Genomic DNA, 144,179 nt, shown 5'->3' with positions numbered 1-144,179 from the left:
CCCCCAACTTTTTATTTTCCTAAGGGTAACAGGAGAAAATGGACCCCAAAAGTTGTTTTGCAATTTGTCCTGAGTAGGCTGATACCCCATATGTAGGGGTAAAACACTGTTTGGGCGCATGGCTGAGCTTGGAAGGGAAGGAGCACCATTTGACTTTTTCAACGCAGAATTGGCTGGAATTGAGATCAGACGCCATGTTGCATTTGGAGAGCACCTGATGTGCCCAAACAGTGGAAACCCCCAATTATAACTCCAACCCTAACCCCCAACACACCGCTAACCCTAATCTCAGCCCTAGCCCTAGCCCTAACCCTAGCCCTAGCCCTAACCCTAGCCCTAACCCTAGCCCTAGCCCTAACCCTAACCCAAATGGGAAAATGGAAATTAATACATTTTCTTTTAATTTTATTATTTTTCCCTAACTAAGGGGGTGATATCAGGGGGTTTAATTTACTATTTATAGCGGGTTTTTATTTTTGACAGCTGTCGCACGCTAAAAGTTGCTTTTTGCTGTAAAAATAGTTTTTGCATCACCACATATTGAGAGCTATAATTTTTCCATATTTTGACGCACAGAGTCATGTGAGGTCTTATTTTTTGCGGGATGAGTTGATGTTTTTATTAGTATCATTTTCAGGCATGTGACATCTTTTGATCGCTTTTTATTCCGATTTTTGGGACGCAGAATGAACAAAAACCAGCGTTTCATGAATTTCTTTTGGGGGTGCGTTTACACCGTTCCGCCTGCGGTAAAATTGATATAGCGCGTTTATTCTTCGGGTCAGTACGGTGACAGCGATACCTAAATTTAGGTCGTTTTTTATGTTTTGGAGCTTTTATGCAATGAAAACCATTTTATATAAAAAATAATTATTTTTGCATCACTTTATTCTGCGAGCTATAACTTTTTTATCTTTTTACTGATGATGCTGTATGGCAGCTCGTTTTTTGCGGGACAAGATGACGTTTTCAGCGGTACCATGGATATTTATATGCGTCTTTTTGATCGTGCGTTATTGCACTTTTTGTTCGGCGGTATGATAATAAATCATTATTTTTTGCTTCGTTTTTTATTTTTATTTTTTAAGGGGTTTGCTAAAGGGGTTAACTAATGGGACAGTTTTATAGGGCGGGTCGTTACAGGCACGGCGATACCAAATATGTGTACTTTTATTTTTTTATTTTTTTTTTATTTCCAAAAAATGAATTTATTAGGGAATATTTTTTTTTTTTAATTTATTTAGCGATTTTTTTAAAATTATTTTTACACTTTTTTTTTTTTAACTTTATTACATTGTCCCAGGGGGGGACACCACTGTCCTGTGACAGATCGCTGATCTGTCACATCACAGATCACTGTGACAGATCAGCGATCTGTCACAGGCACTGCACAAGGCTTCCTCCTTGCCTGCGCTTTGCAGGCATGAGGAAGCCAGCTCCCTGCAGGCCCCCGAAGGTCCCCGTCGCCATCTTGGATTCGGGGACCTGCAGGGATGGAGCCCCCCGCAGCAGCGCTGCACATTGCGCTGCTGTGGGGGGCTCAGGGAAGCACGGAGGGAGCCCCCTCCCTCCCGATGCTTCCCTTTAACCCCTGGTACACCGAGATCGTGTTTGATCACGGTTTGCAAGGGGTTAAGGTGTCAGGGGCGGTCCGTGACAGCCCCTGACACATAGTGCCGGGTGTCAGCTGTGATTATCAGCTGACACCCAGCCGCGATCAGCGGCGCTAACCACGTGGGCGCCGCTGATCGCTGTGACGTACTATCCCGTCCCTGGGAATTAAGTCCCAGGGCACATGGATGGGATAGTACGTCACATGACAGAAAGGGGTTAATATTATTATTATACATTTTTATAGCGCCGTTTATTTCATGGTGCTTTACATGTGAAAGGGGCAAATATAGACAAGTACAATAAAAATGAGCAATAAAAGGCACATACAACTACAGAAGGAGAGAGGACCCTGCCTGCGAGGGCTCACAGCCTACAGGGGATGGGTGAGGATACACTAATTAGGGGAAGAGTTGGTCATGCGGCGCTTCAGTAGACTAAGGATCACTGCAGGTTGTAGGCTTTTCGGAAGAGGTGGGTCTTCAGGTTCCTTTTGAAGGTTTCCATGGTAGGTGAAAGCATGATGTCTTGGGGTACAGAGTTCCAGATTATGGGGGAAGCATGGGAGAAGTCTTGTAGGCGGTTGTGGGAAGAAGAAATAAGAGGGAGTAGAGAAGGATTTCTTGAGAGGATCGAAGGTTGCGTGTGAGTAACTACCGGGAGACCATGTCACAGATGTATGGAGAAGACAGGCTGCGGATGGCTTTGCATGTCTTAGTTAGGGTTTTGAACAGGAGCCCCTGGACAATAGGAAGCCAGTGAAGGGCTTGGCAGAGAGGAGAGGCTTGGTAGTAACTGGGAGACAAGTGGATTATTCGGGCATCAGAGTGTAGGATGGATTGGAGTTGTGCAAGAGTGCTAGAGGGGAGGCCAGAGAGTAGAAGGTTGCAATAGTCGAGGCGGGAGATGTTGAGGGCGTGCACTAGCGTTTTTGTAGTTTCTTGGTCAAGGAATGTATGGATCCAGGAAATATTTTTGAGTTGGAATTGGCAGGAGGAGGCAAGGGCTTGGACATGTGGCTTGAAAGAGAGGGCAGAGTCGAGGATCACCCCGAGGCACCGAACATGCGGGGCTGGGGAAAGTGAGCATCCATTGACATTGATGGATAGGTCTGGTGGAGAGGTAGAGTGAGATGGGGGAAAGATGATGAATTCTGTTTTGTTCATGTTCAGTTTTAGAAAGTGAGCAGAAAAGAAAGCTGAAATAGCGGACAGACATTGTGGGATGTTGGTCAGTAGGGAGGTGATGTCAGGTCCAGATAGGTAGATCCGCGTGTCGTCAGAGTAGAGATGATACTGCAAACCGTGGGATTCTATGAGCTGTCTCAGGCCGAAGGTGTAGATGGAGAAGAGTAGGGGTCCTAGAACTGAGCCTTGGGGAACAAAGACAGACAGGGAACGAGGTGAGGAGGTGGTGTGGGAGAGGGAGACACTGAATGTCCAGTCTGTTAGATATGACGAGATTCAGGATAGGGCCAAATCTGTGATGCCAAGAGATGAGAGACTCTGTAACAGGAGGAAATGGTCCATAATGTCAAAGGCAGAAGACAGGTCCAGGAGAAGGAGGACAGAGTAGTGTCGCTTGCTCTTGGCATTTAGTAGGTCATTGGTGACTTTAGTTAGGGCAGTTTCAGCTGAGTGATACGCTCTCAAGCCAGATTATAACCAGTCAAAGAGGGAGCAGGAGGAGAGATGGGAGGACAGTTCAAGATGGACATGCTGTTCCAGTAGTTTTGAGGCATAAGGGAGAAGAGATATTGGGCGATAGCTAGACACAGAGGATGGGTCGAGGGAGGGCTTTTTGAGGATGGGTGTGATTGAGGAATGTTTGAAGGATGAGAGGAAGACACCATTTGTAAGTGAAAGGTTGAAGTGATGTGTTAAGGTTGGGATGAAGACTGTGGCAAGGTTGGGGATGAGGTGGGACGGGTGTGGGTCATGCGTGCAAGTGGTGAGATGTGATCTTGACAGAAGGGTGGAGAGCTGATCTTCTGTCATGGTGGAGAAGCTGGTTTTGGAAGAACAGGGCTGAGCAGGTAAGAGGAGGGGCATTGGGTGCTGGGAACCAAAGCTTCCTCTGATGTTATCGGTCTTCTGCTTAAAGAAAGAGGCAAAGTCTTCAGCAGAAATGAGAGGAGAGGGAGGAGGTGCTGGGAGATGGAGTAGAGAATTGAGGGGGTGAGCCAGGTTTCAATGATGCCAAGGAAGGAGAGTTTGTTGGTGATAAAGATGTTATAAATATACATGATTAAAGGCCCATGTGGAGAAAAGATGGAATATAAATAACAAATAGGTATTTCACTGAGAAGAAATGTATTACATCCCCACCTGGTGGTCAAAGAAATATATATATCTATATATATAAAGTTGAGTGTATGTATGTGTGTTTGTGTGTATATCAAGCCATCTCTAGCTCTCTGCTGACATCAAGTGGACTATTTGTGTAGCCACATCTTTATTTCCAAGTATAACTGATTATATCTTCACAAACTGTGACAACACTTTAATGGTCTTCACCTAGAGGCATGATGGAAAAATGAGAGAAGTGAGGTGCTGCTGCATTATAAGGCTGTGTATAGACAAGATGGGAAAATGAGAGAAGAGAGGTGCTGCTGCAGTATGAGGCTGTGTATAGACAAGATGGGAAAATGAGAGAAGTGAGGTGCTGCTGCAGTATGAGGCTGAGTATAGACAAGATGGGAAAATGAGAGAAGTGAGGTTCTGCTGCAGTATGAGGCTGTGTATAGACAAGATGGGAAAATGAGAGAAGTGAGGTGCTCCTGCAGTATGAGGCCGTATATAGACAAGAGTGAGGTGCTGCAAGTGGAGGCTGCGTATAAGGCGAGGGGAAAATGAGAGATGTGAGGGAGAAAATGAAAGATGTGAGGGGGAAAATGAGAGAAGTGAGGTGCTGCTGCAGTACACTGCAAGGGGACGGGTGCTCATGTGGCACCCCCAGGAGTATGGTCGCCACAATGGCATTGCCTTCATCCTAGGGAGTGTGATGTCATGCTTGGAAGCAATAAAGGATCTCTCTGGCAGTTAACCACAACACACAACACAGCTCCCACTCCAGGCCAGCAGAGGGAGCTCTGAACCCAAAACTGGGGGAAGAGCTGCTCTCTGATGGCCAGGAAGCGGAAATTTAGGAGTTTGTGTGAGGAGGGCAATGTGTGTGGACATGGAGGAGAAGAGCTGGGAGATTGAGCAGAGAGTTCAGGCTCATTCTCAGCTATAGCGCATGATCTGGAGCCCGGTCTCCAAGGCTGTATGGACACTGATGGTCCTGCAACAGAAACCGGAGGAATAGGAAGCTGTAAATGCTCTATTCCCACATAAGACTCGGAGGCACAATAGCGATGTGTGAGCCAGAAGAGGAAGGCTACAGCTGTCTGCCATACGAGCGAGTTCTAAAGAGAATAAGCAAGTGGAACTTCAGTGTAACACAGTATTGCAAGTACCTAAAAATAAGCGCTAGGAAGGAGACTACACAACCCATCTGCATAGAGAGATTCCTAAGTTGCTTCCAGGCTAGCCAGCTCCTGTGCCATCTGTAATCTGGACCCTGGACTGCATTTGCCAAGCAAAGTAAAGGTAAAGAAACTGCACCCTGTTGTGTCCTTGCCTTCTTCCTGCAACCCCGTCAGCACTGCTTCATCCCTGTGTCAGGCACTGCACCCTCTTCCTCAACACCTATCCTCACTGCCCTGGGATTACTGCCCTACCTGTGGAGGGCCACAACATCTTAGCTGCACCACATCATCTGTCCCAGGGGATCTGTCTGCAGTGTCGGCTTAACATCTTCATTGCCGAACACCACAGGTGATGTCACGAATCATTCACTCATAAACTTTATTCCATCACTTAATCCCTTTTTCATGGGCACCCAGGGCCACGGACCGGGTCACCGCTGCTGTGACATTCCCCTCTGAGAGACCGGCCCGGTACCGAGTACCCCACAGCCCTGGGAGGGCGACCCATTTTGGCATCACGAACAGGATTAACGGAGCCCGGTGTCCCCGGGTCCTGTGTGCCAGAGACTGTGTTGTGTGCCACAGACTGTCGGCGCCATTACCGCCATTACCCCGCTGCTTGGCGCGCGCGGGAAACCAGAGGGGCGGGCCGTTGTGGGCGGAGCCAGCCGAAAAGCGTGAAACGTAAAGTGCTGCGCGGGAGGAGGCCAGCACGCGGGAAGTGAGAAGCGGAGGCCTGCAGTCCCGGCATCCCCCGATCATCCAGCCTGCAGAGCGGCAGCCGGTAAGCCAGCGCCACCCAGTGCCTGGCCAATGTTAACTAGGGGGGGAGGAGAATGTCTGAAGCAAGAGCAGATGCAGCGGCGGACGCCACTGCAAACCCCACAGTGCCACAAGCTGCAGGGCCCAGCGCAGCTGCGGCTCCCATAGCGCCGCTGCATCCAGCAGCCAGCGCTGCCTCCAGAGCACCGCAAGAATCAGTGCCCAACGCAGCAGTCCCCATAATGCCGCTGTCTATGCCCTATATACCAGGAGTGGCCTGGCTACCGCAGTACTCAGGGGAGTCACATACCCTGAGTGAATTTAAAGAGAGACTGTGCAGTTTGTTTGAGGTGTATCCTCTGTGTGAAAGCCAGAAAGTGAACATCCTTACTGGGCAGCTAACGGGTGCAGCGCAAAGGGAAGTAAAAGCCTGGCAGGACACTGATAAAGAGACTGTTAAAAAAATCCTGGCTAAGCTAAGAAGCACCTTTGACACCCGAACTGCAGCTGAAATAAAGATGAGATTCTTTGGGTGTAAGCAAAGAGTGCAGGACAGTATACGGGACTATGCTCTTAACCTGCAGGAGGCGCTGGGAGCCATAAAGCAGATTGATCCAGACAGTGTGAAAGATGGAGACCGACTGATAAAGGAGCAATTTATTGAGGGCCTCTTATCCAGTACCCACAGAGCACAACTGTGCATCATAGCCCTACAGAACCCTGACCTAGACTTTGCAGACTTCAAAGACAGGGCTATCCGGGTGCTGCATGAACCAAATGTCAGCCGTCCAGCACCCCCTAGGCGCCCAGCAATCACATACCATCAAGAAGCAGCATCTTTCCCTCTCAGCCCGGAGGAGGCTGATGCATAGACTCTGGACAAAGACCCTTCTGCCGAACTGCTTCTTCAGGTCCAGGAGCTGACCGAAAATATGGCTGCACTTGCCAAAACTGTGCAGTCCCTGCAGGTGTCATCCAAGGAGAAGATCCAGCTGGCCTCCAGTCCAGAGGATGTCCCATGGCTACGGAAGAGGATCCCGCCACGCCGAGGGAGAGACAATGATCGCTATGACCTGGACGGACGTCCCATCTGTCGTCACTGCCACAAGGCAGGCCACATTGCAAGGTTCTGTTATTTAGATGAGCAACCCCTGGGGCAGAGGGCCAACCCCCAGGAGTAGGACCACAAGGCCCAAGGAACTGGTGAGCCAAGTATGTTGGAGGGCGACCGGTCCTCCCAGTGGTGATTGACGGCATCCCCATGAATGCTTTGCTGGACACTGGCTCTCAGGTGACAACTATGCCATATATCCTTTACAAGCGGTATTGGGCTGACTCTGAACTTACCCATGGCCCAAGTGATGAACTCACAGTAGTTGCCAGCAATGGTCAGTCTTTGCCGCAAGTAGGATGTAAAGAGATTACTATTAAAGTGGGGCGAGAAGAGTTAAAATCTCAAGGTCTGATAGTTGTAGACATTGATCGACGAGAATGTAACCCAATGATGACCCTTGGTACTAACGTAATTGAAAATTGTCTTGCCGAGGGTATTGTTTTGTTGCAACAGGTAGCCGAGATTGCTGGTTCCAGTGAACAACGAGTCCTGCAGAAGGAGATCAAGGCTCTGATGCAAAGACAGCAGGTAGAACTGTCTGGCGGAGAAATTGGCAGCGTCAGAGTGAGTGATTCTTTCTCCATTGCGATACCCCCCAGATGTGAAATGTTAATTTGGTGTCGGGCAGCCATCGGCCTCAGAGGAAAAGATTACCAAGCATTGGTAGAGCCAGTGTACTCTGATAGCCGGCCCACTGTCCTCACAGCCAGAGGGATAGTTGATGTTCGCAAAGGGAGAGTACCTGTACGCCTCTTGAATTGTGGGGAGGAGGAGGCCACAATACCTCGGTATGCCACAGTTGCTAAGCTGCTTACTGTCAGTAACAACGCAATACAGGCAGCAGGGCCCTTGGTCTAATCAGACCAGGTGGAAGACCATGGCTCTGTAAAGCAGCTAGAGGAGTGGTGTCAGCAGCTGCATGTGGGAACTGACTCCACCCCTTCATACCAAAAGAATGGGGTTTACCGAGTGACTCAGGAGTATGAGCGGGTATTCAGTAAACACCCTCTAAACTTTGGGAAGGCAAAAGGGGTTCAACACCATATCCCCACTGGAGATCATCCCCCCATTAAAGAAAGGTACCGGCCTATACCCCCAACACAATATCAATGTGCCAAAAGTATGTTGCAGGAAATGAAGGAGGCTGGGGTGATCAGAGACAGTTGTAGCCCCTGGGCAGCCCCAATAGTCTTTTTGAAAAAGAAAGATGGTACCATGAGAATGTGTGTTGATTACAGGAAAATTAACAGCATTACACATAAGGATGCCTACCCATTACCCAGAATTGAGGAGTCATTAGCTGCACTTAAAACTATTTTTCCACCTTAGATCTCACTAGTGGGTATTGGCAGGTTCCCGTGGCAGAGGCAGACAAGGAGAAAACAGCATTTACCACACCAATGGGTCTCTGCAAGTTCATCTACATGCCGTTCGTGCTCTGCACCGCCCCAGGGACATTTCAACGGCTAATGTAGTTCTGTCTTGGACACAAGAACTTCGAGACAGTCCTGTTGTACCTTGATGATGTCATTGTTTTCTCCAAGACTTATGAAGACCATCTGAAGCACCTGGCTGAGGTGTTTGAGGCCTTGTCCAACTTTGGCCTGAAAGTGAAGCCTTCCAAATGCCACCTCCTGAAGCCCAAGGTACAGTACCTCGGTCATGTAGTGAGTGCAGAAGGTATGGCACCGGATCCAGACAAAGTCACTGTCATCCGAGACTGGCAGAAGCCCAGCAACCTCCATGAAGTACGTCAATTCCTCGGGTTGGTAGGCTACTACCGAAGGTTCATCAAAGGCTTCACTGAAATAGCCACGCCTATGCAAAATCTTCTGGTGGGCCAGCCCAAGAAAGCCAGGAAGAAGAGTCCTACATTTGAATGGAATGAGGAACTGGAGGTCTTTCACTTGACTAAAGATGGCTCTCACAGGAGATGAAGTTCTGGCCTACCCAGATTATGACCAACCATTTGTTCTGTATACTGATGCCAGCAATGTGGGACTGGGAGCAGTACTGTCACAGGTACAGAATGGCAAAGAAAGAGTGATCTCCTATGCAGCAGGAAGCTTCGTCCCACTGAAAGGAACCCAGACAACTACAGTTCCTTCAAACTGGAGTTCCTTGCCATAGTCTGGGCTGTGACTGAACGATTCAAGCATTACCTAGCTTCAGCCAAGTTTACCATCTTCACAGACAACAACCCGTTGACTCACTTGGAAACTGCCAAACTAGGTGCACTGGAGCAGCGATGGATGGCCCGGCTGTCTAACTATGAATTTACCATCAAGTACCGAGCGGGGCACAAGAATGCCAATGCTGATGCGCTGTCCAGAATGCCCAATCTGCCAGATGCAGGAGAAGACCCTGAGGCACTCGAAGAAGTAGAGTTACCTGCCTTCCACCGGCCAATGGCGGCCCAACATGCCCAAGGAGTGAGAAACAGACGGTCTATTGTGAAAGAGGCCACCCTAATCCATTGCCCCATCATGACTGGGCAGAAACCCAGGATAGCAACCCTGCAGTCTGCCTGGTAAAGGAGCTACTGTCACAAGCTGACTCACGCCCAGATCCAGATGCTCCTGAAGAAACCCAGCAGTTGTGGAAGGAAAGAGGCAGGCTGTTCATCTATGAGGGAACGCTGTGCCGGAGGAGTATCAATTCCCGCACTCATGAGTTGGTCTGGCAAGTGGTAGTCCCAAAGAGGGAGGCGTCAATGGTCTTGGAAGCATACCACAATGGAGCTGGACACTTCGGATGGAAGAAGTTGGAGGCCTTGCTCCGGGAGAGATTCTACTGGGCTGGTATGAGGAAAGCCATTGAAAAATGGTTCCGGGAGTGTTGATAATGCAACCTGCACAGGAAGGACCGTAACAGCCAGCGAGCTCCTTTGCAGCCAATAATAACCAAACAACCACTTGAGTTGGTCGCCCTGGACCATGTGAAGCTGGTTCCAAGCTGTTCAGGCTACATTTATGCTCTTACCCTCGTTGACCACTACTCAAGATTCCTGGTAGTTGTGCCTGTCAAGGATCAAACAGCCAGGACAGCAGCCAGAGCATTCCAACAGCACTTTCGTCGACCACATGGATATCCCGAGTGAGTGCTTACAGATCAAGGTCCAGCTTTTGAGGCAGAAGTGTTTCAGGAATTCTGTAACTTGTACAATTGCAAGAAGATCAGGACAACACCGTACCATTCACAGACCGATGGCATGTGTGAAAAGATGAATCAAGTGGTAATCGATCTACTGAAGACCTTGCCTTTGGAAGAGAAAAATCTCTGGCCAGAGAAGTTGCCAGATCTGGTCGACCTCTACAATCGCATTCCTGTGAATTCCACCTACTGCACTTCAGCCTACCTAATGAGAGCGAGGCCTGGCAAGCTGCCTATTGATTTGGATATGGGAGTCCTTACACCTGAAGTGACATCACCAGATGCTGACTGGGATTCAGAACGACAGCAACAGTACCGTAGAGTACAAGAGTGTGTAGAAAAGGGTCTAGCTCAGGCGAGACAAAAACAGGAAAAGAACTACAATCAACATGCACCTGCAGTTCCCTTGTCACCAGGAGAACAGATCCTAAAGAGAAAAAGAAGGATGCATAAATTGGATGACCAATGGGAAGTTGAACCCTACACCGTCTTACCATCAAACTTCGACAACACCAAAGTGTGCCTTATCAGTAAGGATGGAGGAGAAACCTCATCAGCAGTGTCGAGAGATCATCTGAAACTGTGCCCTGACCAGCTAAAGGAAAGGATGGAAGAACAAAACAACCTTCAACCCATAGAAGAAGAAGAAAAGGTCAGCACTGTACTTGGAGAATTCCCTGCAAATTGGACAAGAATGGATCAAGCCGTTGTAGTTCCTGTCCTAATCTTTCCCCAGCCTACTGCAACTGAAGTAGCAGAGACTGAAGAGTACTCTGAAAATCAGGAAGTTCCGGCAGCGGATGTTACACCAGCAGTGGAGCCAGAGAACCTTTGCCCTGCCAGTGGTGAATCTGTCATGCCCATGGTGAGTCTAAGAGATCACAGACGGTTACTACCCAGTTTACCCACACCAGTACTATGTAGGTCTGTCCATAGTACCCAAGGTATTCCACGCCTAAGGTTCCGCATATAGATAAATTTTGTAAATGTTAATCTGTAAATATGCAACGTTTCAAGTTTTGTGCCTACAGAGACTCTGTAAGACTTTTTGGATATTTTGTTTTGTTTCAATGGACAGTTGGACCACAGGACTATGTGTGGTCAAAACTCTACTTGTAAATAGTTTGCCAACTTGCTCAGGAATTGGACCATGGACATTGACACATGGACTAATCGTCATCAGGACTATTTTTGAGCTTTGGTTTTTGCATTTTTCATTTTTTTTTAAATCTTGTTAAATTTATAATTGTTTATATGTTTACATGTTTTCTCTTCAGTCCGGGAGTACTGAATTGCACTAGGGGGGAATGTGGCGCCCCCAGGAGTATGGTCGCCACAATGGCATTGCCTTCCTCCTAGGGAGTGTGATGTCATGCTTGGAAGCAATAAAGGATCTCTCTGGCAGTTAACCACAACACACAACACAGCTCCCACTCCAGGCCAGCAGAGGGAGCTCTGAACCCAAAACTGAGGGAAGAGCTGCTCTCTGATGGCCACGAAGGGGAAATTTAGGAGTTTGTGTGAGGAGGGCAACGTGTGTGGACGTGGAGGAGAAGAGGTGGGAGATTGAGCAGAGAGTTCAGGCTCATTCCCAGCTATAGCGCATGATCTGGAGCCCAGTCTCCAAGGCTGTATGGACACTGATGGTCCTGCAACAGAAACCGGAGGAATAGGAAGCTGTAAATGCTCTATTCCCACATAAGACAGCAACATGTGAGCCAGAAGAGGAAGGCTACAGCTTTCTGCTATACGAGGGAGTTCTAAAGAGAATAAGCAAGTGGAACTTCAGTGTAACACAGTACTGCAAGTACCTAAAAATAAGCGCTAGGAAGGAGACTACACAACCCATCTGCATAGAGAGATTCCTAAGTTGCTTCCAGGCTAGCCAGCTCCTGTGCCATCTGTAATCTGGACCCTGGACTGCATTTGCCAAGCAAAGTAAAGGTAAAGAAACTGCACCCTGTTGTGTCCTTGCCTTCTTCCTGCAACCCCGTCAGCACTGCTTCATCCCTGAGTCAGGCACTGCACCCTCTTCCTCAACACCTATCCTCACTGCCCTGGGATTACTGCCCTACCTGTGGAAGGCCACAACATCATAGCTGCACCACACCATCTGTCCCAGGGGATCTGTCCACAGCGTCGGCTTAACATCTTCATTGCCGAACACCACAGGTGGCGTCACGAATCATTCACTCATAAACTTTATTCCATCACTTAATTCCTTTTACATGGGCGCCCAGGGCCACGGACCAGGTCACCGCTGCTGTGACATTCCCCTCTGAGAGACCGGCCCGGGAGTACCCCACAGCCATGGGAGGGTGACCCACTCACAACTAGCCATAGTTAGTTATTATGCCTGGGCAACGCTGAGCTCTTCAGCTAGTGTATAATAAAGTGCAAGTACTTATCTCTAAATGACTGAGGTGCTATACAAACCCCAGGACATAAAATATATAGAACATGTACTATACAGACAACAAAATAGATACAATATTAGGTATAAAACTATTAGTGTGGCTGGTCTGGAGCCGGAATCTCCAGGAGTGGACCCTCTGGGCCGTGGCACCGAGGGGCCTTGGGGGAGCTGCCAGGTGGAACTGACCCCTATACAGGGACCGTTAGGAGCAGGCCCAGGGGTTCGAGTACCACGGTAGCCGGTACCGAAAGGGGCGGCTCAGGATGGACTGGAGTAGGAGTGTGGGACTGAAGTGTAGATGACAGGACAGCGCTGGAACACAGGAGACAGGAGTGGAGTAAGACTGTAAACTGGAACGTGGAGTGACTGAAGTGTAGATGACAGGACAGAACTGGAACACAGGACACAGGAGAGGAGTAAGACAGTTGACTGGAACGTGGAGGGACTGAAGTGTAGATGACAGGACAGAACTGGAACACAGGAGACAGGAGTGGAGTAAGACAGTAGACTGGAACGTGGAGGGATGGCTGGAGCAGGAACACAGGAGACAGGATTAGAGGAGGACGGAAGGACTGGAGCAGGATGGAACTGGAACACCGGAGGCAGGACTGGAGTAGGACGGAACAGGAACACCGGAGGCAGGACTGGAGTAGGACGGAAGGACTGGAGCAGGATGGAACAGGAACACCGGAGGCAGGACTGGAGTAGGACGGAAGGACTGGAGCAGGATGGAACAGGAATACCGGAGGCAGGACTAGAGTAGGACAGAAGGACTGGAGCAGGATGGAACAGGAACATCAGAGGCAGGACTGGAGTAGGATGGAAGGACTGGTGCAGGATGGAACAGGAACACCGGAGGCAGGACTGGAGCACAGCAGGAGACATGGATAGCAGGACTGCGAGGCTGCTGCAGAGAGCATACGAGAACGGGACTGTGAGACTGCAGAGAGCACACAAGAAGCGGGGCCCAGTGTGCTAGAAAACACAAGGATCAGGCGCCTCCCTCAGGGGGAAGCGGCCTGATATGCCCCTGTCAGGTCTGCCATTGGTCAAGGGGTGCTTCCGGGTCAGGGCATAGCCGGAGCACAAGAAGCAGAAAGGAGGCGCGGCCACAGCCTATGGCGCATTGCATGCACAGACGCTGTCGGTCGCACGCCCGTCAGAGGTGACCGCCGTGGTTGTCGGGCGTCATGGGGCTGCGGCGTGGGAGCGATGACCGGGTGAGTATGCAGAGACGGCGTGGGAGCGGAGGCCGGGTGAGTATGTCGGAACGGCGTGACAAAAACAACTCTCAAGTATGCATAAGTGACCAAATGTGCAAAATTGACCGAATGCTCATGAATCATAATTAACCACTTGCATTTTACTATTTCTATGCTTTCTGATATATTATATTTATGGAATCCCTTATTGTGTAGAGGACTGGAAACCAGCAGCTCTTGTATACCAGGCGGCAGCTCTTCCCTCTGAGCTTTTCAGTTCACTGGACAGTTACTTGCTAAACCAGATCCTAGCACCTGTGTTGTTCCTGATTGTCTTCACCCCGAGTTCCTGATTGGCTCAACCCTGTGATCTCCTGATTGAACACTCTACTTAAGCCTGATACTGCATTTCCTTCCTTGCAAGAATAATGAGCTGCTTATCCTCAAGATTTTACTGCTGCTCTGTGTACTGACCTCTGGCAATTTCATGACTATGATACCTGCTTATCCTCCCAACTATACTGCTGCTCCGTATACTGATGTCTGGCTGTGTCCTGATGACACTACCTGATGGTGCTGCCCCTACTGGTTGCAATATCACTACTCCAACTCAGGTCAGCCCTTAACACATTGATTGTTTGACCTGTGATCTAATATTAATTTCTTTCTGGGGTATAAAAAGTGTTTAGATATAGGACACGGGCGAAATGCCTTCTCGCTTATTGTTTTTTTCTTGTTGATTTTTTTTTTACTTGCATATATTGCTTTGACCACCAGGTGGGTAATACATTCCTTCTCTGTGAAATACCTAAATGAGATTTATATTGCATCCTTTCTCCACATGCGCCTTTAATCAAGAACAGTTGTGCTCTATATGTTTTTTGTGATCATCTTTTCCTTGTACTGACATAACACTTATGCTTACCAGTCTTCTCTGCAGTTCAACTACCGTTTAAGTTGTTTTAACTTGTGTATTATTATTTGTATTTTCAATAAAGGAGTAATTTATATAAATGTGGGAGTATATTTGTCAGCTTTTTTATTTGTTTCTGTTCCTGAATAAATATATATTCACTGTCAAATGGCTGGACAGTACAGAGATTAATCCACTGCCAACAGTAACAAAAAATAAATAAAAATGTAACGGGCTGTAATAGAAAATGAAACAATATGCAGAAATGTAGATGAGTGAATTCATGGGACCTTAGTCCAGTGGCCAGGTCAATAATCCATGTATGATGTCGCAATGATGATGTAACAATTGACCTACAAATCAAACGTGGTGCTGTGGAAGCCGGCAGGTAGGAGGATGGCATGAGTCCTGCCCAATGGCCACAAGGTACAAGCATGCTGTGAGTCAATTAACCGATGTCTAATTGTCACCCTTAGAATTCGTTCAGATGAGAGTGTTTTACGGACATGTGCTGTCTGTGTTTAAACTGGATAACACTTGAATCAATTAATGCATATGGTTGTTCAGATGAGAGTTTCTTCACATAGTCCAAGAGTCCATATGACAAAAAAAATCTCAGCAAGCACGATTCTCCTCCATATTTCAGCTGAGTTTCACCTATTCAATTCTATGGGTGTGTAACGGGGTGAAACACAAGAAGAATCAGAAGGGCGATGCATCCTCTGCTCCATGCCCAGAACCACATAGTCGGGCAGCAGGTTTGCCGGGGGGAAGACTTTTAGACCTGGACCATCTGCATCATGTGTCTGTCAGAAGCAGTGGGGAAGGTGAAGGGGCGCTGGACAGGAAGCAGTGCAGACTGAAAGCGCGAAAAGAGAGTGCATGTCACTCAGAGCAGCATGTGCAGCAGAGAGAGCAGGTCGCAGCCGCGCGCACCAGAAGAGAGAGGACTCCGGGTCAGAGGGCTAAGACAAGAGGATGTGGCTTAGAATCTGCTGTCTGTGAGTGCGTGGACTCGGAGTCTCCATTGACTAGAGGAGAATATCCTCCTGACCCTGCAGAGACAGTGACCAGCACATGCTGCCCCAGTGCCCGCGGTGTCCGGTCAGAGCCCATGATTCCGGCTGAGAGACTTAACAAGGGGCGTTATATTGTTCCTGTAGAGAGACTGTTTGAAAGCAGAGACTCAGAGCAGGGGAGACCTAGTTTGCCCAGTGTCCCCCCTGCCTGCCGCTTTAACCCCTGAGGCCCCGGTTACCTACTACAGAGACTACAGAGCTTACAAAGATTACAGAGACTACAAGTGCCGCTGTTGACGGTGCTTACATTGGAGAAGACGACCCTACAATCAAGATTTCATCAGACTGATAAGTTGCAAGAATACCCATTATTTACTGTTTTTCTGCTTGACCGTTAAATGACTATTACCTTGTCAGTTTATCCCCCACTGTTTTCTCCCTGCGAGGAGATTCTGACCCCTGTAAATAAACCCTTTAACTTTTGGTCTGTCTCTGTTCCGTGGTGACATACTCAGCACCTGCACGTTATTACATTTGGCGTAGTTGGCCGGATGTCACACGGTAGTGCGGAAGGGGCAGATCAAGCAGTTGGGGAAGGCCCCAGGTCTAGCATTTCCCTGGGAACCATGTTAAAGAATTTGCCAAAGTTTTCTGGGAGCAATGTGATGTTGTGGAGTTGAACGGAGAGCATCCGGATCAATGATGCGGATGCATCCCATGACACTGGCCCTGGAGGCATAGATTGCGGTGATGGCCCTGAAGGAAAAGCACGGGACTCTGCTATGCTTAGGCTCCCCCAGGCGAGAGATACCCTGGACAATGTTCTACGTATACTTGAGGAGACGCATGGGGATCCCACTGACATAGGGGAACTGCGCATGCAACTGTTTCACCAGGTGCAAAGTGAGGGGGAGACCGTGATGCAATTTATGAACGTCCTGCATATGAAAGGATGGCGTAGGTGTAGCGTCAATTGACGTTGTGCTCAGAGATCAGCTGGTGACGGGTTTGCGTGGCATTTTGATGAAGCAGGCCCTGTGAGAATGCATGCGGGTAAAGCCAGATATGACTTTCTCTGAAGTCGGCAGTGAGGTGCGTGTAAGAGCAGGAAGTAACAGTGCCAGTGGGGTACGTACGTAGCGGGGAGGTAACTGCCACAACAGACACTATCCCTCAATGGGTGGAAAACATGAAGAAGGAAATTAGACAGGTCTGTGAAGAAATGGCGGCGTCAAAGAGGACTCTGGCTGTAGAGTCCGGCTCTTTGGTATGAGACAGAGAAGTTGCCCCCAACATGAGACTGGTGTTACCCAGAGGAGAAGCTCACCTACATGTTATACCTGCGGAGAACTTGGCCACGTTGCCCGGTGGTGTCCCTGGCGGTGTCCCTAGGTGGCTCTGAGTCCGAAGGACGCCGCCCGGAGCGTGAAAATTGGAGAAGGAGTAGCAGAAGTCCCACGAGCCTTGTTTCCACATGCCCCCTGGTCTGGGCCGAAATCAATGGAAGAGCAGTGCGGTGCCTGATAGACACTGGCTCACAAGTGACCACCATGCCTGAAGGATATTTCTGCCGACACTTCACGGAGGCACTACAGCTAGAATTGGGCCGAGAGATCAAACTTACAGTGGCCAACCACTTACCCATCCCGGTCGCAGCGGTGGGCTGGATGAACATAGAGGTCTGCGGTAAAGATGTGGGAAGAAGAGGAGTAGTTTTGGTGGATGGAGAAGCAGCTAAGGACCATACCGTAACTCTGGACATGAATGTGCTTAAAGATCTCAGGAGCCTGCTTTTCAACGAGTCCCCAGAACAGTTCCTACGACAATGGAGTGACCAAACACCTCAGAGAAGGGTCTTCAAGCAGCTGATATGGACAACCCTGCTCCGGCAAAATACAGTGACGGGAAGGAACTCGGCAAAGTCATTGCTCCCGCCTCCGTCAATCGAGTGTTGCCCCCTGGACAGACCTTGCTCCCTCTGCCTGTTCAAACTGGTATTCCCCAGGAGGGGGTGGAGGTACAAGTTGAACCCAGCAAAGCCGGCCAGCCGCCGTCGGGAATATTGGTCGCACGGACCTTGGCTACTGTGCGGGATGGCACTGTCCTCGTACGCTGTGTAAATTTTGGGGAGACCGATGTAACTTTGCCCCCCAGGAGTGAAGTTGCCCACGTCCTGGGCATGCCAGGTGAGTTGTTTCCATCTGAGACAGTACAGTTGACTGCGAAGCCAGAGGATCCGTGGCTGGTGACTGTCAAGGCGGAGGCGGCCCCAGAACCCAGATTGCTGCAGGAAGGGAGACGGATACTGGAACACATGTGGGTAGAGCTCTCAGAACTGACCCCTCAGCAGGTTCCCCGGCTGGAAGCCTTGTTAGGAACATATCAGGAGGTGTTTGCCAAAAACGAAGATGACTTTGGGCGCACCACGAGATACCCACCGGGGATGCGGCACCAATCTGGGAATGGTATCACCAGATACCCCCACAGATGTATCAGGAGGTGAATGGGATGCTGTCACAGATGTTGAAGAAGGGAGTGATTCGTGAGAGTCAGAGCCCGTGGGCTTCCCCCATCGTCTTGGTGCGGAAGAAGGACGGGTCCTTATGCTTCTGTGTGGACTACCGCCAGCTCAATGCTTGTACGGTGCGAGACTCGTATCCATTGCCGAGGATAGAGGAGTCCCTGTCGGCGGTATGGAATGCCCGGTACTTTTCCACACTAGATCTGGCCTGCGGTCACTGGCAAGTGCCAATGTCCGAACAAGATCGAGTCAAGACAGCTTTCACCCTTCCGATGGGATATGAATTCCACCGCATGCCCTTCGGTCTAGCCAATGCCCCCACCTCTTTGAGAGATGTCTGGGAGACCTGAACTTTGAAGCTAATTTGATTTACCTGGACAATATCATCGTCTTTGCCCCCACCTTTGATGAACATCTGCAGAGGCTGGAGCAGGTTCTGAGTTGGCTACAGAAGTACGGGTTGAAAGTGAAACCCCAAATGTGTCACCTATTTCATACCCAGATTGAATACTTGGGGCACGTTGTCTCTGCTGAAGGAGTGAGGCCCTCCCAGGAAAAAATCACCGCGGTACAAGAGTGGCCGACTCCGAAGACCGTGAAAGATGTGCTTGCATTCCTGGGACTCACAGGATACTTCCGGCACTTCACAAAAGACTTTACCCGCATCGCAAATCCCCTTCTGGAGTTGTTGAGGGGAGCACCCTCTTCTGCAAAAAACAGGAACATATAGTGGGGAGAGCATCAGGAAGAAGCATTCCTAGCCCTGAAGAAGGCATTGACAGAGGCCCCTGTGCTGGCCTATGCTGATTTCACACAGCCGTTAATCTTGCATACCAATGGGAGTCTACAGAGGCTTGGGGCAGTGCTTTTGCTGATTCAGGACGGGAAAGAGCGCATCATAGCATATGCCAGTTGGTCCTTATATGACTCTGAAAATAATCCAGATAACTACAGTTCATTCAAGCTGGAGTAGTTGGCGCTGGTGTGGGCGATGACTGAGAAGTTTGCGGAGTATCTGGCCAGCTCAGAAGTTCAAGTCTGTTGGCTTATCTTGAGGCAGCAAAGTTAGGGGCCCTAGAACAACGCTGGGTAGCCCAGATGGCAAAGTTCTGAAACAGGATCTCCTATAAGAGAGGAGTGGAGAATACTCATGCTGATGCCCTTTCTCAAGGGAATTATCGCAAGCCAGCACCCAGTCGGAATGAAGAGCTGGAGGCTGCGGAAGTCCCAGAGTTTGGAGAAACAGCCAGGACGGTGGTAGCTATGTGAGCAACAGATCAGGAGGAGACCCGTGTGAGTTTGCTGGAGCAACGCTGCGATGAGTGGGTCCGAATGCAGCAGGAGGATCAGGACATTGTCCAGTTGACACAGTGGATCACATCTAAATAGGTGCCTAGCCATCACGACAGGAGGTCTGCATCATCCGGAATGCTGAGAATGCTGCATCAATGGGAAAGGCTTCGGTTGCAGGATGGCATCCTGTATCAGAAGATGTTCCTGCAATCTGAACTCAGTCTTGTCTGGCAGACGGTGATTCCCTCATCCTTGGTAGACCAGGCGGCTACAGAAGCACATGAAAAAGGAGCACATTTGGTGCCGGAGCTGTGAACTGGTCAAATTGGTGTGGGTGTAAAACAATCGGAAACACAGCACCATTGGCTTCACACCCTACTCTCTGTTCTTCGGATGGCCCGAGAATCAGTTGGCAGAGTTGGAGTTAAAGCCCGAGAAGGACTACCCACGGACAGGGGTGTACTAATGGGTTCGAGAACACCGTCGTCAGCTACTGACTCTCCATTGACTAGTGCAGAACCGGCTACAGGAGTTGGAACATTCTCAAGTCACTCCTCAAAAGGGGACAGCTCTACGGCCTGGAGACCAAGTCTTGGTGAGAGAAAAATGCCCACACAACAATTTGGAGTACCGGTGGGAGAAGAACCCGTACAGGGTGAAGCGGCGACTTGGCAACAAAGGTCTCATCTGTTGTGAATTCGCTTTCTGGCCTACTGTACCTCTGGTTACTAGTGAAGGTAGTGGAGCTGGTTATATTGACAGAGGGGTCACAAGTTCTCATTCTGGGCTCCCTCGGGTGGTTACTGGAGGTAATGGAGCTGATCTAATTAACAGAGGCCTGCCACCTGATAATGAGGAGGATGAATGGAGATCTGGAGTTTCTGACTGGATTTAAGAAAGCCGACTCCCTCTATCCCTGCTGATGATTTTTTCCTGCCTCCTGAGGTCTTAGTTTCCAGCTCAGTCCCTGCATGCTCAGCTAAGTGTTCTTTTGCTATTGTTCACATTTGATCTGGTTTTGTCTATTTCAGTTTTGTGTGTTCAGCCAGTTGCGGCTGGGGCTGTGCGGAATTTCCATCCTTATGTTACTGCTTGTGCCAGTTTGTTTTTGTCCCTTATTAGATTGGTCTCTTTTTGCTCTGCTTTCAGAATATACCAGAGTGCTGATGTAGTGGGCGAAGTCTAGTGACTTCAGTATTTTTCTATTAGACGTGTTGGGCAGTTTTTTGCAGGGTTTTTTGCGTGATTGCAGACAGAGTCTTTCCTTTCCTGTCCTGTCTAGTTAGTGTGGGCCCCATCATTTGCTCAGTCTATTTTCCTACCTGCGTTTGTGTTTTCATCTTGTCTCACCGACAATATATGTTTGGGGGCGATCTATTCCTTTGCTCTGGAGCAGTTTAGATTTCCCCTTTCTTGCTTTAGGCTTATTTAGTTCTCCGGCTGTGTCGAGGCATCTAGGATCATCGCAGGTACGCTCCACGGCTACTGCTAGTTGTGTGGATAGGATCAGGGGTCTGCAATCCGCTTAGTTACCAACCTCTCTGGTTTTCTGTGGCTTAGCTTGGTCTTGCTTTCCTCTTTGGTGACCCAATCATAACACCCATCTATGAGGTTCAGCCAGAAACGGAGGAAGGGGGTCCTTACTCGCACGCTGCATCGAAATATGTTGCGACCATGTTTAGCTCAAGATCCTGAACCAGTGCAAGTGGCCCCAGCACCCTCACAGGCTGTTCCAGTGATAGATGTTGATGTTGAAGATGAGGAAGACTCCCAACTTCCCTGGGGGATACGGAAACAGGGTCGGTGCCTGAAACTACTAACATGCCGGCAGTGATCCCAACTCCCGTTCCTCCCGCAACAGTTGACACGACTGCACCTTCTGATTTGCGACGCTCTGAACGTTCAATGGCTCGTGTACCCCCCGTTCGTTATAACCAAGATCAGTTTGCCTGGTAGCAGAATGTGCAGGGATTGGAAGATTGTCAACGAGAACTTCAGAAACTCTCACCCGTGGAATGTAGAGCAAAAAGAGAGGAGGAATGTAAGGGGGTGAAGCACAAGAAGAATCAGAAAGGGGTTACCTCCTCTGCTCCGTGCCGGAACCACATAGCCGGGCAGCAGGATTGCCAGGGGGAAGACTTTTAGACCTGGACCATCTGCATCATATGTCTACGAAATAGAAACAACAAGGCACTCTTCAAATAAATGGTACTTGGTGCACAAGAAGGGTCTCCAGCCCACGTAATATTATGAAAAAACTTGGCACTCAAATGGCAAAATGACTTTGACTTCGTTTTATTTGCATCCAAATTGTGTTAAACGTTTTCGATCCAACAACGGATCTTCATCAGAACTTCTCTACAAAGGTATATTTACAAAAATAGAAAACAAATCTATGTTATTGGATATCACATTTAGAGGAGATAACATACATTACAATGCATATTTCGAGAAGCAAGATAAAGCTACGCATCAAAAATTACATAAATCCCGTCAAACAAAGTCTTGTAGGTGATTTCCATACGTGAAGTTATCCGTGAAGTAAGGTATATAGATCCGTATTAAGGAAAAACTCCACCAACATCACTTAAAAAGTCAGTAGAATCTATATCATAGGTGAGAACATGATTAAGGATATAAGGTTCTGGTAACAGGTGCCAACCAAAAGGTGAAAGGTGACAGAAATGCACGTGTTGTGTAAATTATATCTTTCCTAAAAAAAGGGAGAGAGCAAAGAGTAAATCACATATACAGTGAGATCTTTTGTAACATACAAAGAACAATGGTAGTGGCGCAAGTGAGTGAGCGTCGGAGCATTAAAAAGGCAAATGTAATATGTAAATTGTACCTGAGTTAATTATAAGGAGAGCGCTGGTGTGACAGACCTTGTCACTTATTTCATAATGGCGCTGCAGATGATAAATGGGAGAGGTTTGCTATGATGTATACCGCTCTAGGAGCGATGAGGAAAATGTTGTTTTGTTATTACCTGACCCCTCTGGCTATCAGAGTCCTGCGGTGTGTCCGCTGAAGTGGAGAGACGCGTCAATGGAACCGCGGTATACCCGCTGAGGTGAAGGACGCCCTAGTATTGGGCTCCACTTCCGGGTTTATATGTCCCGGCGGGGAAACTCCCCTAAGCGTCATCATATCACGTGCAGCTGGGTGAGGACAAACCTGTCCACGTCATCGCGCCTGCGCACTGCAAGCACAGCGATTACATCAGTAAATGGAGCGCGCCTGCGCTCTTCCCCTATTTGTGATTCTCCATATCAACGCGCCTGCGCACTATATGCCCAGCGAATACATATGGCAATGGATGAGCGCGCCAGCGCTCTTAGTCCCTACTTGTGGCTGTCAGGGCAGGAAAGGATGGTAAATAAAGGATACTAGTGCCAATCACCGGATATGTTTTACATTATATATAAAATAACATGAGATAAGGCTCATTTTAAAGACTCACTTTGGCTGAGCAGTGAAATGAAAATTGTCTTAATGAAAAAATAAAGTAAAAGATGAAAATACTGTTATTGTAAAACTAAATGGACATATAGTGTCTATGTTTTACCTATAATTAAAGTCCCTTAAAGGGTAAGTGGGGGTATATAATAGGAATAAACTATATGAACTTTAGTTTTGTATTATAATTATGTAAACGTGGCGGAGAGCAAGATACTATACCAGGTGAAACAGTAGTGCTCGGTGAGGAAGTGGAGAGTCAATTCTAACGATTCTATATGAGAGAAGAAAAAATAATGGTCAAAATAGGTACTTTAAAATATAAAGGATTAGAGATATATACAGTATTCAGTTCAACCACACTTCATATCACAGAAAACTCTGTGTGTCGTAGTCTCTATTGAGTCCTTTGGGTTCCAAGGTTTGTAAAGTGAAAATCCAATAGGCTTCTCTTTTTTTGAGCCTCTTTGTCCTATCGTACCCTCTTCTGTCAGCTTCAATTTGCTCCAATACTTGAAACTTTAATTGGGAAATATTATGTCCCTTCTCGAGAAAATGATATGGGAGTGGGAGATGGGATTTTTTACATCTTATATTCGACTTATGTTGTGAAATTCTGTCTTTCACCATCTGTGTGGTCTCCCCCACATAAGCCAGGCCACATGGACATTTAATCAAATATACAACGTATGTTGATTCACACGTAAAAAACCCTTTGATAGGAATAGCCCTTCCCGTCTGTGGGTGAAAGATATGATCACCTTTCTGTATGTTATTGCACTGTAGGCAGGATAGGCATGGAAATGTGCCACATTTTTGTGTCTGGAGAAAAGTTTGTCTTGGTACCCTTGTATTGGAGCCAATATCTGCTCTAACAAGTTTATCCTTCAAATTTCTTGGTCTCCGGTAACAAGGGAGAAAAGGTTTCTGAAATTCCTCTATTTCTGGATAACTTTTTGATAATAGTCCCCAGTGTCTGTTTATAGAAGATTGTACCTTTCTCGAGCAGGGGTGATATGTGTTGACAAAGGGAATACGTTTATCTGTTTTGTTGGTTTTATCAAGTTGGCCTATCATGGATCTCGACTCAGTCAGAAGTTTTGCTGGGTAACCCCTTTCTGTAAATTTCATTGTCATGTCGTTCAATCTCTGGGTCTTAGTGGCCCCCTCTGAGACTATTCTATCTATCCTGCAGTACTGTGATCTGGGGATAGATTTTTTAACTGTGGATGGGTGAAAGCTTTCAAAATGTAAGATGCTGTTCCTATCTGTTGGTTTGATATAGAGGTCTATCTTCAGAGTCCCTAATGAGTCTTTGTTGATCAATGTATCTAGGAAATTCATTTTGTCTCTATCAAATTGTAAGGAAAATTTAAGTTCGGGCCATATATTATTGATATGATGATCAAATTGTGTAAGGGTGTCCAGGGGGCCATTCCACACGCAAAAGATGTCATCTATAAATCTAAGCCATATCAAAGAATGTTGCTTGTACAGGGGGTGGGTATAGACATGATCCTCCTCAAATGAAGCCATATAGGCAATAGCGTAGTGGAGCGCTACGTGTGACCCCATTGCGGTACCCTGTTTCTGTATATAGAACGTGTCCTGAAAGAGAAAATAGTTCTCTTTTAACACTAGTTTCAAGAGGTCCGAACAAAGGTTGCGGATTCTACTATCCATGTCTGCCTTTATCATTAACATCTCAGTGGCTCTTAAACCCTTCTCATGTGTAATGGACGTATATAGGCTGTTAACATCCCACGTGACTAGAAAGGAAGAAGATGGAAGAGAGCCCAAAGATTTGATGAGTGATATAAACTCATTGGTGTCTTTCAGATATGACCTTGTAGTTTTGACTAGTGGTGTAAGTATTTTCTCCAGAAACATGGCTTACAAATCTGGGGCTTCGTACACATAGCACCTTTATGCCCCCAAAAGGCAACCCACCAATTGAGACATTTATCTCTCTAGTTGAGAGAGACATAGAGATTTTTCATAGGGAAGTTAATCAGGGCAAATTCCACCACCATACCAATCTATCTAGAGTAGAAAGAATGGCGCTTGACGACCTTTCTTCCGATAAATCATTGGTCATCAAACTTGCCGATAAGGGTGGGGCTTTAGTCATCATGGACAGATCAGACTATTTAAGTGAGATTCAGAGACAACTAAGTGACAGAGAGGTATACATACCTATCTCCCACAACCCTCTTGATTCCATTATCAATAAAATCAAACCAATTATACAACATCACATAGGGGTAGGCACAATTGATAAAAAGATAGGTGACTTTCTTTTGAATTCAGATCCCATCACACCGGTCTTCTATATATTACCGAAGATCCACAAGAGATTGGAAAAACCACCAGGTCGCCCAATTGTTTCCTCAACAAACTCCATCCTTTCCCCACCGGCCATGTTTCTGGAGAAAATACTTCCAACACTAGTCAAAACTACAAGGTCATATCTGAAAGACACCAATGAGTTTATATCACTCATCAAATCTTTGGGCTCTCTTCCATCTTCTTCCTTTCTAGTCATGTGGGATGTTAACAGCCTATATACGTCCATTACACATGAGAAGGGTTTAAGAGCCACTGAGATGTTAATGATAAAGGCAGACATGGATAGTAGAATCCGCAACCTTTGTTCGGACCTCTTGAAACTAGTGTTAAAAGAGAACTATTTTCTCTTTCAGGACACGTTCTATATACAGAAACAGGGTACCGCAATGGGGTCACATGTAGCGCCCCACTACGCTATTGCCTATATGGCTTCATTTGAGGAGGATCATGTCTATACCCACCCCCTGTACAAGCAACATTCTTTGATATGGCTTAGATTTATAGATGACATCTTTTGCGTGTGGAATGGCCCCCTGGACACCCTTACACAATTTGATCATCATATCAATAATATATGGCCCGAACTTAAATTTTCCTTACAATTTGATAGAGACAAAATGAATTTCCTAGATACATTGATCAACAAAGACTCATTAGGGACTCTGAAGATAGACCTCTATATCAAACCAACAGATAGGAACAGCATCTTACATTTTGAAAGCTTTCACCCATCCACAGTTAAAAAATCTATCCCCAGATCACAGTACTGCAGGATAGATAGAATAGTCTCAGAGGGGGCCACTAAGACCCAGAGATTGAACGACATGACAAAGAAATTTACAGAAAGGGGTTACCCAGCAAAACTTCTGACTGAGTCGAGATCCATGATAGGCCAACTTGATAAAACCAACAAAACAGATAAACGTATTCCCTTTGTCAACACATATCACCCCTACTCGAGAAAGGTACAATCTTCTATAAACAGACACTGGGGACTATTATCAAAAAGTTATCCAGAAATAGAGGAATTTCAGAAACCTTTTCTCCCTTGTTACCGGAGACCAAGAAATTTGAAGGATAAACTTGTTAGAGTGGATATTGGCTCCAATACAAGGGTACCAAGACAAACTTTTCTCCAGACACAAAAATGTGGCACATTTCCATGCCTATCCTGCCTACAGTGCAATAACATACAGAAAGGTGATCATATCTTTCACCCACAGACGGGAAGGGCTATTCCTATCAAAGGGTTTTTTACGTGTGAATCAATATACATTGTATATTTGATTAAATGTCCATGTGGCCTGGCTTATGTGGGGGAGACCACACAGATGGTGAAAGACAGAATTTCACAACATAAGTCGAATATAAGATGTAAAAAATCCCATCTCCCACTCCCATATCATTTTCTCGAGAAGGGACATAATATTTCCCAATTAAAGTTTCAAGTATTGGAGCAAATTGAAGCTGACAGAAGAGGGTACGATAGGACAAAGAGGCTCAAAAAAAGAGAAGCCTATTGGATTTTCACTTTACAAACCTTGGAACCCAAAGGACTCAATAGAGACTACGACACACAGAGTTTTCTGTGATATGAAGTGTGGTTGAACTGAATACTGTATATATCTCTAATCCTTTATATTTTAAAGTACCTATTTTGACCATTATTTTTTCTTCTCTCATATAGAATCGTTAGAATTGACTCTCCACTTCCTCACCGAGCACTACTGTTTCCCATGGTATAGTATCTTGCTCTCCGCCACGTTTACATAATTATAATACAAAGCTAAAGTTCATATAGTTTATTCCTATTATATACCCCCACTTACCCTTTAAGGGACTTTAATTATAGGTAAAACATAGACACTATATGTCCATTTAGTTTTACAATAACAGTATTTTCATCTTTTACTTTATTTTTTCATTAAGACAATTTTCATTTCACTGCTCAGCCAAAGTGAGTCTTTAAAATGAGCCTTATCTCATGTTGTTGTATATATAGTGAGCGCAATGTAAAACATATCCGGTGATTGGCACTAGTATCCTTTATTTACCATCCTTTCCTGCCCTGATAGCCACAAGTAGGAACTAAGAGCGCTGGCGCGCTCATCCATTGCATATGTATTCGCTGGGCATATAGTGCGCAGGCGCGTTGATATGGAGAATCACAAATAGGGGAAGAGCGCAGGCGCGCTCCATTTACTGATGTAACCGCTGTGCTTGCAGTGCGCAGGCGCGATGACGTGGACAGGTTTGTCCTCACCCAGCTGCACGTGATATGATGACGCTTAGGGGAGTTTCCCCGCCGGGACATATAAACCCGGAAGTGGAGCCCAATACTAGGGCGTCCTTCACCTCAGCGGGTATACCGCGGTTCCATTGACGCGTCTCTCCACTTCAGCGGACACACCGCAGGACTCTGATAGCCAGAGGGGTCAGGTAATAACAAAACAACATTTTCCTCATCGCTCCTAGAGCGGTATACATCATAGCAAACCTCTCCCATTTTATCATCTGCAGCGCCATTATGAAATAAGTGACAAGGTCTGTCACACCAGCGCTCTCCTTATAATTAACTCAGGTACAATTTACATATTACATTTGCCTTTTTAATGCTCCGACGCTCACTCACTTGCGCCACTACCATTGTTCTTTGTATGTTACAAAAGATCTCACTGTATATGTGATTTACTCTTTGCTCTTTCCCTTTTTTTAGGAAAGATATAATTTACACAACACGTGCATTTCTGTCACCTTTCACCTTTTGGTTGGCACCTGTTACCAGAACCTTATATTCTTAATCATGTTCTCACCTATGATATAGATTCTACTGACTTTTTAAGTGATGTTGGTGGAGTTTTTCCTTAATACGGATCTATATACCTTACTTCACGGATAACTTCACGTATGGAAATCACCTACGAGACTTTGTTTGACGGGATTTATGTAATTTTTGATGCGTAGCTTTATCTTGCTTCTCGAAATATGCATTGTAATGTATGTTATCTCCTCTAAATGTGATATCCAATAACATAGATTTGTTTTCTATTTTTGCAAATATGCCTTTGTAGAGAAGTTCTGATGAAGATCCGTTGTTGGATCGAAAACGTTTAACACAATTTGGATGCAAATAAAACGAAGTCAAAGTCATTTTGCCATTTGAGTGCCAAGTTTTTTCATAATGCATCATATGTCTGTCAGAAGCAGTGGGGAAGGTGAAGGGGCGCTGGACAGGAAGCAGTGCAGGCTGAGGGCACGAAAAGAAAGCACGCGTCACTCAGAGCAGCGTGTGCAGCAGAGATAGCAGGTCGCAGCCGCGCGCACCAGAAGAGAGAGGACTCCCGGTCAGAGGACTAAGACAAGAGGAAGTGACATAGAGACTGCTGTCCATGAGTGCGTGGACTCGGAGTCCCCATTGACTAGAGGAGATCGTCCTCCTGACTGTGCAGAGATGGTGAACCGCGCATGCAGCCCCGATGCCCATGGTGTCCGGTCAGAGCCCCTGATTCTGGCTGAGAGACTTAACAAGGGACGTTATATCGTTCCTGTAGAGAGACTGTTAGTTTGAAAGCAGAGACTCAGAGCAGGGGAGACCCAGTTTGCCCAGTGTCCCCCCTGCCTCCTGCTTTAACCCCTGAGGCCCTGGTTACCTACTACAGAGCTTACAGAGACTACAGAGATTACAAGTGCTGCTGTTGAGGGTGCCTATGTTGGAGAAGATGACCCTACAATCAAGATTTCATCAGACTGATAAGTTGCAAGAATACCTGTCATTTACCGTTATTCTGCTTGACTGTTTGATAACTTTGTCTAGTTTTCCTATACCGTTAAATCACTATTACCTTGTCAGTTTATCCCCCAATGTTTTCTCCCTGCGAGGAGATTCTGACCCCTGTAAATAAACCCTTTAACTTTTGGTCTGTCTCTGTTCCGTGGTGACATACTCAGCACTTGCACGTTATTATAGGTGTACAAAAAAAATCGTATGCCAGTGGATTATCTGTATTGCCATTGGTGTATCTACAGTCCATTGGGGCCCATTGCAGCTTTGTATCACCTTCTGTGACGAGGTCAGCTTACGCTGAGTCGACTTTTTCTTTAGAGTGGACCCTCTGGGACGTGGCACCCACCCACCTAGGGCAAGCTGACCTTGTGAGGAACCACCCCCCTATACAGGGAGTGTCAGGGGCAAGACCAAGGGGGTGAGCCACCACGACTGCTGGGACCAGACAGCCTGCTCAAGTAGACACTAGGTACGAGTGTCTGATGACAAGGACGGGTAGGAAGCAAGACAAGACAAGACGTAAGTTCAAGGTATCTTCATTAAGGCAAGTTCAGGATAACATTCAGTGCAAAACGTGATAACAAGCAAACACGGCAAGGTGTGTGCAAGGCACGCCAAGGTCCATGGCATGTTATGTGCCAGGAGGCAAGCCTGGTTACCGGCAAGGACACGATGGTATCGGACTCCGGACAGCAGGCAACGATCAACAGTGTCATCAAGTTCCGGAGCTCTGATGGCGATCGGCAGGATCCGGGCATTCAGCAAACCAGGGTACAGGCAAGGAGGCACGACAGATATCCAGGCATGGTGCATGTCAAGGAACATGCCGAGGTCCAAGGCAGGATTCCAGGCAGGGTGCGTGCTAGGGGCACACCAGGGTCCAGGGCAAGGTGCAAGGCAGGGTGCGTGTGTAGGGGACACGCCAGGGTTCAAAGCAAGGTGCGTGTGTAGGGGACACGCCAGGGTTCAAAATTCAACAAACAAGACAGGGTGCGTGTGTAGAGACACGCCAAGGTGCAAGGCAGAGTCCTGCGCATGCAGAGAGACACGCCAGGGTCAGGGTTCAAGGCAGAGTCCTGCGCGTGCAGAGAGACACGCCAGGGTCAGGTTCAAGGCAGAGTCCTGCGCATGCAGAGAGACACGCCAGGGTCAGGGTTCAAGGCAGATTCCTGCGTGTGTAGAGAGACACGCCAGGGTCAGGGTTCAAGGCAGAGTCCTGCGTGTGCAGAGCGACACGCCAGGGTCAGGGTTAAAAGCAGAGTCCTGCGCGTGCAGAGGACACGCCAAGGACAGAGTACAGGCTAGGACCTGTGCGTGCGGGAAGGCACGACAGGGGGCATGGCAAGACCTGCGCGTACTTTTACAGAAGCGCGGGGAGGTATGCCACGGGGCAGGCGAGGGCCTGCGTGTGCTAAGAGAAGCATGGAGAGCACAGTGCAGAGACAGCGTGGGTGCAAGGAAGCACAGAGAGCACGGCTGCGGCACTGGCTAGCTGGACGGGCTGCAGCACAAACAGGCGGGTAAGACTCCAGCGAACCCGACTGGGGCTTAGCAGTCACTGTCACTGACTGACGAGGCACAAGCAGGCGGGCACAACTAGGGCGGGCACGGCTGAGGCATAAGCAGGAGGCTAGGAAGGCCAGGTGCATGCAAAGGGCACACGAAGAAACAAGGCAAGGCAAAGCAAGAAACAAGGCAAGGCTAGGCGAGAAACAAGGCAAGACAGGGTACGGAACACGGAGCGGAACATAGGCAGAAACAGAGCCAGGTCAGAGCGAGAACAGAGCTAGCAGCGGAGCGTAGGCCAAAGCCCAGAGCTGGGTCAAGGGAGCACCTTGAGACTAGACATGGAAATGTGCAAGAGAGCACCATAGGACAGAGTATGGAAAACCAGGCAGAGACAAGAAACATGAGAAGCACTACAAGGCTCAGAATAGCAAAGACCAGACATGGCGAAACAGGCAAGGCAGAGAACATCGGAAGGACTACAAGTCCAAGCATGACACGGACAAAACATGGCATGAGAGACAACACAAGAAATGGCACGAGACAAGAGGCAGAGTACAAGCACAGAGCGTGTGCAGAGACTCACGACAGGGTAGAGTGCAGGGGCACAGAATACAGAGAGCAACCGAGCAGGCCAAGCAGCCATGCAGGGAAGCAACACAATACTCAGGCCCCGACCATAGGAAGGGGCGGTCTGATATAGCACCATAGCACCTGGACTTCCGGGTCAGAATCAGGGAAGGACTTCCGTTTCAGTACCTCCAGGATCATAGAAAGCGTTGCTAGATCAGACTGGGCTGAACCATAGAGAAGGTCACATGATCAGGGGTTCCAGGATTACATAGAGGATTGCAGAATCAGACAGTAGTGCTGGAACATAGGAACGGTCACATGATCAGGGGTTCCAGGAATACATAGAGGATTGCAGAATCAGACAGAACTGGAACATAGGAAAGGTCACATGATCAGGGGTTCCAGGAATACAGAGGATTGCAGAATCAGAGCAGAGACGGATGGTTACCTAGCAACGGCATGCAGCCATGAGGTAAGGCGCACGTGCACACCGCTCCAGGCATCTTGCAGCACGAGACATAACAGGCATGAGAATTCAGTGCACGTGCACACCGCTCCAGGAGTCATGTGGCATAACAGACATGGCGGGCATGACAGGCATAACGGACATGACAAGCATAACGGACATGGCGGGCATGACACCTTCATAATTTGGTCAGATACATGTGCCTTTGTAGTATTCCACATCCTATAAAGACATACCTTGTGCATCATGTACTAATATCCACATCCTACACCCTTTACAGGTATATGCTGTATGTCATCCATCCTGGGCTCCTTACAGGTACATATGTCAGCCATCCCGGTCTCCTTACAGGTATATTTGTCCCCATTCTGGGCTCCTTACAAGTATATATGTCACTCATCCTGGGCTCATTACAAGTATATATGTCACTCATCATGGGCTCCTTACAGGTATATATGTCAGCCATGTTGGGCTCCTTACAGATATATATGTCACGCATCCTGGGTTCCTTACAGGTATATTTGTCACCCATTCTGGACTCCTTTCAGGTATATATGTCACCCATCCTGGGCCCATTACAGGTATATATGTCACTCATCACGGGCTCCTTGCAGATATATATGTCACCCATCCTGGGTTCCTTACAGGTATATATGTCACCCATCCTGGGCTCCTTACAGGTATATATGTCACCCATCCTGGGCTCCTTACAGGTATATATGTCACCCATCATGGGCTCCTTACAGGGAAATACGTCACCCATCCTGGGCTCCTTACTGGTATATATGTCACCCATCCTGGGCTCCTTACAAGTATATACTGTATGTCAGCCATTCTGGGCTCCATGCATGTATATATGTCAGCTATCCGTGACCCCTTTCTGGCATGTATGTCCCCTATTTTGGTATATATTATCCTCCATCCTTGGCTCCTTACAGGTATATATGTCACCCATTCTGGGCTCCTTACAGGTATATATGTCACCCATTCTGGGCTCCTTGCAGGTATATACGTCACCCATCCTGGGCTCCTTACAGGTATATATGTCATCCAACCTTGGCCCCTTTCTGGTAGATATGTCCCCTATCTTGTTATATATAACCCTCCGTCCTGGGCCCCTTACAGGTATATATGTCCCCCATCCGTGGCCCCTTTCTGGTATGTATGTCCCCTATCTTGGTATATATTACCTTCCATCCTGTGTTCCTACTTGGTATATATTTCCTCCATCTTTGTATAAATGAATAATGTCCCCCATCTTGGGCCCCTTACTGGTATAGTCATGGCCGAAAGTATTGGCACCCTTGAAATTGTTGCAGAAAATGAAGTATTTCTCCCAGAAGAGTATTGCAATTGCACGTTTTGTTATACACGTTTATTCCCTTAGTTTGTATTGGAACAACAACCCTGAAACTGAGCAAATTGGACATCATTTCACACAAAACACCTAAAATGGATCAAACAAAATAGTTGGCATCCTCAACTTAATATTTGGTTGCACACCCTTTGGAATAAATCACTGCAATGAATTGCTTCCTATAAGCATCAACAAGCTCCTTACACCTCTCAACTAGAATTTTGGACCACTCTTCTCTTGCAAATTGCTCTACAGGTGTTCAATGGGATTTAGATCCGGACTAATTGGTGGCCACTTCAGAACTCTTCAGCGCTTTGTTTCCATCCATTTCTGGGTGCTCCTTGAAGTAGATTTGGGGTCATTGTCTTGCAGGAAGACCCATAAACTAGGACACAAATCCACCTTTCTGACTATGGACACTAAATTGAGAATCAAAATCCTTTGGTAATCTTCAGATTTCATGATGCCTTGCACACAGCCAAGGTACCCAGTGCCAGAGGCAGCAAATCAACCCATTAAATATCGTTGAACCTTCACCATATTTGACTTTATGTAACACATGGGGATTGTGGACCCACTATGCCCTGGACCGGGGAGAGCCTAGAGGGGTGTAACTAGGCCACCTGGATTTTCACTAAAGCCCCTGAAAAAGCCCCTGATGGTGTGACTTGGGCCACAGCCGGATGCTAGGTGCCACTCCAGTACCGCGGCAGCTGACCCCAAGGGTCAGGATAGTAGACACAGACTCAAAGTCCAACGTGGGACTGGATAATAATGGAACAGAAAGTAGTACTAGTACAGACAGGACAGTTTAATAAGCACAGGCACTGGTTCACATACCGCTTGAGTGGTTTAAGGCTCAGGTACAACAGGTGCATTTTCAGGTTCATGTATCAGAGGAGCGGTTCAGTCTCAGGTACTGCAGGTGCAGTTTCAGGTTCACACACCATTGGAGCGTTTTCACGCTCAGGTACCACAGGAACAGGTTCAGGTTTAGGTACTGTAGGTGTGGTTTCAGGTTCACATACTGTCGGAGTGGTTCCAGGCTCAGGTACCGCAGGTGTGGTTCCAGGTTCAAAGTACAGATAAATATCAGACTGGAACAGGTACTAGAACAGTTGAATGTTCAGGGACCTGATAACGGGCTTGCAGCTAGCAGACTGCAGCAGTCAGTTGTTGCTCAGGCACCGCCCTGCAGGTGGAAGTGCCTTAAGTACTATGTGCTTCCCAGCTACTGGCTGGGGCCGCATATGATTGTAAGTACTGCCTCTTTAAGAGTCCATGAGTGTATGTGCACGCAGCTTATGTGCATTGCCAGAGCAGCAGTGCAGTGCGCGCCGAGACTGGGACAAGGGAATCGGAGTGATGGACACAATATGGTGGCCTGGGCGGTGAGTAAGTTGTCGCCCCTACCGGGAGAGAGGAGCGGAGGCATGTAGAGACGCTGGCGTTACACTGCAGGTACGGTGTTCTTTTCTTTGTAGACCTCGTTTTGTTTTTGGTAAACAGTAGAATGATGTGCTTTAGTAAAAAGCTCTATCTTGGTCTTATCTGTCCACAAGATGCTTTCCCATTTTGGCTTACTCACATACATTTTAGCAAACTGCAGTCTAGCATTTTTATGTCAGCAGTAGGGTTCTTCTGAGTCTCCTGCCATAGTGTTTCAGGGAGATTAGCTGCAGAGCCATGGGTTGTAAACTTCTTGATTACATTGCACACCGTGGACATAAAAACATCAAGATCTCTGGAGATAGACATTGAGATTGTTGATATATTTCAACAGTTTTTGTTCACAAGTCCTCAGACAGTTCTCTTCTCCTCTTTCAGTTCTCCATGCTTAGTGCTTCAGACACAGAAACATAAAGCAAAAATTGAGTCAGCTTCTCCTTTTTATCTGGTTTCAGGTGTGATTTTCATATTGCCCACAACTGTTACTTGCCACAGGTGAGTTTGAATGAGCCTCACATGCTTGAAACAAAGTTGTTTGCCCACAATTTTGGAAAACTGCCAAAAATTTTGTCCGACCCATTTTGGGGGTTTTGTGTAAAATTATGTCCAATTTGCCTTTTTTACTCTTTTTTGCTTTAACACTTTTATTGCAAAGCTTACTTCATGTTATAGAGTAAAGCTGGGTCAGAGACCCTGAGGTCTATAGGTATATCATACATGAATGCTCATGATGATATACCACCAGGAGGCGCTGTACCAAGGAGATTGCTGGGCCTTACTATGGGAAGAGAATCTCAGGAATGTTCATATTATTTCAAGTACAGATCTTTTATATTTATTTATATTGTTAAAATTATGCTGCGCTCTTTTTTTGCATAAGCATTTCCCAGAAATATTGCTTTGGACAAAAATGTCAATTTATGCCCATAAAACTTCATCATCGTATACCTTCTATTGACTAATCAAGAAACATACTGGCAACCAGACATTGACTTCAATGGGTACCATGTAATGCTTCATTAACCCTTTAGTGACTTTTCCTACTGACATATTTCACTGCTTTCTATAACTAGGGGTCTCAGGAGAAGCACACCCTGTAATCAGGTAGAAAGGCAGTGGCCCTGGGTGCTAGGACTGAGAGAGACACCAGACCCCAGACCCAACAATGCAGACGAGCTGAAGTCTGTTATCAAAGCAACCTGGGATTCCATAACACCTCAGCAGTGCCACAGGCTGATCGCCTCCATGCCACACCGCATTGATGCAGTAACTGATGCGAAAGGAGCCCCGACCAAGTATTGAGTGCATTTACTAATCATACATTTCAGGAAAAATTGACAGCTGGGGCTGCAACCCTCAGCTGTCAGCGTTAGCAAGGTTGGTTATCAAGAATAGATGGGTCCCCACGCTGTTTTTTAATTTATTTAAATAAATAAAAAAATGACATGGGGTCCCCTGCATTTTTGACAACCAGCCTTGCTAAAGCAGACAGATGGGGGCTGGTATTCTCAGGCTGGTAAGGGGCCAAGGATATTGCCCCCCAGCTTAAAAACAGCATCCCACATCCTCAATTCTGGTGCTTTGCCCAACTCATCTTATAGACGCCTCTCCATTACTAACCTGTGGGCTTGATGTCACCGGACAATACAATGGTGACATCAACCCCACTAATTCATTGGAATTAGGTGTTAGGTGAGTATTGCTGTGTTTGATATTTTTAAATAAAAAAAGGAAAAGTGTGTTTTAGTATTTTTTTTTTCATATAAAAGGCTTTATTCAGGGCAAGTGGGAAGAGCCGGGCAAAGCGCCAGAAATAGCATCTGGGGTATCAATATCAATGGCCCCTTACCAGCCAGAGAATACAAGCCATCTACTTTAGCAATTCTAGTTGTCAAAAATGGGGGGGACCCCATGTCATTTTTTAAAATTATTTATTTGAATAATTTTTAAAAAACAGAGTGAGCACCCCTCTATCCTTGATAACCAGCTTTCCTAACTCTGACAGCTGAGGGTTGCAGTTTTGCCTGGCTGGGTAGAGAAAATATAGGGTAACCCATGCTGGTTTTTTTCATATTTATTTAGCGGGCAGGCGCCTGCTAATGTATGCTCCAATCAGCTGCACCTTTTCTTGCTGTGATTAGCGGCAGCAGCAGTCAGCTGATGGGAATAGTAGTCCCATCAGCCGACGCCAGTGACCAGAGGTAAACCTTTTACCTCCGATCACAGCTGCAGGCTGACGCTGTCATTTGACAGCATGGGAACCGCGGCTCTCTGACCGGCAGTGATGATTTTACCACTGATTAGTAGTGGTGTTTGCCGCACTGTCATGCACATGACAGCCCAAAAAACACCCAGGGGCCGAACCTGAACAGTAACATGGACGTCCTAGAGAAGTCTGTGTTCGGTGTCCATGCCCGAACAGTAGGTGTTCAGTGCGGACGCCGAATTTTACTGTTTGGGTTCGCCCATCGCTACTCCTGAGGTCCTGTCTGCAGTGGATCCAGTGGATCCCACACTTCATTGGATCAGTTCTACTTTTACCTTTTGTGTATTTGTGCCTGTTTGACTATCTGTAATTTTTTTTCCCTGTTTTCTTCCTATTACATACATACATTTATAATGTATTTGTTCTTAAAGTTCTGCAATTGTAACTAATTAAATTCTTTTCACTTTATGCACATATCGCATTGGGGTGAACACAGTCTCAGGTTTTACTTTGATACCAAACTGGAGCACTGCCAATATGGACTGAGAGGGGCGCTGGGTGGGCACCCGGGGTCTGCACCATCTGTTACAGCTGGTTTATTCTGCATCTATACTATCTATCATCTATCATTATCTATATATCGATCTATCATCTCTGTTCCTACCTCTCTACTGTATATATCACTTTCTACTTAACTATTATCATTATCAATTATCTATCATCTACAGTATTTACCTCTCTCCTTACATAGGCCAGTAAGTAAATCCACTACATTACATAATGACCGTATAAAAATGTCTAGTAGTAGCTCCCATTAGCTGACTTCAGGGCATTGCTATTTCACAGATCTATGTGTTACCCCGCGCTCACCATGTGCCGTCCATCCACTCACACATCCGCCCAGTCAATCACTTGTGAGCACAAACAGCACAGGAGCATCCCAACCAAAACTACAACTCCCAGCAGGCTGTGCGACAACCACTCCCCAGCGAGGATCGTCCCTGCTGGAATATCTAGAGGAGAAGAGCAAGAAAAGCGACAGCAGCCGCCGGACAGCCCGGACCGTGCACAGGCTGGGAGCGGGCGAGGAGTGAGTACCACACGGGCTGCCACACTGCCACACTGCCACACTGTCACACTGCCACACTGTCACACTGCCACACTGCCACACTGTCACACTGTCACACTGCCACACTGCCACACTGTCACACTGTCACACTGCCACACTGTCACACTGCCACACTGCCACACTGTCACACTGCCACACTGCCACACTGTCACACTGCCACACTGCCACACTGTCACACTGCCACACTGTCACACTGCCACACTGCCACACTGTCACACTGCCACACTGCCACACTGCCACACTGTCACACTGCCACACTGTCACACTGCCACACTGCCACACTGCCACACTGCCACACTGTCACACTGTCACACTGCCACACTGCCACACTGTCACACTGCCACACTGCCACACTGTCACACTGCCACACTGCCACACTGTCACACTGCCACACTGCCACACTGTCACACTGCCACACTGTCACACTGTCACACTGCCACACTGTCACACTGCCACACTGCCACACTGCCACACAGCCACACTGTCACACTGCCACACTGCCACACTGCCACACTGTCACACTGCCACACTGTCACACTGCCACACTGCCACACTGTCACACTGCCACACTGCCACACTGCCACACTGTCACACTGCCACACTGCCACACTGTCACACTGCCACACTGCCACACTGTCACACTGCCACACTGCCACACTGCCACACTGCCACACTGTCACAGGCAGTGTCATCCTGGGCTGCATTGTTTCTTAGAGCAACACATCAGCTTTACAACTGTAACTACAGTAGTCAGTGCAAGCTGCCTGTACATTGTCCCTACACATATAGGTGTGTATACATGCACATGGCATATATACAGTATATATATATATATATATATATATATATATATATATATATATAATGTGTATATACTGTGTGTGTGCATATATATAATATATGTATATGGATAGTATATATATATATATAGATATTGGCTGTATGTGTGCGTATATATATATATATATATATATATGTATAATGTATATGTGTGTGTATATATGTATATATAAAACATATTTTATCTATAGTGTGCATATACTGTATATATATATTTAAATATATATAATGATAGATTTTGTGTATATATATATATTCTGTATTATATTTTATATATTGTATTAGATATATACAGTATGTATATATATATATAATATTGTATATTATTATATTTTTATCGCGCACTTCTTCCCAACTTTTCCGATTTCCATGGACCTTCTGTAATAAGAGCCTCCTAATAACCCAGGTTTCTTATTACACACACTTGCACATTACTTTTGGATACCAGCTCCTCTTCCTACCACTACAACGCATTTCTATGGAGCTGAGCGTTAACCCTTTGCGCACTGTGGAGACATATTTCCTTATCTATGGCATTACTGAATTTCTGCTGCTTCCCCTCGGGATTATCACATTTCCTTGCAGGATCCCTCGCTATCTCTTGGTTACAATAGCCACCACCAGAGATCTCCTGCGTTAGTCTTCTCTCCCCCTCGGGGGCTATGTGGATAGTGTTTTCTCATGTTCATTAGTCACTATAATGTCTTTTTTTTATATACGCAGCATATAGACGTTTTTATAAGTGACGGCTTTAATCAGCTGCCATTGATCTGATTTATGAAGGTTAAATGCATCCGGACTTTCCTGCTTTTTCCCATCCGGCCGACATTAAGTTTCCATCTTGATTATAGATTATAGCAGTGGCTGGTAGAGGCCTGTATGGACTACGGATGACGTTGTAGTGTATGGCGGGTAGGAAATTGGAGCTAATTTGGCAGTTTTGGTAAAACATACTTTCCTTTCTTATCGAGAAGCTGTGGAAATGGATGTATTGTAATGAGAAAACCTTGTATTGGTGCTTAGCAGGAGAGTTGAAAAAATTGATTTATAAAAAAAAATCAGGTTCACTATCAATTTCTTAAAAAAAAATTTGTTGTCGCCAAAATTGTAATACCTTGGTATTCGAATTGCACAAAATACCATAACCTTTTACTGACTTTGCTGGACCAAAAAAGGGGTTAAAAAATAACGAAAGCTTGTATTCGCGTACCCTAAGCTCCCCCCTTAACTTTCCTGTAGCCTCAGCTCCCTTCCTGGTGTTCCACTCGCTTCCTCCCGTTATTCTTCGCTCTTTCTTCACTGACTAGGCCTCACACGGTCACATAGGACATGACCCACGTCAATGAGCGTAGTACATTGCAGAGCAGGGAGGGGCGAGCCTAGGACAGGTGAGTTATTTTTAAAGGGAATCTGTCACCCCATTTTTCGACTATCAGCTGCCGGCATCGCAATCGGGCTTATCTACAGAATTCTGTAATGCTGTAGATAAGCCCCCGATGTAACCTGAAAGATAAGAAAAATGAATTATATCATACTCACCCAGGGGCGGTCCGGGTCTGGTTTTGGTCCGATGGGTGTCGCGGTCCGGTTCGGCGCCTCCCATCTTCTAACAGTGACATCCTCTTCTTTGCTTCCCATCGTGGCTCCTGCGCAGGTGCAATGATCTGCCCTGTAGAGGGCAGAGCAGAGTTCTGCAGTGTGCAGGCACCGGGAAAGGTCAGAGAGGCTCGGCGCCTGCGTACTGCAGGACTCTGCTCTGCCCTCAACAGGGCAGAGCAGTGCGCCTGCGCAGGAGCCACGATGGGAAGCAAAGAAGAGGACGTCACCGTTAGAAGATAGGAGGCGCTGGACCGGACCACGACACCCATCGGATCAAAACTGGACCCGGGCCGCCCTTAGGTGAGTATAATCTAACTCATTTTTCTTGTCTTTCAGGTTACATCAGGGGCTTATCTCCAGCATTCAACAGAATTATACAGAATTCTGTAGATAAGCCCCTGATGGCGATGCCGGCAGCTGATAGTCAAAAAATGGGGTGACAGATTCCCTTTAAACCCTTCTTGACCCTCCGATTATTAAGCTTGAACAAGTTTTGATAAATTTGCTCACTTGTAGCACTTTCTTTTGTTAAGTTATATAGTGTAATTAGGGCATGAGAACAAGGAGGGCAAAAGGGGTGAATGTCTGTGTGGTTCCAATATCTAGTAACTCTGTTCCCTTCTGCCTTTCAGGGGGCCTAATTATAAAAATGTAGCATTATGTATGTCCTTATGCTATACTCCTGTGTGAAGGTCCGCCCCACTTTTAAGTGGCCCCTCGCTAAGCCAAGCCTTCTGTTTTATCCGCTGCACCTTTCAACTGCACTTGTATCATTAGCAATGCGGCACAGACATAGTGTATTTCAGTGGATGAGGCTGAGTGACATCTCTGGTCACATGCCCTTCTATCTGTCACAAGTGGATGGTCCACAGTGCCAATGGTTGCCAAGTGGCATGAGTTACTAAAGGTATAGCTCTTCATACAGGGGTATATTAGTGTGGCTGTACTGTGTTAGACAATTAAAGGGGATCTGTCAGTAAGATCAACCCTCCTAAGCTGTCAATATGGGCATGTGGAATCATAGAATCATAGAATATTAGAGTTGTAAAGGACCTTCAGGGTCACGCATGTTGTCCAACTTTCCCTTTCAATGCACTAAACCATCTCAGACAGATGTCTGTCCAGCCTCTGCTTAAAGACTTGATTGTAGTTTGTTTCCATGTGCAAACGAGAATAATGATGATCCCTCTACACTGTGACAACCCTTCAGATATTTGTAGACCACTATTAAGTCTCTTCTTAGCCTTCTTTTTTGCAAGCTAAACATACCCAGATCCTTTAACCATTCCTCATAGGACATACTTTGCAGTCTGCTCACCATCCTGGTAGCTCTTCTCTGAACTTGCTCCAGTGTTTCAGTGTCTTTTCTAAAATGTGGTGCCCAGAACTGGACACAGTATTCCAGATGAGGTCTGGCGAAGGATGAGTAGAGGGGGATAATTACTTCACATGATCTAGACTCTATGCATCTCTTAATATATCCTAGAACTTGGTTTGCCTTTTTTGCTACTGCATCATACTGTTGACTCATGCGCACTATCTGATCTACTAGTATACCCAAGTCTTTTTCTCCTTGCTGTTGCTTAGCTCTATTCCCCCCATTCTGTAGATGTAATTTTATTTTTTCTTGCCCAGATGTAGAACCTTGCATTTCTCCCTGTTAAATACCATTCTATTAGTTATTGCTCATTGTTCAAGCTTATCTAGATCCTTCCAAGTTATCTATCTTCTTTAGTGTTAGCTATCCCTCCTAGCTTTGCATCATCTGCAAGTTTGGTTAGTTCATTGCATTTACAGGATGCAGCTGGTCTATACTGTTAATCTTCAGGAACATGCTGCCCTCTGACAAGCAGGAAGTTGAGACAACCTCTTTAATGGCTGAGAAAGGGGTCACCATAAAGAAGGGGGTCCAAAAAATATATGAGGATATTTCATGGGGCAATTAACGTTATTGCCTGGGGGCATAGAAAATTGTTATCCTGTTGCTGCTGTGACCTACATGCTACTCTGAAGCTGTTCTGACATATAGTATGTCTATGAAGGAATAATAAAAAAAAATGGGAGTATGCCGTGTATTTTTCTGGGGGTCAACTTTTGGGAGTGCCCAGTTTTGTTTCACCATCCTCTATAAATCCAAAAAAATGATGCTCAGACATAGAATACCTATGACTTAGGGCAAAAATCTTTTCTATAGTAAATTAATTTGGCGATTACATTTTGTACTTTTGGGACAATATTTCAAAATTCTGGCCAGAGACCTGAACCGAGGCAACCGATTACAAAAGCTGCCTATTATGTGTTGTTATACCGTATCTTATATTTGGGCTGTCTTCTTGAATGCTTTTCAACCTCATCTCAACTTACATTTTTATTATAAAAAACAACCAAAAAACAGTGGTATCCTTACTATAAAGAGAAAACTAGAGTGAGAACTGTCATGCAGCTTCTCTGGGGCTGTCACAGCCTTATTAACATCATTTTACTAAGCAGAAACTCTGATTGGCAGAAATCCTCCCAGCTGAGCTGTGCTCCACCAATCATCAAAGAGGAAGCTCGTGTGCACAGGCCCCTGAAGATCTCTGGGCTGGTAAGTGGATGATGCAGCTTCATATACTGCGTTATTTAGGCTTTATACTGTAGGGGATACCATAAAGGCAGCATGTAAACCCCACAGTGTTTGATAATTCAGAGATATTGGGTGGTAGCTAAGCTTTCATATATGCTTCTCTAACCAAGTTTCTAAATTCTATTTCTGATGCACCATTGTCTGGAGCCTTCCACCCCTCGCCATACATAACTTCAGATCCTTTATTGTCACATTAAAATAATGTTATATTAATTTGCAAAGTAAATTAAATTACTCAGCAGATAATGTGACACAGTACAAGTCATACAGAAGACTTATGACTAGTATACAGCCTCTGTATGACCATGACTAACCAGTAGTGCAGTAGTCGTGGGTAGAGTTGAGCGAAGCAGGTCGGCCAGATGAGAGAGAGAGAGATCTCGCCGCCTCTACGGTTACAATTCATGCCAGCGAAAATCTTCCGGGCATGCGCACTTTAAAAAAGCGGTTCGGCATGTAGGTGTGTTTCCTGTCCTCCACTCTCTACCGACTTTTATTCCCCATTGACTTGCATTGGGTTTTGTGTTTCAGTCGGCCTCTGTCTTTTCACGATAGTCGGCCGATTTCACTCGACTCAACTTTTGAGAAAGTCGGGTTTCATGAAACCCGACTCGACCCTAAAAAAGGCAAAGTCACTCATCCCTAGTCGTGGGTTTGAAGCTGAGCAGTAACAGCATCTCCATGTATAAAATTGTCCTCAGTGTGTGTCCATACCGTACAGACTTTTCTATGGGGTCCATGTGAAGAAGGGGCCCAGTTCAGGTTAATTAAAAAGAGAGTAGAGATGAAGATTCTTTTGAAACTCAAATTCACCAAATTTGCCGAATTTTCAAAAAAAATTTGATTTAAAGCAAATAAATTCATGTGAATTTCATTACTGGAAAGCTTGTAATTACTCGTAAAATACATGTACAGTTGTGGCCAAAAGTATTGACACCCCTGCAATTCTGTCAGATAATACTCAGTTTCTTCCTGAAAATGAATGCAAACACAGATTCTTTGGTATTATTATCTTCATTTAATTTGTCTTAAATGAAAAAACACAAAAAGAATTGTCCTAAAGCCAAATTGGATATAATTTCACACCAAACATAAAAAAGAGGGTGGACAAAAGTTTTGGCACTATTCGAAAAATCATGTGATGCTTCTCTAATTTGTGTAATTAACAGCACCTGTAACTTACCTGTGGCACCTAACAGGTGTTGGCAATAACTAAATCACACTTGCAGCCAGTTGACATGGATTAAAGTTGACACAACCTCTGTCCTGTGTCCTTGTGTGTACCACATTGAGCATGGAGAAAAGAAAGAAGACCAAAGAACTGTCTGAGGACTTGAGAAACCAAATTGTGAGGAAGCATGAGCAATCTCAAGGCTACAAGTCCATCTCCAAAGACCTGAATGTTCCTGTGTCTACCGTGCGCAGTGTCATCAAGAAGTTTAAAGCCCATGGCACTGTGGCTAACCTCCCTAGATGTGGACGGAAAAGAAAAATTGACAAGAGATTTCAATGCAAGATTGTGCGGATGTTGGATAAAGAACCTTGACTAACATCCAAACAAGTTCAAGCTGCCCTGCAGTCCAAGGGTACAACAGTGTCAACCCGTACTATCCGTCGGCGTCTGAATGAAAAGGGACTGTATGGTAGGAGACCCAGGAAGACCCCACTTCTTACCACGAGACATAAAAAAGCCAGGCTGGAGTTTGCCAAAACTTACCTGAAAAAGCCTAAAACGTTTTGGAAGAATGTTCTCTGGTCAAATGAGACAAAAGTAGAGCTTTTTGGGCAAAGGCATCAACATAGAGTTTGCAGGAGAAAAAAGAGGCATTCAAAGAAAAGAACACGGTCCCTACAGTCAAACATGGCGGAGGTTACCTGATGTTTTGGGGTTGCTTTGCTGCCTCTGGCACTGGACTGCTTGACCGTGTGCATGGCATTATGAAGTCTGAAGACTACCAACAAATTTTGCAGCATAATGTAGGGCCCAGTGTGAGAAAGCTGGGTCTCCCTCAGAGGTCATGGGTCTTCCAGCAGGACAATGACCCAAAACACACTTCAAAAAGCACTAGAAAATGGTTTGAGAGAAAGCACTGGAGACTTATAAGGTGGCCAGCAATGAGTCCAGACCTGAATCCCATAGAACACCTGTGGAGAGATCTAAAAATGGCAGTTTGGAGAAGGCACCCTTCAAATATCATGGACCTGGAGCAGTTTGCCAAAGAAGAATGGTCTAAAATTCCAGCAGAGCATTGTAAGAAACTCATTGATGGTTACCGGAAGCGGTTGGTCGCAGTTATTTTGGCTAAAGGTTGTGCAATTAACATATTAGGCTGAGGGTGCCAATACTTTTGTGTGGCCCATTTTTGGAGTTTTCTGTGAAATGATCAATGTTTTGCTTTTTGCTTCATTTTCTTTTGTGTTTTTTCATTTAAGACAAATTAAATGAAGATAATAATACCCAAGAATTTGTTTTTGCAATCATTTTCAGGAAGAAACTGAGTATTATCTGACAGAATTGCAGGGGTGTCAATACTTTTGGCCACAACTGTAGGTGAGAGGAGAGGGGATCCCGCTGACCATAATAGATTATACTCCACAGCAGAAAGAGAGAGGATCCCTCTGACTATAAGAGCTTATACTCTGTAACAGAGGACTCTGCTGACCATAAGATCTTAGACTCTATTATAGAGAGGGCCCCACTATCCATAAGAGCTTAGACTCTGTAATAGAGAGAGGACCTCCCTGAACATAAGAGCTTACACTCCACAGGAGAGAGAGAAAGAGAGAAGACGCCGCTGACCATAAGAGCTTACACTCTACAGGAGAATAAGGACCCTGCTGACGATAAGAGCTTACCGTCTACAGGAGAGAGAGGACCCCCCTGACCATAAGAGCTTACACTCTACAGGAGAGACTTACCCAGTAACTCTGGAGATGGAAAATGACTCTACCGTACAAACTGCTCCACTGGGAATCGCTGATCGGTAATGGCTTCTGTACTGACCACCACTGTACAAGGTGTGATAATACCCTAGACGTCATATATGCAGGGCATTGTGGGAAAATCGGGCGGCCACAAAAAATTATATTTGCCTGCTCTCTGATGGTCCAGCACTGTGGGAAAAGATGCAGGGCAAGTTTGTATTTTGCAAACTGCAAATCAAGTCTCAAAGTTTTCAAATTCATGTGAAACCGCAAATTTCCTGAAATTCAACTCGAACTCGATCATCCGCAAATCGATCTCAGTTAAGTGCAACAATCTCTGGGCCCCCATCTCAAGATGCTGCAGTGTGACAGCATGAAGCAGCGCCCACAAGGGCCCCATCCTAATCTTGTAATACGGACCCTCTGCTGAATGCTAATCTGAGATAGAAAAAACAACTAACCCGCTGAGAAAGGCAGTGATGACATATCACATACAGAGACAAAGAATGCATTATGCATATAATAGAAATAAATGTGGCATCTTTAGATTTGTGTGTCAGCGCCGTATCTCAATTCTTTGCATTGTTATGTTGTGACATGGAGCTTCCTCAGTGACAGTGCGACGTCTGAGGCTGCCTTATATCAGTGTTAGTTGACAGCTGTAGCATGTTCGCAATTGAATTGCGGCATCATGATTCAATTACTTCAGCTGTAGCAGAGCTGAATTTGTTAATTACGTCTTTGGGGCTGCCCGAGTCATCCATAATAATGATATTCACATTCTGCTGTGATAACCTGTAGTTATGGAAAACAAATTCATATGCAATGAATCTGAAGCTCTATTGTATCTTACAAAAATTCCCTCTTCTCTGTGATTTTTGTAGATGTATAATGAAAGTTGTTAGTGATTATTGTCATTTTTTTAGTGCATGCATTTGTAATAATGTCCCTCATTCAAGGCCCCTTTCTCGAATAATGTCCCTTCCTGGTGTAATGTCCCCCATGCTAAGCTCCTTCCAGTAATAATGTCCCCCATCCTGTGCCCTTTCCTGTTATAATATTCCTTGTCCTGGGCTCCTTACTGTAATAATGCTCTCCATCTTAATATAATAATGTTCCCCACCCTGGGGCCCTTCCTGGTATGATGCCCCCATCCTGAACCATTTCTTGTATAATGCGCCCCATCCTGGTATAATTATCTCTAGTCTAGACTCCTTTCTATAATGTCCCTTATTTTAGGCCCCATCCTGGTATAATGACCCCCATCCCAGCATAATGACTCCCATCTTCTGACCCTTTCTTGTATAATGTCCCCCATCCTGGGCCACTTCCTGGTATAGTTAGCCCTATCCTTGTATAACCGCCCCCATCCTGGGCCCTTTTTTTGAATTGTGTCTCCCAATCCTGGGGTACCCTTACTGTAGTAATGTCCTTGATCTTATAATACTGCCCCCCATCCTGGGGCCCTTCCTGGTGTAATGTCCCCCATCTTGAACCCACTACTTTTATAATGTGCCCCGTGCTAGTAAAATTCTCCTTAGACCCCTTCCTTCTAAAATGTCCCCTGTCATGGGCCATTTCCTGGTATAAGAACCCCCCATCCCAGCATAATGACCTCAGTCCTTGGCCCCTTACTTGTATAATGTCTCTCATTCTGGGCCCCTTCCTGGTATAATTACCCCCATTCTGGTATAATGACCAACATCCTGGGTCCCTTTTTTGTATGATGTCTCCCCATCCTGGGTCCCGTTTTTTGTATGATGTCTCCCCATCCTGGGTCCCTTTTAGTATGATGTCTCCCCATCCTGGGTCCCTTTTTTATATAATGTCTCCCCATCCTGGGTCCCTTTTTTATATAATGTCTCCCCATCCTGGGTCCCTTTTTGTATGATGTCTCTCCATACTGGGTCCCTTTTTGTATGATGTCTCTCCATCCTGGGTCCCTTTTTTTGTATAATGTCTCCCCATCCAGGGTCCCTTTTTGTATGATGTCTCCCCATCCTGGGTCCCTTTTAGTATGATGTCTCCCCATCCTGGGTCCCTTTTTTATATAATGTCTCCCCATCCTGGGTCCCTTTTTGTATGATGTCTCTCCATCCTGGGTCCCTTTTTTTGTATGATGTCTCTCCATCCTGGGTCCCTTTTTGTATGATGTCTCTCCATCCTGGGTCCCTTTTTTTGTATAATGTCTCCCCATCCAGGGTCCCTTTTTGTATGATGTCTCCCCATCCTGGGTCCCTTTTAGTATGATGTCTCCCCATCCTGGGTCCCTTTTTTATATAATGTCTCCCCATCCTGGGTCCCTTTTTGTATGATGTCTCTCCATCCTGGGTCCCTTTTTTTGTATAATGTCTCCCCATCCAGGGTCCCTTTTTGTATGATGTCTCCCCATCCTGGGTCCCTTTTAGTATGATGTCTCTCCATCCTGGGTCCCTTTTTTATATAATGTCTCCCCATCCTGGGTCCCTTTTTGTATGATGTCTCTCCATCCTGGGTCCCTTTTTTTGTATAATGTCTCCCCATCCAGGGTCCCTTTTTGTATGATGTCTCCCCATCCTGGGTCCCTTTTAGTATGATGTCTCTCCATCCTGGGTCCCTTTTTTATATAATGTCTCCCCATCCTGGGTCCCTTTTTGTATGATGTCTCTCCATCCTGGGTCCCTTTTTTTGTATAATGTCTCCCCATCCAGGGTCCCTTTTTGTATGATGTCTCCCCATCCTGGGTCCCTTTTAGTATGATGTCTCCCCATCCTGGGTCCCTTTTTTATATAATGTCTCCCCATCCTGGGTCCCTTTTTGTATGATGTCTCTCCATCCTGGGTCCCTTTTTTTGTATAATGTCTCCCCATCCAGGGTCCCTTTTTGTATGATGTCTCCCCATCCTGGGTCCCTTTTAGTATGATGTCTCCCCATCCTGGGTCCCTTTTTTATATAATGTCTCCCCATCCTGGGTCCCTTTTAGTATGATGTCTCCCCATCCTGGGTCCCTTTTTTTGTATAATGTCTCCCCATCCTGGGTCCCTTTCTGGTAATGTCCATTCTTCTGCTGTTTACCAACACCAAAATAAAAAATGATTCCTCTTACCTTCTTCTGCACTCAAGACGTGCGGTCTTTTGCGTCTGTGTCATGGACGGTGCATGATGTCACTGCCATTTGTCGCTTGTGACAGTACGCCGGCGTCAACTGCTGACTTCTGATTGGCTGGTGGCAGCATTTATCTCAGTTCGGGTCTCTGCGTCGCAATACACTTCAGCTAAATGTCCATCCTCGGACAGACATCCAGCTGAAATAGGCACTGGTGTCGGTGGGCCCCCATTCTGCACAGGCCCGGTTGCAGTCGAACCCCCCTCAACCACGATCATTACATCCTGGCTTTGATCCATTTTAGTAAATAGTTACGATAAGTATCAGACTAGTGAATGGGATTTTAATACATGCTAAAATTTAACAGCTGGAGTGTCTAGTGCTTTGCTGACCTCAGCTTGCCCATAAAATCAGTTCTATAGGAAGAAATAGACTTAGATCTCTGTAGGCCAAGTGTCTACGCCTTCAGTATAAATAGAATGTGTACCCGAACAACTGTAACCCCAAACTTGTCTAACTCCGCAAATGTGGCCAAGGTCATAGCAATTTCATGTTTATAAATAGAGAAATCACATTTTTGTTTCCTTTAATAATTTTTATATTCTTAGCTCCAACCATACTGATACTGCATAAAAGCGGATCATTTGCTCTATCAGCTTTTATAAAACCGCCTTTGTTTAATTTGAGAATATAATCAATGGCAAAAAATGTATTCTTAGACCATCAGCCAAAGCTACATTTATAAGATACAACTCCACCGTCCACAGTCCAGGTCTACATGGTGACTCAGCTTGTGCAGTGCCAGGGGTGGCCATCTACCAATATGGGATAGCTACTATTCAGAAGCATGAATATGAAAGCATAAAAGCCCATGCTGCGGTTATTTTGTTGAACCCGGACCTGATATCAAAGAGTCATCTCCATCTCAATCACTAGGATATGCCATTACTTAATGGTTGCTGCTTGGGCATCAATTTCTGGGACCATGACCAATCTTGAGAATGAAGGAGCCTCAGCTCTGCATTTGTACTGCTTAGCTTCCCAAGCATCATGGCGCTCATGGCCACCTGGCTGTGGAGCTATCCCCATAAATTTGATTGGAGGTTCACTTTAGCATGTGGCCGTGAACATCCCTATGCGGCGGAAAAACTGTGAAGGTGACGCATCGGTGCGTTCTTCCTTTGTTGGGATGGAGGAGCAGGCCTCCAATGGCATTAAAGGGGTCATCCAGAACTTTAATATTGATGGCCAATCCTTAGGATATCTCATCAATACCAAATCAGCGGTGATGCAACACCCGGCCATTTAGATGTTCCTGGAGTTGGCGGTGGACGGATGTGATTAGTTGTGAAGCTGCACAGCACAGTTCCGTCAACTGCATAATGGCCACTCCTGGGTACTGCACATTCGCCCCCTATTCGAATGATCTGCATTTACACCCTGTGGCCACTGTGCAGATGACAGAGCTATGCTGTGCAGCTCCAAAACTAATCACATCCGGCTGGTGCCGATACTGGGAACAGCTGATCTGCAGGGGTGCTCGGTGTCAACACGCACCGATCAGTATTGATGACCTATCCCATGCAAAAGTACCAGACAACCTCATTGTGTGGCAAATCTTAGTGATAATCAGTCACTTTACAAAGTATATGTCACTGAAGAAATAGTCGCAGTCAGTCCTTAGATAGCTCTTTACATGTATTAGTTTATAGCTGCCAGAAAATGTACATATAAAGCCTACAGTTTGGAGTCTTTTCTAGTCCTTTGATTCATTTTTGCAGTGTTCATTTAGTTGGAGAGAGCCATCTCCTCTCCTCATGCTGCTCCTCTCTCCTTTGCTGCTTCATCTCCTCCTATCCCCCTTCTTTCTCTCTTCTCCTCTGTGACAAACTTTATAAAGACTGAAGGAATTTGTGAGCATTTAGGGTTCATTCAGATGTCTGATTTTTCCAAGTACGAGAAGAACCGATTATTTTGATAAGAGTTTGACCAGAGCGTGTTCCGAATGTCATCCCTTTTTCTCCACCTCTTCCATTCTGACAGTCCATGAAAATCGGGCCACAATAGGATGTCATCAGAGTGCGGTCCGATTTTATTTTCATGGTCCCATATACTTGCATTGGTGATATGGATCAAAATCGGATATGTCTCAGATATTTTTCGCAGACCGGTCGGTTCAAGGAGAAATTTGGACATGTGCGTCGCCCATAGAATGTCATAGGTATGAGTGCTATTCATGAAAACCATGGATAGCACTCTTATGAAAAAATCGAATGTGTGAACGAGCCCTTAAAGAGAGACTGCTGGCAAAGAGACAAGGAACTAAAGAAATATCGGAAGGTGAAGACGCAGCCGGATAGAGGGGCCATGGGCTCAATATCATACTCTACCTGTAACACAGGTGAAGGTAAGACTAACTATAACTCTGCCTTAGCTCCGCTGGAATAAAAATGGAATAAGTGGCTTAACAATAAGGTTTAATAATAAAGCATGAACCTCGCTATATCTTGCTCACGTCAGGTTCCTTACTTTTATTTAGGAAACAGACATTTCTCAAAGTTTTTTCTCTATAGATATTTTACATTTAATTGGATCAGTCAATGCCTGGAAGGTCCTAATTGTCTCCATTCTTTGGCAATGAAGGGTCGTGAAACCATGGAAACTTCGGAGGCGAGAGATAGAAAACCTACTGTACATACAGTATTACAGTATTGGGGAGACGAGAATGAGCTGTATTAGGGGCCGTTACGAGATTACCTCACTCTCACTAATGTGCTCCTGCCAGGTCTGCACATAGAGGAACATCACAAAGGTGCAAAGAAATTTACTCCTTCCACGTAAGTGTTAATTTTCCAGCGTTCAGTGATTTCATATCGTACATACACTTGGAAAAGGAAAGGAAATTTAGCATGGCAAAGCAAGAATGAGACGATATTATGCATGGAGAGATCAAAGCCAAAGAACAAAACCGTTGAGGGGGAGTTCAGCGCTCTGCAGGGTGCATCCGACGATCTTCCCTCAATGAAGCCACACATCGGGAAACGGACAGGAAAATGAATGAAAAAATGATGACGATAAATTGGTATTAGCCTTGGGCTTCACCCTAACACCTGCTGTGTGCGAAAAAGTGATTTACGTACTGACACAGTCCGACATTTCACAGTTATCGTGGGAGGAACAGGTGATTACCTTAGGCAATGTTCACATCTCGACATACATTGGGTACAGAAAGTATTCAGGCCCCTTTAAATTTGTCACTCTGCTTCATTGCAGCCCTTTGATAAATTCAAAAAAGTTATTTTTCTTCTCATTAATGTACACTCTGCACCCCATCTTGCCTGAAAAAACCTCAGAAATGTAGAATTTTTTGCAAATTTATTAAAAAAGAAAAACTGAAATATCACATAGTCATAAATATTCAGACCCTTTGCTCAGACACTGATATTTAAGTCACATGCTGTCCATTTCCTTGTGATCCTCCTTGAGATGGTTCTACTCCTTCATTGGAGTCCAGCTGTGTTTAATTAAACTGATAGTACTTGATTTGTAAAGGCGCACACCTGTCTATATAAGACCTCACAGCTCTCAGTGCATGTCAGACCAAATGAGAATCATGAGGTCAAAGAAACTGGCCAAGGAGCTCAGAGACAGAATTGTTGCAAGGCACAGATCTGGCCAAGGTTACAAAAGAATTTCTGCAGTACTCAAGGTTCCTAAGAGCACAGTGGCCTCAATAATCCTTAAATGGTAGAAGTTTGGGACCACCAGAAGTCTTCATAGACCTGGCCGTCCAGCCAAACTGAGCAATCATGGGACAAGGGCCTTGGTGAGAGAGGTAAAGAAGAACCCCAAGATCACTGTGACTGAGCTCCACAGATGCAGTAGGGAGATGGGAGAAAGTTCCACAAAGTCAACTATCACTGCAGCCCTCTATCAGTCGGGCTTTTATGGCAGAGTGGCCTGACAGAAGCCTCTCCTCAGTGCAAGACATATGAAAGCTCACATAGAGTTTGCTAAAAAGCACATGAATGACTCCCAGACTATGAGAAATTTGTTTCTCTGGTTTGATGAGACGACGATAGAACTTTTTGGTGATAATTTTAAGAGGTATGTGTGGAAAAACCAGGCACTGCAAATCATCTGCCGAATACAATCCCAACAGTGAAACATGGTGGTGGCAGCATCATTCTTTGCAGGTGTTTTTCAGCTGCAGGGACAGGACGACTGGTTGCAATTGAAGGAAACATGAATGTGGCCAAGTAGAGAGATATCCTGGATGAAAACCTCTTCCAGAGTGCTCTGGATCTCAGACTTGGCCAAAGGTTCACCTTCCAACAAGACAATGACCCTAAGCACACAGCTAAAATAACAAAGGAGTGGCTTCAGAGCAACTCTGTGACCATTCTTGACTGGCCCAGCCAGAGCCCCGACCTAAACCCAATTGAGCATCTCTGGAGAGACCTGAAAATGGCTGTCCACCAACGTTCACCATTCAACTTGATGGAACTGGAGAGGATCTGTAAGGAAGAATGGCAGAGGATCCCCAAATCCAGATGTGAAAAACTTGTTGCATCATTTCCAAGAAGACTCAATACTGAGCAAAGGGTCTGAATACTTATGACCATGTGATATTTCAGTTTTTCTTTTTTAATAAATTTGCAAAAATGTCTACAATTATTTTTTTTTCAGTCAAGATGGGGTGCAGAGTGTATGAGAAAAAAAGAACTTTTTTGAACTTACCAAATGGCTGCAATGAAACAAAGAGTGAAAAATGTAAAGGGGTCTGAATACTTTCCGTACCCACTGTATACTCTATATGCAAAAAGCATCTACCGGAGAAATTCGGCACTCACCTGAAGAGGCAAACGTGATGTGAACCTTAGCCACATTGTTCACAAGTATCCATAGAATAGTGACATAAAGTGCACATTGGTTAGTGCTGGTACGCAAACAGATCTATACTGTCCCTTATTATTTATTTATCATTTTACAAATTATTATTTATTTCTTATTTTATTTAGCTGTCACCATTACCTTCCTGAAATGTATTGATCATATTATGGGGGTGAATCATTGTAACAATTACGAAGAATAGTTTGGTGCAGACACGTGAAATACGAGGCATACCACCATTAGTGGCAGACCACGAGGCCGCTATGGGGCCCAAAGTCATAGGGGCTCGGTGCAAATGCAGGTATCGGCCCCCCTTGCGTTACCTTTTCAACAGTATCTGCATTCATACCGCAAATACAGTTGAAAACAATGATAGAACAAGGAGTCATAGGCTCAGTGTTCCGTGGATCTCTATGTACACCTGTGCTGCAATGTCTCAGCACGGCGGGCACGATGACATCACTACATTCTGCCCTTTATGTAGAGTTTCAGGGGAAAAGGGATTTTTTTTTTCATTTTTTTAATTAATGGGTAAGTGGTCATCATACTGTGTTAATCCCTTCAGCACCTTGGGATTTTTCTTTTTTTGTGTTTTCAGTTTTAGCTCCCCTTCTTCAAAGAGCCATAACTTTTTTATTTTTCCATCAATATGGCCATGTGAGGGCTTGTTTTTCACAGGACGAGTTGTACCATATAGTGTACTGGAAAACGTCCTGCACACCCCTACCTGTAATGCCAACCCATTGGCAATGTGTGACTTTCATTTGTTCATTTTCATAGATTTTTTATTTATTATTACTTTTGTCAGATTCAAGTTATTTCTGTCACCATTGTGGGTTTTTCTGTCATTACACGAGGGATACCAACAATTTCCACCACGTGTGTATATTTTTTGGAGGTTGGGGATCCAATTAAGACTTCTGTTTTGAGGCTCCCTGATTTCTATATACAACCCTGGAGGAATCCAATACAAATAGTGCAAACAGTTCAATAGAGTGTGTAAATAATTGGCCTCAATCAGAAGTCCTTTTTTGTGTATAAGAAAAAATATAATTTGTCTTCAGTTTGCTGGATCTGATTTTCATCCATTTTTGCTCCTTGTGTCCATTTTTAACATCAGCTTGACATCTGTTTTTCTCAAATGCAAAAAAAAAAGATGAAAAAAATTCAGGTTTCTCCTACCTTTTAAACAGTAAAAACGGACAGCAGTAAGATGACACATAGATGACATCTATGTGCTGTCCAATTTTTTCACTGATCCTTTAATTTGATTTTGCAATTTTGAATCCGGAATCGGATCAATGTCAAACATCTGTGGGTTTGCTTTTGCAGATATGCCAACAGCCGATTGACTGCAATGTGTTCTTGTCCTGTGAATAACATGGATAAAAGATGTTCGTTAATCACAGATGTCTGAATGAGGCCTTAAAGGGGCTATCCAGGTTTGTGATGAAAGGCTGCAGTCACTCTATGTGACATAAGACGTGAATTGAAGGCTACGCATGTCCATCGGGAATGTGGCTGTAAATATGCAAATCGCATGCTTTCGGTCACACGATCACCTGGCACCAGAGGATCTTGACAGCGTGCGGTGCCCACCTTGTGAGGATTCATCAGTCTGCAGTCACATAGAATGTCTGCAGAGTTTCATCTCAAATCTGGACAACTGCTTTTAAGGCCGTCACACACACTAGATGGCTGTTGGCCGAAATTGCTTTGACTGATAGTTTGGCCTGGATCCATCTTGGCTGATTCTCCCAAACAATGGAGAGCCTATTTGGCCGAGCACTCTTGTGTTCTCTATGAGAAAGTCGTCGCCAGGTATATCTGGCATTTTCTTTTCTCCAGTAGAAAATGCAACCAGCAGTCCAAAATTAGACATGCCCAATCAACATTCCCCCCAACAATCTGTTGGCCAGCTCCCCCTTACACATTAGAGTTTTGTCCAAACACATCGATATCTATGTACCGTTACATGTATATATATGACAGCAGTGTCTCTTGACTATCAGTTTCCCATGACATCAAATTTGCTGTAAACCGCCTTCATTCATTATATCAATAAGGGTCCTAGGAGTGAACTCCCACCAAGTCTCATAACTACACTCCATTTATAGCTCGTTACATATTATGGTCAGTAAGTAGATTGGGAAAAATGGGATGCAGAAATATGTAAACTAAAGGATAGTAATGAGAGAGAAGATTCGTTTTTAATGACTGTTACGTTTTAATTACTCGGATCCCCTCCAATGTATTTATATTGTTCTCATTTTATTTGCATGGCATTACTGCAGAGACTAAAAAGTATATAATGGAGACAACAAACATTTCAATGGGAAAACAATGTCCCCATTAAAAGTCAATTTATCCCTTAATTTTGAAAGAAAATCCTCTTTGTTAATTAAAAAATTAATGAACTTTCCAAAGCTTCCTGCACTCTTCGAACAAAATGTATTTAGTTTCCATTTCATTGTGTAATCGCCCATTGAATGCTGATTATTATGTCTTTCAATGGTTCGTACTTTTAAAGAAGCAAATATCAACAAACAACTATGTGAAAAATTACAGAAATGTTGCCAGTAATTGCATGTCCAATCTTTTCACTCATTTGCTTCATCTTTCTGCTACAAAACTCCATTTATAAAGTAAATTTTTTTTTGTTATGAATGTAGATTTTAGGAATTGTAATTTAAAAATCCTCAAACAATCTTGTAACTTTACAGTACTGACTATCAAAACAGTTACTAAATTTTTATTGTTTTGTGACGATAACTTTCCAGCTTTGCAGTGTAGACTGGGATAAGTGAAAAGAGTCATCTCATTATGATTAGCCTATGTAGAATTTAGTAACAGCTCACAACTCTGTTGTACTTCTGGACATATAGATAAGTCAGCAATATACAGAGATAAGGGTCTGTATTCAGCTTCCTTGAACTTAGTGTGTAGAGGTCTGTATTTTATTTCTTCCTCTATTGTAGTAACCTAAGACTTTACAGTTTTATTTGTCTTTCATTAATTTCAGCTGCTATAAAGCTTGTATTATCAACAGGTGACCTCTGCATAGTACCCTCTGCATAGATCACAGAACATGCCCACAACACTTTCCCATTAACCTCCACGAGTTTCCTTCAGACAGAAGATTCCTATTTCCATGTAGGTGATTGTGACAACACAGCATTTAATCTTAATTATTCATACGTAAATTCAGTAATCCAGGAGGCATAGACTGTTATCTTTATGTTGACTATTGTAGGTTGAATTGATGTTTGTAAAGTGATGAATGGTTGTTATTTACCTCTTATAATGATTGGCGAGGAAAATGATCCTGGCTGCAGCATTCAAAACAGATTGAAGGGGGGAGAGTTTAGTATTAGGGAGACCGATTAGTAGAGAGTTACAGTAGTCCAGACGAGAATGAATAAGAGAAACAGTAAGAGTTTTTGCGGAGTCAAAAGTAAGAAAAGGTCAAATTCTAGAAATGTTTTTGAGGTGCAGATAACAAGAGCGAGCCAGTGATCGGATGTGGTGAGCGAATGAAAGCTCGGAGTCAAGTATGACTCCAAGACAGCGGGCATGTTGCTGGGGAGTAATAGTGGAACCACACACAGAAATGGCAATGTCGGGTATAGGTACATCAGTAGAGGTAGGAAACACAAGTTCAGTCTTTGACAGGTTCAGTTTCAGATATAGTGAGGACATGATGTTAGACACAGCGTTTAGACAATCACCGGTGTTTTCCAAAAACACAGGCGTGATGTCAGGAGAAGAAGCGTATAATTGCTTGTCATCAGCATAGAGATGGTACTGGAAACCAAATCTACTGATTGTTTGACCAATAGGGGCAGTGTACAAAGAGAAGAGGAGGGGGCCTAGGACTGATCCTTGAGGAACCCCAACAGTAAGGGGAAGATGAGATGAGGAGGAACCAGCAAAAGATACAGTAAAAGAGCGGTCAGAGAGATAGGAGGAAAACCAGGAGAGAACAGTGTCCTTGATGCTGATGGAGCAGAACATAGTGAGGAGGACCTGATGATCCACAGTGTAGAATGCTGCAGAGAGATCCAAGTTAGTATGGAGAAGTGACCATTAGATTTAGCTGTTAGTAGATCATTAGAGACTTTAGTGAGGGCAGTTTCAGTAGAGTGTAAAGAGCAGAAACCGGATTGGAGAGGGTCAAGAAGAGAGTTATCAAAGAGATAGCGGATAAGACGGGAGTGGACCAGGCGTTCCAGGAGTTTAGAGATGAAAGGAAGATTAGAGACAGGTCTATAGTTAGCGACACAGTTTTGGTTGAGAGATGGTTTTTTAAGTAGTGGATGTATGATGGCATGCTTAAATGAGGAGGGAAAGATACCAGAAGACAGAGAGAGGTTAAATATTTAAGTTAAGTAAGTGGTGACAGCAGGGGAAAGGGACTGGAGGAGATGTGACGGAATTGAGTCACTGGTGCAAGTGGTTGGGCGTGAAGATGCAAGGAGCCTGCTTACTTCTTCTGTGACTGGTTCAAAATCAGAGAGTGAGCTAGATGCAGTGGGGGAGGGAGGACAGTGCATGGTGTCAGGTGATAGGGGGATAATTTCCTGTCGGATATGGTCAATTTATTCTTTGAAGTAATTGGCCAGATCGTCAGCTAGAAGTTCCTTGGTTGGGGCCTGCACTCTTGGGTTGAGTAGGGAATGAAAAGTGTCAAAGAGACGTTTAGGGTTATTGGACAGTGAGGTGATGAGGGTGTTGAAATAGGTTTGTTTTTAGAGGTGAATGGCAGTGTTGTATGTTCTAAGCATAAACTTATAATGGATGAAATCTTCGTGTAGATTGGATTTTCTCCACAGACGTTCGGTGCATCTGGAGCACCGCTGCAGGAAACGTGTTTGCAGGATGTGCCAGGGTTGTCGCTGTCTGTGTCGTGTTGTTCTGTGTATAGGAGGTGCAAATTCATCCATGGCACTTTGAAGTGTTTCATTGTAATGCTTCAGTGCTGTATCAGGACATGAGAGGGAGGAGATAGGGGCCAATGATGACTGCAAGTTCTTCATAAGTTTCTGGGTGTTAATGGCCTGTATGTTTCTATAAGTATGGACAGTGGAGGTGACCTGAGTGGGATGGCAGTTCTTGATAGAGAATGAAAGAAGGTTGTGGTCAGAGAGCGGGAGAGGGGAGTTTGCAAAATCATCCACTGCACAAAGCTGAGAGAAGACCAAGTCGAGGGAGTTTCCGTCTTCATGCGTTGGAGAGTTAGTAAGCTGCAAAAGGCCAAAACGAGGAGGTTAGAGATAAAAGGTGAGTAGCAGATGGGGAGAGGGGAAGAGCAATGGGGATGTTGAAATCGCCGATGATGAGGGTAGGGATGTCACAGGAGACAAAATGTGGAAGCCAGGTGGCAAAATGATCCAGGAACTGATGGGAGGGGCCGGGAGGACGATACACCACCACCACTCGCATGGAGAAGGAGGTGTAGAGTTTGACGGCATGGACCACAAAAGAAGGGAAGACAAGTGAGGATACTTGAGGGATAACCTGAAAGGTACATTTTGGTGATAGGAGCAGACCAACGCTTCCACCTGCTCTATTGTCTGATCTTGGGGTATGAGAAAAGTGTAGTCCCCCATATGAAAGAGCAGCAGCAGCGGTAGTGTCTGACTGTTGGATCCAGGTTTCAGTAAGAGCCAGAAGGTTAAGAGAATTCGAAAGGAAGAAGTCATGGATGAGAGTTTATCATGCACCGAGCGAGAATTCCGAGGGGAAAAATTAAGAGAGACAGAAGGCATGCAGGGAATATTTATAAGATTAGAGGGGTTTCCGAGTGTAGCAGTTGGGGGGTTTGACTTTCTATAACATGGGGGACCAGGGTTGGGAGCAATGTCTCCTGTGACTAGGAGAAGGAGGATGTCATTGTTAGGACATGGTTAATGTCCTGTTCTCACAGGGTTAACTTTTGCCGGCCTCTCTTTGGTTCTGGGTGTAATTGTATCCGGAGAGGGATTCCGCATGGATCCAGGGAATGTTCAGGCCATTACAGATTGGGTGCAGCCTCATGACCTGAAGGAGTTGCAGTGATTTCTGGGATTCGCTAATTATTATAGGAAGTTTATTAACGGGTTCTCGCAGGTGGTGAAACCCTTGACGGACCTCACTCTTAAAGGGGCAGATGTAAAAAATTGGTCCATGGCCGCAAAAAATTCCTTCCTGGCATTAAAGAAGTGTTTTACTACAGCCTCTGTGTTGGTTCAACCCGATTCGTCGAGACCTTTTATTGTCGAGGTCGACGCTTCGGAGGTGGGGGTGGGGGCAGTATTGTCACAGGGCCCCTCTACCCTGACTAACCTCAAACCCTGTGCCTTTTTCTCTAAGAAGTTCTCTTCGGCCGAGAGAAACTATGATGTCGGTAACAGGGAATTTTTAGCAGTTAAGTTGGCTTTCGAAGAATGGAGGCATTTTGGAGGGGGCCGCTCATCCCATTACGGTCATCACTGATCATAAAAACCTGGCCTTTATTGAGTCTGCTAAGAGATTGACCCCCAGACAGGCTCGGTGGGCACTTTTTTTTCTCGATTTCATTTTACCATCACGTTCCGACCAGGGTCTAAAAATGTAAAGGCAGATGCCTTATCCCGAAGTTTTGATTCTGTGTCCCCTCCAGAACCTCCTTCCTCCATTCTTCAACCGGGAGTGGTTGTAGCCGAAATCTCCTCTGAGTTACAGAGAGAGATTCTGGAAGCACAAGCACAAGCTCCCAGGAGTAAACCCCCAGGTAAATTGTTTGTACCCTAACAATTCCATCCCACACTCCTTCAAGAATTTCATGATTCTGTGTTAAGTGCACACCCTGGTATTACAGCTACCCGGGGGGCAGTAGCTAGGGGTTTTTGGTGGCCCTCTATGGTACTGATATAAAAAGGTTTGTGAATACTTGTGGGGTGTGCGCGCGCTCTAAAAGCTCTCAGGTCCGGCCGGCCGGGTAATTGGTGCCTTTGCCAATTCCGGATAAACCATGGACACACCTGTCCATGGACTTTATCACTAATCTTCCACCTTCCAAGGGCAACTCAGTGGTATGGGTAGTGGTTGATAGATTTTCTAAGCAAGCCCACTTTGTGACATTACCTGCATTACCATCTGCTGAATCCTTGGCCCGCTTGTTTATACAGCACATTGTTTGACTGCATGGAGTGTCTGTGAACGTGGTGTCGGACAGGGGTGTGCAATTTGTGGCCAGGTTTTGGAGAGCGTTTTGTATGAAGTTGGGGGTCATGTTTTCATTCTCCTCTGCCTATCACCCAGAATCCAACGGACAAACTGAACGCACCAACCAGTCATTGGAGCAGATTCTGAGATGCCTGGCCTCCTCCAGACAGGAAGACTGGTGTGAGGTATTACCCATGGCAGAACTTGCATTCAACTGTTGGATTAATGAGTCTACCGGAAAGTCTCCCTTTCAGGTCAATTATGGGTTTGTTCCGCAGTTTGGGGAATTTTCCCATATGGATTCGGATTGCCGTGGTGCCGAGGGGATGGTACAACAATTAAAAACCCTCTGGAAGGAGGTGCAGGGGAACATCTCCAAAGCCCAGAAGAAGTTCAAACATTTTGCAGACAGGAGGAGGGGGTGGTTCCTGCGTTGACAGTGGGAGAAAAAGTCTGGTTGTCCACCCGTAACATCAAACTTAAAATACCCTCTATGAAGTTGGGCCCCAAATTTATTGGCCCATACAAGATTGTAGAGGTGATCAACCCGGTGGCATACAGATTACAGTTGCCCACCTCCTTCAAAATCTCTAACGTCTTCCACAAGTCCCTATTAAAACCTGTGGGGACAGTTAGAGAAGATCCCTCATCTGTGGCTCCACCAGTGTTGGTAGAGGGTCAACTGGAGTACGAGGTAGGGCGCATCATTGATTCGAGGTGGGTGTGCCGGAGACTTCAGTACCTTATCCATTGGAAGGGATATTCCGTTGAGGATCGGTCGTGGGTTCTGGCCAGTTCGGTGCACGCTGATTGACTGGTGCGGGCTTTTCATGCCAGATACCCTGAGAAACCTGGGGTCCAGTGGCCCCCCATTAAGAGGGGGGTACTGTCATGGTTAGGACATGGTTAATATCCTGTTCTCACAGGGTTAACTTTTGCCGGCCTCTCTTTGGATCTGGGTGGGGTATTTATACTCAATCCAGACTAGCATTCTCTGTCAGCTATACTGTTATTCTGGCTGTGTGTCTGACAGACCCCCTGGTGTGCATGTACTGCATTGCTTGTTTGATTCCCATGTATGACCCAGCCTGTCCCCTCACTCTGAACTCCGTCTCACGTTTTAGGTACTATTGTCTTCTCTGGTTCTGACCTCCTGGTTTGGCTATTGTTACTCCACTACCGTTTGCCCCTATTGTACCGTCTATTGCCTGTTTTGGTTTTCTGATCTATTGCTACGTCCTGACTATCTGCTCTGTCTAACTCTTTGGTACTGTCCTGCTATCTCGTGCATTGACCCCGGCTTGATCTGGTTTCCGCCCCTGTCTATGCCCCTTGGTAACTTGTCCCGTAATTACCTTTCTAGGAGTTTCCCTGCAGCTCCTAGCTCTTTGGAGCTTAGGCCATGCCCCCAGCAGTCACATGCTTCAGGTCCTGATAGTTTGATGCACGCATTGTCACCGCTGCTGCCCTGCTCCACAGGTATCTTTGAGCACGGTTTTTTGTACTCAGGACATGCGCACTGGCTCAGTGTAGTGCGGTGTTCCTGACAGAGGATAGAAAGAGTGAGCAGATGGTTGAGTGATTTGTGAGAGCGGCTCTGATGTTGAATGGTGGGACTGGATGGATCTGTTCAATTTAGCAATGTGAAAAGAGCGTGAGTGCTATACATAGGAGAGGAAAGAAGTGAAGGGCCAATATAGATGGAGTGTAGAGAGTTAATGCCAGGGCGGTGGCTGTGTGAGAATGCAGCGGCTAGGATATAAATTACACAAATGCATATGGTATGTATTTGTTGCATTCCAGATGTACAGGGAGTAGATGTATATAAATGTCTTACCTGTCTCCAGCCCTGTCTAACTGCCATTTTATAACTGCCTCATACTTTGATCAAATGTACTTAGATTAAATGGACATAAATGCCCCCCTGCATAAATGGATGCCCCAAGCTAGGTCTGAATATATAGGAGGCTAATGCTTAGATCTGTTTTTTTTTCTCCCCTCGTTAACAATCAATCAAAATAAACTATAACAGCAGGGCACAATAAAAGTACTGATCACATAAACCAATGTCCAGCCCTACATGCATCATAAACCACTTTGAAAGTTTCTTGACCTCACAACATAAGGGAACAGAATAAGTTGAAATAACTATATACCAGATATAAGCTTGCATACAGTAGTTGAAAAGACATATGTAGCATTCAGGATTACCTGCTTGCTGGCATAGAATGGAGTGGATATACACAGGAGTTGAAATCAGAGCAGGAATTGAGTAAGCTGGTTACCAAATATAAGCTTGCATAGTTAAAAAGACATATGTAGCATTCAGGATTAACTGCTTGCTGGCATTGAATGGAGTGGATATATACATGTACATATACTGTATACCGTATATACTCGTGTATAAGTCGACCCAAGTATAAGCTGAAGTACCTAACTTTGCCACGAAAAACTGGGAAAATGTATTGACTTGAGTATAAGTCAGATATGCATTGTCCCCACTTCCCCCATCCTGGTATGCGTGGTTCCTCATTCCCAACCTTGTATGCATGGCTCCTCATCAGTGTCTTTGTATGCATGGCTCCTTATCTCCATCCTTGTATGCATGGCTCCTTATCCCCGTTCTTGCCTGCATGGCTTCTCATCCCTTTCCTGGTATGCATGGCTCCCCATCCCTGTCCTTGTATGCATGGCTTCTTTTCCCTGTCCTTGTCTGCATGGCTTCTCATCCCTGTCCTGGTATACATGGCTCCTTATCCCTGTCCTTGAATGCATGGTTCCTCATCCTTATCCTTGTATGCATGGCCCGCCATAAGAAAAGCATAAAAATAAATTCCTTCCCTGCGCACCCTTTCAGCATCTTGTTCCGACTTCCATCAGCTCCTGCAGCCGAGCGATCATCTGTCCCTGCTCATTAAGGTAATTAATATTCACCTCTCTCCACTCAGCGGGGACGCGTGATCACTCGGCTGCAGCAACTGCTGGAAGCCGGAACAAGATGCTGCGAGGGAACGCAGGGAAGGTAAGTAGGAGGTTTTTTTAGAAATGAATATTCATTGCCAGCGCAATGAATATTCATTTCTCTTTAGCAGCGGGCACAGTTACATTCGCAGCCACCGACTCCTGCCTCTGTGACCCACTGCTCCGCTCCTCCCTCTCCCCCGCCGGCTTTCTGGACAATGACTTGTGTTTAAGCCAAGGGGGGCGTTATCAACACACAAAAAATGTGCTGAAAAACTCGGCTTATACACGAGTATATATATATATATATTATATATATATACATATATATATAATTGTATGAGTTGTTACAGATGCTAAAATGACAAATTTGTATAGTTTTTATTCTTTTGATCTTTTCCATAATTTATCATAGTGTTTTTCTGCCTCAAACACACTGAGAAATGACCAAGGACCACTAACTCTGTAAAACCACTTAGGAGGCAGCTTGAGCAGGAAGAGATGAGCAGCGTCCATAATTCGCCTCTAATCTCTGTACTTCCAAAATCTGGTATAAAATTGCAATGTCGATGGAAATAATATTTGCTGATTTGTTAGCTAATAATTATATATTGTAATCTCATTATTTTCATTTCATAGAACTAAAAACTAGTGAAAAGATTTACCCCAAAATACATTTATTATGCTCTGAGGTCATTTTCAAGCCCCAGAACATAACAAATAGAGGATTAGAAATAAATTGTAATAAAAGACAACACTAACCTGTTCCAGGTTCGCCTCTCATCTGTCCTGCCTATGCAGCTCTCCTCTGCTTGTTTCACACCGGTCTTCAGTTTGTATTTTAGGGCACTAAGTAAGCCTCAGATGGCCTCTTGGGGGTTCAGTGACCATCATTTACATTAATGATTTATGTCACATCCCATGTGTATGCATAATGACTAGTCAGCATTGAAATAGTAGGACCAAAGGCCTATCTGAACACCGATCCAAGGTAAGCGGAGGAGCGGCCAGGGACCTACGGCAGGGCAGGTGAGTGTCGGGACTAAAGGTACTGTCACACTTAGCGATGTACCAGCGATCCCGACCAGTGATATGACGCGGTCAGGATCGCTGGTACATCGCTAAGTGGTCGCTAGTGAGCTGCCACATAGGCAGATCTCACCAGCGACATCGCAGGGGATGGGGGTCGCTACTTACCTGTCACACTAGGCGATCCTGCGTCCTCCCGCCCGGCTCCACGCTCGTCGTTCGTCTCCACAGGAAGCGCCGCAGGAAGCTGACGACGAGAAACAGTCCAGGACGTTCTCGCGTGATCAGCGATAACCAGCGGGGTCGTAGGTAAGTATCAGACACAGCGATGTCGCAAAGCAATGTCGCTGCTACGTCACAAGTTATGGCAATATTGCTAGCGATATTGCTTAGTGTGACAGTACCTTAAGGCAGGTGAGCATAACCATTAATTTAAGGAAATCTGAATGGGACATAAGTGAACAGATAGGGCAAACGGTAAGGCGCAAGATGGGGGTGGGGGTGACTGCAGCGTTCACCTTGTGAGGGTTGTGTGAGGATATAGTACCTAGAAAAGCCTAATATGTTGTCGTCTGCAGCCCTGTGGCTGGAGGAAAGTTTCTTCCAGATAGAAGGTTACCAAATCGAAGATTATCACAACTTGCGGGCTGTGCTTGCAGGATAAATGAAGTCCATAAAGTATAAACTAAGGTTTTATATTTAGACCAATGAATTTTGGCGACCAAGAGCAACCTTTATCAAGGTATTTTTTTTCCTTTCCTATAGGCAGCGAAATGCGTTGTGTGAAAAAAACCACCTTGATTTATACTTTCTGGACCTCATTTATCCCCCATATCATGATAACCTGTGATCTGGTTGATCCTTATTTGAATAATTTTGTAACCTCTTACAGGCACCACATATATATGATGCAAATGCTCGCCATTTTGCTGGATTGTTTCAAATTGAATCTCACCTAAAATTTGGATTCTGACAAATCATAATTTTTTTTAAAATTCAGTTTGTTACAAAATTGTTTTGCTCTTCTCTACATGTAACCCATCTATAAAATGAATATGGAGCAGGGCCCCACATATTCGGCTTGCATGGATTGTACCTAATATAGACAGTGGGGAGATAATTACTGTATTTAAAAAAAAAGAGGTCAGCAAGAAGAAAATAATTCTTCCCCCTCTCCCTCTTTTATTAGAGTCAATTTATATTATCATCTGCTAATTAAAGGCTAAGCTAGCACCCCCCAGGGGTGGTCTCATGTACCCACTAGGAGGTGTTAGAGGAAATGAGGAGTAAAAATAAATTTTCTCACCACATTGACTAATGCAACGTCAACTAATCGTGACTCCTTGTGTCTCTGTACTGGAAGATGAGACGCAGGATGATTCTATGTACAGTTCATTGTACAGTTCATTGTCATTGTATACAATCTATAATGTCTAATATTAATTATGGTAGACTCAACATATAGGGTCCAATTCCACTCTTAATGAACGGTTCAATGTAGTGCGATGTGTCAAATTCATTAAGAGGCACTCCCCACTTAATGAATTTGGCAAATCTTATTAGACCGTTAGAGTGATCAATGAGTGGAACAGGCTGCCACGAGAAGTGGTGAGTTCTCCTTCAATGGAAGTCTTCAAACAGAGGCTGGACAGACATCTGACTGGGATGATTTAGCGAATCCTGCTTTGAGCAGGGGGGTGGACCTGATGGCCCAGGAGGTCCCTTCCAACTCTACGATTCTATGATTCTATGATTCTAGTGTCACCTTGAGAGAAATGTGGCTCCAGTCACGGACTTAACTTTTTGGCATACCGTAAGTAAACACCAGCACTTTTAATTAATTTGATTATTACAGATGTCCCAGTGGTCGGATACCCATAGATCAAGAAGTTATTTCCTATCCTATGGATTAGGATAACTTACTAAACTTAAGAAGAAAGGAAGAACAAGTTTCCAAATTTGGCACAACTCCCTAAATGGGAATTGCATACCTTGAGGCTTTACAAGAGACATTTCTCCAGCAGGACGTGCACTTTGGCAGTGAAAACTTACTTACTTCCATCATTGATATTTATGTCATATCTGCAGAATGTGCCATAAATGTCTTGTAGATACTGGTCCAATCTCAAGAATGAGATCCCATTTTAGTGCCATCAGGGATCAAAGAGTGGGTGCACATATTTGTCTCTCTCCGTTCATTTCATTGGAAGTCCAATAATTGACAAGCACATTGTAAAAATACACAAATTCACAAATGAATATTGAGGTCTATTGTGGCTGCTCAGCTCTCTACCATGCACCTCCAGGAGATGAGAATGTGGATTACATAAAAACCGTTAAACATATTCACAATATACTCAACTCTGCATATGAAATGTGAAATGCAGCAAGGTCCTCGTATGACAGAAGGAATTTTACACAGCTCGCTTCCATCACATCATCACATCACACAGCGGTAACCTCGCAGACTATCTCATAAAATGTGTTAATTAAACCGCACAAAAATAGTTCTGCTCACATGAAGTTTAACAAGTTATGTCTTTCGTTTAGATACAGTAAGTAATACTGCCACATAGTGCCCAAGTAATATTACTGTAAGATGTCCAAATAATGCCATCAGAACAATAACCCAAAGAATGTACCTGAATGTGCTGCTGTGTTTCCATTGGTTTGGGCATCAGGTGATGTGGATACAAGCGCTGGGTCAGGTGCCTAAGGATCAATGGCAGGTGCAACCTTTTTTAATACAACCACAAGAGGACCGCAAATCTCTTACTTTCTGTCGTCTCTGGCGCTGCATTTGATTTGTCAGGGCTGGAACTACATCATTGGTATGCCATGATGCACAGATGAGATCACGCCAGCCCTGGCTAACCAAAAGCTTCAAAAGCATTTTGATCTTACTGGGGAAAAACTGCAGGGAAAACACTGATATATGCTATGTTAAGAAAATGCAACACAGGTCAGAACCACAATGATTTAGTCTTGCGTGCACTCATATTGCCATATGCCATGATGTTTTTTCAAATCTCAAAACAAACAGGAACTTGCTGTAATTTTGCTGAATTCCCTGAAGCTATTTAAACATAAAACTGTTGCTAGAAAAAAGGAGGTTTTCCAGGAGTTACTTTTAGTTTAAGTAAACAATCCAAATGTGACATTTCCAGAAAACCCCTTAAATATTGTATTGAAAGTTTACAGATGGAAACATTTTCCGTTATTTCATAAATCAATAGTACACATGAAAATAAGCAACTTTGTAATACTGTATATCTTATCAGAGAAATTTACTTCTTTCTCTGCCAAAATTGATCAGTCATTATCAAAATTCTGAGGTAAAATCTGTATTCATTGAAGACAGACTTTCCCATTATTGAGATGGCAGTTGCTACTGATACAATTCTATGTAGATATATGCCACTACATAGAATTGTATTAGTAGCACGAGCTGTCAGGATTCCAACCTTGCAGCTCTTCCTTCTGAGCTATTCAGCTCGCTGGACAGTTCCGTGCTTATCCAAATACTTGTACCTATGTTATTGCTGATGTCTCCTCCCTGAGTTTCCTGTTGGTTATCATCCTGAGTTCCTGATTGGCTCATTCTGATTGCACTCCCTATTTAAACCTGGCCTTGCTCTCAGTTCCTTGTGTGATTATTGAGCTACCTGCCTTTAGTCAGGCTTCCTTCCACCTGATATTCCTTCAAACGACACTGCTGCTCCTGGTAAATGAACTGTGGCTATGATTCCTGCTTATCCCTTCAAATGACACTGCTGCACCTGGTAAATGACCCCTGCCTTTCTTGACTATGATTCCTGCTTATTCCTTCAAATGACACTGCTGCTCCTGGTAAACAGCCTCTGGTGTTGTGAACACTTTTGACCTCACTTCTGAGTTTGGGCTCCCTTTGGTGGTTGCTGCGGGTAATGGAGCTGGTCGAGTTAACAGAAGTCAATCACCTGAAGAGGATGATTGGAGGTCAGGTGTTACAGACTGGGAAGATTTTAGTCAGCAAGCTTTCCTCAGTTGTTGCTGGTGATTTGGTTTTCTTCCTGTGCATTTTGAAGTCCGCTTGCCCCCTGCTTGGTCCTGCATCGTTCAGATAAGTTATTTTTTTGCTGGGATCTATTTGCATTTGATCCAGTTTTTGCCTTTCTCTGCTTTCTGCTTTGCTGTGTGGATTCAGCGTTGTTCCCTGCTGGGACCAGTGCTGGACCCCGTTCCATATGCCACAGCTCATGTCAGTCTGTTCAGTATTGCTAGTCCCCTGTTATATCAGTATCTTTTGTTTTGCTTCCAGTTCACACCAGATCTAGTGGGGGAGAGGTCGTGTGGCCTCAGTATTTTTGCATATTAGACGTGTTGGATTTTTCTTAGGGATTTTTGCGTGATTGCAGACAGTATCTTTCCTGTCCTGTTCTATCTAGACAGTTTGGGCCCCATCATTTGCTTACTCTATTTTCTGCTTGTGTTTGTGCCTCATCTTGCCTCACCGGCAATATATGTTTGGGGGCTATCTATTCCTTTGGGGTTCTACTCCGGGGCAGTTTAGTTTTCCCCTTTCTTGCTTTAGGTTTAGTTAACTCTTTGGCTGTGATGAGGCGTCTAGGGCATCGTAGGTAGGACCCATGGCTAATTCTAGTTGTGTTGTTAGTTTTAGGGGTCTGCAATCCACTTAGTTACCAACCTTTCTGGTTTTCTGGTTGCCTAGCTTATTTCCCGGCTATCCTCCTTGGTGACCTAATCATAACACTCTGGCTTCCTTGACCATGATTCCTGCTTATTCCATCAAACTACATTGCTGTTCCTGTGTATCGACTCCTAGCCTATTCCACACAACACTATCTGCCCAGTGCTGCCTCTAGTGGTTGCAATATCACTACTCCAAACAGGTCAATCCGTAACACCAGCTGTCATCTCTAGTGATGGGCGAACCCCTGGATGTCCAGGTCCTATGGATGCGGTCGAACAGTAAAAAAAAGTTTGGTTAGGGTACCAGAATAGTACCCGAACCCAAACCCTAACCCATGCACATGAATGGGGGGGCTCGAACATCCAGTGTCTGCCACTAGTGTTGAGCATTCCGATACCGCAAGTATCGGGTATCGGCCGATACTTGCTGTATCGGAATTCCGATACCGACTTCCGATATTTTTTCAATATCGGAAGTCGGCATCGGAATCGGAAGTTCAAAGTTGATTGACAGCCTGACGTCATCATGATGCGCGGTGTGTGCGCATCATGATGCGCCGTCATTTCGGGCCTTCCGGGGGTCTCTGCCGGCCTGCCGGGGGGCTGTGTGGACTGCCGGTGGTCTGTGCACCCTGTGGGGGTCTGTACCGGCCTGCCGGGGGGCTGTGCCGGCCTGCCGGTGGTCTGTGCACTCTGTGGGGGTCTGTACCGGCCTGCCGGGGGGCTGTGCCGGCCTGCCGGGGGTCTGTGCTGATGTTCGGGGGTCTGTGCAAGCATCGTCCGATGGGACTACAAGTCCCATCTGGCGATGCCTGCTACCATGACAGTGATTGACACATTAGCCAATGATGGGACAGTAGTAGTCCCATCATCCGGCTAATGTGTTAAATGTTAAAAAAAAAAAAAAAAAAAAATACTACATACATACTACATGCATGCTACATACATACTACATGCTACATACATACTACATACATACCACATACATACTACATACATACTACATATATACTACATACATACTACATACATACTACATGCTACATACATACTACATATATACTACATACATACTACATACATACTACATGCATGCTACATACATACTACATGCTACATACATACCACATACATACTACATACATACTACATGCTACATACATACTACATATATACTACATGCATGCTACATACATACTGCATGCTACATGCATGCTACATACATACTACATACATACTACATGCTACATACATACCACATATATACTACATACATACTACATACAATACATTCATACAATACATACATAGACATACAGTACATATAACATAGAGTAACATACTTACCAATACTTGTCACATTGTTCCCCGAAGCCATTGTCTTTTATGGAATAAATATTAACATAACAAACCACAAAAATACTCACCCACAATCCGAAGCAGTCCACGAGTGTGTCCCACGACGATCTTGGGTAGAGAACTGCAGCATCAGCTGTTGCTGCTGTTCTCTACGGGCTGCAGGAATCCAATGACGGAAGGTAGGTATCCTTCCGCACTGTATTCCTCCGCCACTTAAAAAAAAAAAGTCCCTAGTCTCACTTTATGCCATTGCTGTGTGGGAATTTCCCACGCAGCAATGGCATAAAGTGAGACTAGGGACTTTTTTTTTTTAAGTGGCGGAGGAATACAGTGCGGAAGGATACCTACCTTCCGTCATTGGATTCCTGCAGCCCGTAGAGAACGGCAGCAACAGCTGATGCTGCAGTTCTCTACCCAAGATCGTCGTGGGACACACTCGTGGACTGCTTCGGATCGTGGGTGAGTATTTTTGTGGTTTGTTATGTTAATATTTATTCCGTAAAAGACAATGGCTTCGGGGAACAATGTGACAAGTATTGGTAAGTATGTTACTCTATGTTATATGTACTGTATGTCTATGTATGTATTGTATGAATGTATTGTATGTAGTATGTATGTAGTATATATGTGGTATGTATGTAGCATGTAGTATGTATGTAGTGTGTATGTAGCATGCATGTAGCATGCAGTATGTATGTAGCATGCATGTAGTATATATGTAGTATGTATGTAGCATGTAGTATGTATGTAGTATGTATGTGGTATGTATGTAGCATGTAGTATGTATGTAGCATGCATGTAGTATGTATGTAGTATGTATGTAGTATATATGTAGTATGTATGTAGCATGTAGTATGTATGTAGTATGTATGTAGTATATATGTAGTATGTATGTAGCATGTAGTATGTATGTAGTATGTATGTGGTATGTATGTAGCATGTAGTATGTATGTAGCATGCATGTAGTATGTATGTAGTATGTATGTAGTATATATGTAGTATGTATGTAGCATGTAGTATGTATGTAGTATGTATGTAGCATATATGTAGTATGTATGTAGCATGTAGTATATATGTAGTATATATGTAGCATGTAGTATGTATGTAGTATGTATGTGGTATGTATGTAGCATGTAGTATGTATGTAGTATATATGTAGTATGTATGTAGCATGTAGTATATATGTAGTATGCATGTTGCATGCATGTAGTATATATGTAGTATGTATGTTGCATGTAGTATATATGTAGTATGTATGTTGCATGTAGTATATATGTAGTATGCATGTTGCATGCATGTAGTATATATGTAGTATGTATGTTGCATGTAGTATATATGTAGTATGAATGTAGCATGTATGTAGTATGCATGTTGTATGTATGTAGCATGTATGTAGCATGTAATTTTTTTTTTTTTTTTTACATTCAACACATTAGCCGGATGATGGGACTACTACTGTCCCATCATTGGCTTATGTGTCAATCACTGTCATGGTAGCAGGCATCGCCCGATGGGACTTGTAGTCCCATCGGACGATGCCTGCACAGACCCCCGAAGCCTGCACAGCCCCCCGGCAGGCCGGCACAGCCCCCCGGCAGGCCGGCACAGCCCCCCGGAGCCTGCACAGCCCCCCGGCAGGCCGGCACAGCCCCCCGGCAGGCCGGCACAGCCCACCGGAGCCTGCACAGCCCCCCGGCAGGCCGGCACAGACCACCGGAGCCTGCACAGACCCCCTGGCAGGCCGGCACAGCCCCCCGAAAGGCCCGTACAGACCCCAGAGAGGCTGTACAAGGGAAAAACAGGATTTTTCTTATTCCGATACCGGAAGTCCTATAGACTTGAATGGGACTTCCGGTATCGGAATCGGCGATACCGATACTTTTTTTTTAAGATCGGCCGATCCATTCCGATCCGATACTTTGAAGTATCGGACGGTATCGCTCAACTCTATCTGCCACACAATCAAGTGAATGACAGTGTGGCAAACACTGCCTCTGATCAGCGGAGACATCCTTACCGCCTGTCAGAAAGCCATGGCTCCCACTCTGCCAGATGACAGCGTGAGCCCACAGCTGTTACGGAAGTTAAATAGTTTACCAGACTACGCCTGCTCCTGCTAAAAACAGCGAGAGCAGGTGACGGCTGATGGGAGTATTTATCAGCCGGCGCTATAAATACATAAATAAATTTTAAAAATTACATGCGTTGCCCTGCCAGGCAAACCTGACATCTAGGGGTTGCAACTCTCAGCTGTCAGTTTTAGCAAGGCTTGTTATCAAGAATAGAGGGGTTTCACATTGTTTGTTTTTTAATTTAAATAATTTAAAAAAATGGTGTGTGGTCCCCCCCCATTTTTGACGACCTAAAACATACAGCTGGGAGCTTGTATTCTCAGGCTGGCAAGGGGCCCTGCATATTGCCCCGTCCCAGCCTAAAAATAGCAGTGAGCAGCCGCCCCAGAAAGCACTTTGCCTGGCTCTTCCCACTTGCCCTGTGGCTGTTGCAAGTGGGGTTCATATTTGTGGGGTTGATGTCACCTTTGTGTTGTCTGGTGACATCAAGCCTACGGTTTAGTAATGGAGATGCGACTTTCTGGGCTGCTGCGGGCGGCTATATTTAGGCTAGGGACCAATATCAATGGCCCCTTACCAGCTTGAGAATACCACCCCCAGCTGTCTGATTTAGCTTGGCTGGTTGTCAAAAATTAGGAGAGACCCAATGCCATTTTTTTTTACATCTGACAGCGTGGGAGCCACAGTGCGCTAATCGGTGGTATTAATCTTACTGCCTATCAGAGCCGCAGGTTTTTTCGTGCTGTCATGCAGATGTTCGAGGTGCCGAACCCGACCACTAACATAGCGATCCTGGTGAAGTGCGTGTTCAGGGTCCATGCCTGAACAGTAGGTATTTGGTTTGGACCCCGAACTTTACTGTTCACCCATCTCTAGTCATCTTCTATCTCAAGAATGGGAAAGTCTACCTTCACTGAGTACAGATTTTACCTCAGAAATGAGAATTTCGATAATGACTGATCAATTTTGGCAGTGAAGGACGCAGATTTCTTTGATAAGACATATTACAAAATTGCTTAATTTCATATGTATTATTGATTTATGAAATAAAAATTAAAACAACGGTTACGCTTTAAATAGTGTTCCTATATTGAGATATTTCTCACCTTTCCACCTAGTCTATGCTGATGATAAAGGAGGTGTCAATACCATGAGCTTTGTGTGGTGCAGACTTTTTTCAGCTAGAGATACTAGCATGCCTGAGATCTGTAGTGCTGCCCATTCTGGCAGTTTGGGTGTAGGTTATATCCCACAGGAGTAACGAGTTCCCTGCTATGGCCAATGGGATAACGACACACCCTACTTTAAGGCCTGTTTCACACTTCCGTTTTTGACCATCAGTCAAAATCCGCCGTTTTTTTTTAAAAAAACGGATCCGCCATTTTTTTTGGCGGATCCGTTTTTTTCCCCATTGAGTTGCATTACAGGCGGATCTTGACGGATGGCCATCCGTTGGATGGTCTCAGTTCTGGAATATGACAGCACTGGAGCACAATGGGTTTCTGGTCACTTCACCTTTGATTCTTCTCTAATTTTTGCCAGTTAATGTGCATTAGTTTTACTTTATATGTTTCTTTGCTCCCTCACCCAAAAAACATTTGATGGGTTTTTTGCTGCCTCCCTCTTTAAGACTTGTAATAATTTATGGCTTTTCAGAGTCAGTTAAATCTTTTTTTTCTACTCATTTTTCCTGAGGAAAACAAGCTGCCTAATAATTCTGCACACCTTGATAACAGTTTGCAGAAGGTCTGATATATCAGGCTCCGTTCTGATTGGTCCTTCTTTCTAGTCCTCAAATATAAGTAAAAATTAAGTACAAGGGGCATTAGAATCCATGTTTTTACACCATAGTAATGTTATATATCTGAAGATTTAATATACAAAATACTTAGATGTTTCATTGATTATATACACACCACATTACTGTCTGCATATGGCAGCGTCAGTGTGCAGCATCCTGCCGTGACCTTACACAACACAACTACATTACCGGTTGCCAAAATCTCTCATTATACAAGGTAATTACACAGTAAAACAAACAGGAGCTATGAAAAGCAAATAATAATAGAGTGGCAGACAGAGGTCAGATTGTCTATTTCTTTCTTATTTTATTCCAATTACAGGTTTAGCAGATTTGTGGTTCTCATTTTTTTTCTTTATATCTAAGAATAACGTTACATACATTACTCCTAAATTAGAAACAAAAAACCTAGAGATTTGAAGGGGTTTTCTGGTTTTCGAAAACCCGTGTTCTCGGGTGCAGATTGTTTTTAAAAATCAAGCTGCTTTTCTCACCCTCCAAGGGTTTACCATGACTCCCTAAGGTCACCGATTGGCTGCAGCGCTGTCGGCGTGAAGCTGGTGCTGCAGAGAATAACAGACATTGGGAGCAGCTGCGGAGATTTGGCTGGACCCGGGGAGGGCGAGTAACGTACATGGGTATATTTGTTTAAAAACATACTGTGCCTGGAGATTATTATTATTATTTATTATTATTATACATGTATATAGCACCATTTATTCCATGGCGCTTTACATGTGAAAAGGGGGAAATATAGACAAGTACAATAAACATGTGCAAGACAAGGGACACGCAAGAACAGAAGGAGAGAGGACCCTGCTCGCGAGGGCTCACAGTCTACGGGGATGGGTGAGGATACACTAGGAGAGGGTTGAGCTGGTTGTGCGGTGGTTCAGTAGACCAAGGATCATTGCAGGCTGTAGGCTTGTCGGAACAGGTAGGTCTTCAGGTTCTTCTTGAAGGTTTCCGTTGTTGGTGAGAGTCTGATGTGTTGCGGCAGAGAGTTCCAGAGTATGGGGGAAGCACGGGAGAAGTCTTGTATGCGGTTGTGGGAAGAAGAGATAAGGGTGGAGTATAGAGAAGGAGATCTTGGGTTTTCGAAAACTGGCATACCTCATTAAAGTTTCAACTCTTCAATCTTCAACTTTTTTTTGCCAGACATCAAGCCTGTAAGTAAAGGTGGGAGACATTCTGCAGGGCAAAAACTGCTGACGTACTCTATGTAATAGTTGATCTGTCAAGTTCAGATTGTCCAGATTCACACAGATCAGGAGAATGGAGGGGAGTTTATAAATGGATCAGAACTTGTGTGTGACTATAGCTTGAGGGTGGTATAGTGGAGCACACAGACACAGTAAGGTTTAATAGGTAATAAGTTTGAGGACACAAACTTGATGGCCACACATCACAAATAAAGCACTGAGCTTGGCAGTTTCATGATCATAGGAACTGTCTGTAAGCTTAGTATTTAAGATCTAAAGGGTAAGATTTCTCCTTGTGAAGAGTGACATGCCACGTCTGGCATGCCAGTATGAGGAGACTTAAATGCCTTGCATGCTCCTCTGGGAAATTAAATATGCAAATTGTCTCTTTAGAAAGGAAAAGGACTTGTGGGATTGCTACTTCTGATAGGTGGCACTAGAGTTCAATCTATATATATATAAAAATGAGTGTATGTATGTGTGTGTATCGGCCATGCCCACTCCACATAGCAACCAATCACTTACCATCTTCCATTTCACCAGAGCTGTTTAAAATAAGCTGAGCTGTGATTGGTTGCTATGAGCAACAGTTTTCCTTGTAGACAGTTGTGGTAACTGAGGTCTTTTATCCTTATTTCTATGGTGTTATCATCCTTCTGTAAAGCTAGAAATAACACAATTTATTACCGTGCCGACACAGACCACCCTCTGACACAGACTGCAGGGGGAGCCAAATATCTCACAGGATAGGATTAGATACACAGCTCAGCAGACAGTATCACACAGGATAGGATTAGATACACAGCCCAGTATCACACAGGATAGGATTAGATACACAGCTCAACAGTAAGTATCACACAGGATAGGATTAGATACACAGCTCAGAAGACAGAAACACACAGGATAGGATTAGATAGACGGCTCAACAGACAGTATCACACAGGATAGGATTAGATACATGGTTCAGCAGACAATAACACAGGAGAGTATTAGATACATGGCTCAGCAGACTGTATCACACAGGAGAGGATTAAAAAGACAGCTCAGCAGTCAGTACCACACAGGATAGGATTAGATACACAGCTCAGGAGTCAGTATCACACAGGATATGGTTAGATACACAGCTCAGCAGACAGTATCACACAGGACAGGATTAGATACACAGCTCAGCAACAGGTTGTGCCAAAGGAGAGGATTTTAAACGCCTCCAGTTTCCACTTCGACTGGCATTTGCAGTGTCCTTTAACCCCTTCACTACCAAGGGTGGTTTGCACGTTAACTCCCGGGCCAATTTTTACAATTCTGACCACTGTACCTTTATGAGGTCATAACTCTGGAATGCTTCCATGGATCCCGGTGATGCTGACAATGTTTTCTTGTGACATATTGTACTTCATGTTAGTGGTAAAATTGCATTCAAATAACTTGCGTTTATTTGTGAAAAAAATGGAAATTTGGCAAAAATTTTGAAAATTTCGCAATTTTCCAACTTTGAATTTTTATGCCCTTAAATCACAGCGATACAGCACACAAAAAACTTAATACATAACATTTTCCACATGTTTACTTTACATCAGCACAATTTTGGAACCAAAATTTTTTTTTGTTAGGAAGTTATAAGGGTTAAAAATTGACCAGCGATTTCTCATTTTTGCAACACCATTTTATTTTTAGGGACCACATCACATTTGAAGCCACTTTGAGGGGTCTATATGATAGAAAATACCCAAAAGTGACACCATTCTAAAAACTGCACCCCTTAAGGTGCTTAAAACCACATTCAAGAAGTTTATTAACCCTTTAGGTGCGTCACAGGAATTTTTTGAATATTAAAAAAAAAATGAACATTTAACTTTTTCACAAAAAAAATACTTCAGGTTCAATTTTCTTTATTTTACCAAGGGTAACAGGAGAAATTGGACTGCAAAAGTTATTGTGCAATTTGTCCTGAGTACCCTCATACCTGATATGTGGGGGGGAACCACTGTTTCGGCGCATGGCAGACCTCAGTAGTGAAGGAGCGCCGTTTGACTTTTTCAATGCAAAATTGGCTGGAATTCAGATCGGACGCCATGTCGCGTTTGGAGAGCCCCTGATGTACCTAAACAGTGGAAACCCCCCCAAGTGACCCCATTTTGGAAACTAGACCCCCCCAAGGAACTTATCTAGATATGTGGTGAGAACTTTGAACCCACAAGGGCTTCACAGAAGTTTATAACGTACAGCGGTACAATTAAAAAATCATATTTTTTCCACAAAAATGATCTTTTCACCCCCAATTTTTATTTTTCCAAGGGTAACAGGACCCTAAAAGTTATTGTGCAATTTGTCCTGAGTACGCTGATACCCCATATGTGGGTGTAAATGACTATTTGGGCGCATAGCAGAGCTCGGAAGGGAAGCAGCGCCATTTGACGTTTTTGGCTAGAATTGAGATCGGACACCATGTCACGATTGGAAAACCCCTGATGTACCAAAACAGTGGAAACCCCCCACAAATGACACCATTTTGGAAACTAGACCCCCCAAGGAACTTATATAGATGTGTGGTGAGCACATTGAACCCCCCAGTGCTTCACTGAAGTTTATAACGTCCGGGCGTGAAAATAATAAAATTGTATTTTTTCCACAAACATCATCTTTTAGTCCCCATTTTTTTATTTTCCCAAGGGTAACAGGAGAAATTGGACCCCAAAAGTTGTCCAATTTGTCCTGAGTACGCTGACACCCCATATGTGGGAGAAAACTACTGTATGGGGACACGTCGGGGCTCGGAAGGGAAGTAGTGACGTTTTGGAATGCAGACTTTGATGGAATGGTCTGCGGGTGTCATGTTGCCTTTGGGGAGCCCCTAATGTACGTAAATAGTGGAAACCCCCCACAAATGACCCCATTTTGGAAACTAGACCCCCTGAGGAACTTATCTAGATGTGTGGTGAGCACTTTGAACCCCCAAGGGCTTCACAGAAGTTTATAATGCCCAGGCATGAAAATAAAAAAATCATATTTTTTCCACAAACATGATCAATTAGTCTCCAATTTTTTTATTTTCCCAAGGGTAACAGGAGAAATTGGACCCCAAAAGTTGTTGTCCAATTTGTCCTGAGTATGCTGATACCTCATATGTGGGAGAAAACTACTGTATGGGCACTCGTCGGAGCTCGGAAGGGAAGTAGTGACGTTTTGGAATGCAAACTTTGATGGCATGGTCTGCGGGTGTCATGTTGCTTTTGGAGAGCCCCTGATGTACCTAAACAGTGGAAACCCCCCACAAGTGACCCCATTTTGGAAACTAGACCCCCTAATGAACTTATCTAGATGTGTGGTGAGCACTTTGAACCCCCCAGTGCTTCACAGAAGTTTCTAACGACCGGGCGTGAAAATAAAAATATCGTATTTTTTCAACAAACATCATCTTTTAGTCCCCATTTTTTTTATTTTTCCAAGGGTAACAGGAGAAATTGGACCCCAAAAGTTGTTGTCCAATTTGTCCTGAGTATGCTGATACCTCATATGTGGGAGAAAACTACTGTATGGGCACACGTCGGGGCTCGGAAGGGAAGTAGTGACGTTTTGGAATGCAGACTTTGATGGATTGGTCTGCGGGTGTCATGTGCGTTTGGAGAGCCCCTGATGTACCTAAACTATTGAAACTCCCCACAAGTGACCCCATTTTGGAAACTAGACCCCCCCACGGAACTTATCTAGATGTGTGGAGAGCACTTTGAACCCCCAAGTGCTTCACAGAAGTTTATAACGCCTGGGCGTGAAAATAAAAAAAACATTTTTTTCCGCAAAATTATATTTTTGCCCCCAATTTTTTATTTTCCTAAGGGTAACAGGAGAAATTGGACCCCAAAAGTTGTTTTGTAATTTGTCCTGAGTTAAGCTGATACCCTACATGTGGGGGTAAAACACTGTTTGGGCGCATGGCAGAGCTTGGAAGGGAAGGAGCACCATTTGACTTTTTCAACGCAGAATTGGCTGGAATTGAGATCAGACGCCATGTTGCCTTTGGAGAGCACCTGATGTGCCCAAACAGTGGAAACCCCCCAATTATAACTCCAACCCTAACCCCAACACACCCCTAACCCTAATCTGAGCCCTAACCCTAGCCCTAACCCTAACCCTAGCCCTAACCCTAGCCCTAGCCCTAACCCTAGCCCTAACCCTAACCCTACCCTAACCCTAACCCTAGCGGGAAAATGGAAATAAATACATTTTCTTTTAGTTTTATTATTTTTCCCTAACTAAGGGGGTGATAACGGGGGGTTTGATTTACTATTTATGGCGGTTTTTATGTTTGGCAGCTGTCACACGCTAAAAGACGCTTTTTATTGTAAAAATAGTTTTTGCATCACCACATATTGTGAGCTATAATTTTTCCGTATTTTGACCCACCGAGTCATGTGAGGTCTTATTTTTTGCGGGACGAGTTGACGTTTTTATTGGTACCATTTTCGGGCACGTGACATTTTTTGATCGCTTTTTATTCCGATTTTTGGGACGCAGAATGAACAAAAATCAGCATTTCATGAATTTCTTTTGGGGGGGTGCGTTTACACCGTTCTACGTGCGGTAAAATTGATAAAGCACTTTTATTCTTCGGGTCAGTACGGTTACAGCGATACCTCATTTAGGTCATTTTTTTATGTTTTGTCGGTTATTTGCAATGAAAACAATTTTATATAAAAAATAATTATTTTTGTATCGCTTTATTCTGCGAGCTATAACTTTTTTATTTTTTTGCGGATGACGCTGTATGGCGGCTCATTTTTTGCGAGACAAGATGACGTTTTCAGTGGTACCATGGATATTTATATGCGTCTTTTTGATCGCACGTTATTGCACTTTTTGTTCGGTGGTATGATAATAAATCATTATTTTTTGCTTCGTTTTTTATTTTTATTTTTTAAGGGGTTCGCTAAAGGGGTTAACTAATGGGACAGTTTTATAGGGCAGGTCGTTACGGACGCGGCGATACCAAATATTTGTACTTTTATTGTTTTTGGGTTTTTTTATTTTGAAAAAATGGATTTATTGGGGAATATTTTTTTTTTTTTTTTACTAATTTATTTAGCGATTTTTTTAAAATTATTTTTAACACTTTTTTTTTTTTTTTTTTTTTTTTTTAACTTTTTTACCTTGTCCCAGGTGGGACATCACTGTCCTGTGACAGATCGCTGATCTGTCACATCACAGATCACTGTGACAGATCAGCGATCTGACACAGGCAGTGCAGAAGGCTTCCTCATGCCTGCGCTTTGCAGGCAGTGAGGAAGTCAGCTCCCTGCAGGCCCCCGAAGGCCCCCGTCGCCATCTTGGATCCGGGGGCCTGTAGGGAAAGAGTCCCCCACAGCAGCGCTGCACATTGCGCTGCCGTGGGGGGCTCAGGGAAGCACGGAGGGAGCCCCCTCCCTGCCGATGCTTCCCTTTAACCCCTGGTACACCGCGATCGCGTTTGATCGCGGTGTACAAGGGGTTAACGTGTCGGGGCGGTCCGTGACCGCCCCTGACACATTGTGCCGGGTGTCAGCTATGATAATTAGCTGACACCCGGCCGCGATCAGCGGCGCTCACCACGTGGGCGCCGCTGATCGCTGGGACATAATATTCCGTCCATGGTAGTTAGGTCCAGGGTCACATGGACGGAATATTACGTCCTTTGTAGGTAAGGGGTTAACAAGGCTCAAGGACAGTCCTTGTAAGTAGTAGGGATCGATTTGCAATCTTAATGCTTTTCTTATGGTCAACTTTACATGGCCTGTTCAAGAGTTGGAGCTGCCAAAAATCTGTTCATCTTTGCACCAAAAGGAAAAGCCAAAAATGTTGCTTATCAAAAGGCTCTTGAATGAGATGAAAATAAAATACTATCAATACTTGGGTAATCGTTTAGTTAACCGCTTCCCGACCGCCCACAGTAGATAAATGTTGGCGCTTGCTGGGCTTTGTGCAGCGCCGACGTTTATCTACTGTCGGCAGTTTTGTGCCCCCCGAGACCCCCACATACCTTATAACGCGGGGATCCCGGTGCACAATGCATGCTGGGACCCCCGACGTCATCGAGACCTGATTGGTTCAGGTCCTGATGACGTCAGCGTCACAGCAGCCAATGAGAGCGCTCGCTGAGAAAGCTGCTTGTTTCCCGGCGATCTCACTCATCGTAATGCAACTTCTCCTGTGATCTCACACTGACAGATGATCAGAGGAGAAGCAGTGTTACTGTGTGACAAGATCGCTGCCTGGCACAGCTGTGCCAGGCAGCGATCAGCTGTGCCAGGCAGCGATCTAGTCACACAGTAACGCTGCTTCTCCTCTGATCATCTGTCAATGTGAGATCAGAGGAGAAGTCGTGTTACTGGAAAAGCTGCTTGTTTCCCGGCGATCTCACTCATTGTAACGCGACTTCTCTGGTATGGTAGGACTGGTACCAATAAAATGTAGTGCTACCATAATCAGGATCCTGAGATACAGTGCTAACCACTGAGCCACCGTGCCAACCACTGAGCCACTATGCCAACCGCTGAGCCACCATGCCAACCAATGAGCCACCATGCTAACCACTGAGCCACCAAGCTAACACAGAGCCACCATGCTAACCACTGAGCTACCATGCTAACCACTGAACCCCCATGCTGCCCAAGTAGGCAAAACAATAGATGAGAATAATGGGGACAATTGGCTGATCTTTTTCACATGTTAAGTTACTATGTGCCAGGCAGCGATCTTGTCACATAGTAACGCTGCTTCTCCTCTGATCATCTGTCAGTGTGAGATCAGAGGAGAAGTGGCGTTACTATTAGTCAGATCGCAGGGCAGCGATCTTGTCACAAAAAGGAAAAAAAAGTAAAGAAAAAAAAAGCAGGTACGCAGGTTAGGGCTAGGGCTAGGGTTATGGTTAGGGCTAGGGTTTGGGCTAGGGTTAGAGCTAGGGTTAGAGCTAGGGTTAGGGCTAGGGTTAGGGCTAGGGTTAGGGCTAGGGCTGGGATTAGGGTTATGGGTGTGTTGGTGTTAGGTTTGTGGTTAGGGTTATGGTTAGGGTGTGTTGGGGTTAGGGTTGGAATTAAAATTGGGGGTTTCCACTGTTTAGGTACATCAGGGGCTCTGTAAACGCAACATGACGCCCGCAGACCATTCCATCAAAGTCTGCATTTCAGAAAGTCACTACTTCCCTTCCGAGCCCCACTGTGTGCCCAAACAGTAGTTTTCGCACACATATTGGGTACCAGCGTACTCAGGACAAATTGGACAACAACTCTTAGGGTCTAATTTCTCTTGTTACTCTTGTGAAAATAAAAATTGGGGGCTAAAAGATCATTTTTGTGGAAAAAAAATGTTTTTTTTATTTTCATGGCTCTACATTATAATCTTTAGTGAAACACTTGGGCGTTGAAAGTGCTCACCACACATCTAGATAAGTTCCTTGGGGGGTCTAGTTTCCAAAATGGGGTCACTTGTGGGGGGTTTCCACTGTTTAGGTACATCAGGGGCTCTGCAAAAGCGACATGACACCCGCAGACCATTCCATCAAAGTCTGCATTCCAGAACGTCACTAGTTCCCGTCCAAGCCCCACCGTGTGCCCAAACAGTAGTTTTCTTCCACATATGGGGTACCGCTGTACTCAGGACAAATTGGACAACAACTTTTGGGGTCCAATTTCTCCTGTTACCCTTGTGAAAATAAAAAATTGAGGGCTAAAAGATAATTTTGTGGGAAAAAATGATTTTTTATTTTCATGGCTCTACGTTATAAACTTCTGTGAAGCACTTGGGGGTTCAAAGTGTCCACCACACATCTAGATAAGTTCTTTAAGGGGTCTGGTTTCCAAAATGGGGTCACTTGTGGGGGATTTCCACTATTTAGGTACATCAGGGGCTCTCCAAATGCGACATGGCATCCGATCTCAATTCCAGCCAATTCTGCAATGAAAAAGTCAAACGGCGCTCCTTCCGTTCTGAGCTCTGCCGTGTGCTCAAACAGTGGTTTAGCCCCACATACGGGGTATCGGCGTATTCGGGAGAAATTGCACAAAAAATTTTGTGGTTCATTTTCTCTTTTTACCTTATGAAAATAAAAAAAATGGTTCTGAAGTAAAATGTTTGTGAAAAAAAGTTAAATGTTTATTTTTTCCTTCCACATTCCATTCATTCATGTGAAGCACCTGAAGGGTTAATAAACTTCTTGAATGTGGTTTTGAGTACATTGAGAGGTGCAGTTTTCAGAATGGTGTCACTTTTGGGTATTTTCTGTCATATTGACCCCCCAAACTCACTTCAAATGTGAGGTGATCCCTAAAAAAATGGTGTAAATTTTGTTGTAAAAATGAGAAATCCACTGGTCAACTTTTAACCCATAAAACTTCCTAAAAAAAAAATTATGTTTCCAAAATTGTGCAGATGTAAAGTAGACATGTGGGAAATGTTATTTATTAACTATTTTGTGTGATATCACTCTCTGATTTAAGAGCATAAAAATTAAAAGTTTGAAAATTTCAAAATTTTCTAAATTTTCGCCAAATTTTGATTTTTTTAACAAATAAGCGTAGTTCATATCTAAGACATTTTACCACCATCATGAAGAACAATATGTCACGAGAAAACAATGTCAGAATCAGCAGGATCCGTTGAAACGTTCTAGAGTTATGACCGCATAAAGTGACACTGGTTAGAATTGAAAAAATTGGCCCGGTCACGAAGGCAAAAACAGGCTCGGGTGCGAAGGGGTTAATTTGTGTTGCAAATTTGTAATGTTGAATATATCATGTGAAATGTTTTTATGTGCAATATAATCATTATAATTTGTTATAACTAACCACAGTTAGTTACTATGCCCGGGCAACGCTGGGCTCTTCAGCTAGTAAATAAATAAAGATCAAAAGGCAAGGAGCTTGGAGACGACACTACTAGGAGGCATGGAGCTTGGAGATGATTCTACTTAGAGGAGCAGAGCTTAGTGATGACACGAGTAAGAGGCATGGAGTTTGGAAATGACACTACTAGGATACACGGAACTTGGAGATGACACTACTAGGAGGCATGGAGATTAGAGATGACACTGCTTAGAGGAGCAAAGCTGGTGATGACACAAGTAGGAGGCATGTAATTTGGAGATGACACTACAAGGATACATGGAGCTTGGAGATGACACACATAGTAGGGAAGGAGCTGGGAGATGACACAACTAGGAAGCCTAGAGCTTAGTGATAACACTAGTAGGAGGCACAGAGCTTAAAGATCACACTATGAGGAGGCATGGAGATTTGAGATGACACTACTAAGAGGCACTGAGCTTGGAGAAGTCACTGCTGTGAAGCATTGAAATGAGAGATTACACTAATTAAAGGCATGCAGCTTGGAGATGGCACTACTACGAGACACCAGGTTTGCAGATGACACTATAAGGAGATACCAAGTTTAGACATGACACTACTCGGAGGCAAAAGGCTTGAAGAATAACATAAACAATTTATTTTACTCTAATTGCAGCCAATTTTTATCAATAGTAAACTCAATCAAGCAACTCGGGGGTTACGAGCATTTATCCCAGCACCCATTACACTGTCTCACTGATGCAGATCACACGTTCTTCTGGGCTACTTAACATGTATTGTGTATGTGTGTAACATGATGGGACGTAACGATCTTGGTCGCAAAGCGCACAACTTTAATTGTGCCCATGCAGGAAGAGGGCTCACGTCATCAGCATCTAATCCAGCTTGACATGCGTCCGAGGATGCAGATTCAGCTGAGATGTATTGTGGTGCAGAGACCCACTGGCATCCTGCACAAAAACAGTCGCCACCAGCCAATCAGTGGCCAGCAGCTGATGTCTGCGTGCCCATCAGAGGCACCGTGTGGCAGTGACGTCATGTGCCACCCATGACTGGAACAGCGAAGTCAGCTGCCAGACTCTGCACGGCCTATAGAAGAGACGTGGGAGTGGAGGAAGGTGTGAAGAATTGTTTATATTTTTTACTGCTTTGGTGAAGAGTGGCAGAACAGGGAACATTAGGGGCCCAGGATGGGGGACACTATACCAAGAAGGGGCACATGATCGGGGATATTATGTCATAAAGGGGCCCATGATGGGGGACATTAATACATGGGGTGAACACATATGTTTTTATTGGATCTAGATCGCTACAGGGGCCCATACATCTGTCCAAATTTTTCACTGGGACCCATCGAACTCTAGTTATGCCACTTGTAACATGCAGTGTGTGTATTTGTGTGACATGCAATATGTGTGTGTGTAACATACAGTGTGTGCAGCATCCACATGTAAAAATACTGTCCATGCAGAATGGCATTCATAGACTCTCGGCAGTGGCCCAACGAATGAGCAAAACAAAATAGGACATGTGCTGTTGATAACATGGTACTGGGGAAAGAGCGATTTATTACCAATTGTTTTGTCCACATCATTCTGTGGTAGACTGTGTAAGGGTGTTTCACATTGTGCTCAGGCACCCATTCACTGACCCCGTTGGGGCTTACATCTGAACCCCCCGCAAAACGGGATTTGGACCTATGTGCCGACAGGTCCATAGACTGTAATGGTACTGGCAGAGCGAATGTGAGCATGCATCGTTTCCAGGATTGTACACCTACTGGAGGCGGACACCCAGATGCAGTCTACTACATCTGAGTGTTGTGGGGTATTCGGGCGTAGTCCCCAGGAAGGGGCATAAAAAGGTGAAACGGAATATAGCCGGTCAGTGTCGGAATATTGTCAGTAAACTCGTAGGGATTGTCCAATGGAAGAGTTTGCAGGTTATTTTCTGTCTTTTTCCTGATTTACGACCTCAGATCACATCAAACTTGAATGTGTAGGGAAATGAAAAAAGCTACAGATGTATTTTGCAAAAAAAAAAAATGTTCTTATACAGAGCCACATTTATACAATCATTATACTGTCCGATTTCTTTAATCTTTATGGCAGACAAGAAGAGCTTAAAATAAAAATCATTAAATCTGAAAAAACTGGTGTCACAAATAAAACCATTTATTAAAATCTTCCCTCATATGAGATTCCTGCGTTCTTTTTAGTAAGATAATGCCTCTTGGATCATCATTTTATATGCTCTGAGTGCTAGAGACCTTCATCTTGATCTTTAACCTTGCCTTTACCCATCCCCCACCTCTTTCCTGCCCTTAGTATTGATCATCTTGATGTATTTGTCTCCTGTTCTCTCAGATATGACTTAATGCTGCCTCTCTGCTTCCTGCTGAATAAATAACATATTCCCAGCGCTGCAGAAACATTGCCCTTCACTTTCCGGCAGACCCACATCCTGGTGGTCTTCTCTATAGAGATTTATTATGTTAGGGTCGGGTCACAGCATTTCACAGAGACTTGATTTGTGCTTTGATCTTTTGGTCTATGTTCGCAGCCATCTCAGTTTCTCATGAATAATGAGGTCTTGTAGTTGTGATATGATTAAATTAAGAAATGTGGCCATAAATACTAAAATATTGAAATATTTGAGTGTATTTACACAAACCGATATCAGACATCTAAATGAGCGACAATCCACTATTAGAGTTGAGCGATACCAGCCGATACTTGAAAATATCGGATCGGAATGGATCGGCCGATCTTAAAAAAAAGTATCGGTATCGCCGATTCCGATACCGGAAGTCCCATTCAAGTCTATGGGACTTCCGGTATCGGAATAAGAAAAACCCTATTTTTGCCTTGTACAGCCTCTCTGGGGTCTGTACGGGCCTTTCGGGGGGCTGTGCCGGCCTGCCAGGGGGTCTGTGCAGGCTCCGGTGGTCTGTGCCGGCCTGCCGGGGGGCTGTGATGGCCTGCCGGTCGTCTGTGCAGGCTCCGGTGGTCTGTGCCGGCCTGCCGGGGGGCTGTGCTGGCCTGCCGGTGGTCTGTGCAGGCTTCGGGGGTCTGTGCAGGCATCGTCCGATGGGACTACAAGTCCCATCGGGCGATGCCTGCTACCATGACAGTGATTGACACATTAGCCAATGATGGGACAGTAGTAGTCCCATCATCCGGCTAATGTGTTGAATGTAAAAAAAAAAAAAAATTACATGCTACATACATGCTACATGTAACATACATACTACATATATACTACATGTAACATACATACTACATATATACTACATGCAACATGCATGCTACATACATGCTACATACTACATACATGCTACATACATACTACATATATACTACATGCATGCAACATACATACTACATATATACTACATGCATGCAACATACATACTACATATATACTACATGCATGCAACATACATACTACATATATACTACATGTAACATACATACTACATATATACTACATGTAACATACATACTACATATATACTACATGTAACATACATACTACATACATGCTACATACATACTACATACATAATACATATATACTACATGCATGCAACATACATACAACATATATACTACATGCATGCAACATGCATACTACATATATACTATATATACTACATGTAACATACATACTACATATATACTACATGCTACATACATGCAACATACACACTACATGCTACATACATGCAACATACTGTGGGGATGTGACTCGCTCAGGTGCAGCGGGAGACAATCAGGAGACCGGTTCTTCCAAAGTTCATGAGGTTTATTTCTGTCATAAGCCATAAAACAGCGTATCACCAAAAATAGCCTCTAGCTTAGGCAAACAAAACATAAACCTTCGTGTTTGCAGACTCAGACCGCGAGTCTCAGCACATGCTGGGAGGTGTAGTCCTCCCCACATACAGCTCCCTGGTTCAGGAGCAGGTCACATTATAAGGCTGTAGCCACACCCACGTTCCCAGCAGCTGACTGGTCACATGACTGTGACCTCACCACAGGTCCTTCAAACAAAAACAATAACAATATCTGGTATGCTTTACTTATGCCTTACATTATGGAGATAAGCCATTTATGAGACACATATCTCCCATCAATTACACGACCCTTAGCCCTGCCACATACCTCCCCCCTCTGCCTAAAGCCGTGGGGCTTGGCACTTTCACCTACCAGGCAAGGGATTCTGGAGAGGGCATCGGCATTACCATGTAGCTTCCCGGCCCTATGCTCTACATGGAAACTGAAGTCTTGTAGGGCTAAGAACCAGCGGGTGACCCTAGCATTCTTGCCCTTGGTTTCCCTCATCCACCTGAGTGGGGCATGGTCGGATATTAACCTAAACTTCCGTCCCACCAGGTAGTACCGTAATGTGTCCACTGCCCATTTTATGGCCAAACACTCCTTCTCTACAACTGAGTAATTTCTCTCACAAGAAGTCAACTTCCTACTCAAGTAGAGAACAGGATGCTCCTCCCCACGTATCTCTTGGGAAAGGACTGCACCTACCCCGACATCTGAGGCATCTGTCTGAAGGACAAATTCACGTTTAAAGTCTGGGGCCACCAAAACGGGCTGCTTACAAAGAGCTCCCTTCATTTCTTGGAAGGCTGACTCTGCTTCTTCGGACCAGCTGACCATCACTGACTTTGTCCCTTTAAGCAGATCAGTTAGAGGTGCAGCCATTGTGGCGAAGTTTGGGATAAACCTCCTGTAATATCCCACAATCCCCAGGAAGGCTTTAACTTGCTTCTTTGACAGAGGTCTCGGCCATGTTTGAATTGCCTCCACTTTATTGATTTGGGGTTTGATCTCGCCACGCCCCACTACATATCCGAGGTACTTGGCTTCTTCTCTCCCCAAGGCACACTTCTTTGGGTTTATTGTAAACCCCGCCTCTCTTAGAGCATCAAACACTGCTTGGACCTTTTCCAGGTGAGTCTCCCAGTCCAGGGTAAAGATGACGATATCATCCAGGTATGCGGCAGCGTATAGCTTATGAGGTGCAAGGATTCTATCCATCGCCCTCTGGAAGGTTGCTGGAGCTCCCTGTAGGCCAAACGGCATCCGGACATACTGGAAGCACCCGTCTGGTGTGGAGAATGCCGTCTTCTCCTTGGCTTCCTGTGCCATGGGGATCTGCCAATATCCCTTGGTCAGATCCAAAGTGGTTATGTACCTGGCAGGTCCAAGTCTCTCGATGAGCTCATCAACGCGTGGCATGGGATAAGCGTCGAACTTGGAGACCTCATTCAGCTTCCGGTAATCGTTGCAGAACCTCCATTCACCATCAGGTTTTGGGACCAGGACAATCGGGCTCGACCAGCCGCTCTTGGATTCCTCAATGACCCCGAGCTTCAACATACGCTGCACCTCCTTGGAGATTACCTCTCGCCGGGCCTCAGGAATACGATATGGTTTCACGTTCACCCGCACATGTGGCTCGGTCAGAATTTCGTGCTCCACCACCTTCGTGCACCCCGGCAACTCTGAGAACAGGTCGCGGTTTTTCTGGAGTAACTCCCGGCACTGCTGCTTCTGGGCCTTCGATAGAGTCTCCGCTATGGTAACGGCTCCAACCTCCCCTTCTAGGTTGCCCAGCAAGCACGGAGTTACTGCTGGCTCTCTATCTTGCCACGGCTTGATAAGGTTAACATGGTAAACCTGGTATGGCTTCCGTCTTCCGGGTTGGTGGATCTTGTAGTTTACGTCTCCCAGTTTCTCCACCACCTCATATGGCCCTTGCCACTTGGCCAAGAACTTACTTTCCACCGTCGGTATTAGCACGAGAACTCGGTCTCCCGGATTGAACTGCCTCACTCTGGCTGACCGGTTGTAGACCCTGGCCTGAGCCTCTTGTGCCTGGCGGAGATGTTCTTTAACAATGGGCATCACCTTCGCAACCCTCTGCTGCATCAGTGCCACATGCTCAATGACGCTTCTGTGGGGCGTGACTTCGGCTTCCCAGGTTTCCTTGGCTATATCTAGGAGACCTCGTGGATGCCGGCCGTACAGAAGCTCGAAGGGGGAGAACCCCGTGGAGGCCTGGGGAACTTCACGGATAGAAAACAGTAAATACGGTAAGAGACAATCCCAGTCTCTACCATCTTCCTCTATGACTTTTCTCAGCATGCTCTTCAGGGTCTTGTTAAACCTCTCAACAAGGCCATCTGACTGTGGATGGTACACTGAAGTCCTCAGCTGGGAAATTTGCAAGACTCTGCACAATTCTCTCATCACCTTGCTCATAAAAGGTGTCCCCTGGTCGGTCAGGATCTCCTTCGGCAAACCCGTCCGGGAAAACACATGGACCAGCTCACGGGCTATACTCTACGCAGAGGAGTTTCTCAGGGGAATGGCCTCAGGATAGCGTGTGGCATAGTCCAGGATGACTAATATATACTGATGGCCCCGAGCTGATTTAACTAAGGGACCGACCAAGTCCATGGCAATTCTCTCAAATGGCACCTCAATAATGGGCAGTGGCACAAGAGGGTTCCAAAAATGAGATGTGGGGGCAGTTAACTGACATGTCGGGCAGGACCTGCAATAGTTTACTATTTCCCGGTGACACCCAGGCCAATAGAACCTCTGTACAATCCGTTCCTGGGTTTTTTCCACCCCCAGGTGTCCCCCCAAGATGTGTGAATGGGCCATGTCCAACACTTTTCGTCTATAGGGGCCTGGTACTATTAACTGCTCTGCCACCTCCTCCCTTATTTTCGTGACCCGGTACAACAATTCCCCACTCAACATAAAATGGGGAAACCTTGTGTCTGCTCCCGGCTCTTGTGCAACCCCATTAATGACGGTGACATTGTTAAAGGCTTCCCTTAGTGTGGGGTCCCTATGTTGGGCAGTCCCAAAATTCTCCCCGGCCACCCCTAACTCCGGGATGTCAGGTACAGGGGACCCTTCCTCTTCATCCCCAACAAGGACACATAAAGGGAACTCGTCTGCCTCTGGTGGTGGCGATACCTCAGTGGGGTGGATTGGTTCCCTGCTCTTGCTAGCACACTCAGAACCCATCCCCCACAGATCCCAAAACAGACAGAAATCCCGGCCAATAATTATGGGATGCAACAAGTCTCGAACAACGCCAACTTCATGCGACTCGGTGCCATGCGCCGTTTCAATCTTCACCCTAGCCATAGGGTAGTCCTTTGCATCGCCATGTATGCACCGAACACCAATCTTTTTACCCGGGAGTATGTTTAGAGGAAAACTGGCCCTCACAAGGGTCACCAAGCTCCCGGAGTCCAGAAGCGCCATTACTGCTCGACCGTTCACCTTCACGGGACACGCTTGTGGCCCCTTGTTAGGTAGCGAGTTCACACTGCAAGCTGGATATGCGTAGTATGAACTACGGCGTCCCATGCTGCAGTCCATCTGCTCGGTGGTCTGGGGACAACGGGCCGCTATATGTCCTGGCCCATGACACTTCCAGCAAATAACACCCGAGGGGACCTTGGGCACCGCCTCCCCCGCCCCTTTTGACCTTGGACGCACCACCCCTTTTTGTGACTCCGCCCCCTGCTGGGACCCCCAATATGGAATGGGCTGCTTCCCCAAGGAACCTTCCATCCCCTGGTATCTCTCGACCAGCCCAACCAGTTCATCAGCATTTTGGGGATCACCCTGGGCAACCCAAGTCTGTAGAGGTCTCGGCAGAGAATGCACAAACCGATCCATCACAACTCGCTCTACCATCTGTGGAGGGGAAGCCGACTCTGGCTGCAGCCATTTCTGGACCAGGTGCAACAGGTCAAACATTTGGGAGCGCGGGGGTTTGTCCCGGTGATAGGCCCAGCGATGAACTCGCTGTGCCCTGGTAGTCATTGTTACCCCCAAGCGTGCGAGAATTTCCGCTTTTAATTTGGGATACTCTCTGGCATCTTGTACCGTCAGGTCAAAGTACGCCTTCTGGGGCTCCCCCGTTAGGTAAGGGGCCAGTACCTCCGCCCACCGCTCTGGCTGAAGTTTTTCCCTCTCAGCCACCCTCTCAAACACCGTCAGGAAGGCCTCCACATCATCCTCAGGGGTCATTTTTTGTAATGCGCGTCTTACCGCCTTCTCGACGTCGGTGGCATCAGCCCGACCTGGGGTTGGGGCGCTCGTCCTGCCCTCCTGGATGGCGGTTGCCAGAAGCTGCATCTGCTGCCGTTGTTCCTGCTGGCTCTGCTGGAACTGCTGCCGCTGCTCCTGCTGGCTTTGCTGGATCTGCTGTAACAACAGCTTGTTGGTTTCCTGCTGCAGTGCCTGGGACTGGACCAGGTGTTTCATGAGGTCCTCCATGATTCCAGGCAATGCTTGTTGCCCCGCTGCAAACTTCACCCAGGACATGCAGCAACTGTCTCAAGTCTCTGCTGGGACCGCTGCCCGCATTCTCCACCAATTGTGGGGATGTGACTCGCTCAGGTGCAGCGGGAGACAATCAGGAGACCGGTTCTTCCAAAGTTCATGAGGTTTATTTCTGTCATAAACCATAAAACAGCGTATCACCAAAAATAGCCTCTAGCTTAGGCAAACAAAACATAAACCTTCGTGGTTGCAGACTCAGACCGCGAGTCTCAGCACATGCTGGGAGGTGTAGTCCTCCCCACATACAGCTCCCTGGTTCAGGAGCAGGTCACATTATAAGGCTGTAGCCACACCCACGTTCCCAGCAGCTGACTGGTCACATGACTGTGACCTCACCACAGGTCCTTCAAACAAAAACAATAACAATATCTGGTATGCTTTACTTATGCCTTACATTATGGAGATAAGCCATTTATGAGACACATATCTCCCATCAATTACACGACCCTTAGCCCTGCCACAATACATACTACATACATGCTACATACATACACACTACATGCTACATACATGCAACATACATACTACATACATGCTACATACATGCAACATACATACTACATACATACTACATACCACATGCATGCAACATGCATACTACATATATACTGCATATATACTACATGCATGCAACATACATATATACTACATACAATACATACATATAGACATACAGTACATATAACATAGAGTACATACTCACCGTCACTTGTCACTTTGATCCCCGAAGCCATTGTCACCTGAGGGATAAATATCAAAATAAAAAAACACCAATATACTTACCCCGATCCGCAGAAGTCCACGAGGGTCCCACGTCCATCTTGCGTGGAGAACAACAGCATCAGCTGCTGCTACCGTTCTCTACCAGCTCCAGGAATACAATGACGGAAGGTAGGTATCCTTCCGCACTGTATTCCTCCACCACTTTAAAAAAAAAAAAGTCCCTAGTCTCACTTTATGCCATTGCTGTGTGGGAAATTCCCACGCAGCAATGGCATAAAGTGAGACTAGGGACTTTTTTTTTTTTTTTTTAAAGTGGTGGAGGAATTCAGTGCGGAAGGATACCTACCTTCCGTCATTGTATTCCTGGAGCTGGTAGAGAACGGTAGCATCAGCTGATGCTGCTGTTCTCCACGCAAGATGGACGTGGGACCCTCGTGGACTTCTGCGGATCGGGGTAAGTATATTGGTGTTTTTTTAATTTGATATTTATCCCTCAGGTGACAATGGCTTCGGGGATCAAAGTGACAAGTGACGGTGAGTATGTACTCTATGTTATATGTACTGTATGTCTATATGTATGTATTGTATGTAGTATATATGTATGTTGCATGCATGTAGTATATATGCAGTATATATGTAGTATGCATGTTGCATGCATGTGGTATGTATGTAGTATGTATGTAGCATGTATGTAGTATGTATGTTGCATGTATGTAGCATGTAGTGTGTATGTATGTAGCATGTATGTAGTATGTATGTAGCATGTAGTGTGTATGTTGCATGTATGTAGCATGTAGTATATATGTAGTATGTATGTTACATGTAGTATATATAGTATATATGTAGTATGCATGTTGCATGCATGTAGTATGTATGTATTATGTATGTAGTATGTATGTAGCATGTATGTAGTATGTAGCATGCATGTAGTATGTAGAATGTATGTAGTATGCATGTTGCATGTAGTATATATGTAGTATGTATGTTACATGTAGTATATATGTAGTATGCATGTTGCATGCATGTAGTATATATGTAGTATGTATGTTGCATGCATGTAGTATATATGTAGTATGTATGTTGCATGCATGTAGTATATATGTAGTATGTATGTTGCATGCATGTAGTATATATGTAGTATGTATGTAGCATGTATGTAGTATGTAGCATGTATGTAGCATGCATGTAGTATGTAGCATGTATGTAGTATGCATGTTGCATGTAGTATATATGTAGTATGTATGTTACATGTAGTATATATGTAGTATGCATGTTGCATGCATGTAGTATATATGTAGTATGTATGTTGCATGCATGTAGTATATATGTAGTATGTATGTTGCATGCATGTAGTATATATGTAGTATGTATGTTGCATGCATGTAGTATGTAGCATGTATGTAGCATGCATGTAGTATGTAGCATGTATGTAGTATGCATGTTGCATGTAGTATATATGTAGTATGTATGTTACATGTAGTATATATGTAGTATGCATGTTGCATGCATGTAGTATATATGTTGTATGTATGTTGCATGCATGTAGTATATATGTAGTATGTATGTTGCATGCATGTAGTATATATGTAGTATGTATGTTGCATGCATATGAAGCTCAACAAAAGATGATACATAGGCAATAATAATATATAACAAAATAATTTATTTTATTAGAAAACGATTAAAAACATATACCAAGATATGGGGAAAGAAGGGGGTGGGCTAGAGGCTCACCGCCATGATCAAAAATCGACATGCATGTCCAGGCAACGGACAGTACCATATAAAGGGAATAATATGTCTGCTATGAATATCTAATCAATAACATGTCATTAAGGAACAAAAATTCTTTCACAGACAAGACCCTCATCTACACCTAATAACAATAATAATAGTACCTGTGTACCCTGGATAAACATATAACATTAAAAAGTTTTTTCTTCCAATGGTAAAATTACCTCCAAGGGATAGCACAGAGGTACCGCTGTTAGCTGGGGGCTGCACGTCTACCCCGACGCGCGTTTCGGTCTCCTTCCTCAGGGGAAGGAGACCGAAACGCGCGTCGGGGTAGACCTGCAGCCCCCAGCTAACAGCGGTACCTCTGTGCTATCCCTTGGAGGTAATTTTACCATTGGAAGAAAAAACTTTTTAATGTTATATGTTTATCCAGGGTACACAGGTACTATTATTATTGTTATTAGGTGTAGATGAGGGTCTTGTCTGTGAAAGAATTTTTGTTCCTTAATGACATGTTATTGATTAGATATTCATAGCAGACATATTATTCCCTTTATATGGTACTGTCCGTTGCCTGGACATGCATGTCGATTTTTGATCATGGCGGTGAGCCTCTAGCCCACCCCCTTCTTTCCCCATATCTTGGTATATGTTTTTAATCGTTTTCTAATAAAATAAATTATTTTGTTATATATTATTATTGCCTATGTATCATCTTTTGTTGAGCTTCATCTGTATTTCGATGATAGGCGTATTTAATCCATATGCACATGATCCATGAGAATTATTGGTAAATATCATGTGTACTTGTCTGATTTGTTGGTTATTATGTTGCATGCATGTAGTATATATGTAGTATGTATGTAGCATGTAGCATGTATGTAGTATGCATGTTGCATGTAGTATATATGTAGTATGCATGTTGTATGTATGTAGCATGTATGTAGCATGTAATTTTTTTTTATTTTTTTTTTTACATTCAACACATTAGCCGGATGATGGGACTACTACTGTCCCATCATTGGCTAATGTGTCAATCACTGTCATGGTAGCAGGCATCGCCCGATGGGACTTGTAGTCCCATCGGACGATGCCTGCACAGACCCCCGGAGCCTGCACAGACCACCGGCAGGCCGGTACTGCCCCCCGGCAGGCCGGCACAGACCACCGGAGCCTGCACAGACCACCGGCAGGCCGGCACAGCCCCCCAGCAGGCCGGCACAGACCACCGGAGCCTGCACAGACCACCGGCAGGCCGGTACAGACCCCCGGACAGTCGGCACAGCCCCCCCGAAGACCCGAACTGACGGCGCATCATGATGCGCACAGACAGCGCATCATGATGACGTCATTTCAGCAGCCAATCAGAGCCACTTTTGTGGCTCATTGCATTTTGGACTTCCGATTCCGGTATCCGATACGAAAAAAGTATCGGTACTCGGTATCGGAATTCCGATACGGCAAATATCGGCCGATACCCGATACTTGCGGTATCGGAAAGCTCAACACTATCCACAATATGTAAGTCGCTCAGTACTGGTTTACTGTCATCCTTAGGGTGCTGTCACATGGCGTTCAGGCACCTGTTCATTGGAGCCATGAAAAAGGAAGGAGGAAAACCCAGCAAACACAGAAGAATTGTAACACATCATATTTCTAGATATTTAAAAAAGGGGAACAATGGTTTAAGGTACATTAGCGCTAAACATCAATGCCTTTCTATCTATGCAATCTTTTAATCTTGTCCAAAAAAAGGCAAACGATGCAAAAATTTTTAATGAAACCCAATTACAAGAATGATTTTGAGCCAAAAAAAAAAACATGTTATATGTATCACGAATCCACCTCTCGGTGTGTCTAAAAGCAGTGAGTGACAGTTCAGCCATCTAATCTAGGACAGAGGCATGTTAAGTTGTCAGTATGGTGATGGACAGCACAGCTGTCCAATCAGAGGCTGGGGCCTGCTGAGCTGTCAGTGTGTTAAGTGATTCAAGTGATTATCTGGCTATTTAGCTGGCTCTCCACCTCCAATTGGAGCCAGTTGTAGCTTTGCTCAAATGATGTGAGCTTTCTCTGTGCTTTGAGTTCCTGTATTTGATCTTTGTTGCCTGATATTAGTTTGCCTTTCTCCATCCGTTTGCCTTGCCCATTTGTCCCGGAATTCTGACCTCAGACTGTGACCTGACTACGCCTTTGCCTTACCCCTGTGTATATAACAATACCTCTTGGTAACTGACTTCCTAAGTCTCACTGCTTGTCTGTGAATAGTGTCACAACATGTATTTAAAAAATAAAGACCCCCAAAGGTGGACAACCCCTTTAAGGCTCTTGTATGCATAAACTGAAGTTTTCATACCATCTAGTGTACATGTGGTACATGTGGGCTAGTGTGAATTCTAATGCCCAATCTTTTTGCTCATGGGGGAGATAACAAAAGTTCTGGCAAGTGCTCATGTGTATAAAGGAGTCAGAAGTGAGAGCTATCAGCCAACAGCTAAGAAATATAGGCACGGTTACTGGGGAGGTTTTTTTTTGTCTTTTTTCAATTTAGTATTGTTTGCCAAGACCTCATGTTTCTTTGTCTTTGGTCTTATATACGCTTGGAGTTATATATAGTCTCACATTAATATTACTTTATATTATTAGTACAAGTGGATAGATGCTTAGGATAACTTGCTGATCATTGGGGGTCCCTCCACTGGGACCTTGACAGATCTTTCAAATGGGGTTTTGAAGTGCACTGTTCAAACAGCAATGGCCGTGCATTATCAATGGGACAACCAAAGATAGTTATCTTCGCATGCACATGGTTAATGAATGGGGAGGAGGTGCCATGTGCACACATTGCTGCAATCAAACTGAGGACTTTAGAGCTCCATTTTAAGGGGCAGTGTGAATCCCATATTAATTTATGACCTGTCCCACAAACAGGTGATCATTTGCTAGGTTAGGACAACCTTTTTAAAAATGATTTGTAATTATTATTGTCCTTGTATTTTGTTATTGTTGTTTAACCCCTTCTAACAAATTGATGTAAGTGTATGTCCCAATTGACTGTAGTTTACCACAATCCAACATACAGTAAGGTCCTAGGGATGGCACAGGTGTTGTGCCCGAGCCATCCGCAGCATGAGACTAACGTTATACTCCAGCTAAGATCATTTTGTGAGTGCTGGAATTGGACCCAGCTCCGATCCCAGGACTTTAATCCCTCACATGCCATTACTGACAGTGCAAATTGTCTCTTCAGAGAGGAAGAGGACTAGAATTCCAGTGCCACCTATAGGAAGTAGCAATCCTAAAAGTCAATGTTGACCCTTTAACAAGCCTTGTGACATGACTTAGGATAAAAGCTAAAACCAGAATCTCACTTTGCAGACACTGTTTCGGGGTACTGCCCTTCATCAGTGCAAACTGTGAAATTTTGTTTGGCTGTGTGGGAGACGTCTGACCAGGATCCAAGGGGTAACGTTTCTCCTTGCGGAAAGTGAGATGTCAAGCCTGCTGAGAAGAGGAGACTTTTAAGTCTCAATGGACCTCTGGGAAATATGCAAATTGTCTCCTCAGATAGGAAGAGGACTAGAACTCCAGTGCCAACTATAGGAAGTAGCAATCCTAGAAGTCAATGTTGACCCTTTAACAAGCCTTGTCACATGACTTAGGATAAAAGCCAAAACCAGAATCTCAATTTGCAGACACGGTGTTTCGGGGTACTGCCCCTCGTCAGTGCAGAGTGTGAGATCTGGTTTGGCTGTGTGAAAGGCGTCTGACCGGCATCCAAGGGGTAATGTTTGTCCTTGTGGAAAATTACATGTTAAGCAAGGGTTGACATCGACTTTTAGGATTGCTAAAAATCTACAGCTTGTCCCGCAAAAAATAACCCCTTAGGAGTATCAGAGCTTAGTGTCAAAAAGGAAATAAGATTTTAAAAAAAATAAAAATTATTGTGCAAAAGTAGCAAATCATAAAACATCTACATAGATTCAGTATTGTTGTGATCATTCTGACCCACATAATAAACATAACATGTCACTTATTCCTAATGGTGAAAAGTACTTAAAACTAAATAAATACAATTTCGAATTGCTTTCTTTTGTTCATTTTGTCTCCAAATGAGTAAAATAAAAAGTGATCAAAATGTCACTTGGACTACAAAATGGTACCAGTGAAAATGACAGCTTATCAGAGAAAATAACAAAAAACTCTTACACAGCTCAGTTGATGAAAAATTGTAAAACTTACGGCTGTTAGAATATGCCGACGCAAAAATATTTTTTTTTCCTTTCGAAGAGTATTTATTGTACAAAAATAATAAAACTACAGTATGTAAATTTAATATTGCCATAATCATACAGACATACAGAAAAAGATCAAGAGTTTATCCAGGACTTTTAGGACTTTTTTTTTACTATGAGACTAAAAACAGCAACTATCTGACTGATACTTGGCGCTGGCACAGAGCGGTCACCTACCGCTCCTGCTGGCAATTTGGCTGCTCAATGTCAACAGAGCAGCTCTTCCTCTTTGGGTTGCTCTGTTAACAGGGCGTGACTGCCAGCATCATGGGGAGCTGGCTGTCAATCAGCAGGACATCAGCTGTCACTCCCCGTCAACAGAGCAGAGCTGAAGAGAAGATGCTGCTCTGTCAACATGGCGTCAGCGGAAGCTCCTAAATCGCCGGCAGGAGTGGTCTGTGACGGCTTGGTGCTCGGCACAACAAGCAGGTGATTAGCAACTACCTGCCTGTTAGTTTTTAGTCTCATAGTAAAAAAAAATAGGTCTGCATAAACCCTTTAGTACTCTGTTTTTGCAGCAAGACAAACAATAGAATTTAAAATGCAATAAATCATTGGTATAATTGCTGTTTTATTTATATTCTTTCTGTCGAATAGTTAATAAAACATTCTCAATAAGTTATGTCCACCCTAAAATCATGCCACTGACAAATGCAACTCATCCTGATAAAAACAAGCCCCCATTTGACAAACAACAACAAAGAAAATTGATGAGTGAAAAAAAAAAGTCATAAATGTAAAAGCTTGCTACAATTCCAAAGGGTTAATAAATTAACATTAATTGTTTTTGTTTATTATTGATATAATTTTATGCATTATTATTAGCATTCTTGGTTTTTTTTTCGCAATATAATTATTTTCTTTATTATTGTATGTTATTTCACATAATAAATTGCATTTCTTGTATATTTTTATATAAAATATCTATAGTTTTATATTTTTACATCATAATTTTTTTTTTCAAGAGAGATCCAGCCCTTGTCTTCTAAAAGCAGGAACAGTTTAGAACTTGGCATAAAATTCTCCCATCCTCACCACCCCACATTTCAAAAATTAAATAAATCCACCAACTCCAATTATTCTTTGGCTTAAGGAAGTTGGCACAATTGGCACATCATCAGAGAATAGCACTTTGTGGGCCTGGCTTTTGTCCAATTCTCAGTATTATTTATATCTTTTATGCAGCATTAACATAATCATTTTTTAATAAAATAATAAAAACAGCAATTTAATAAACAGAATACATTACAAAGCTATATATTTAACCGCTGGTTGTAATGTATTTATTTTTCTTGTTAATTATGTATGTGTCAGCCAAAAATACATTTTGGCACATCTGTCTGCCAAGAGCCATGTCCTGAAATCTGTGACTTAGTCAGCTCACTCTTGCAGGGATATTGTTTTCGGGCTCTAAATTCGGTATCATGAATAAATAATGCAGCCATTGGCCTAGCAACCTGTGACGACTTATGTTTATCCAGTTAATTATATTTGCATAAATTAAGTTAAATGAACAAATTAAAAGCCAGTATGTGAAAGTAAATTTTGCAAATGAACCATGTTTCAAATAAAAGCACTACTTGTTATTTTGCAACTACATAAGAATAAGCAGATAATTCCAGATTGTACGTGGATGGGAATATATGTGTGTAATCTTAGGGTAAATTTTATGCAAAAAAAATGATTTGTTCTTTTGTTATGGTGCCAATATTTTTTTTCTTATTCTGGCAAAATATGAATAACAGATTGAGTTTCATTTTTATATCAGAGAGTTCGTAGTTTGAAAAAAAAAAAAGGTCTATTCTTAAAGGTGTAGTCCCATTAATACTGTTATGACTGCCAAAGCACGGTCATATGGATAACATATCCTGTTCCCTGTTCAGATTATTCAAAAACCCTTCTTTGACTATGGTCTGTTTCTACCTGACCACAGAAGTTGGCACCTTAAGATAACGTCATAGCGACCCCACTTGACGGCGGCTTACCCTTAGCAGAACCTAGGGCGCTAGAGTAGCAGTTCTCTAAGGAATACAGGAATCACACACGAAACTAGTGCAGCCAACACAATCTATAGCAAAGTGGATGAATCCAACAAAGTCTATCATCAGCAGGAAACAACAGTAGAGGAAGGTATTTAAAGTCACACCCGGAAGGTGATAGGACATACAAACAGAGTAAATAAAAAACAATTGTTACCGAATGTGAGGACCTGATCATGGACTAAAGATTATAGGCCCAATGGACGTAAAGCGGAGTCCACGGCTCTAAGGGATACAGACTTTTCAAGCACGGAGCACCAATTACATCAATCTTATTGTTGTATTTTATTAGCGATTTGCTTGCTTGTCAGTTTAAGGTGCACAAATCTCTCCTAGACAGTGTTCAGCCTCAGGAATTAATGTTTCCATTGAGTGACAGTAAGCAGAGGAAGACATGTGAGCTGGATCTTATGTATACATAATTCCAGACACAAGATTGGTAATTAGGTAAAACAGTCATTCCATTACTCTCATTAATGTCTCAAGGGCTTCAAATAATTCACTGTTATAATGTGGATGGGGAAAGTTGACACATAGGAGATGTCTCATATGCAGTCCCAGGGGATGAAGTAGGCCTCAGGAAAATACCTCCACCAAAGCACAGTTAGCTTTGGGGGGTTTCCTGAGGGCTGGGCTCAATTCCAGGAGGTGGGGTATTTAGGACACTGACAATGGAATGGGGGGAGTTGTTGCTGGATACACATGGATACAGTCAAATCCATCATCAGGAGGAGCATATACTGTGACTACAGACTATAACGGCAGGAGACACAAAAGCTGTGGGCCAACCAAAAGTTGGGAGATTGTGGGTATCACCTGGTACATGTGCAGAGGAACTACCGGTCCCTGGTTAGGATCTAATGGACTGGGGCCTCTCAGTGTGGCCATTTACCTGGAGTTGGTGTAAGACCGTATACGGAAGAAATAAAACTAATTGTATCATTAACCTGCCTACATGATTACGACAACCCACAACCTCAGATCTTCACACCTAAAACTGAGAGAAACATAAAGATATTAATACTAACAGAACTAATACACCCAAAGAAAACGCTTATCTCCTGTGGCTCAGCGGAAAGACCACAGAATCAGAATCCAGAAGCATGACAGTACCCTCTTTCAAGGAGGGGCCACTGGACCCACCAATATCCCTATTACTGATGACACAGATAGAACTCCCTCACTAAAGGCCCTTTTAAATTTAGCGATGCACCAGCGATCCGACCAGCGATCCGTCCCGGTCAGGATCGCTGGTGCATCGCTAAATGATCGCTAGTGAGCTTTCACACAGAAAGACCTCACAGCGATGCAGCAGCGACGCAGCGCACGAGACTCACCTTTCACACACAGCGATCCTGGCGTCCTCCCGCCCGGCCTCCACGCGTCGCTCGTCTCACACAGCAGGAAGCCCAGCAGGAAGCTGACAACGAGAAATGGAGCCGCCCGATCTCACGCGATCAGCGATGGACAGCGGGGGAGCCGGTCGGAGGTAAGTATCACACATAGCGATATTGCTAGCGATATCGCTATAACGTCACAAAATCAGTGACGTTTTAGCGATATTGCTAGCGATATCGCTATGTGTAAAACCCCCTTTAGTGATCAGCATGTAAATCAGAAGTCTCAAACTGCATTCCTCAAGGGCTGCCAACCATGCATGTTTTCAAGATTTTCTTAGCATTGCACAAGGTGCTGGAATTATTATCTGTGCAGGTGATTAAATTATCACCTGTGCAATGCAAGGAAATCATGAAAACATGACTTGTTTGCAGCCCTTGAGGAATGCAGTTTGAGACCTCTGATGTAAATCTTTAGCTTCCATGCAGGAGTTATCATCCAGGCCAAAACTCTTTAATTTAACCAGAAACTGAAGTCGCTGACTGACATGTCTTATTTTCAAAAATCGTTCCACCTCATAACCCTTAGCCTCCTCAAAGTCTACAAGTCTACCTGCTGTCTTGAGGACCCGGCATCTTTTCAATCTTTTTAAGCAGCAAGACATGGAAGGATTTATTAATCCTTCATGTAACTGGGATTTGGAGCTTAAACATCACCAGACTACTGATCTTGATTATCTTATATGTTTCAACAAATTTAGGAGCAAATCTTCTGGATGGAGATGGAGACTTTGTGAATGAATCCAACAAAGTCTCCATCTCCAGATGGAGACTTTTAGAAGATGACCAGACAAAATCTGGTTTAAGATGGAGACTTTTAGAAGATGACCAGACAAAATCTTCCATCCCAAAGACAGGAACCCTGCTACCTTTACAGATGGCAGTTCTCTTGGTCTGATCCAAGTTATCAAAACACTTCCTAACCTCCCCCAAGCCTTAACCAAACGAGAAGAGTATCTTTCCTCCTCTGGAACCGCTGACTACAAACAAGAAAAATCTCTGAAAACCGGATGGAGACCTCACAACAACAAAAAGGTGAGGTACTGGTAGCAGTGTAGGTGTAGCCATTGAGTGCGAACTCAGCCTGGGGAAAAAATGCACACAATCCTCTTGATTAGATGTGACAAAACAGCTTGAGTATTGTTCTAATTGGTTAATTCCCTCCGTCTGACCATTAGTCTCAGGATGATACCCTGAGTAGAATGATAGCTTAATTCCCAACTTAGGGCAAAAGCTACTGAAAAAGCAAGCCACAACCTGCTCTGTTGGAAATAATGTTTTTAAGAAAACCATGTAGTCTATCAACATAGAAGATAAACAAAGTAGCTAAACATTTAGCTGTAGGCAATATTGGTAGAGGAACCAAGTGAAGCATCTTGCTAAACGGTCAACCACGACCAACACCACAATATAACCACTAGAATTAGGTAAATCCGTGACAAAATTGACAATTGGATTAAAAAATAAGACGGACGCTCGTTAGGTAAGAGAAACCCTGCCAGGGCTTGGTGAGAGGATTTAGACCTGGTGCAAATTCTGCACTTACAGACATACTCTGCCACATCTATTGCCACTATAAGGACCTGAACACAGCTCTCCATTTGGCAGCAGAACCAGGATGTCTAGCCAACACCAAGTCATATAACTCGTTAAGGAGATCAGTGTGAAACAAGGAAGGTACAAAAAAACTTACTGGGTGGTCTGTCCCTGCTTGACCGCAGAGGTTGGCACTCTAAAAAAGTAATGGCTCCCCACTTGATGGTGGCTTACCCTGAATGTTCTTAGCAGCTCCTAGGATCACCAGAGTACAGGAATCACACACAAAACTACTGCAACCAACATAAACTGCGGCCAAGTGATTGAATCCAACAAAGTCTATCACCAGCAGGAAACATCAGTAGGGGAAGGTATTTAACGCTGTACCAAAAAGGTGATAGGACAGACAAGCAGAGCAAATGGAAAAACACCGTTATCCAAAACATACAGAAATAAAGATAACAGAACTAAAACACCAAAATAAAAGGTGTACCTTTTATGGCTCAGCAGAAAGAGATGCTGATCGTGCTGATGCTTTATCTTCCAAAAGGTAAGGGAGAAAACAAGGGGAACTGCTACCTTGGATCTAATCCTTATAAACAGGGAGGAAATGGTTGAGGAGGTAAAAGTGGCTGGGACCCTAGGAGGTAGCGACCATGCTATTTTAGAATTTTGGATAACTAGAGGCGGAAGACCTGTGAAGACTCAGACGTCAAGGTTAGATTTCAGAAAGGCAGATTTTAAGGGATTCAGAAAGAGAATTGGAGGGATCCAATGGCTGGATATCCTTAAAGACAAAAATGTCCAGGAAGGATGGGAAATCTTGAAAAATGAAATTCTCAAAGCACAGTTGTTAACAATTCCGAAAAGAGGGAAGAATAGGAAGCAGTTAAGGAAACCAGGATGGATGAACACAGAACTTAAGCACATGCTAAAAAGGAAGAAAAAAATGTTTATAAAATGGAAAGAGGGAGGCATATCTAAAGAAGAATATAATGCTGTCTGCAGAACCTGCAGGGCACAAATCAGATTATCTAAAGCTAAAAATGAATTGAGGCTTGCAAGAGATGTCAAAAGCAATAATAAAGGATTTTGGGGATATGTCAAAAGTAAAAGAAAAGTCAAAGATGCTATAGGATTTTTACAGGATGAAAATGATGAAATAGTAAGTCAGGATGTTGAGAAGGCTGAACTTTTAAATTCCTATTTTGCATCTGTTTTCTCTCAGAAAGGAAATGTAACATCAACTGTTATTCACTGTCCTATTAAGGGAATAGAAGAATCCAGGATATCTATAAACAGAAAGATAGTGAGGAAACACTTAGCTAACCTAAATGAATTCAAGTCTCCAGGTCCAGATGAATTACACCCCAGAGTACTGAAGGAGATAGCAGAAGAAATTTTTGAACCCCTCTCTATAATCTTTGAAAATTCTTGGAGAACAGGAGAAGTGCCAGAAGACTGGAGAAGAGCAAATGTTGTTCCTATCTTCAAAAAGGGGAAGAAGGTGGACCCAGGCAACTATAGGCCGGTGAGTCTGACTTCTATACCAGGAAAGATCTTTGAACAAATTATTAAACAACATGTATGTCAATACCTGGATAAGAATGAAGTGATTAAACAGAGTCAGCATGGGTTTGTAACTAATAAGTCATGTCAGACTAACTTAATTTCCTTCTATGACGGTATCACTGATTGGGTAGATCAAGGAAATGCTGTAGATATAGTATATCTTGACTTCAGCAAAGCATTTGACAAAGTCTCTCATACAATCCTTATTGAAAAAATGATTAAGTATGGAATGGACAAGGCAACTGTTAGGTGGATTCATAACTGGCTTAGTGATCGGACCCAAAGAGTGGTCGTAAATGGCTGCACATCCAGTTGGAAGAATGTCTCAAGTGGGGTACCACAGGGCTCTGTCCTGGGCCCTGTATTGTTCAACATCTTTATCAACGATTTAGATGAAGGAATTGAGGGTAAACTGATTAAATTTGCTGATGACACAAAGCTAGGAGGGATAGCTAATACTAGAGAAGAGAGAGAGGATTCAAAAAGATTTAAATAAACTGGAGAAGTGGGCAGCAACTAACAGAATGGTTTTTAACGGAGAAATGCAAAGTACTACATCTGGGCAATAAAAATGGAAAAAGCATATATAGAATGGGAGGAATAGGGCTAAGTGACAGCACATGTGAAAAAGACTTGGGTATACTAATAGATCACAGACTGAATATGAGTCAACAGTGTGATGCAGCAGCAAAAAAGGCAAATGCAATTCTAGGATGTATTAACAGAAGCATACAGTCTAGATCACATGAAGTCATTATTTCCCTCTACTCCTCTTTGGTCAGACCTCATCTGGAATATTGTGTCCAGTTTTGGGCACCACATTTTAAAAAAGACATCAACAAACTGGAGCAAGTTCAGAAAAGAGCGACCAGAATGGTGACCGGTCTGCAAACCCTGTCTTATGAGGTTGCAGGATTTGGGAATGTTTAGTTTGCAAAAGAGAAGACTGAGAGGAGACTTAATAGCTGTCTACAAATATCTAAAGGGCTGTCACATTGTAGAAGGATCAACTTTATTCTCATTTGCACAAGGAAAGACTAGAAGCAATGGGATGAAACTGAATGGGAGGAGACACAGATTAGATATTAGAAAAAAACTTTTTGACAGTTAGAGTGATCAATGAGTGGAACAGGCTGCCACGAGAAGTGGTGAGTTCTCCTTCAATGGAAGTCTTCAAACAGAGGCTGGACAGACATCTGACTGGGATGATTTAGCGAATCCTGCTTTGAGCAGGGGGTTGGACCAGATGGCCCAGGAGGTCCCTTCCAACTCTACGATTCTATGATTCTATGATTCTATGATTCTATGATTCTAACACAGAATCAAAGGTATGAATCCAGAAGAATGACAAATGCAAACCTCGTCTATCTGTCCTGATAGGTATTTTACATCGTTATTCAGAGTTTAATGTTAGCTAGAATGGAGAGCCAGTGGAGGACTCCATGTTACCAAGTCACTCATTCCTCATGGACATTATCCCCCCTCCCTCCCTTACAGTGATGGTATATATTAAGCAGGGGCATAGCTAAGGAAAGGAGTAATCCTGGGCCCTACCCTGTGGCAGTCAGGTAGGCAATCGCATGGTAAAGGGATGCAGGATAAGGATGTCTGGAGACCCTGCTTTCCCTCCTCTCTCTCCTGCCTTTGCATCTTCTTACTGATTGTTGTTAATTAATCCAGGCAGAAACTCTGTATGGTGCAAGGATTTGCTCTGCTCATTACAGTTTCCTCTACCTTGCTGTGATGTGACAGTGTTGTAGCAGTTTCAGTATAACTATATTTTTGTGTAATGTGTATGCATGTATGTGCAATGTGTATGCGTATATCAGTTGTTATGACTGCCAAAGCACATATCACATTAGTATCGTACAAACCAGGGAGACAAACACCTGAATTTGACAAGTCCTTGTATAGGCTAGGAAAAGCCCTTCTCTGACCCTGGTATGTCCTTGCTTGACCATAGAGGTTGGCACACTAAAATAACACAATGACACCCCCAGTCGATGGCAGATAACCCTGAATGTCCTTAACAGCTACTAGGATAGCTAGAGTAGAAGTTCCCTAAGTAGTAAAGGAATCACACACAAAACAGCTGCAGTCAACACAAACTACAGCTAAGTGAGTTAATCCAACAAGGTCTATCACCAGCAGGAAACACCAGTAGGGGAAGGTATTTAAAACTACACCCGAAAGAGGATAGGACAGACAAACAGAGTAAACGAAAAACACCTGTTACCCAAAACTGACAAAAACCCCCCATAAAAGTACTAATTCACCCAAAGAAAAAGTGTATCTGTTGTGGCTCAGCGGAAAGAGATGCTGAACACAACACAGAATCAATTGTTAGAATCCAGAAGCATGACATGAGTCATTTGTATGCATTCTGTATATGTGTAATGTGTATGCATATATGTGTAATGTGGCAGCAGCACCCTCCCATTGCGGGCAATGCAGGAACGGTTCTGTTTTGAATTCTGAGACTTATAGTACTGTCCAGGCACAGAGTTTGTGGGTTAATTCCTCAATAATGCTTTCTCATTAACGCCCTGCCCTGAGCTTTTGGGTGGGAGGTAAAAACTTTTTAAACCTCTAGGTCCCTGCTTACAGTTGTCAGTTATAGGTGTTACTGATTCTGTTTCATTATATTGCGTTACTTTGACTTAATTAGGCTGGTTTCACATTCGCGCTTTTTAAGCGCACGCACGGCCGGGGGTAGCTCCGCCCCCGATCCGGCTCTCTGCCCGGCGTGCCCGCCCCTTCCTTGTAGCGCCGCCTCCTAGCGCACAGCGGCGCCTGCGATCGGCGCACCCTATCTTTAGCATAGGGTGCGCAGATCGTGCGCAGGCCGTGCGCTAGTTGCGCTTTGACCTGCGCTGCGCACTTTTGACGGTGCGCCGTGCACGCCAAAATCCGAAAAGTTTGATTTTGGCGCGCACGGCGCACCGTCAAAAGTGCGCAGCGCAGGTCAAAGCGCAACTAGCGCACGGCCTGCGCACGATCTGCGCACCCTATGCTAAAGATAGGGTGCGCCGATCGCAGGCGCCGCTGTGCGCTAGGAGGCGGCGCTACAAGGAAGGGGCGGGCACGCCGGGCAGAGAGCCGGCTCGGGGGCGGAGCTACCCCCGGCCGTGCGTGCGCTTAAAAAGCGCGAATGTGAAACCAGCCTTACCTATTCCCATCCTTGATATTGACTTGTGTTTATACCTCCCTACTACCTTACTATTTTGTTCCTGATCCTGCCCTCTTGGTAGATGCAGATCTCTGACTCTCCTCTGCCAGCACACTCCACTGGCCAGCAGCCACTCAGACTCAACCAATGGAGCCATGCAAAAGTCCAGGTTTCCACTCAAAACTGCCCTATAAAGAGTTGCCAGCCTTCCGCTGACAGTGCTTTCTTACACCGGTCCCATGTAGGGCCGGTGTCAGTACCCAGGAAGTGCCGGGGCCCAGAGCGGGCAGGGGACCACTCACCTTCAGGGACATCGGCGCGCTATGGGGGCCTTGTGTCTGTACCAGTGCCGGCGCCTGCAAGTCGGCCCCCATTAATTTCCTCTCCCCTCTCTACTGCTGCAGCATCTTCCGCATCTTATGAGTGTGATGTTCAGGTCATCAGGTCAGTGGGAGTGAAAATGTCACATCTGTGCACCTTCTTCCTGAGTAGTCACAGTGCAGAGAGCCAGAAGATGCAGACGCTGAGGATTCTCGAGCAGAGCAGTAGCCAGCAACGAGAGGTATTTCATTTTTTTCTTTTTATGTTTGGAGAAATATATGGGGACCATCATACATTGGAGCATCATATATGGGTCCATCATATATGGAGCATCATATATGGGGACCATCATATAAGGGGCCCATTATACCATGGAGCATCATATATGGGGCCCATCAAACACTGGAGCATCATATATGGGGCCAATCATACACTGGAGCATCATACAGTTGTGGCCAAAAGTATTGACACCCCTGCAATTCTGTCAGATAATACTCAGTTTCTTCCTGAAAATGATTGCAAACACAAATTCTTTGGTATTATTATCTTCATTTAATTTGTCTTAAATGAAAAAACACAAAAGAGAATGAAGCAAAAAGCAAAACATTGATCATTTCACACAAAACTCCAAAAATGAGCCAGACAAAAGTATTGGCACCCTCAGCCTAATATTTGGTTGCACAACCTTTAGCTAAAATAACTGTCACCAACCGCTTCCGGTAACCATCAATGAGTTTCTTACAATGCTCTGCTGGAATTTTAGACCATTCTTCTTTGGCAAAATGCTCCAGGTCCCTGATATTTGAAGGGTGCCTTCTCCAAACTGCCATTTTTAGATCTCTCCACAGGTATTCTATGGGATTCAGGTCTGGACTCATTGCTGGTCACCTTAGAAGTCTCCAGTGCTTTCTCTCAAACCATTTTCTAGTGCTTTTTGAAGTGTGTTTTGGGTCATTGTCCTGCTGGAAGACCCATGACCTCTGAGGGAGACCCAGTTTTCTCACACTGGGCCCTACATTATGCTGCAAAATTTGTTGGTAGTCTTCAGACTTCATAATGCCATGCACACGGTCAAGCAGTCCAGTGCCAGAGGCAGCAAAGCAACCCCAAAACAACAGGGAACCTCCGCCATGTTTGACTGTAGGGACCGTGTTCTTTTCTTTGAATGCCTCTTTTTTTCTCCTGTAAACTCTATGTTGATGCCTTTGCCCAAAAAGCTCTACTTTTGTCTCATCTGACCAGAGAACATTCTTCCAAAACGTTTTAGGCTTTTTCAGGTAAGTTTTGGCAAACTCCAGCATGGCTTTTTTATATCTCGGGGTAAGAAGTGGGGTCTTCCTGGGTCTCCTACCATACAGTCCCTTTTCATTCAGACGCCAACGGATAGCACGTGTTGTCACTGTTGTACCCTCGGACTGCAGGGCAGCTTGAACTTGTTTGGATGTTAGTCGAGTTTCTTTATCCAACATTCGCACAATCTTGCGTTGAAATCTGATGTCAATTATTCTTTTCCGTCCACATCTAAGGAGGTTAGCCACAGTGCCATGGGCTTTAAACTTCTTGATGACACTGCGCATGGTAGACACAGGAACATTCTGGTCTTTAGAGATGGACTTGTAGCCTTGAGATTGCTCATGTTTCCTCACAATTTGGTTTCTCAAGTCCTCAGACAGTTCTTTGGTCTTCTTTCTTTTCTCCATGCTCAATGTGGTACGCACAAGGACACAGGACAGAGGTTGAGTCAACTTTAATCCATGTCACCTGGCTGCAAGTGTGATTTAGTTATTGCCAACACCTGTTAGGTGCCACAGGTGCTGTTAATTACACAAATTAGAGAAGCATCACATGATTTTTCGAACAGTGCCAATACTTTTGTCCACCCTCTTTTTTATGTTTGGTGTGGAATTATATCCAATTTGGCTTTAGGACAATTCTTTTTGTGTTTTTTCATTTAAGACAAATTAAATGAAGATAATAATACCAAAGAATTTGTGTTTGCAATAATTTTCATGAAGAAACTGAGTATTATCTGACAGAATTGCAGGGGTGTCAATACTTTTGGCCCCAACTGTATATGGGACCCATTATATATGGAGCATCATATATGTGGCCCATCATATATGGATCATCATATGGGGCCTATATTACATGGAGCATTATATGGGGCCCATTATATATGGAGCATTATGTGGGGACCATTTTGTATGGAGCATATTATGGGGCCTATTCTGTAAGGAGCAATATATGGGGCCCTTCATATAGTGTATGGAGCATTATACGGGACTCATTATACTATATGGAGCAATATATGGAGCTCATTATACTCTATAGGGCCCATCCTATACTGTATGGTGCATTATATGAGGTTATTATATATGGAGCAATGTATGGGGCCCATCATATACTGGAGCATTATATGGAGCCCATCATATATGGAGCAATATATGGGGCTCATTATTCTTTTATAGAGCTTTTTATGGGGCCCATTATACAGTATAGAGCAATATATAGGGCCTATTATAAACTGTATGCAACAACATATGGGGCTCATTATTCTGTATGAAGCATTATATGGGGCTCATAATTCTGTATGTAGCAATATATGTGGTTCATTATACTGTATGGAGCATTCTATGGGCTCATTATACTGCATGGAGCACTATATGTGGCTCATTATATTGTATTGAGCATTATATGGGGCTCATTGTACTGTATGGAGCAAAATGTGATGCTCATAATACTGTATGGAGCAATATATGGTGCTCATTATTATGTATGGAGCAATAAATGGGGCTCATTATTCTGTATGGAGCACTATGTAGTGCCCATAATACTGTATAGAGCAATGTATGGGGCTCATTCTGTATGGAGCACTATGTGGTGCCCATAATACTGTATGGAGCAATATATGGGGCTTATTATACAGTATGGAGCACTGTGTTGCGCCCATAATATTGTAAAGAGTAATGTATGGGGCTCATTCTGTGTGGAGCATTATGTGGTACCCATAATACCGTGTGGAGAACTATAATGTCCAATTTCTGAGCTATTGCTATCACTCATTTAATGTAAGAAGTGAAATCTTTGGCATTATACTATATCTATATTTCTCTGCCGTATCTGTGCATCATGAATCATGGTAAGTGTTAAAGGGGCCCATTGAGACTCTTTCGTCCGAGGCCCACGAAATCCTGGAGACGGCCTTGGTCCTATGCTCCACCTATGGACATACATCAGACATCAGTCACACTATGTTATCCTCTTTATTGCATTTTTTAAGTAAAAATGGAGCTGATCAGCAGAACATTGACCTTTTTTTTAATAAAAGCTACAGAGGCTTATAGAAGCCCTGCTGACAGACAAATGTTTAAAAAATATATATTTTGTTTTTATCCCTTCAAATCATTTCTAGACTTAGTATCCTTTAAAATTTTCTTCCTGTCATTAAGACTTTTTTCTTCCTGTAATTGGACGAGAGCGTGATTATATACATTCAATTCCTGGCGTAAGATAAATTGAAATAGGTACTTTCACTAATTAACATAATGAGAAACTGTCAGCTACATGTTTTATGCTGAGAACGAGCACTTTCTTTAATTAAATCCATAAAAACATTGATTAGACCTATCTCTGCTTCCATGGTGATTACATTATTTTGTGAATTTTTTTTCTTACTGTGTTTATCCAGCACTTGTATTAAAAGATGACAGCGACAAGTTTTTTATATCCTTGGAAGATCATTTTCTCTAGGAATGGATGGATCATAAAGTTTCAGTGACAAGTGTTATAAATCATGGAAGCTTACAGACACACAGAGGACATTGTGCGCAGCTGAAATATAGTCAAATGGGTTTTTTTTAATTCATATTCTTTAGTTATAAAGTAAATGTGATGGGACTGCTTGAGAAGCCATTCTTTTCAGTACAACAGGTTTTGCTCAGAAAATTTGGCCAGTTATCAGTATAGTCCTCATCCTATACCATATGAAACGGGCATGGAAAATTAATGAGATAGTACAGTGGTTTGGGATAGTATTCACCCCCTTGGCATTTGTCCCAGCCAGTGAACAAAATTAACGAGTTTGCCGGTTTATCTCATGCAGTTCAATGTGATAGGTGCACGAACGTTTGTCCTGACCAGATGAGGGAATAACCAAGGAAAGGTTCCAGCTCCAGTTAAAACAGAGATCCTTTATTGAAAAAATCAATTAAAATACATATTCTGTGAACAATTCTGGGGAAGATGGATTATAGAATGACAAACATGCTGCTACTGCAACGCATTTCAGACACACTCAAGATTTCTTCATGAAATATGAATTTTAATTGATTTTTTTCAAAGTTCAGGGTTCATACCGAACACTTTGCCCGGAAGTCAGTGATAATATTCAAAATTCCGGAGGAAAGAGAGAGGAGAGAGTATTTACCTGCTCCAAAATTCAGGTCCCAATTGTTTTCAATTGGGTTCGGGTTCAGGTTCAAGAGTGGGTACAGTTCTGGTACCCGAACCAAACTTTGGACTAAACCAGAACCTGAACTGCCACTGGTCCACTCATCTAAAATCACTATTTTAACTGGAGCTGGAACTTGCTTTATTTCTTGGATAATGTCCAAGATCCTGGGCCCATCCCATAATAATGTTACCTGTTTTGGTGTTGTTCTCTAAAACAGTTTTAAAAAAAATTCTCACCTTCCACCTCTTCCACAATGTGCGTTGTCCTCTTCTATGCAGGTACAGAGACGGGCAGTTGACTTTGGCATTCCTGCCATGTGCAATGCGAGATGTCTTTGCTATGTGCTGCCTGACTAGCATACCGACGTCCATTGCCGGCCTCTGATTGGCCAGCAACATGTATTTTGGTGCAGGGACTCGGCAAACACCACAATACATTTAATCTGATTGTGCATCTGTCGTAACACTGTTGCAGGAAACCCAGGGGTTAGGGGCTCCTTCCTATCTCTAAACCTAGGGGTATCCTAGCTATCTCTGCTCTCCGGACTACTTCTGATGGTGAAGATGCCAGGGTCACGTGCCTTGCAGAGCTCCTAAATCAGCGCTTATCTGTCCACTCCCACACCCATGGAAGTGGGGAGTTGTAGTGTATAAGAATACAAAATCCTGACTAACGGGAAGACAAACAGGCATATGAAAATACCAATCATACAAAAATGCACTCACAAACAACAGAGGAACTCCAGGAAGTAAAGGAATGAAAAAACAAATAGGAAAGGATGAGGATATGCACACAGACAAATCACCAAGCAACAGATTTCTGAACAAGACTCCAAACACCTCTTCAAAGAACCAACACCCCCAACTCCAGAACCAGGCAATATGAAACTAACATTGTCAATAATGGCGGTGTTATTGGGATCTTTATCATGCTGAAAGACCCATCCATGTTTCATCTTCAATGCCCTTGCTGATGGAAGGAGGTTTGCACTCAAAATCTCGCGATACATGGCCCCATTTATTCTTTTCATGTACACGGATCAGTCGTCCTGGTCCCTTTGCAGAGAAACAGCCCCAAAGTGTGATGTTGCCAATCCCATGCTTCACAGTAGGTATGGTGTCCTTTGGATGCAACTCAGCATTCTGTCCCCTCCAAACACGACGAGTTTGTTTCTACCAAACAGTTCTACTTCATCAGAGCATATGACATTCTCCCAATACTTTTCTGGATAATCCAAATGCTCTCTAGCAAATTTCAGATGGGCCCGGACATATACTGGCTTAAGCAGGGGGACACGTCTGGCACTGCAGGAACTGAGTCCCAGGCGGCAGAATGTGTTACTGATGCTAGCCTTTGTTACGGTGGTCCCAGCTCTATGCAGGACCTTCACTAGGCCCCCCGGGTGGTTCTGGGATTTTTGCTCATTGTTCTTGTAATAATTTTGACCCCACTGGGTGAGATCTTGCATGGAGCCCCAGATCGAGGGAGATTATTACTGGTCTTGTATGTCTTCCATTTTCTTATTATTGCTCCCACAGTTGATTTCATCACACCAATCTGCTTGCCTATTGCAGATTCAGTCTTCCCAGCCTGTGAGAGCCTGAAATCTTGCCTGTTTTTAGGTGACCAAATACTTATTTTCCACCATAATTTGCAAAATAAATCTTGCCAAATCAGAGAAGGTGATTTTCTGGATTTGGTTTCTCATCTTGTCTCTCATAGTTGTGGTCTACCTATGATGTCAATTACAGGCTTCTCTCATCTTTTTAAGAGAGAGAACTTGAACAATTGGTGGCTGACTAAATACTTTTTTCCCCACTGTAGCCTAGGAAGGGGCCATGGATACTGCCCCTTTCAGCTAAAACATCAGCACTCAGCCCCCCCAGAAAAGGAGCATCTCTAAGATGTGCTAATTCTGGCACTTGTCCTCGCTCTTCCCACTTGCCCTATAGCGATGGGAAGTGGGGTGATATTTGGGGGTTGATATCACCTTTGCATTGTCAGGTGACATGAAGCCCCGAGGTCAGTAATGGAGAGGTGACAATAAGACATGCTCATTACTAACACCATAGTCATATCATATAAAAATACAGACACCCAGAAAAAGTCCTTTCATTGAAAGAATGACACAGACTCATTTAACAAATCATAATTAAACTGTAAGGAGGAAGACCGGACTGCAGGTACCTGTACTGAGCTGGGTCCGGAACTGTCGAGACTGCGTCCCATGTTTCCCGGAGAAAAAAATAGGGGGCCGGACAGGCCCCATGACCCGAGCAGTGGGGCATGTTTAGACAGGGAACCTGGCCAGAAGCTGGGAGAAAAGCATGCTAAGCAGTAGCGGGGTTCCCACCGTCAGCGTGCGAGCAGCAAGGTGGGCAGCATGCTCAGCACCCGAAGCGTTGGCGCTGTGATGGACTGCAGCAGACAGCTCCCGGAACAACCAGCGAGACAGCCAGTGTAGGAGGCACCGCGTGCCCAGTGACAGTAAAATCGGTGTCCGTGCAGAGATCCTAGGGCCCTTACTGCTGGACAGCATACCACAACCCTCATTTAAACCCCGGATTGCTGCAGCTATTGTTGTGTTGGCTGCACCAGCTTATGGACTAGGGGCTCAGCAGAAGGTCCCAGAGACCGACCGCTGCTGCCAGAAGACGGATCGCTAACCTTGGACCCCACTTGAGGACATTTCGTCGACAGCTACAAGGTCTACTACCCTCATCGGAACATTTTCAGCTTAGGAAACCATAGACGCGACAAGTTTACTGAATGAACTGTTGCTATTTTTGCTATTCACCTTTATTTTTTCCCAGTTTAACGGTTTATCTCCCTGCGAGGAGTTTCTTTATTATTAATTAAATTTGTTAACCCTTGCTCTGCCTCCCGTTTGTCACTGCATCCTGCAACCTGCTAACAAAACCATACTTATGACCTCGCCCATTGCAACGACACCATCGTCATCTGCAAAAGAATTTTTAAAAAAGCAAACAACCATATTCCTCACCTTTCCACAGAGATGTTAATCCATTTGCCCCACGACGGGTTTAGCTTTGTTACTTCTAGATGGAAGGCTGCATGGTTGCATGATGCGACCATACAGCCTGCCATCCAGCAGAGACACTGAGCAGCGTGTGCCCGCTGTCTGCATAGCCTTTGCAGGTTATTATTTATAGGGGACCCTACGTCTTTTTTAGGGTCTCCCATTTTAATAGCCAGTAAAGGCTAATTATACAGCTGATAGTAATAGCCTGGGAAGCTTCATGGGTATTACACCCTTCCCAGCCTATAAACATCGGCCCCAACCATCGGCTTTCCCTCTGCTGGTTAAGAAAATTACGTGGGAGCCCACGCAATTTTTTTTCTATAAAATAATCTTTTATTAAATACATGTACAGTAAGCTGCACACATACTGTACTAATTTTATTTGTCACAGACATCTGTATTAGAGTTGAGCGACTTTTGCTTTTTTAGGGTCGCGTTTCGTTTCGTGAAACCCGACTTTTCCAAAAGTCGGGTCGAGCAAGATCGTCCGATTATAGGGAAAAGTCGGGGTCGTCCCGAAACACGAAACCCAATGTAAGTCAATGGGGAATAAAAGTCGGCAGTGAGAGGAGGACAGGAAACACACCTACAGTGCCCATTTGAATGCCAAAAGCATCAATTCTTCTTACTTAAGCTTGTCAACCTTAATTAACTTCATAATACAAGTTACGCACTGAAAAATGGGGGTTATTTGGCTAAATTTGTGGGGGGGGAGGGCTGGCTGCAGGTTTTCATGTGCCCTGGGCGAAAGAGCGCCCCTTTAACACATACCACAACTCATCATGCTCCGATACGGCAGAGAAATAGCGGTATAGTACAATGAAAAATACCTCACTTTTTACATCTCATGACGAGGCCCATCTATTTCTCCATACAAAATCATTGGTCCCATATAATGTTTGAAACAGTATATGATGAGCTCCACATAATGCTACAGTATATGTTGGTCCCCATGGATGAAGCTCCACTGTCTTATGGGCCCAAATAATGCTCCAAACATAATGGGCCCCATTTCTACTGCTCTAGTGTATAATGGGCCCTGTAAATGCTGCTCCAGTGTCTGATGTCCACCTTTGGAATGTTCCAGTGTATGGTGGGCCCCATCTATCATTCTCCAGAGTATAGTGCTCCCCAAAAATTGCTGTCCCAACATAGAAAACAATCAAATAAGTCTCCTCGCTAGGGAATCCCTGTACTTGTCTGGACAGGTGCTGTAGCTTGCTTAACAGCTCGCCAGCCGTTCTCACGCCCAGTATGGATTGCACGTGATTGCACAAAGGTTAGAAAGGGTACCGTATCCCTGGATAACATGTATGGATAGCATACACATTCAAAATATATGTCTATACAGCATGAGGCAGGCTCAGACGGTGTTAAGCCCAGTATGGATTGCACGTCATTGCACAAAGGTTAGAAGGGGTACCGTATCCCCGGATAACATGTATGGATAGCGTACACATTCAAAATATATGTCTATACAGCATGAGGCAGGCTCAGACGGTGTTAGGCCCAGTATGGATTGCACGTCATTGCACAAAGGTTAGAAGGGGTACCGTATCCCCGGATAACATGTATGGATAGCGTACACATTCAAAATATATGTCTATACAGCATGAGGCAGGCTCAGACGGTGTTAGGCCCAGTATGGATTGCACGTCATTGCACAAAGGTTAGAAGGGGTACCGTATCCCCGGATAACATGTATGGATAGCGTACACATTCAAAATATATGTCTATACAGCATGAGGCAGGCTCAGATGGTGTTAGGCCCAGTATGGATTGCACGTCATTGCACAAAGGTTAGAAGGGGTACCGTATCCCCGGATAACATGTATGGATAGCGTACACATTCAAAATATATGTCTATACAGCATGAGGCAGGCTCAGACGGTGTTAGGCCCAGTATGGATTGCACGTCATTGCACAAAGGTTAGAAGGGGTACCGTATCCCCGGATAACATGTATGGATAGCGTACACATTCAAAATATATGTCTATACAGCATGAGGCAGGCTCAGACGGTGTTAGGCCCAGTATGGATTGCACGTCATTGCACAAAGGTTATAAGGGGTACCGTATCCCCGGATAACATGTATGGATAGCGTACACATTCAAAATATATGTCTATACAGCATGAGGCAGGCTCAGACGGTGTTAGGCCCAGTATGGATTGCACGTCATTGCACAAAGGTTAGAAGGGGTACCGTATCCCCGGATAACATGTATGGATAGCGTACACATTCAAAATATATGTCTATACAGCATGAGGCAGGCTCAGACGGTGTTAGGCCCAGTATGGATTGCACGTCATTGCACAAAGGTTAGAAAGGGTACCGTATCCCCGGATAACATGTATGGATAGCGTACACATTCAAAATATATGTCTCAGGAGGCAGGCTCAGACGGTGTCAGGCACAGTATGGATTTGACGGCCCAGATTACACAGCGGAGGAGCAGGGAGAGGTAAAGATTGCAAATGCTGGGGCCCTGGCCAAGCAAGGGGGGCCCACTCATGGGCGTCGGTACTGGCACTGGGCCCCTCATAGTACAGCGGTGTGTCTGACGGCGGGTGTGCACCACCACCGTCAGAGACACTTGATTGCACTATGAGGGACCCTGTGCCAGTGCCCGCGCCCAAGAGTCGGCCTACCCACCTGTCCAGGGCAACGGCACTCGCACGGTGTCGTGCGCTAGGTGGTGACCCCGGCCATGGGGGGGGAGGCAGCACAGTTAGGGAGTTTTAGAAAGTGGCATATGTTGATGTTGGACATTCAACTGATGCAAAAGGCGAAATAGGTGAAGTACCAGGAAGAGGTGGACCAAAGCAAGCCATTTTTCTGTCACCCTATGTGTCATCAGGGGAAGGTGGGACAAAATCCTTGGAAACCCATGCGTGGTTCATTTTAATGAAGGTTAGATCATCCACATTTTGGGTTGACAGACGGGTCCTTTTTTCTGTCAGGATTGATCCAGCTGCACTGAAGACTCTTTCCGATAGCACACTTGCAACTGGGCAAGCGAGCTCCTGTAAGGCATATTGGGCCAATTCAGGCCAGGTGTCCAGTTTAGCGGCCCAATAGTCAAAGGGGAATGACCTGTGTGGGAGAACATCGATATGGGAGGAAAAGTAGTTTGTAACCATAGTTGACAACTGCTGTCTCCTGTCACTTTCCATCGATGCAGTATTACCAGTTGTGTGAGCGGTATTTGAAAAATCAGTCCACAACATTGTCATGAAACCCCTGTCTCCAACGCCACTTCTGCTGTGTGCACCACGAACACCTCTGCCAAGCTGCCCCCGGCCCGTACGGCTCGTGTGAGAACCATCACCGCTGCTGTGTGCTGGGAATGCCTCAAGCAACCGATTTACCAGAGTTGCTTGTTTATTAGCCAATATTAGGTCAAGGTTCTCCTGTGGCATGATGTTTTGTAATTTGCCTTTATAGCGTGGATCCAGGATGCTGGCCAACCAGTAGTCGTCATCGTTCATCATTTTGGCAATGCGGGGGTCCCTTTTTAGGATCCGCAAGGCATAATCTGACATGTGGGCCAATGTTCCCGGTGTCAATGATGCACTGTGAGTGCTGGGTGGAGGAGCACTTTCTGGCAAATCCACATCCCTCCAGTCACGCACAAACCCTGTACCAGACCTTGCCACACCAACATTTTCACTTGCCCCACGAGATGCATCCTCCTCCCCTAAGTAATCATCCCCATCATCCTCCTCCTCCTCCTCCTCTTCTTCCTCCACCTCGTCCAGGAGAGGTCCCTGAGCAGACAATGGCTGAATGTCATCAAGGATTCCCTCCTCCTCTTCCTCCTCATCAACATTGGCTGCAGACGCCTGCTCCTTAAGGTGCGTCAAAGTTTGCATGAGCAGACGCATAAGTGGGATGCTCATGCTTAGGATGGCGTCATCTGCATTTACCAGCCGTGTGCATTCCTCAAAACACTGAAGGACTTTACAAAGGTCTATCAGCTTCGACCACTGCACGCCTGTCAACTCCATGTCTGCTCTCAAAGTGCCTGGCCGTGTATCCTCCCACAAATGCATTATGGCCTGCCTCTGCTCGCACAGCCGCTCCACCATGTGCAGGGTGGAGTTCCACTTTGTTGCAATGTCGATAATGAGGCGGTGGTTGGGAAGGTGGAGCAATCGCTGCAGCTTCTGCATACGAACGGAGTGTACAGGCGACCGGCGGATGTGCGTGCACAGTCTTCGCACCTTCTGGAGCAGGGCTATTAACTCCGGATAATTTTTGAGGAAGCACTGCACCACCAGGTTCAAGGTGTGAGCCAAGCAAGGTATGTGGCTGAGTTTTGAAAGGGCTATGGCTGCCACAAAATTACGGCCGTTATCACTAACTACCTTGCCTGCCTCAAGATGTACACTGCCCAGCCATGACTCAGTTTGTCGCTTCAAGTACTCGGCCAGCACCTCGGCGGTGTGTCTGTCGCTCAAACACATCATCTGCAACACAGCCTGCTGACGCTTTCCACTAGCTGCTCGATAGGGGGACACATCGTGTGCAACAGTGGCAGCTGCAGATGGAGTGCTCGTACGACTGCGCTCTGTGGACGAGCTGTCGCTTCTGGAGGAGGAGGAGGAGGAGGAGGGTCGAACGCCTACAGCCAACTGTTTCCTATACCGTGGGCTAGGCAGCACTGTCCCACCACCGCTGTCCCCTGTGGACCCTGCATCCACCACATTAACCCAGTGCGCAGTGATGGACACGTAACGGCCCTGGCCATGCCGACTGGACCATGCATCAGTTGTGAGGTGCACCTTTCCGCTCACTGACTGCTTGAGTGCATGGACAATGCGGTCTTTCACATGATGGTGGAGGGCTGGGATGGCTTTGCGAGAGAAGAAGTGGCGACTGGGTAGATCATAGCGTGGTACTGCATAGGCCATGAGTTCGCGGAAAGCTGTGCTTTCCACCAACCGAAAGGGCATCATCTCAAACGAGATTAGTTTGGCAATGTGGGAGTTCAAACCCAGTGTACGCGGATGAGAGACTGAGTACTTTCTTGACCTACTCATAGTGTCTGGGAGGGTGAGCTGGACTTGAGAGCTGCATATGGTGGAAGTAGCGGTGGACAGGGCGGACTGAGAGAGGGTTGATGATGGTGATGGAGTTGGTGTTCTTTCTGATGGCCTAGAATCAGTCTTTCGTTGATATAACAGTGGGATTCCCTGACTGCTGTGGCCTTGCAACGACACCTCAACATTTGCTGCTGTGCTAACCGGTGGGCTTACAGTGGGGGAAACAATGTAGCGTTGCTGACTACCTTCGTTGTGATCAGTTGCACATGTGGCACTTGAGGTTTGGTGTTGTGTCCACGCTTGCAAGTGCATGCTGGTTAAATGTCTAAGCATGCAACTGGTATTCAAATTTTTCAGATTTTTCCCTCGGCTAAAGGTCTTTGCGCACTTCTTACAGATAACCTTGGCCTGATCATGAGGATTTTGTTCAAAAAAGTGCCACACTGCACTCTTCCTACTTTGGCAGACATTTTGCGGCCTAGCACGCTGTGATCTTTTGACCCTCTGGACAAGCTGTCCAGCAACTCTTTTGATGTTTGGAACCTGTCTTTGGAGTGCTCCGGGCCTGCCAGATAACAGCTGTTGCGATGTCGATGTCTGCTGTGGATGCTACTCATCTGAGCTATTGGAAGCAGCACCCTCTTCCCCCAATGGATGCCAATCTGGGTCAACAACTGGGTCATCCATCACCTCCTCTTCTATGTCATGTGCACCTTTCTCTGTGTCACCGTGTATGGTGGTATAGTGTGCGGGAAGGGGCACCTGAGTCTCATCAGGGTCAAAATCTGGCTCTGTACACTGCGAGGACAATGTAGTGCTCTGAGTGAATGTACCAGCAGAATCATCCATCAGCGGCTGTGCATCAGTGCACTCCATGTCAGATTCATCTTGGCCTGGGTAATTCACCATTTGACTTGATAATCCAGGCATGGTATGTGAAAACAGCTCCATGGAGTAATCAGTAGTATGGCCTGCGTCATCCTTCAATCTTGGTTGGGGTGAAGGACACAAGGAAAGGTGTGGTTCATGAACATGAGCCTCCAATGACGACTCAGTGCTTTTACTTTTTACAACTGAAGAAGAGGAGGCGATAGAGCTGGAGGCTGAGTCAGCAATGTAAGACAAAACTTTTTCCTGATGCTCTGCCTTTAAAAGCGGTTTGCCAACTCCTAGAAAACTAAGCGTTCGAGTCCTTATGTAGCCAGACGATGACGCAGGGTCAGCACCTCCTGCATTCAGTCCTATTTTGCTCTTGCCACTACCATCAGATCCACCACCAACACCATCATTACCAGCTGCCAACCCCCGCCCAATTCCACGGCCTCTTCCACCAGCCTTCCTCATTTTTGGTAGAAATGTAGACAAAATCTAACAAACTATATAGTAATGTAAAACAAGGTACAAGGTATCTATAGGACAGGGGAGTTTTAGAATTTCTGCACACACTTGTGGACACAGGACACTTGTGGATTGTGTGCGGCCCACTGATATCTGAGCGCTATGTGACACGCTCGATGGCACAGCTGCCTGTGACCAAAGTGACGAGAGGATAATGGAGATTTTGAATCTCTGCGTACACTTTTGGACACTGGACACTTGTGGATTGTGTGCGGCCCACTGATATCTGAGCGCTATGTGACACGCTCGATGGCACAGCTGCCTGTGACCAAAGTGACAAGAGGATAATGGAGATTTTGAATCTCTGCGTACACTTGTGGACAGTGGACACTTGTGGATTGTGTGCGGCCCACTGATATCTGAGCGCTATGTGACACGCTCGATGGCACAGCTGCCTGTGACCAAAGTGACGAGAGGATAATGGAGATTTTGAATCTCTGCGTACACTTGTGGACAGTGGACACTTGTGGATTGTGTGCGGCCCACTGATATCTGAGCGCTATGTGACACGCTCGATGGCACAGCTGCCTGTGACCAAAGTGACGAGAGGATAATGGAGATTTTGAATCTCTGCATACACTTTTGGACAGTGGACACTTGTGGATTGTGTGCGGCCCACTGATATCTGAGCGCTATGTGACACGCTCGATGGCACAGCTGCCTGTGACCAAAGTGACGAGAGGATAATGGAGATTTTGAATCTCTGCGTACACTTGTGGACAGTGGACACTTGTGGATTGTGTGCGGCCCACTGATATCTGAGCGCTATGTGACACGCTCGATGGCACAGCTGCCTGTGACCAAAGTGACGAGAGGATAATGGAGATTTTGAATCTCTGCGTACACTTTTGGACACTGGACACTTGTGGATTGTGTGCGTCCCACTGATATCTGAGCGCTATGTGACACGCTCGATGGCACAGCTGCCTGTGACCAAAGTGACGAGAGGATAATGGAGATTTTGAATCTCTGCGTACACTTGTGGACAGTGGACACTTGTGGATTGTGTGCAGCCCACTGATATCTGAGCGCTATGTGACACGCTCGATGGCACAGCTGCCTGTGACCAAAGTGACGAGAGGATAATGGAGATTTTGAATCTCTGCGTACACTTTTGGACACTGGACACTTGTGGATTGTGTGCGGCCCACTGATATCTGAGCGCTATGTGACACGCTCGATGGCACAGCTGCCTGTGACCAAAGTGACGAGAGGATAATGGAGATTTTGAATCTCTGCGTACACTTTTGGACAGTGGACACTTGTGGATTGTGTGCGGCCCACTGATATCTGAGCGCTATGTGACACGCTCGATGGCACAGCTGCCTGTGACCAAAGTGACGAGAGGATAATGGAGATTTTGAATCTCTGCGTACACTTGTGGACAGTGGACACTTGTGGATTGTGTGCGGCCCACTGATATCTGAGCGCTATGTGACACGCTCGATGGCACAGCTGCCTGTGACCAAAGTGACGAGAGGATAATGGAGATTTTGAATCTCTGCGTACACTTTTGGACACTGGACACTTGTGGATTGTGTGCGGCCCACTGATATCTGAGCGCTATGTGACACGCTCGATGGCACAGCTGCCTGTGACCAAAGTGACGAGAGGATAATGGAGATTTTGAATCTCTGCGTACACTTGTGGACAGTGGACACTTGTGGATTGTGTGCGGCCCACTGATATCTGAGCGCTATGTGACACGCTCGATGGCACAGCTGCCTGTGACCAAAGTGACGAGAGGATAATGGAGATTTTGAATCTCTGCGTACACTTTTGGACAGTGGACACTTGTGGATTGTGTGCGGCCCACTGATATCTGAGCGCTATGTGACACGCTCGATGGCACAGCTGCCTGTGACCAAAGTGACGAGAGGATAATGGAGATTTTGAATCTCTGCGTACACTTGTGGACAGTGGACACTTGTGGATTGTGTGCGGCCCACTGATATCTTAGCGCTATGTGACACGCTCGATGGCACAGCTGCCTGTGACCAAAGTGACGAGAGGATAATGGAGATTTTGAATCTCTGCGTACACTTGTGGACAGTGGACACTTGTGGATTGTGTGCGGCCCACTGATATCTGAGCGCTATGTGACACGCTCGATGGCACAGCTGCCTGTGACCAAAGTGACGAGAGGATAATGGAGATTTTGAATCTCTGCGTACACTTTTGGACACTGGACACTTGTGGATTGTGTGCGGCCCACTGATATCTGAGCGCTATGTGACACGCTCGATGGCACAGCTGCCTGTGACCAAAGTGACGAGAGGATAATGGAGATTTTGAATCTCTGCGTACACTTTTGGACACTGGACACTTGTGGATTGTGTGCGGCCCACTGATATCTGAGCGCTATGTGACACGCTCGATGGCACAGCTGCCTGTGACCAAAGTGACGAGAGGATAATGGAGATTTTGAATCTCTGCGCACACTTTTGGACACTGGACACTTGTGGATTGTGTGCGGCCCACTGATATCTGAGCGCTATGTGACACACTCGATGGCACAGCTGCCTGTGACCAAAGTGACGAGAGGATAATGGAGATTTTGAATCTCTGCGTACACTTTTGGACACTGGACACTTGTGGATTGTGTGCGGCCCACTGATATCTGAGCGCTATGTGACACGCTCGATGGCACAGCTGCCTGTGACCAAAGTGACGAGAGGATAATGGAGATTTTGAATCTCTGCGTACACTTGTGGACAGTGGACACTTGTGGATTGTGTGCGGCCCACTGATATCTGAGCGCTATGTGACACGCTCGATGGCACAGCTGCCTGTGACCAAAGTGACGAGAGGATAATGGAGATTTTGAATCTCTGCGTACACTTGTGGACAGTGGACACTTGTGGATTGTGTGCGGCCCACTGATATCTGAGCGCTATGTGACACGCTCGATGGCACAGCTGCCTGTGTCCAAAGTGACGAGAGGATAAGGGAGATTGGATTGCTTTTAAAAAAGCAGTTTGCGGAGCAGTGGGTAAACAGCAATGCCAGCGTGTCAGGAAGCCTTAAACCTTAAAAGGCAGCCCAACAACCAACACCACTGATACACCACAATATAGCCTCCCCTTGCACTGCACACACAGTGACTTGTGTGTTGTGCAGGCCAAATCGCTAGCAGCAGAAACAGTTTTTTTGTCTTCTTGCCTGCCTAACGCTCTCCCTACAGAATCAGCAGCAACCTCTCCCTATACTAAGATCGGCAGAAGTAAGATGGCGGTCGGCGTGCACGCCCTTTTATACCCCCTGTGACGCCCACCAAAGCAAGCCAATCACTTGCATGCCCTTCTGAAAGATGGTGGTGACCCGTGCCTATGTCATCACGTTGCCCACAGTGTCCGTGGATCCTGATTGGCTGAAAAAGAGCGCAAAACAAACTTTTGAAACGCGACTTTGGCGCGTAAGTCGCCGACCTCGTGGCCGACCTCATCCTAGGGTCGGGTTTCGTTTCATGAAACCCGACTTTGCCAAAAGTCGGCGACTTTTGAATTTTTTCGACCCGTTTCGCTCAACTCTAATCTGTATATCTACCTATTCTATTTGTATTTACTGTATGTAATCCATCTCTTCTATCCTGTCGGCTCCTGCAGTGATCTTACAGTACACGGCACATGAATTGCCGACTTTTCTTCTATCTATCTATCTATCTATCTATCTATCTATCTATCTATCTAATAATATACATATGTGTGTCACTGACATCTATATATCTATGTATTCTATGTACAGTATATATCTATCCTATCTATTCTATTCTAACCTGTCACTCTGCAATTTTACTGTATGCGGCACATGAATTGCCGGTTTTTCAAAGGACATCAGTGCGTAAAAATCAGACAGCACTTGTATGGTCCATATGAAGTCCGAGTTTTTCTCGCACCCATAGGCTTCTATTGGCGAGTCTTGGGCGCGATACGCGTACTATCGCAGTATGCTGCGATTTTACACTCACGTCAAACACGCCTGAGAAAAGAAACGCTGAAGTGAGCTGCCCCATAGATTAACACTGGGCCGAGAAGTATGTGATATTTTCTCGCATAGGACTCGGACGTTTTCTGCAGTAGTGTGACTTCGACCTAATAGTGGATGTAGGTAGCCCTCGTGCTTTCATTTTATTTTATTTTATGCCTGTGCAGAGACCTGGTTTACGGTTTGGTAATGTACAGTTATCACAGTTTGTTATGAGCAGTGCACCTGTATGTCAATCACATGCTCAGAACAGATTTTTTTGGGGGTAATAAAGAGTGACAGCAAGAAGAGGCCCTATTACTCTGCAGCGCCTCCACAGGGGAAATAAAGCATCACATTGTGCACACTGAAGCTAATGGTCTGTTTGGGTGATGTCCTGTGTCCTCCAATGTAAACTGACCTACATATATGTAGGGTCGGTGGGCCGGGCTGGGGGGTGGTCCCTCTGTATACCGCGCAGTAACGTACAGACACAAGCTGGAGGCAAGTTTCGGGTGCAACAGGTCCAAGTTTATTCTTTCTCTCGCCGTTCGCCAGACGGCCTCACAGCACACCGCACTTTTCTTCACAGCTCTCCAGTTACAGAACACATTGTGACACCGTACTTTCTCCAGGGACGTATATATACGTACCGTCCCCTTTACACTCAGTGACGCTCTGACAGCTCCATCACTGTGGCTGCCTTAGGCCTATACACCAACAGTAATTTTACCGGTCAAACGTCGTTCCAATACAGTGTCCCACACCCAGAGCCTCGTCTATACTGCGGTACTTCGTGTCAGGACCACCCCCCTGGTCTTTCTTTCTCCTCAGTCCCCTGGTTAGGTTTTCCTCACAGTGCACCAACTGTCACAGTCTTGCCACTTGAGCTCCCCCTGGGGACTGGAACTTTCTGGAACCCTCCTGTCAAATTTATAGCTTTCCCGGTTCCCTGTAACCCCGTCCTCCATGACCAACAGTTTCTTAGCCCTAAGCTGATGTCAAGTCCTATGCTCACACTCCTCCCTGCCCTCTAATGGTCAACTCAAGGTACTGCACATCACCTACATTTTCCTAGCTGTTTTCCCGTCTGAAATCTAACCAGTCAGTCCCTCCGTCAGGTCACCTACCCTACACTCCTCCTTCCTTTGTCTATTGTCGTCCTCGACAATTGTCATCCCTGCCTTAGTCGTTCTGAAGCTTCTACTACCATCTGTTGTCAGACCAATTGTTGGGCCAAACCCGCTATCCGCGGGGGCCAAACCAAACTGGGAGCACCATGCTCTGAGCGGCCTACTGCCACTCGCCAGCGCGCACGCCACATGACAACGTCTTTCGAAACTGGACTAGGTACACCTGGATTCTTTCCCTCCAGCATGTACCTTCCCCTACTCTCCCCTTCTGTCACCTTCCACAATCCGGTACGCCATGATCGAGGCCTTACACCTACCAGATCATTACCAGCACCCGACTTCTTTCTGGGGTGTCTGTGGTGTCAGGGACCTTACCTGGGACCCCTGTCCGGTTCAAATCTTCCATCTCTTTGTCTTTCTCTTGGTTACCAGTCATGGTCGGCGTCTCAGTCTCCCAGACCCTCTCACTCATGGACCCCTTCGGTCTCACGTTTCCTTTGGTCACACAGACCTTCCCTTACCCGGACCGGTTGCATTTTCTTGTGCATATTATACATCAGGACAACGTTATAATATCACAAGTACCCCATTTTCTTATTTTTTTTTTCTTTTACAATTGCTTTAAAACCATCACACACAAAACAATAAAACATAACAGATTTTCTCCTTCTCCCCCTTCCTTTAACATGGACAATTCCTCTCTCCTTACATCCCCGCTTTGTCAGACTTAACACACAAAAAACTTCAATTTTTACATTAAACTTTTTTTTTTCCATTAACTTGAATGCAAACTGTCCTTGTGATCTGCACAACGGTGCAACAGAGTCTCAAAAGTTCAAGCCACTTCCTAGTGGCCGGCAGCGAGGGGTCCCACAGCCGTGGAGTTCTCGGGATGTAAGGAGTGTCCTATGTGTCTTTGCTATGGGGGCTCGTGGTCCTCTGGCTCGGTGAGCACAGCTACCGCATAACAGCTGCGGGGGCAATACTCCTTATAATAGGACACCAAGTCCCCCTCGTGTAGAGCCCGGCCGTGGCGAATTGAGGCCGCATTAATATAAACCTTCTGGCTGGTATCCAGATCGTGTATGAACCCATACCCCTTGGGTATATTCGTGTACACGAGCCGTCCCAAAGATCGTGTAGCCGCCATGCCAGCGTCCCCTTTTGCATGGAGTAGGTTCCATACCTCCTGCTCCCTGGCTTTCTTCTTTTTCACCACTTCTGCGACCCAAACAGAGGGTCCGGAGTGAGCCCAGGAGTCCGGTGGGCGGGACTTAGCGGGGGTGAAAACAGGGCAGAGGCGGTGGATGATGTCAGCAGCCCAGCAGCCACTGGGGCCGGGTGGCGGATAGGGGCAGACAGGTTTTCCGGAGGTTGGGCCACAGGGCCTGACAAATAGGCCGCAGTCAGTTCCAACGCCGGCATAGCCGCGGCCGCAGGGTGGACTACATCTGGAGCTTCAGCCGGAGCCGTCATAACCGGAGTAACAGCTGGTTTCGGGGAGGATGTCATCACTTGCAGGGGGGACGCAACAGCGTCTTCTGGAAACAGGCTTCTTGCCACTTGAGCTCCCCCTGGGGACTGGAACTTTCTGGAACCCTCCTGTCAAATTTATAGCTTTCCCGGTTCCCTGTAACCCCGCCCCCATGACCAACGGTTTCTTAGCCCTAAGCTGATGTCAAGTCCTATGCTCACACTCCTCCCTGCGTTCTAATGGTCAACTCAAGGTACTGCACGTCACCTACACTTTCTTAGCTGTTTTCCCTTCTGAAATCTAACCAGTCAGTCCGTCCGTCAGGTCGCCTTTCCTACATATACAGCAATAAAATTGGACTGTTGGAGGGAAAGAAATATAGGATACTTCAATCAAATGTTTTGCACATCCTACAACCCAAGCTGTATTACCACCTGGGGTTGAGGATATCAGGAAGGAAAATAAAACAGTGGGCAAAGGAAATAATGTACAGTATTATCCTATATGTCCTGCTGGGGACAGGCTCAAAGCTGGAAACTGGAAAACTGGATATTCAACAGAACTGTGAAGAAGTTTTAGTCATGTGTTGAAAAAATGCTGCAAAGTAAGAATGATTTCCAAAATAGAAGTGTTAGGCTTTTTTTTAGCAATCATCAAAATGCAAAGCAAATTAAAAAAAGAGAAATCTAAGAGATGGGTGGATCGATCCACAGAAGATTAATTTGAAGTCTAATTTCCTCATATTCGTAATTTCACTCACTGTGAGATTTGATTCATTATTCATACAAAAAGAAGTAAAACTTGCCCGGTACCATTTCCCACACTGCTGAAGCACTAGAGAGAAGTTCCCCCATAGTGCCCTGCAGCTATGACATCTAGCAGATTATCACACCTTGTATAGTGGTGGTCGGTACAGGGGCCATCACTGATCAGCGGTTTCCAGTAGAGCACAGATTATATGGCAGACTCATTTTCCATCTCCAGAATCTCTGGGTAAGTCTCTCCTGTAAAGTGTAAGCTCTTATGGTCAATGGGGTCTTTTCTCTTCTCTCTCTCCTAGAGAGTGTAAGCTCTTATGGTCAGTGGGGTCCTCTCTCTCCTGTACAGTGTAAGCTCTTATGGTCAGTGGGGTCCTCTCTCTCTCCTGTAGAGTGTAAGCTCTTATGGTCAGTGGGATCCTGTCTCTCCTGTAGAGTGTAAGCTCTTATGGTCAGTGGCGTCATCTCTCTCTCTTGTAGAGTGTAAGCTCTTATCGTCAGGGGGGTCCTGTCTTTCCTGTAGAGTGTAAGCTCTTATGGTCAGGGGGGTCCTGTCTTTCCTGTAGAGTGTAAGCTCTTATGGTCAGTGGCGTCATTTCTCTCTCCTGTAGAGTGTAAGCTCTTATGGTCAGCGGGGTCCTCTCTCTCTCCTGTAGAGTGTAAGCTCTTATGGTCAGTGGGGTCCTCTCTCTCCTGTAGAGTGTAAGCTCTTATGGTCAGTGGGATCCTCTCTCTCCTGTAGAGTGTAAGCTCTTATGATCAGTGGGGTCCTCTCTCTCCTGTACAGTGTAAGCTCTTATGGTCAGTGGGGTCCTCTCTCTCCTGTAGAGTGTAAGCTCTTATGATCAGTGGGGTCCTGTCTTTCCTGTAGAGTGTAAGCTCTTATGGTCAGTGGGGTCCTCTCTCTCCTGTACAGTGTAAGCTCTTATGGTCAGTGGGGTCCTCTCTCTCTCCTGTAGAGTGTAAGCTCTTATGGTCAGTGGGATCCTCTCTCTCCTGTAGAGTGTAAGCTCTTATGGTCAGTGGGGTCCTCTCTCTCTCCTGTAGAGTGTAAGCTCTTATGGTCAGTGGGGTCCTCTCTCTCTCCTGTAGAGTGTAAGCTCTTATGATCAGTGGGATCCTCTCTCTCCTGTACAGTGTAAGCTCTTATGGTCAGGGGGGTCCTGTCTTTCCTGTAGAGTGTAAGCTCTTATGGTCAGGGGGGTCCTGTCTTTCCTGTAGAGTGTAAGCTCTTATGGTCAGTGGCGTCATTTCTCTCTCCTGTAGAGTGTAAGCTCTTATGGTCAGCGGGGTCCTCTCTCTCTCCTGTAGAGTGTAAGCTCTTATGGTCAGTGGGGTCCTCTCTCTCTCCTGTAGAGTGTAAGCTCTTATGGTCAGTGGGGTCCTCTCTCTCCTGTAGAGTGTAAGCTCTTATGGTCAGTGGGGTCCTCTCTCTCCTGTAGAGTGTAAGCTCTTATGGTCAGTGGGGTCCTCTCTCTCCTGTACAGTGTAAGCTCTTATGGTCAGTGGGGTCCTCTCTCTCTCCTGTAGAGTGTAAGCTCTTATGGTCAGTGGGATCCTCTCTCTCCTGTACAGTGTAAGCTCTTATGGTCAGTGGGGTCCTCTCTCTCTCCTGTAGAGTGTAAGCTCTTATGGTCAGTGGGATCCTCTCTCTCCTGTACAGTGTAAGCTCTTATGGTCAGTGGGGTCCTCTCTCTCTCCTGTAGAGTGTAAGCTCTTATGGTCAGTGGGATCCTCTCTCTCCTGTAGAGTGTAAGCTCTTATGGTCAGTGGGGTCCTCTCTCTCTCCTGTAGAGTGTAAGCTCTTATGGTCAGTGGGGTCCTCTCTCTCTCCTGTAGAGTGTAAGCTCTTATGATCAGTGGGATCCTCTCTCTCCTGTACAGTGTAAGCTCTTATGGTCAGTGGGGTCCTCTCTCTCTCCTGTAGAGTGTAAGCTCTTATGGTCAGTGGGATCCTCTCTCTCCTGTAGAGTGTAAGCTCTTATGGTCAGTGGGGTCCTCTCTCTCCTGTACAGTGTAAGCTCTTATGGTCAGTGGGGTCCTCTGTCTCTCCTGTAGAATGTAAGCTTTTATGGTCAGTGGGGTCCTCTCTCTCCTGTAGAGTGTAAGCTCTAATAGTCAGTGGGCTCCTCTCAAATGGTAGAACATTTTTAATGAAACCTAATTTCATTAATCATTTTTAGGCCCAAATACATGCAGTCAAGCAAAAGTTCCCAAAGATTGACACCTCTATTAGACTGCTTGCAAAGTAGCTTAATTTTACATTTCAGAGGCACTGGAACCATACAGATGTGGCAAAGGTGGAGTTTCCCTTTAAGTATGTCAAGTTTAAGTTTTTTTTTATTTTACTTCTGCTCCGTCTTTTCAAAACTATGGACCAATTAATTGAAGCTTTGTCCTAAATTCACCAGAGAGTATCTAGGCTTAATATAAATATGCCACTTTTATGATTTTTTTTGAGAACATGCCAAGATCCCTTTATATAGATTTAAGCAGAAAGCATAAAAAAAAATCTTAAGATGGATCTTAGGAAGACGTATAACGCAGTGTTCATATAGATGTTCTTGGCTCACATCTAAGATGTGATAAATATAGAAGTAGACATTACTCACCTGCTCCGACACTGGGCGTCCGGCACAGAGAGAATAAAACGTGCCTCGTGTCTTACATTATATTTCTATATGCAAGGAGCGATCAGGACAAAAAGAATGATGTAATGCCTGCCGAACATTAGGAGGCCAAGTGTTTGCTGCTCACAGGCTATTTTAGAAACATGATGGCATATGATTGTCCGAAGTTATTAAGGATAGACGAAAGCCTGGCCGGCGTCATGTGGCTGCACACATCCCTGCTCCTAATCTATTTCATATTAGTTTAATCTGTACCTAATATATTCTTATATCACATTGAGATCAGTTCCCGCTGCCATGTAGAAATAATATAAGTGCAATTTAGTAACTTTGCAAACTCTGACCTAAAAGGGATTTAATTTCAGGATTTCAAGGTTCTGGAGTTTCCCAGCATTAGAATATTGACATCAATATCATATTGGTGGATGTTTAAAGGGGCTGTCCATGCTTATCACGAAAATCTGCAGTCACTCTATGCAGCAGCAGCAGCGCGCAAGCTTGCACTGCAAGGATTATCCGGTGCCAACTGCAAGACCATATACAATATGAATACTCCCAGCCACATTCTGACTATACGTGTGCAGCCTCACTCAATTCTCTTTTATTGAGCAAGGCCGCACACCATTAGTCAGAATGTGACCAGGAGTATGCATATCACATAGTAGCGGTCACATGTCTGCTCGGTCTCGCCTCTGGCACCCGAGAATCTTTACAGCGTATGCTGCGCTGCTGCTACATAGAGTGACTACAGACTTTCGTGATAAGGACGATTCCTTTAAGAGCCACGTTACACATAGCGAGATCATTAGCGAGATCGCTGAAAAGTCACCGATTTTGTGACGCAACAGCGATCTCGCTAGCGATCTCGCTACGTGTGACACATAGCGGCGACCACCCCCCCTGCTGGTTATCGCTGATCATGCTCGAATGTCCCAGGCCATTTTTTGATCATTGGCATCCCGCTGGCCAGTATGCATTGCTGTGTTTGACGCCGACGAGCGACCTCGTTGGCGACGCAGAACTCATGGACGCAGGTCGTCAGAATAGCTGCTGTGTGACAAGGTCCCAATGACCGCCGAGATCGTTATACGGATCGCCGCATCGCTGCTGCGTCGTTGGGTAGATCTCATTGTTTGACAGCTTACTAGCGATCATGTAGCGACGCACCAGCGATCCTTACCAGGTCGTATCGTTGTCGGGATCGCTTGTGCGTCACTCAGTGTAACAGTACCCTAACTCTCAGCATCCCTGCCAATCAGCTGATAAAAGGGCCAATGGCATTTGTGTGAGCATTGCAGTCTCTTTAAATTGAGCCTGTCATGTCCCCAAATACTAATGAGATGCAGATATAAGGTTAATCTGCAGGTAAGTAGCATTAAAATGCTGCTCAAACGTTGTACTGAAAGTGCAGCTGCTGGGAGAAAATGAAATTTATTTCTCCCAGGAGCCGCTGCCTTTCAGTCATAGAGGCGTGCCCGGACCAGCTACAATACACAGTTAAAACCTAGGATAAAAACAATGAACAAATACCCTGCAGTAAGAAAACAAGTAAATAGTAAATGTCACGGTCCTGTTGGGGTCGGTGTGCAGCCACTGCTGAGCAAGGACTCACCCACACTGCAGAGGGGCCCGGGGTCTGACACGGCCGGACAGTTCAGGCAAACAGGACATGGAGGAGCTGAAGTCAGTAAGCAGTGAAGGATCTATGGTCATGTGACTGCAAGGGGGCGGGGCTTAGCGTCCTTCTGCCAGAGATGGCAGGACACTAATACAGGAATACTCAAAGTCAGACAAAACCGGGTCATACACAGAGATAGCAATAAAGTACCAGGGATGAGACAGAAAGGAGAGTGGGGGTCAGGCAGTGGTCAAAGCCAAATAGACATAGAAGGTACCAAGCAGAATCCAACAAGCAGTATCCAGAGAACAGACCGAGTCGTACACAGAGTATCAGGCAAACAAGAACACAGCGCAAACACACTCAGGGGTCAACACACTCTGCCGAGGGCGAAAGTATAACTGACGGGGATGGGAGCTTCCTGAGGCTATAAGAAGCTCTCCCAGACCCAGGGAGAGGCCACAATAATAAGTCCAAGGTGTGCAGGTAAGAGCCTGCACTGGGATCATAACATTTAACCCCAGAAGTGCCAGTCATCAGCACTGGTTCCAGACATTAACCCCAAGTGTGCGAGACAAACCCGCACTAAGATCATGACAGTAGCAGTACATGTAAATAACATAGAGTACTTAGCTGACGCTATTTTGATCAAAAAAAGTGTAAAAGCCATCCCACCGTGACAAGGTGTACCCAAACAGAATGGACCCTAACTTTAGTATCTCACTTCACTACCGTGGCTTGCAAAAGTATGCAGCCAATCTGAATTTTTTTATGTTTTGGTACTTCACAACCTGGAATTTGATTTTTTTTTTTTTTTTGAGGGTTTGCATCACTCCATGTTCCCTATTAGTCTGATATTGATGAGCTATGAAAATTGGAATCTAGGAAAAGCGCTTTAATATTAAAGTAAACTTTCTTTTATTTTTTACTAATTTTGTCAAAAAACTTTGAAAACTTATGACACTTTGCAAATCACTTTATTAGGGAACTTTGTCGTAATTCCTGTACAAAAAATTGCATGTTATTGGCTTCCAAACCCCTGCTTTTGCCTGGTTTATTTTCCTGTTTTCAGCTGCATTAATATCAGAATGTATTTAATTGGAGAACAGATGTTGGCCAAGATTGGTCAGCATATGTCTCTTCCTGTGAGTTTTGAACAGTTTCACGCAGCAGCTTAGTGAGACACGGATGTTGAGAAGACCCTTTCACTGCCATCATCAGTACTCCAAATGATTAAAGCTGGAGTCACACATAGCGACTTACCAGCGATACCGACACCGATATCAAGGTGTCAGGATCGCTGGTAAGTCGCTATGTGATCGCTGGTGAGCTGTCACACAGACAGCTTCACCAGCGATCAGCACAGCGATGCCGAGCACCCGGCATCGCTTGCCAACCCTGTAAAAAATAGAATCTCACCTTCCGACGTCTCACGCAGCCATCCTGCCTCTCTCCACGCTCCGGTCCCAGTAATCCTTTGTGAGAATGACCACGAGACGTCACGGTCACGCGGGAGCGCGAAGTCTCACGGTCATTCGTGCAAAGGATCACTGGGACCGGAGCGTGGAGAGAGGAATGCTACGCGGGACGTCGGAAGGTGAGAATAACAATATTTTTTATTTTAATTCTATTTATTACAGCTGATCGCTGGTCACCTGCCAGTCAAACACAAAGCGATGCGTGCTGGCCAGCGGGAGACCAGCGACCAAAAAAATGTCCAGAGGTTTCTTGCAGCGATCAGCGATACCGGCAGGGGGGCCGCTCGCTGATCGCTGTCACACACAGCGATCTCGCTGGTGAGATCGCTGATACGTCACAAAAATTGTGACTCAGCAGCGATATCGCTAGCGGGATTGCTGTGTGTGACTCCCGCTTAAGTTCTGATACTAATTCAGCTAAAGGTAAATAGACCGGGGAAAAGCAGGGGCTTTGGAAGCCAATTGCATGTCATTTTTCACAGGAATGAAGACAAAGCTACCAATAAAGTAATTTGCAGTTTCATTACTTTCCATTGTGGACAAAATTATAAAAAAAAAGTGTGTGAAAGCTCTATCACATTCCACAGTGTTTTACAGACATCATCATCACTGTCCCCATCGGGGCTCACAGTATGAATTCCATATCCGTACATCTTTGGAGTGTGAGAGGAAACTGGAGTGCCCAGAGGAAACCCATGAAAACACATGGAGAACATACAAACTCCTTGCAGATGTCCCTGGTGGGAGAAGTAAATGATATAATTTTGGCTGACTGCAGCCACCAGTTGATGAAGTGTAGGCAGTTACAGCATACTGTTATACATTGAAATACATGAAATGGGGGCCAGGGGGGTAGTCGTGGCTAACGGTGGCTGCTCTGTCGCACCCTAGCCATCCGTCACAAAAACACACTGTCCCTTCTGTTGTGCATTTACTTGTAAGGCGGGTCCTCCCTGGACTGCTGGACCTTCTTTTCCTTCAGCACTACGCAATGACAGAGTCCAGGTTCAATTTTAACGAAACACGTTTACTCACCTCGTCCAGTTTAGTCCCAGAAACTGCACAAGGTTCTTCACAAAACATCACCATTCTGTTCCCTGTACTGTCCCTCACTTCTCCAGGAATATCGCAGGGTCGTACCGTCGCCTTCGGTACCGCAGCTTCTTATTTGGTCAGCCCAACCTGCCTCAGGAGTTCCCTGTCTGTTTTGCCCCGGACATTTAGGGTTGTTCCCACGAAGTTAGATGCTACCATATTGCTGCTGCCTGCATTGCTCCACCACCATGTGACTGGATGGCTGGGCTCCCAACTTGAACGTTACGGGACACAACTGTCCTGTCTTGGCTCCCAGCCCTAACTAACTTACTCTAGGAAGCTCCCTACCTTACTCCCAGTTGGCCCCTCCTAGCTAACTACATCCTATTGGCCTAACCTACTCCTGTGTTACTCTATTGTGCCCCCCCCAGTGGGCTAAATCTATATCCTGCACTTTCCCTACATCCTTACTGTACATCTATACAGGACAAGAATCGATATATATGTACTGTATATATATATACTGTATATATAAGGCATTACTCAATATAATGACACTATAAGACATATGAGGTATAACATTTTGCACAGAGACATAGGGGCTTGTGCAAGGTGAGCAGGGCATAAACTAGCCTCTGTACCCCCTTACATACACATGCCACAACACTCAGAGTACTCACGGGACTGTACTGAAGAGATGTAGAAAATCCATTGCCTAGTTAAAGGAACTATATTCTCTCTGAGAAGAGATGCTTCCATTTTGTTTTGTTCTGGATTGTCCTGAAATCCATTAGGAGAATGGTAAGAGCCAATTGCTTGGGCACAAACATTCTAAAAAGTAAAATCGGGCCCTGGCTCTGGGACCAACCAGTACTGCCACTAAGACACCCAGGAACACCCATTTTCATATTGGATTTGCATTAGACTTGCACCCTGATTCTCATGACTGTCTGATCACAGAATGTTTTAACATGTTATGGTCATTTTATTTGCACTAGCCAGGATTATTCTATTATCACTCCAGGAAATTGACATGTATTCCCTAGTTGGGGGGTCTATCCTAAGTAAATTGGAGAGGTAAAAAATTCAAAATGTTGCACACTTACAACTTTATACTTTGGTTTTCAGAATTTCCCTGGTATTCCTTCTCAATAGGTGGAAATTGACTAACACCCAATGTGGACAAAAGTGTATCTTGCCCATGATGTTCCCATATTCATATGGAAAGATGGAAGTTGCAAGTATGTTGGCAGATAAGGACCACATATTGTTTTAATAGAGACTTTCAGATGTTCTTGTCTTCTCCTTGAATGGTGCTGTGGATGGGCAAAATGGTCTATAAACCAAAAGTCATATGTATTGAAATAGGTTAAATAAATGTTTGTTAAACATGTTTTCTCTGTGGTTCTAGAAAATATATATATTTTTTTTTACCATCTGCAGACCTTCGAGAGTCATGGATAAAGACTTCTATGATCTGTAGTCAAATCTGAAGCTTGCATGGAGCTCCAGCACATCAACGGTCGACCACAAAGGCTTGATGAGTGCAACAATGTGGACTGGGGTTACCACATCAAAGACCCAAAAGCCTATTGCTATGAAAACCACTGTGTGACTTCTGCCTTGTCACCAGATCAATATGAGTCCATATCATTGGCGACCTCCGATGAAGTGTCCTGTCCTAAACTATCCCAAGAAGATCATGGCAAAGAAAAAAGAAAGGTGTGCTGCGTCGAAGAGCTGGAAACGTCTTTCACTTATATAGATGAAAACGTGAACATAGAACATGTGGTCCATCCAACGTTCCAGAATGGCCACAGGCATCAACATCTCAACTCTGATGGAGAAATCCAACAAGATAGAATTCAAGAAGTATCTATCATGTCTGATGATGAAGCCACGTCCGAAGCTTCAGGGAAGTCAGTAGACTATGGCTTTATCAGTGCAGTGACATTCCTCATCACTGGAATTCTTCTCGTTGTAATTTCATACTCATTCCCCAGAGACACAAGATCAGATCCAAGTTCCATCACGGCGCGAGAAATGGAAAAAATAGAGAAGAAGAACGCTATCATCGGGGCACATTTGGATAGGTGTGTGATTGCTGGGCTGTGCCTTCTAACGCTCGGTGGTGTTGTCTTATCAATATTATTAATGATATCCATGTGGAAAGGAGAACTCTACAGGAGGAAGGCATTTGCTTCTAAAGACTCCGCTAAACTATACGGATCTATTAATTTTAACCATTCCAAGTCTGATGGAGCTGAAAATACTTTGGTGCAAGAAGAAACCATTGACATTGTTAATTAATGTTTCCGTCTCATACTCATCTCAAATGATTTTTATTGTCTAGTAAAATATTTAATGTTCTAAATCTACATCTGAAACACTACAAAGCATCCATTTAAAAAAAAAAAATTGTCTTTCAAAGTACAAAAAACATTGTTGTGTCATCTACCGTTCTGTAAAATAAAGCAGTTATGGAGGAAACATGTATGACCCTAAATAAAGGAGGCTTGTTAAACCGAGATTCCTCAACAAGCAAAGTGTGAATCCAACCCAACACCTACAACCAGGCTTGCCAAATTTATTTTTTATTTTTTTCTGGACTAGTTCTCCAAAAATTATGGATAGAGAACTTTTTTTGCAAGCACATTAGATGACCACAATGAATCGTTACGATTGTAAGTGATACATGTCTACGGACTATAAATCCTTTATATTCACTCTTTAGCTGCTCACACTGTGAACTGTAAAGGTTGAGCAGTACAGTCATAATAATCTGTACAAGTTTCTTCAGCCTTAAAAAAAATCACTGACACATCAATTTTTTTTATTGACTGTCCAGGAATTTCTGGACGGTTGACAACCCTGTCTATAATCATCCCAAATAACACAAACAGATAAGTGGCTTAAATGACTTCCAATGGCATCCTGACTTACAGTTTCATATCCCAGCATGATGTCTACCTGCAGCCACCACAATGGGAACTTAATGCATCTGTTTTATTATTGAGTTCAATGTCAAACTGTATGCAATTAACTCTTAAGCTTCCCCTAGTCATGACTGAGGGCAGCCAGCATGTTAACTTTTCAAAAAACACAAAAAAAAGAAATTCATATGTGACATGTGACGACCTCTTCTGGCTCAGACCGGTCACGGACTGCTCCTGACAGTGATTCTCCTGCTTCTGGTGACATCCTGTTGACAGAGCAGCTTCTTTTCTTACACTTTGCTGTATCAACGGGGTGTCACTGCCGACATCATGCTGATTGTTAGCTAGTGCCCTGCTACCTTAGTGCAGGGAGCCGACTGTCAATCAGCATGATGTCGGTAGTGACTTCCTGTCATCAGAACAGCCTGGAAGAGGAAGGAAAAGCTGATCTGTTGACGAGAGGTCAAATGAAGCCGGAGAATCGCTGCCTTAACTGGAATACATCATCAAAGGGCAGAACCGGCAGGTAGGTAGCAACTACTTGCTGGTAAGTTCTTAGCCTCATAGCAAAACAAACCTATAGTCCTGGATAACCCCTTGGGGGCAGTTGTGAGCATTCCCTGGGGGCAAAGCTTAAAGGGTTTGTACGACAATTCAAACCTATTAGTTGCCCACAATATAGGTGAGACCCTCAATCATCACAAGAATGGGTCTCTGACTAAAAGTAATGGCAGTTGAGTTTGTGCACCACTGCTCCTTTCAATGTTTATGGGCCTGTTGGAGATGCTCATCTGGCTCTGGCAGATCGAGACACTCACCCTCACGCCTGATTGAAATAGCCGAGAACAATTTTACAGAGGGAACTGTAGCAGAAACAGATAAAAAAGTACCAGGTATTTTAATCTGTCCATTATGCATTATGAAATTTCTATTGGAAACCTGAGGGTCTCTTTAAAAAACAAAATGGAATATGACAATTTATGGAACATGACAGTAAGAATTTATTAATTGCCATAACTATTACTCTAATAATAATGTATGATCTATGTATATTTTTCAGAATCAAAATCAGGAACTGATACACATTCTTTTTCTTAAAAAAAAAAAAATCATTTTTTTGTTTCAGATTGTAGATTTTTTGATTGTCCATGTTTTGTTTTGTTAACATTATTTAGAAACTTGCTTTACAGTATGTTCACATAGGAAACTGGATGACTAGATGAAGATCTGCATGGGAATACTCCTATTACTTAGATAAAAAAAGACAAAGCGGATGCCTGTGACTGGATAATGATGACTTTTATTCAGTGGCGTTATGGACATATCAGTGACTGATGCAGAGGTCATTCTGCAGAGAGGGTGACAATGTGAGCTGAGACTTTTTGTTTTATAAGTGGATCCTCTGTTTTCAGCCTCCAGCTTTATAATTTAGTATTTAGTATTTCCTACCTGTGACGATAATGAATTATAGTAGATTATAAAGAATGCAACAAATAAGAGGCTTAGTAGAGACTCGGGATAAATCCTGAACTTCCACTGATCAGGGAAATAGACCACTATAAATGAAAAAAAAATTATCCCACAATCTGCCCTATGAATAAACAACTCTGATAAACCACCTATACAAACATCTAGAAATTCTCTTCTAGTTAAATACATATAAAGAAAAAGTCCCACATGTGAAACATGTTGATATGAAAACTGTGATGTAAAAGTTCTCCTAACCAAATGTGCTAGGAGACAACGAGCCATATCACCCAATAATCCCCAAAAGTTCGCATGTGTGGCGCCCCTGAGGGTTCAGTCGCCACAGAGGTACTGCACCTCCTCCTGAGGTGTGGTGTCTCACTACCCAGGTAAGATGAAAACACCTGACCAGACTCAAGCACCTACACCCAGCACAGGCAACTTAGAACAGCAGAGCACCCTCTATGGACCCTGCTTGGTTCATGAAGGGTGCTGGGAGGTGGGTGAAGCTTAGATTGCACTAAAGAGCGGGAGAGCAGATAGGAAGTGGGTCAGATCCCCAGAGAGGGATGGAGTGAAAGGACGTATTTGCAGCAGCCTCCTGTGAGCTGGAGCTGCTGGCAAGGAAAGAGAGAAAGAGAAATATCAGTTCTTCAGAAGAAAGATAGAAAAGGACGGAACGTGAGGAGGAGAGAACTGGGATTAGAGCAGAGCTCATTCCTAAGTTTATGCGCCAAAGGCCGGGCGCCGATATCCGAGGCTGTGTGTGATACTAATGATCCTACAGCAGAAACCGGAGGAATAGAAGTTATGACCACTTTATTCCCACCTGAGACTCGCCGACACAGTAGCAATGTGTGTTGTGTGTGAGCCGGGACATTATTGTAAGGAGTCCTCGAAGTAGGCTACAGCTGGCTGTCATGCGAGTGGAGTTCTAAGTAACAGCAAGAAAGAGGAACTTGAGTGTAATTCATAACTACAAGTACTTCAGACTAGCGCTAGTAAGGAGACGTTCAGAAAAGGCACACAGAAGAGAGTGCTGGAAGGGTTTGCTTCATCTGCCTGGGAGTTGGCTGAACCCCTCACCTGGAGAACACAGCACTGAAACAGGCACCTGTCTATGCCAGAAATGTGAGTAAAACATTGGATCTGCATTCAGCTGTGTCATTACCTTCTTCCGCGTCACCTACTCAGCACAGCTACATCTCTGTGCCTAACACTACACCATCTACCTCAACATCTATTGCCACTGCCCTGGGACTACAGATCTGCCTGTGGAGAGCTATTACACCTCTGCTGCATCATACCATCTGTCCCAAAGGATCCGCACTGCAGCGCTGGTCATATCTGATCAGAAACCACAGAGGGCGTCATGAACTTATCCATACATAAACTTTATTCCACCTATTTTACATGGACACTCAGGGCCACGGACCGGGTCACTGCCACCGCGACACCTTCTCTTTGAGACACGGGCCCGGAACTGAGTAAGAACCCCACCTGCTCTGGGGTGATCCACATGCACATCCAGGATCTGTATGTGGCATTGTTAACGGCAACCTGTCATATCCCCAACTCTATTAGTGTTAATGTGCGGGTTAATAGCGTTATCATGCTGTCTGGCTGTCTTACTGACAGAGTGATTATAGGGAAAAAATTAGTTTTAGTCCTCCAAGGATCAGCCAGCTTTCAGTCATTGAAGCGT

General features: G+C 44.9%; 1 protein-coding gene across 2 annotated transcripts; it reads left to right on the top strand.

Moving 5' to 3' along the window:
* Positions 1 to 37,549: 37,549 nt before the first annotated feature.
* TMEM74 (transmembrane protein 74) lies at positions 37,550 to 140,599 on the top strand. 2 transcript variants are annotated; one of them, XM_073590188.1, is made up of 2 exons: positions 37,550 to 37,715; positions 139,515 to 140,599. In XM_073590188.1, the coding sequence occupies exon 2, from the start codon at positions 139,572 to 139,574 to the stop codon at positions 140,379 to 140,381; it is 810 nt and encodes a 269-aa protein (XP_073446289.1). In that variant the 5' UTR covers positions 37,550 to 37,715; positions 139,515 to 139,571; the 3' UTR covers positions 140,382 to 140,599. The 2 variants fall into 2 exon arrangements, with proteins under 2 accessions (XP_073446289.1, XP_073446290.1); XM_073590189.1 differs by lacking the exon at positions 37,550 to 37,715 and adding an exon at positions 51,547 to 51,666.
* The last annotated feature ends 3,580 nt before the right edge of the window (positions 140,600 to 144,179 follow it).

This window comes from Dendrobates tinctorius, unplaced genomic scaffold, assembly GCF_039654945.1.
Source record: "Dendrobates tinctorius isolate UK_male_01 unplaced genomic scaffold, ASM3965494v1 ptg000116l, whole genome shotgun sequence".
Classification (NCBI taxonomy): domain Eukaryota; kingdom Metazoa; phylum Chordata; class Amphibia; order Anura; family Dendrobatidae; genus Dendrobates; species Dendrobates tinctorius.
The sequence above is the reverse complement of the archived record's forward strand: the minus strand, read 5'-3'. Positions and strand labels throughout refer to the sequence as shown.

Coding starts and splice junctions, on each gene's coding strand:
- TMEM74 (XM_073590188.1), top strand. CDS start 139,572: ATGGAGCTCCAGCACATCAACGGTCGACCACAAAGGCTTGATGAGTGC.